General features: G+C 44.5%; 5 protein-coding genes, 1 non-coding gene and 1 pseudogene across 9 annotated transcripts; 3 read left to right on the forward strand and 4 right to left on the reverse strand.

Moving 5' to 3' along the window:
• The first annotated feature begins 3989 nt into the window (after window positions 1-3989).
• On the forward strand, window positions 3990-5474 carry LOC116606810 (annotated as a pseudogene).
• A 5843-nt stretch (window positions 5475-11317) lies between these two features.
• Window positions 11318-18159, reverse strand: LOC116606811 (sarcoplasmic reticulum histidine-rich calcium-binding protein). The gene is made up of 3 exons (XM_048722945.1): window positions 17971-18159; window positions 12482-16315; window positions 11318-12167 (listed from the first exon to the last, which is right to left on the reverse strand). Exons 1-2 carry the CDS (start codon window positions 18053-18055, stop codon window positions 12516-12518), a joined length of 3885 nt encoding a protein of 1294 aa, XP_048578902.1. The 5' UTR covers window positions 18056-18159; the 3' UTR covers window positions 11318-12167; window positions 12482-12515.
• A 1914-nt stretch (window positions 18160-20073) lies between these two features.
• On the reverse strand, window positions 20074-20147 carry Trnar-ucu. The gene has a single exon. It is a non-coding gene; the product is annotated as a tRNA-Arg (tRNA).
• A 1301-nt stretch (window positions 20148-21448) lies between these two features.
• On the reverse strand, window positions 21449-35524 carry LOC5498882 (annexin A4). Of its 3 annotated transcripts, none has more exons than XM_048722456.1 (16): window positions 35398-35515; window positions 34441-34495; window positions 33947-34145; window positions 33186-33389; window positions 31132-31182; window positions 30863-30933; window positions 29875-29928; window positions 28181-28271; window positions 27375-27640; window positions 27005-27038; window positions 26807-26886; window positions 26525-26593; window positions 26281-26382; window positions 23456-23531; window positions 22949-23061; window positions 21449-22412 (listed from the first exon to the last, which is right to left on the reverse strand). In XM_048722456.1, exons 2-16 carry the CDS (start codon window positions 34477-34479, stop codon window positions 22287-22289), a joined length of 1575 nt encoding a protein of 524 aa, XP_048578413.1. In that variant the 5' UTR covers window positions 34480-34495; window positions 35398-35515; the 3' UTR covers window positions 21449-22286. The 3 variants fall into 3 exon arrangements, with proteins under 3 accessions (XP_048578413.1, XP_048578414.1, XP_048578415.1); XM_048722458.1 differs by having other exon boundaries at window positions 22354-22851; window positions 35398-35524; XM_048722457.1 differs by lacking the exon at window positions 35398-35515 and having other exon boundaries at window positions 34441-34514.
• A 393-nt stretch (window positions 35525-35917) lies between these two features.
• Window positions 35918-41932, forward strand: LOC5500404 (serine/threonine-protein phosphatase 2A catalytic subunit beta isoform). The gene is made up of 7 exons (XM_001621809.3): window positions 35918-36203; window positions 37840-38049; window positions 38332-38505; window positions 38761-38850; window positions 39114-39275; window positions 39712-39830; window positions 41070-41932. The coding sequence occupies exons 1-7, from the start codon at window positions 36099-36101 to the stop codon at window positions 41140-41142; spliced, it is 933 nt and encodes a 310-aa protein (XP_001621859.1). The 5' UTR covers window positions 35918-36098; the 3' UTR covers window positions 41143-41932.
• A 1700-nt stretch (window positions 41933-43632) lies between these two features.
• On the forward strand, window positions 43633-44741 carry LOC125560726. Its single transcript, XM_048723051.1, has 2 exons — window positions 43633-44685; window positions 44736-44741. Exons 1-2 carry the CDS (start codon window positions 43633-43635, stop codon window positions 44739-44741), a joined length of 1059 nt encoding a protein of 352 aa, XP_048579008.1.
• Window positions 44742-49812: 5071 nt separating this feature from the next.
• On the reverse strand, window positions 49813-56523 carry LOC116603121. 2 transcript variants are annotated; one of them, XR_007306763.1, is made up of 2 exons: window positions 49985-56523; window positions 49813-49913 (listed from the first exon to the last, which is right to left on the reverse strand). XR_007306763.1 is itself a non-coding variant. In XM_048722755.1 (2 exons), the coding sequence occupies exon 2, from the start codon at window positions 56154-56156 to the stop codon at window positions 50292-50294; it is 5865 nt and encodes a 1954-aa protein (XP_048578712.1). In that variant the 5' UTR covers window positions 56157-56314; window positions 56386-56519; the 3' UTR covers window positions 49813-50291. The 2 variants fall into 2 exon arrangements, 1 of the variants encoding a protein (XP_048578712.1); XM_048722755.1 differs by having other exon boundaries at window positions 49813-56314; window positions 56386-56519.
• Window positions 56524-106952: the final 50429 nt, after the last annotated feature.

The raw sequence follows: 106952 nt of genomic DNA on the forward strand, positions 1-106952 counted from the left end.
TTGTGGGACGATCTTCAATATCGAAATTTAAAGTCTGGGGTTTTCTCGAGAATCACTATTTTATAAATAATATTTTACGCGGTGCCCGAACAGCCTTAAGAAACGCATCCTTTTTTTTAGCGGTTTTGTCAGTTTGATAAAGTATTCAATAAAGTAGTATTAGTTAGTTTTCTTGTTAGACGATCTTCTATTTCGAAAAATTTAAAGTTTATGCTTTTCTCGATAATCACTATTTTAAATATTGTTTATGTATTGCCCCTAAAACCTTAAGAAACGCATCCGTTTTTGGCTTCGCGGTATAAAAAGAATTTGCCAGTCTAAAAATAGAGACTAAATATTGAAAATCGAATTTCATCATTATCAGTTTTTACTATGATTTTTGCCTAGCTGGGGGTTTTGGTGGTTGGGGATTTTGTGATTTTCTTCCCCGATATCTAGCTAGTCCTCGAGACATAAACAACGCTACGGTTAATCAGTTTAAGGGTAACAGTTATCCAGAGGCATTAAAAACATTTTAACGGTACGGTGATAAGAAGGTGGAGAAATGTCATTAACAGCCATTTTATGGCTGTGTAAATGATGTTGAAATAAAAAACATATTTCTTCTTTATGATGTTAGTGCGAGTAAATTAATAAAAGATAGGTCATGGACGCTCTCTAATTTGCTAAAAAAAACGTACTAGCATTCATTGACAGTCTGTAAAAAAGGTGAGATAAAGTCGATTCATTAACACATTCTTCATGTGTAAGTGGGACGTTTCCTCAGTTCCTTTTTCGCTCAGTTCAATACTTTTAGCTTTAATAATATAATTTATCAATTATTTTTTTCACTTTTTTTACCGACCTGTTCGTATTTAAAAATCTAAAGAATTTGGAATATTATTTATTCTGCATAAACCTTCTTAGTAAAGCTAGGCTACGCACTTGCCGGGGCAGAATCAGATTTTATCAATGTTTCCTTGTATGTGTAACTAAAAGATATGTAGAAAAATAACAACTGTGATGAGATAAAACAGAAACACCAACCCTCCCACTCACGAAGCTCGCTACAAAAAAATCTGTTTTAGTAATTTGGTTCAGCTTACATTATACCTTCAATTATCTTTCCGTCTGTAGACTTTGGAGGTCTGTTTCGATCTTATTTCTTGTATCGCAGCATGGTGTAGTATTAGTATGGCTAGAGAAGAATACATACATTTTATTGATGTAAGACAAAGCACCTGTACTTGAAACCTTTTTCTCCGATTTTTCAATGATTTTTTTGGTGGTATATTATTGCTTATTAGTCAACTAGTCTACTAGAAAACTTCTGTTATGTCATCACTAGATATGGCTGAGGTAGTTAAGGTAAAGGGCATACAAGATAATCACCGATACACACCGAAAAAGCTAAGAAATGGTAGTTAAACTTGTGCGTTCGTTTTGTTGTTGAGTGAAAAAAGGAGTAGATCAGTAAGATCGGGGCTGGAGAAGAACGGCTTGTTTTCCTTTAAACACAGAAATCTTTCGAGACAGTACACAGAACCCGATTATGCTAATGAAACCCTGCCTTTCCCGTCGATCAGAGACTTACTTGGCATGTGGTTTTGTAGGCTATGAAACCCTATGAATTCAATCTGCATAAGTAGTGATAGAATTTAATAATCAAAACAATTTAAAACGATACATGTTTTCTTGGCAGGAGTACTTTCTCGGATGGCTAAGCGTGAACGGGATACGTGGAGGGCGATGGGTCGAGATCTGGATGACTATAGCAGATGGTACCAGAGCAAGAGAGCTGTTGAGGGCTGTTCCACATGTTGCAGCACATGGTGGTAGGTTGCATGCAATGTGTTGCGAGTTGTAGGTCCACACAGCCAGCACATGGTGGTAGGTTGCATGCAACGTGTTGCGAGTTGTAGGTCCACACATGCCAGCACATGGTGGTAGGTTGCATGCAACGTGTTGCGAGTTGTAGGCCCACACAGCCAGCACATGGTGGTAGGTTGCATGCAACGTGTTGCGAGTTGTAGGTCCACACAGCCAGCACATGGTGGTAGGTTTCATGCAACGTGTTGCAAGTTGTAGGTCCACACAGCCAGCACATGGTGGTAGGTTGCATGCAACGTGTTGCGAGTTGTAGGTCCACACATGCCAGCACATGGTGGTAGGTTGCATGCAACGTGTTGCGAGTTGTAGGTCCACACAGCCAGCACATGGTGGTAGGTTGCATGCAACGTGTTGCGAGTTGTAGGTCCACACATGCCAGCACATGGTGGTAGGTTGCATGCAACGTGTTGCGAGTTGTAGGTCCACACAGCCAGCACATGGTGGTAGGTTGCATGCAACGTGTTGCGAGTTGTAGGTCCACACAGCCAGCACATGGTGGTAGGTTTCATGCAACGTGTTGCAGGTTGTAGGTCTACACAGCCAGCACATGGTGGTAGGTTGCATGCAACGTGTTGCAGGTTGTAGGTCTACACATGCCAACACATGGTCAGCCACACAGGCCTGTAGGCTGGGTTTTGGTTTAGGGTTTCCCGCGTCCCACCCCCCCCCCCAAAAAAAAAAAAAAAAAAGCGGGTTTTTTTTTTCAATACTCACCTAAAAATAGGATAGAAATTTACGTCGTGGGGAGGGGTGGGGGTCCGCACCACGCGCATCTACAGGCGGGTGCGTAAGGTGCGCGCGCATCGCCCCTTCCCCTCCCAACGCCTTGCCTACTAAAAAGTGGGTCATGAGACCTATGACTGCCCCCCCTCCCCCCCGCAAATCCTTGGTACGCGCTTGACGCATGGAGAAAACCCTAACTGCTTACTTCATCTATCAATTGGTACGGACAGTCAGAGTAATCAGAGTTCGCTCTCTCTTACAGGTGCGCAATGGTTAACGAAGAAGGCTGCCACTGCGAACATTGATAAGACAGAAACCAACATCTCCCGCCAAGCAAGCATGAACTATAAATAGTAATCGCAATAATAATAGCCATTAAGTATCTTATACACAGTTTATGCAAAAACATGATCGCTTATAATCTACTTGATAAGAATCAGCTCGATTGTCATTGTAGACTGTTTTTTATGTTTTAGAGTGTTTTCAAAGTACAAAGGGCTGGTTTAACAGTAGAGAATCTAGACATTGCAAGCCAGTGGAAAGACCAGTGCCCTTTAAATTTGAGCAAAGTTAATCACATTAGCTAATGTTGATTTATTTTTAACAAAATATGATGATCTATATTTTCATGAGTTCAAAGCTTGTACTTTTTTAAGTCACATTCTTTCAAACCAACAACCGTTTATTTATTCCTTCGTGAAATAATTAAATTCAACCTTTCATTTGTGAGAGTGTGTTATTCTTTGAGACTCTTTTCTGGATTGATATGGAGCTGGAATCTCCATTTGATGATCAACCATAATCCCCCTTTTATGTCCACCTTCTTCCCAGGTGCCATTGTACGAATACCCGCTTTTAACCAAATACTATATTTCTGCTTAATACATTTCTCTGGTTGCTTACCTCCTCTTAATTTTTGCCGAAATCTAGGAGGTTCTAGGTTTTATCTGGGAATTTTTTTGTTTTAATTTTAGGCTTTCAGTAAACGAATAGTTCACAAAAAAACTTTTTTCTTCCCCTTAACCTGCCCTTCTAAGCACAACAATTAGTACAGATATTAAACCATTTGTCTTGATTTTCTATTGTGCATTGTTTTTAAACATGGTGGTAAAGGGGGGGGGGGGTGGATGTTGTGGGGGGCTTCAAATAGAGATAGAGATAGATTGGGGATGACGGCATCATAGCCCAGCGGCAGTTTTCAGGGGATCGTCTCGTTCCAGGCCTTTTGGGAGAGCGACACACAAACTCAGGGCAAATTAGGGTCTGATTATCATTGAAATATCGCATACATCCGCATTATTTAAACATAAGGGTAAATCGATAAACTAATCGAGAAAAATGCCTAGGGTGGGGGGGGGGGGAGGGGCATAAAAACAGACGAGGGTGATCGTCAGGTTATGGTTATCAGGTTTTATTACCCCTAAGAGCGAGATAGCACATCGAATGTGGTCGAAGCAATTTCTAACCGTATGATATAATAATAATAATAATAATAATAATAATAATAATAATAATAATAATAATAATAATAATAATAATAATAATAGTAGTAATAATAATAATAATAATAATAATAATAATAATAATAATAATAATAATAATAATAATAATAATAATAATAATAATAATAATAATAATGAAATGAAAGCGTCAAACCAGCTCGCACATCCAGTGCTGTCATACCTAATGTGGTCGATGCATTGGAACTTGACAGACTTGAGAGAGATAGACAGAAAGGCAAGGAAAATAATGAGTGAAAATGGCGGGAAACACCCACTCGGATCAACAGCCCTCATATACCTCCCGAGGGCACTTGCTGGGTGTGGAATGAAGTCGGTCGAGACGAAATACAAGCACACAAAAATCAAGACGGCCCTGAAGCTCTACTCCAATCGGGATACAAGCATGGAAGTGGTTAGACGCTTTGAGGAGCTATCGTCTACCAAGGGTCACCAGTCCTGGTGAAGGAGGCCAAAAAATATGCAAGTGAACTTGCCCTATCACTCGAGCTCACATATCCAGGGCCCACTTGTTTTGGAGAAGACGGAGAAACCATCGCCACACATTACGGAAGATAGCTGATGGAGCAAGGCAAAGCAAGATGGAAGAAGAAAAATGGCAAGAAAAGTTACTCAAGAGCAGATGGGAAGATGAGGAGCTGGATAGACCAGGCTGCTTCGCGTGGATGAGAGAATGGCGAGATGCCCCCACCCACACCATTGCAGGCATAGTGGAGATGTACGAGCAGCAAGTTCCAACCAAGCTCTACTCGGCTAGGAAAACCTACACCTCGCCATCTGATGACATTATGTGTAGATTGTGCGGTACAACTGCAGAGAGCTTGGCCCATGTTCTCGCGGGCTGCCCAGCTCTCGCCCAAAGCAAGTATCTAGCACGACATAACGCAGCACTACAGATGAAAGATCTGAAGCTGATAGAAGCAACTCCTCCATGGTGCTCTACTATGGTACCGAAGCCCACCTACGAATCCCAGAATGCCAAGGCATTCTGGGACGTCCCAATGTTTGCAGAACACACTCATGTACTACAGAACAGGATTGACGCCCGCATTATAGACCATAAGCGAAAAGAAATTCTAGCGATTGAGATGGCGTGCCCGTGGATGGAGAACAGAAGGAAGAAAGATGAGGAGAAAACGCTTCAGCTCCGCTGAGATGGGAGCTGAAGCAACAGTACCCCGGCTATAGCATCAAGCAACACAACATAGTGATGGACGCGCTGGGAGATTGGTCCCAAGACGTGAACACCTCGATGAGGGAGATATTCGGCGCGCGTGGCCGTGATGTCCTAAAAGGATGCCGAAAGCAGTGCTCTCAAGTTCGTTAAATATTGTAAGGACGCTGAAAGTGCTAACAAGATAAACTTCTTACTGAACTTTATAGAGATTGGACTATTTGTATTGATTTATTTTTACATTTCTTAATTTTATGTTATACCTAGAATTTTGAAAGGGGTATTCTAAGATACAGTTTGGGTTACGCATGCGCCCCTCTCTGTATATAGGCTGACATACATATGTTGTACAACTGTCATAATAATAATAACAATAATAATAATAATAATAATAATAATAATAATAATAATAATAACAATAACAATAACAATAACAATAACAATAACAATAACAATAACAATAACAATAACAATAACAATAACAATAACAATAACAATAACAATAACAATAACAATAACAATAATAATAATAATAATAATAATAATAATAATAATAATAATAATAACAATAATAATAATAATAATAATAATAATAACAATAATAATAATAATAATAATAATAATAATAATAATAATAATAACAATAACAATAACAATAACAATAACAATAATAATAATAATAATAATAATAATAACAATAACAATAATAATAATAATAATAATAATAATAATAATAACAATAACAATAACAATAACAATAACAATAACAATAACAATAATAATAATAATAATAATAATAATTATAATAATCCAATTAATAATTGGAGTAAAGGCTGATTTAGACAACACGATTTTGTCGTATTCGACTTTCGGAGTCGGGCATCGTAGCGGCGTCGTAGGCTGATTTACACCACTCTACAACTCGGATTGTAGAGGTGTTGCCAAGTTTGCGGGCAATTCGCATTCGACTAGATCCTGCTGTCTAAATCAGCCTCAAGCCTGGCTTAAAAACTCCAAAAAGGTATTTTCCGGATTGCTTCATTGGCTTCTTATCATGATAAATCATTCTAATTTGGTACTTATTATATCTACGCCATTGCCTTGTTAACAACTATATAACAATAATTAAATTTGCCTACAAAGCCTATCGCGTTTAAATCACGCTAATTGCAAAACATTACTAATAAATCTCAATTTAGTTTAACCTTTCTGGGCAATTCTGATTGGTTGAATTGCGACAATAGCATCACCTTTCCATGCATATCGAAATTATGTTCAACGCAATTCCTTCCAGAACAAGAGTTTATAAAAATGGTTAGAACGTGTTCATTGGAGATGGAAACTCTCTTTAAGATTGCAATAGTGTATTTGCTTTGCTTTGCTCTAGTGCCGAAGGTCGTCGGGAAATCTGTAAATGGTTTGTATCAATCCTTATCTCGTTATATACAAAAACAGTTTCATCAACATCAAGATCAACAACTTTGAAAGAACTCATATCTTCGCATGGTAGATCCTCGCTAAGAGAGTGCGGAAATCCTCTTTCCTTCCTCTTCTATCTCTTTTAGAGTAGCGACCATACCTTGGGGTAAATCGTTATGAGTAAAACAATGCATATGTTTCTGTTAACGTTAGATAAAAATCAATTTAATTCTCAAAGAGTCTGTTTATAAACCACCGCTTTCTCAAAATATGCTTAAATCGCTTTGTAAAACTACTAGTTATCCAAAAGTATGTTTGCGGTTACCAAAGCCCTTGATTTGTTCTAAATTTCCCCTTTACACCTTTCCCTCCTCTCGACCGCGATATGAAGAATTTGGACGACACTCTACTTGTACTACGACCTTACTAAGCATTGCATACAAGAATACGGTCGCTCCTGGGAGAAGATTACCCTTCCTCAAGAAGTTTAACGCATGTTTTATCATCATATATGAAATACTTTGTACACAAGACGTTTATGACTCCCGCAGGGATTAATTTACGTTGCAGTATTTACTCGCTTAACCGCGGAGGGTTTATTTATTTCCTTGCTTCATAAGCACTTTTTTCTTGCAGTAGATGCTAGGAAGAGCAGTCACTTGACTCCGAATGCTATAAAGTATCTCGCTCCAAAACAGAATATTCAATCAAGTGCTCCTTCCCACAAACGATCAGAGACTGGAACAGTTTACCAGAGAAAGTAGTAAAGGCTGCTAATTTGATCACCTTCAGAGACTGGAACAGTTTACCAGAGAAAGTAGTAAAGGCTGCTAATTTGATCACCTTCAATGCATAATTTGATTGATAATGAACAGCAGAATTGACCGTTTCTTTCTATACTTTTTTGGTACACTTATATTTTTAACAAACTCACAAAATCTTCAGTGGCGAAGAAGAAGAATAATACCTGAGTCATGTGTTCGAGTTGAGCAGGTGCACGGCAGATGCGGCGTCTAATAAGAAAATGCGGTTTATATTTAAAATAGTTGTACCTCAAGATCCCTGAATAAAGTTTCTTCCTTGTTTTGTTTTTTATCAGAAACACCGCCAAAACATGAGCAAAAAGCGAGAAACACCCGTCCTGGGAGTGATCGCGTGACAACGCCAAAGGAATCCCGGTTAATGGGCTGTCAGCAGTGCTGCTCCCACTTGCATTCATGGTAAGTATCTCCTGTCAATCAATCGTCTCCTGTCAATCAATCTTCTTCTGTCAATCAATCTCCTTCTATCTGTCAATCTTCTTCTGTCTATCAATCGTCTCCTGTCAATCAATCGTCTCTTGTCAATCAACCGTCTCTTGTCAATCAATCGTCTCTTGTCAATCAATCGTCTCCTGTCAATCAATCGTCTCCTGTCAATCAACCGTCTCTTGTCAATCAATCGTCTCTTGTCAATCAATCGTCTCCTGTCAATCAATCGTCTCCTGTCAATCAATCGTCTTCTGTCTATCAATCGTCTTCTGTCAATCAATAGTCTTCTGTCTATCAATCATCTTCTGACAATCACTCGTCTTCTGACAATCAATCGTCTTCTGTCAATCAATCGTCTCCTGTCAATCAATCGTCTTCTGTCTATCAATCGTCTTCTGACAATCAATCGTCTTCTGTCAATCAATGGTCTTCTGACAATCAATCGTCTTCTGTCAATCAATCATCTTCTGTCAATCAATCGTCTCTTGTCAATCAACCGTCTCTTGTTAATCAATCGTCTCTTGTCAATCAATCGTCTCCTGTCAATCAATCGTCTCCTGTCAATCAATCGTCTCTTGTCAATCAATCGTCTCCTGTCAATCAATCGTCTCCTGTCAATCAATCGTCTCCTGTCAATCAATCGTCTTCTGTGTATCAATCGTCTTCTTTCAATCAATCGTCTTCTGTCAATCAATCGTCTTCTGTCAATCAATCGTCTTCTGTCAATCAATCGTCTTCTGTCTATCAATCGTCTTCTGTCAATCAATCGTCTTCTGACTATCAATCGTCTTCTGTCAATCAATCGTCTTTTGTCAATCAATCGTCTTCTGTCTATCAATCGTCTTCTGACAATCAATCGTCTTCTGACAATCAATCGTCTTCTGTCAATCAATCGTCTCCTGTCAATCAATCGTCTTCTGTCTATCAATCGTCTTCTGACAATCAATCGTCTTCTGTCAATCAATGGTCTTCTGACAATCAATCGTCTTCTGTCAATCAATCGTCTTCTGTCAATCAATGGTCTTCTGTCAATCAATTGTCTTCTGTCAATCAATCGTCTTCTTTCAATCAATCTTCTTCTGTCTATCAATCGTCTTCTGTCAATCAATCTCCTTCTGTCAATCAATCGTCTCTTGTCAATCAATGGTCTTCTGTCAATCAGTCGTCTCTTGTCAATCAATCTTCTTCTGTCAATCAATCGTCTCCTGTCAATCAATCGTCTCTTGTCAATCAATCTTCTTCTGTCAATCAATATCCTTCTGTCAATCAATCGTCTCTTGTCAATCAATGGTCTTCTGTCAATCAGTCGTCTTCTGTCAATCAATCGTCTTCTGTCAATCAATCGTCTTCTGTCAATCAATCGTCTTCTGTCTATCAATCGCCTTCTGTCAATCAATCTTCTTCTGTCAATCAATCGTCTCTTGTCAATCAATCGTCTTCTGACAATCAATCTCCTTCTATCTGTCAATCTTCTTCTGTCTATCAATCGTCTTCTGTCAATCAATCTTCTTCTGTCTATCAATCGTCTTCTGTCAATCAATCGTTTTCTGTCAATCAATCGTCTTCTGTCAATCAATGGTCTTCTGTCAATCAATGGTCTTCTGTCAATCAATCGTTTTCTGTCAATCAATGGTCTTCTGTCAATCAATGGTCTTCTGTCAATCAATCGTTTTCTGTCAATCAATCGTCTTCTGTCAATTAATGGTCTTCTGCCAATCAATCGATTTTTGTCAATCAATCGTCTTCTGACAATCAATCGTCTTCTGTCAATCAATCGTCTTCTGTCAATCAATCGTTTTCTGTCAATCAATCGTCTTCTGTCAATAAATCGTCTTCTGACTATCAATCTTCTTCTAACAATAAATCGTCTTCTGTCAATCAATCGTCTTCTGTCAATCAATTGTCTTCTGTCAATCAATTGTCTTCTGTCAATCAATCTTCTTCTGACTATCAATCTTCTTCTGACTATCAATCGTCTTCTGTCAATCAATCGTCTTCTGTCAATCAATTGTCTTCTGTCAATCAATTGTCTTCTGTCAATCAATCTTCTTCTGACTATCAATCTTCTTCTGACTATCAATCGTCTTCTGTCAATCAATCGTCTTTTGTCAATCGATCGTCTTCTGTCAATCAGTCGTCTTCTGACAATCAACCGTCTCCTGTCAATCAATACCCTTCTATCAATCAATCGTCTTCAGTCAATTAATCGTCTTCTGTCAATCAATCGTCTTCTGTCAATCAATCTTCTTCTGTCTATCAATCGTATTCTGACAATCAATTGTCTTCTGTCAATCAATCGTCTTCTGTCAATCAATCTTCTTCTGTCAAACAGTCGTCTTCTGTCAATCAATTGTCTTCTGTCAATCAATTGTTTTCCGTCAATCAATCTTCTTTTGTCAATCAATCGTCTTCTGTCAATCAATTGTCTTCTGTCAATAATTTTGTTACTGATTTGTCATCACTGGATAACGGTTGCTTTTTGTTGTTGTTATTTGACCACCAAATTTGGCCACTCAAAAGAGTCACGCGATTTCTTAGTGAATTGTTTCTCTGTTTGTCTGTTTGTAGGTGTCCTATCGTCACCAAGACCTGCACATGTTAAAGCCTCCAAGAAACCGCTTTAGTTTAGTAACAGCTAATCTACTATAGAAAACACCCTCTCAAGCATCTCTTTATGTAATCCTTGGTTGCTTTTTGTGTTTTGGGCTCCCTGTGGCTCCCTGAGTCAATTCCTCCTTTGACGGAGAAGGAGGAAGGCGTTTCAAATCCTCCACTTTGTTAAATGACAAATCTAGCGGCCGCGGCCGCCTTATTTCGGACAATACTCGAAGCCTCGCTTACATTTCTGATTTCGGCACCAGTCTGCACTCGCCAAGCGAAAGCGGAAATTGGGTATTATTGCGTCACCTAAAATTGTCCCAGAATACTGTTCGCTTATCAACTCGACTAAATCCCCCACACAACTAGAGAATTACGAATTAATGTCATTCTTTAAGTGAGTGTGAGTGAGTTTTTCGATTTGCCACAAGAAGCCCAGAACTTGAAAAACGCGATAAAGAGGTGATCAAGGAGAGGCCTGCGAAAAAGATAAGCTCACTTTTCGCGGATACCAGCGTTAATTTGTCCGTATAGAATGTCAGAATAACATGCAATTAAAGAATATATCGATAAACCACTACTTTGTTATTGCTTACAAATGAAAATACAGCGGTTCATTCGCAAGAATCCATAATTGAGGTCTGATACTTTATTGATTATATATTATTGAAAGTTTCTCAGTGACATGCTTGGATTTGCCGATAGAAGTGGATTCTTTGGGTTACTCGCTATTGTGATAAAGGAAGCCAAAGCGATAAAACATATTGTTTGTATGATCCCTTCTTCTGGGTTATTTATTAAGCATCTTATAGGCAATTAATGTGTACACGCTTTCGGATAATATTAGATTCATCCTATTACTTAGATTTTACTTGAGAAGTCATCACCGAAGCAAAATATTTTGAAGAAGAAAACAATGAGAGGAAAATTTTACACAATAAAAGTTCCTATCAAACTACGTTAAAAAAGTCAAGGTTTCGAAAACTATACACCTGGTTCATTATGCATTGCTCACAAATGGTGAATCTCGACGAACTGGAATCTTCAACGGCTCGGATATCCCTCACCGAGTCTCCTCGGGAATCCTCTCGGAGTGTCCTCTAGAATTCATGGCATACAGCGAGGGTACGAGAGCACAGGAAGTGAACGTGATTTTTATTAGTTTAATTTAATTCGACTTCTCCGTCTCTCTGTCTATATACACCTATTTAAAAAAAACTTGCACACGGTTGTTCCATGTGTCGTAGCCCGCAGTGCACCATGGGTATCAAATAGATGCGTAAATGACCATAAAAATAAACCATTTATGGTTTAAAAAGTTGTACCATTTAGTGGTTATGTACCTGTTAGCTTTTATATATATTTATATATTTTCCCGGATTCTGCAATTTATGCCTTACCCATGAGCCACGGCAGACTACGAAACATTGATTCTCAAGTGCAAGTACCATTTTTAAAATGGATGTAATTCGAAGATTACTATTCTAGTTTCGGCTTATCTAGACCCGTGCCTGTATTCCGTTGTGTGCAGACATTAACACTAACACTAAATTGTGCGCAGCGAAGAATTTTTTGTGGCGTTTCACCTTTTGTCGCTGTATTTACAATTCATCCCTAAGAAGAATAAAGACATTTATCATTAGCAAGATACGCTTTCAGGACGAAAGTTTAATTCAGCAGCAATTGGGCTTTTACAACAACAACAGCTACGACAACGATAACAAAAACGACAACGACAATGACAACGGCAGCGACAATGATAATAATTCTTAAAGCGTACGATCGTACTTTTCTTATCAAAATATTTTTAAACTCAATCAGTAAAATGGTACAATCCCGTCTGAAGGGAACGATATCGCTTATATCGTCATAGAATATCTCAATTTTGACTGTAATGGCCATAAATTTATTTTCTAAATATAGCTTACGTGGGTAATATTTTCGATATCCATTGTGTTCCTTTTATGGCAAAGGATTGGCTTCTTCTTCCATCTCTTGTAGAAGTAGTTCATCATCCAAGTCATCAAGGTAACGAGCATCGGGAACCTCCTGTCTCTGGGAGGATGGGACGGATCTTTCCTCATCGTCAAACGGAAGAGCTCTTTCTTCTTGCAGGGAATCGTCACCAACATCGTTGACTTGCTCGTATTCAGGGCGAGGGTGAATCAGCTCTTTAAACGCTCTTTTCTCCTCGAGGTGGGAAGGGTAAGGAGGCAAATTCTCGTAATTAAGGGGATTTTCATAGCCATCACCATCCTCGGCATAAGACGGATAGCGTCTTTCTTCGCCGTCAAACTCTTGGTGTCGTAGGCGGTCTTGACTATCCTCTTCCACTCCATGGAATCTGCCTGCCTCCTCATTTTCATATTGGAAAGACTCAGGTAAATAAGCCCCTCTCTCCTCCTCCTCATGGTGCTGTCCGGGTGGATAGACCCCTCTCTCCTCATCCTCATGGTGGTGTCCAGGTGGATGGGCCCCTCTCTCCTCCTCCTCATGGTGCTGTGCAGGTGGATGGACCCCTCTCTCCTCCTCCTCGTGGTGCTGTCCAGGTGGATGTACTCCTCTCTCCTCCTCCTCATGGTGCTGTCCAGGTGGATGGACCCCTCTATCCTCCTCCTCATGATGCTCTTCAGGTGGATGGACCCCTCTCTCCTCCTCCTCATGGTGCTGTCCAGGTGGATGGACCCCTCTCTCCTCCTCCTCATGGTGCTGTCCAGGTGGATGGACCCCTCTCTCCTCCTCCTCATGGTGCTGTCCAGGTGGATGGACCCCTCTCTCCTCCTCCTCGTGGTGCTGTCCAGGTGGATGGACTCCTCTCTCCTCCTCCTCATGGTGCTGTCCAGGTGGATGGGCCCCTCTCTCCTCCTCCTCATGGTGCTCTCCAGGTGGATGGACCCCTCTCTCCTCCTCCTCATGGTGCTGTGCAGGTGGATGGACCCCTCTCTCCTCCTCCTCATGGTGCTGTCTAGGTGGATGGACCCCTCTCTCCTCCTCCTCATGGTGCTGTCCAGGTGGATGGACCCCTCTCTCCTCCTCCTCATGGTGCTGTCCAGGTGGATGGGCCCCTCTTTCCTCCTCCTCATGGTGGTTTCTAGGTGGATAGGCCCCTCTCTCCTCCTCCTCATGGTGCTGTCCAGGTGGATGGGCCCCTCTCTCCTCCTCCTCATGGTGGTGTCCAGGTGGATGGGCCCCTCTCTCCTCCTCCTCATGGTGCTGTCCAGGTGGATGGGCCCCTCTCTCCTCCTCCTCATGGTGCTGTCCAGGTGGATGGACCCCTCTCTCCTCCTCCTCATGGTGCTGTCCAGGTGGATGGACCCCTCTCTCCTCCTCCTCACGGTGTTGTGCAGGTGGATAGGCCCCTCTCTCCTCCTCCTCACGGTGCTGTCCAGGTGGATGGGCCCCTCTCTCCTCCTCCTCACGGTGCTGTGCAGGTGGATAGGCCCCTCTCTCCTCCTCCTCATGGTGCTGTTCAGGTGGATGGACCCCTCTCTCCTCCTCCTTATTGTGGTTTCTAGGTGGATGGATCCCTCTCTCTTCCTCCTCATGGTGCTGTTCAGGTGGATTGACCCCTCTCTCCTCCTCCTCATTGTGGTTTCTAGGTAGATGGATCCCTCTCTCTTCCTCCTCATGGTGCTGTTCAGGTGGATGGACCCCTCTCTCCTCCTCCTCATTGTGGTTTCTAGGTGGATGGATCCCTCTCTCTTCCTCCTCACGGTGCTGTGCAGGTGGATGGGCCCCTCTCTCCTCCTCCTCATGGTGGTGTCTAGGTGGATGGATCCCTCTCTCTTCCTCCTCATGGTGCTGTTCAGGTGAATGGACCCCTCTCTCTCTCTCCTCATGGTGGTGTCTAGGTGGATGGATCCCTCTCTCTTCCTCCTCATGGTGGTTTCCAGGTGGATGGACCCCTCTCTTCTCCCTCTCATTGTGGTTTCTAGGTGGATGGATCCCTCTCTCTTCCTCCTCATGGTGCTGTTCAGGTGGATGGACCCCTCTCTCCTCCTCCTCATTGTGGTTTCTAGGTGGATGGATCCCTCTCTCTTCCTCCTCATGGTGCTGTTCAGGTGGATGGACCCCTCTCTCTTCCTCCTCATGGTGGTTTCCAGGTGGATGGACCCCTCTCTTCTCCCTCTCATGGTGCTGTCCAGGTGGATGGGCCCCTCTCTCCTCCTCCTCATGGTGATGTTGAGGTGGATGGGCCCCTCTCTCCTCCTCCTCATGGTCCGGTCCAGGTGGATCACCCCCTCTCTCCTCCTCCTCATGGTGGTGTCCAGGTGGATGGGCCCCTCTCTCCTCCTCCTCACGGTGCTGTGCAGGTGGATGGACCCCTCTCTCCTCCTCCTCATTGTGGTTTCTAGGTGGATGGATCCCTCTCTCTTCCTCCTCATAATGCTGTTCAGGTGGATTGACCCCTCTCTCCTCCTCCTCATTGTGGTTTCTAGGTGGATGGATCCCTCTCTCCTCCTCCTCACGGTGGTGTCCAGATGGATGGGCCCCTCTCTCCTCCTCATCATGGTGGTGTCCAGGTGGATGGACCCCTCTCTCCTCCTCCTCATGGTTGTATTCAGGTGGATGGACCCCTCTCTCCTCCTCCTCATGGTTGTATTCAGGTGGATGGACTCCTCTCTCATCCTCCTCATGGTGATGCCCTTGTGGATGGGCCCCTCTTCCCTCCTCCTCATGGTGGTGTCTAGGTGGATGGATCCCTCTCTCTTCCTCCTCATGGTGGTTTCCAGGTGGATGGGCCCCTCTCTCTTCCTTCTCATGGTGGTTTCCAGGTGGATGGACCCCTCTCTTCTCCCTCTCATGGTGGTTTCTAGGTGGATGGACTCCTCTCTCTTCCTCCTCATGGTGCTGTTCAGGTGGATGGACCCCTCTCTCCTCCTCCTCATGGTGCTGTTCAGGTGGATGGACCCCTCTCTCCTCCTCCTCGTGGTGCTGTTCAGGTGGATGGACCCCTCTCTCCTCCTCCTCATGGTGCTGTTCAGGTGGATGGACCCCTCTCTCCTCCTCCTCGTGGTGCTGTTCAGGTGGATTGACCCCTCTCTCCTCCTCCTCATGGTGCTGTTCAGGTGGATGGACCCCTCTCTCCTCCTCCTCATGGTGCTGTTCAGGTGGATTGACCCCTCTCTCCTCCTCCTCATGGTGCTGTTCAGGTGGATGGACCCCTCTCTCCTCCTCCTCATGGTGCTGTTCAGGTGGATGGACCCCTCTCTCCTCCTCCTCATGGTGCTGTGCAGGTGGATGGACCCCTCTCTCCTCCTCCTCATGGTGCTGTTCAGGTGGATGGGCCCCTCTCTCCTCCTCCTCATGGTCCTGTCCAGGTGGATGGGCCCCTCTCTCCTCCTCCTCAAGGTCCTGTCCAGGTGGATGGGCCCCTCTCTCCTCCTCCTCATGGTGCTCTCCAGGTGGATGGACCCCTCTCTCCTCCTCCTCATGGTGCTGTTCAGGTGGATGGACCCCTCTCTCCTCCTCCTCATGGTGCTGTCCAGGTGGATCGGCCTCTTCCTTTCTTTCGCGACCATTTTCGATTGGTTGAGCTCTTTTAAGGGCGTCCTCTTCTTTCTTCGCATCTACTATATTTGCTCCTTTCTTCAAAGTAAATTGAACACCGTTTTCTCCACTTTTTTTCTCGTGAGTAGGTGACTCACGAGATGAATCGATTTGCTCTTCTTCCCCATTCATGGCGATATCCGCTCTTTTTGTTTCCGCTTGGTTGTCGCCTGCTCCTTCCATTGTGGAGGCATTGTCGACAAGAGCAGATCCTGTAAGGAAATGTGAGTGAAATTACATCGGCTCGCTTATCCTTATTCATTCGTTTTCTTGTCATAAGAACGTCTAAGCTTCAGTTGAGGCCGGGCCGTTTTTAATTTTGAAGAATTTTCAGGGTCTCAGAAAATGTTGTGAAGGATGTTAAAATTTTATTTTATATAACATCATAATACTCAACGAGTTTAGGAGGAGAATAGCACAAAATATCGTTAGAATAATATGCAACATGGTCATTACGTTTACTCGTTCTCAGTCAAACGCGAAGGTCAAGACAAAAAACGCTTTTTGTGGAACGCCAATTAAATGGTTTCCATGGAGAACGAACGTAAATCATCCATTTACTCTTAACTTTCCCAAAAAAAGGTTTTCGAAACTCGCTTCGATGGAGAAATTTTTTAAAAAAGCTAAGGGGCCCAATCAGAGACATTTGGCGTGAGACATTTTGTTCTAAGATAAACCACGCAAAATATTTACCTAACTCAGGGATCCCTGTTTAATTAAAGAATTACTTTGCTCGTAATTCGAACATTTCCATATCACATGACAATATGCATGACAACATGCCAAATATTGAATTTATTTTTTAATGTTTTTCTGTAAGGTATTTTTGAAGCTATGTTTTTTGGATAAGCAGTGTGTTTCAATCTTGAATTATTAGCATACAAATTCTACCAAAGTAATGGAGCCAGGTGCGCATATCTAGAATAAATTAATATTCTTCTATAGTATTCTTTTCTAGTTTTGCCCTTAATCTAACGTTCCAAAAGTTAAATAACTTTCGATCTTTCCCTAGTTCAAAAGGTCGCATGCCAATAAAACAAAAATGTAACGCGTAAAATATAGAAAATTGTCAGAAAAAAAATCATTTTTATTCTTAAAGCAAGACAGAAATTAATAGCCATAATTTCTTATGGCAAAGAAAAACGTTATGAAGGTATGTTTTGAGAAGCCCATGTAGAAAATGTAGCGAAAGAGATATCTGAATCACAAGATACTTTAAAGCGGTTTTAGCAAGCCATATAATTTTACCTAAAGCGTTGTTTAAACGACCCCTAACAAGTCTGAATATCTCACTAATCTACCGGTCACTCTTTTCGCTATGCCCATACACCAAAATTGAATTCAAATGAAAAAAGAAAAATGTGATCAAAATTACCAAACACTGCAGCTTTTGCATATTTGACCTATCGTAAATATTTCATGTGCTTCGGATCTCTCTCCTGTGTAGATTTCACAAGTGTGAAACGTTGAATAAGTCACCGTACCGTCAGAAATTAAAAAAAAACTATGAATGTCATTTAAGGCTTGTTCTCTCCCCAAGTTTTATCATATTTTTTTCTTTAAATCCATCTTCTTTTCGCGATTTATTTGAAAAAAAAAACTCCTAACTCCGAAGTTTTATGATTCAACAAGAAAATAATAGAAAAAGTCAGCCCCAGCCGATAAAGATAACTCTATTTCTCTACTCTACTGCAAATCCACAATAGCTTGTCTGTAGTCTTTCTAGTTATAAAACTCTGTGGATTGATCACAAATGACTTGTGCTGATCAAGAAACTAAAGTCTCCATAAACTCCATAGCGTTTTAAGTGTTTACCTAGCTCAGAAAACAAATGCAAATTGAGGATTTTAAAGTATTATAAACTTACCATATTTCAATGGCAAAGGTCTTGCAGATATACCATTAGTCAAAAAAAGGCTGAACACCAGCAAAAAACGGCTCCCGCTCGCCATTTCACCAGTCTGATGTCGGGAAGTTTTAACATGTAATTGCTATATACGCAATCACATGATCAGCCCCGCCATATTGTCAACTAATGAGTTCGAGCGTTTGTAGCGTCCCGCTAGCACCTGTTATGAAATCTCTTTCACTTGACTTATTGTTTTGGAATTCCCTTTAATAGGATGATTTGTATTTGAGGCATTCATGCAGACAAATGGGTAACGCATCTGACGTTATTGGTTTGTCTCTATGGAGATCCGCGGTATGAGTTTTGTCATTTCCGGCAGATTTCTATGGGTAACAATTTATTTCAGAAAAGTGTCGTTTTCCTACCCGGCTTTGCAAAGCCATAATGTGATTTGATACAATATTCCCAGGAGCCTGCTAAACAACGGTTATTTGCAAGGGAACATCAAAATAACGATCTACGAATGAAGTCTGATACGTTATTGATGATATTCGATTGAAAATATCTTAAAAACGCCTAGTTTGAAGGCCGCATTAACTTCGCGTAAAATTCAGCCGTATAAAATGTTTACAATTTTATACATGGTTAATTCGGCGTCTAAAACCATTTTATACGGCCGCTCAAATTAAATACGGGTCTGCGTGATAATACGCCTGGTCCAGCCGCATAGTACCACTTAAAATGCATAAGTTATTATAATGAATGCAAATGTAATAAACTGGCAGAATCCGGCTATAAGACGGCGTTGGTTTTAAACGCTGAATTGGGTTCCAGCCGTAGCAAAAAGTTAATTGAATTATGAAGTCACGCGAAGGATTATCCAGCGGTCTCAAATAAAGTTTTAGCATAACCTTCCGCCCGTGCGCTTAACCACACCATTGAACATTGTATTTATTGGTCTTCTTCTTTTTTCCGAGATCAAATGGCGACGTTCAAGAAACCCACGTCTCGATAAGCTCGCTATTTTAAATTCCGCAAACAGAACACAAATTTCGTTTTTGCCAATTCACATGCCTGCTTTTCAACGCGATAAAGCATAATACTTCATGTAGCTATCGATATGGTTAGGGTTTGGGTTAGGGTTAGGGTCAGTGTCCAGGACACACTATATTGATGGCTACATGAAGTTTCAACCCGCGAAACGAGCCATGTACCGCTGTCATTGTGATAGCACAGGCACTTATGGCTAGCCCACTAGAACTAAATTATTTACATACGCCTAATTAAATACGGCGTCTAAAGCCACCGCTATATTTACGTCGACTAAAATTAGAATTTTTTACGGCGCGGTGTTTGCGGCCTTTTAACTAGGCCTTAGTTACTTTCTTGAATTAGCCGATGGAAATGGATGCCTTTGTGACTCGGCATTAACGGAAACGCGAAATATATTCAAAATTGTAAAAGCAGGGTGTCTCTTGGAGGTTTCTTTGAGATGTGACTGATAATTTAGAGCGGATGGCCTGTTAGATGATACCGCGGATTGGGATGGGTTATTTTGTCTCTTGTCGGTGAGACGCGCAAAAAAACTTATTAGAGAATAATTTCGCTCGTAATTCAAACATTACCATATTGCATGAAAACAAGACAACTAACTAATGATACATATTTATATTATTTTGTTTTTGTTTTATTCTTTTCTGTAAAGCATTAGAAACAAAAAGGCCCACTGGATCAAACTGACACGTTCGTTATTGTATTTGTCAATCAAATTTCATGATTGTTGCTTCTACATTTTGCTGTGATACCATAGTTCTACCATAGAAACTTGTTGATTCACAAAAAAGCGACTAATCCTAAAGGCATCAAGTTGTCATTCAAGAATTAGAGTTTTTTGTAAGAAATAAATCAGATACGTCTGATTTGCAGCATTTAAAATGAGCCCGCGTTTGAAGGTGAGCCACACAGAGAGACCACAACAACAAAACATGCACGGCTGTTTAATAAATTACGGTCAGTCTATTTTTTTTAAATCATGGTCGGTTTGCATACCTATCCTAAGTGATCAAAGAAAAAAAACTTTTTTAGCTATTAGAGGTTGAGGAAAAAAAGAAAAAAAATATACACCCCTGGTGGGACTCGAACCCACAACCTTTGAATTAGAAGTCCAACACGCTAGTCCATTGCGCCACAGGGGCAGACGAAAAATTTAAGTTGTTAATTGTTTATTTAAACCATGACAAAGGGCATAGCAGCAACTCTCGCATCTTATTGAATGTTCCTAGAGCATGTCTTCGATAAAATTGCAAATAACGATCATTGCTTTTGTTTTCTGCCTTTCCTACTAAAGAAAGATCTTTCTTTAGTAGGGAGAGAGAAGTCATAAATTCCGTTGAGAAAACCCCCCCAAATCGTTTATTACACGTGAATTTGACAACAACAAGGCATGTTCTAAGTTCTAAGGCAATTTTATTGACAACATTTCACAAAAAAAAAAAAAAAACGCTTTACTCGACCGATCTCAGAACAGCCAAATTCCGAGCTACGACAAGCAACCATTGCCTGGGCTACCTGTGACAAGCCTTGGAGCGACATTACAACTCTATCACGAACGAGAAGACAGTGAACAGAGACAGCGAGCAGATCAAGAAATCAACTGTAACTACTACAAGATCATTATCCATCTTCAAATAAATGTTCTTTTAAATTAACAACATGGTCTTTGCAAGGATATAGTAATTTACTGACAGCATAAAAAAAAATATGTATTTCTTTTCAGCTCCTATTAAAATTTGGAATACCATCGCACCACAGTTTAAGGGTGTTCGGAAGTTAGGTTGCTAGGGAAATTTAAAATTATCGTAGATTTGTTAGAAAAAGAGTTTTGCTGAAATTGGTCAAGTGGACCATAGTGACTTTTGCGCTATTAGTAACCATTACTATATAAGCAATCACCACACGGGCTACATATTGATGACATCTTAGGTGACGTCATGGGATGACGTCATCACAGCAGAAAAAACGTTTATTTGCCTTCAGAGTTCAGAGTATTCATTATTCCTTTCTGAACAAACGTGAGCATGGATTCGAAAAAAAAAATACTGAAAAATCAATTTTGAATGTGCAAGCCATTAAGTCATTGCGCATGCAAGCCATTGGGGTATTTTGGTCATGTTTTTCATTTCGGCCAGTATGCCTTACTCCGTGGTCAGTTTAAACAAGAAATTGTCACAATTTCAAAAATTTAGGGTGCCGTTCTACCTTTTCAGTGGGATCCGAAGTCGTTTTTAATGCATGCGCTGTGGCCCAGACTATTTGGAGGCGCGGCTGCTTAAAATTACCCGCCGGAACGATCGGGTTAGCCAACCAAAAAGTCACGTGACTTCTTAGTGAAAGTGTCGCCTATTCCAGGGGACCCTCTTTTACGATGGTGGTTGTGGTGTGTGTGGGAGAGGGGAGGGGAGGGGTCCCATATTAATGCAAATACAGTAGCACAGTGTTTTGGTGAAAATTGTTTCTTTATTTGCTGAAGGCTACACAATAACATAAACCTTCGCGGGAAGCTAAGTGTAAAGAAAGGGTGCCGAATTAACAAAAAAAAAACGATTAAATTGTATAAAGCAAGATTTAACGAAAACCCTTCAAAATATCGATCGTGCATGCACAGAAAAGAAAAATAGAAACAAAAACAAGCAGACATGTGTTCTACCTAGCGTAAGTGACTCTCCGTAGGAAAAAAATGGATGGGACCAAAAATGAGTCGTCTTACCCCTAGTGAGTCTATTGCATTCAGCTGGACATGTTGATAAGACAAGGGCGGCTCAGGTTAGAGATTTCATCCATTTTATTCGAGTGGTAAGCGCACTCTACAAGTGGTGGTACAATTAAGTAACGCACCCAGTCGCTAATGCGAGGCAATGAGCTATATGGAAAGAATTATAAGTCTCAATATACCCTACCCATGATGTCTCGCACTCAATTTTCTTAATTTATCCTACCAAGGGATATTAGCCATCCGGGATATTGAGCCTCCGGGGTATTAGCCCGGTTTATTAGGGTAATTAGATCTACGGTAGCCGGATACCGGCTCGTGCACGTTCTATTGCGCACGCTGAGTTTCGCCGGAGTCGTGTTCTGAGATGGCACTGGGAAAGCATGAAATGCCGTCCTCAACACGACTCGACGATGGTACAAAAAAAAAGCGTGTAAGCATAATTGAAAGTGCACGAGGCCGGCGTCTTGTTGCCGGCTGTGGACCTAAATCAGCCTTTTGTGTATTGGGAGAGGGCTTTGGGGGGATGAGAAAAAGTAAGGGTTTGCCCTGGATTTATTTTTGCTCAATTCTTTCCTACAAGAGCCATAAGCAGTTTCTTGTAGTCACCGCTACAGTCCCCCTCGATCATCTTGTAAACCGTCTTGTGGTATTTCTGCAGAAACGAGGCCTTGATCTCGACAAGGTCAACCTACAACACAAACACCACGGTCAAGACATCGTCACAAGGTCAACATACAACACAAATACCACGGTCAAGACATCGTCACAAGGTCAACATACAACACAAACACCACGGTCAAGACATTCTTACTAGGTTAACCTACAACACAAACACCACGGTCAAGACATCCTGACAAGTTCAACCTTCAACATAAATACCACGGTCAAGACATCCTTACAAGGTCAACCTACAACACAAACACCACGGTCAAGACATCCTGACAAGTTCAACCTTCAACATAAATATCACGGTCAAGACATCCTGACAAGTTCAACCTTCAACATAAATACCACGGTCAAGACATCCTTACAAGGTCAACCTACAACACAAACACCACGATCAAAAATCCTGACAAGGGCAACCTACAACACAAATACCACGGTCAAAACATCCTTACAAGGTCAACCTGTAGGTCTGGTATTACTTGCCTACCCTTGAATGTGAGACCACTTTAAGAATGAGAAGAGAGTTGTTGGTGTGTGGATCTGGTATTACTTTCTTACCTCTGAACGTGAGACCACTACACGTATGAGAAGCGAGTCGTCGGTGCCAGCACCCTTCATGCTCTTCCAAAGGCGGTCGGCAAAGTACTCGGCGGGGTTGCGCGCGCACTGAACTAAAAACAATCAATGTATTATATCACTCAAATGTGACGTCTCAAGAGGACAGCGCTGTCACGCAAGGCGATACCACACCAGTGACCACAAAACTAAAGAATAAACGAGCCAAACAAGGAGCGCTTTTGGCATAGTTTCACCGTCACCCCAATAATACAAGGCATTCAAGTAGACGCTCGATTCATTCCTCGTCTTGTTTCTTCTCGGAGCGCGGGTGAAAAAAAAAGGTACAATCGAATAGAATCATATAGTCTTGACAAGTGAGTAGAGCTCCTATAGGACCGCTACACGACACGTGACCGTGACCTCTGGCTGTGACTGGTTGAGCGTGACCTCTGGCTGTGACTGGTTGAGCGTGACCTCTGGCTGTGACTGGTTGAGCGTGACCCTTACCAATACACCTGAAGCCCGCCTTCAGATCTCCAGACATCTCGCGGTCAATACTATTCATGATGTCTCGCTGAGAGATCTGAAAAAGACGAACGAGAAATAAATCATCGATCCCTGAGCTACTTGTCATATAGTGAAGAAAGGGCAGTCCTTTTAAAAGACAGTGAATTAAGGTGTAGATAAAGGGAAGGCGTATTGGAAGGTATAGGGGTAGGGGTGAGTGGGGCCTGGTGCTCAACTTGATATACTCATCGAAAGTCGCCTGGTTCTCACCTTGACATACTCATTGAAAGTCGCCTGGTTCTCACCTTGATGTACTCATTGAAAGTCGCCTGGTTCTCACCTTGATGTACTCATTGAAAGTCGCCTGGTTCTCACCTTGATGTACGCATTGAAATTCGCCTGGTTCTCACCTTGATGTACTCATTGAAAGTCGCCTGGTTCTCACCTTGATGTACTCATTGAAAGTCGCCTGGTTCTCACCTTCATATACTCATTGAAAGTCGCCTGGTTCTCACCTTGATGTACGCATTGAAATTCGCCTGGTTCTCACCTTGATGTACTCATTGAAAGTCGCCTGGTACTCACCTTGATGTACTCATTGAAAGTCGCCTGGTTCTCACCTTCATATACTCATTGAAAGTCGCCTGGTTCTCACCTTGATGTACGCATTGAAATTCGCCTGGTTCTCACCTTGATGTACTCATTGAAAGTCGCCTGGTTCTCACCTTGATGTACTCATTGAAAGTCGCCTGGTTCTCACCTTGATGTACGCATTGAAAGTCGCCTGGTTCTCACCTTGATATACTCATTGAAAGTCGCCTGGTTCTCACCTTGATGTACTCATTGAAAGTCGCCTGGTTCTCATATTGATATACTCATTGAAAGTCGCCTGGTTCTCACCTTGATATACTCATTGAAAGTCGCCTGGTTTTCACCTTGAAATACTCATAGAAAGTCGCCTGGTTCTCACCTTAATATACTCATTGAAAGTCGCCTGGTTCTCACCTTGATATACTTATTGAAAGTCGCCTGGTTCTCACCTTGACATACTCATTGAAAGCCGCCTGGTTCTCACCTTGATGTACTCATTGAAAGTCGCCTGGTTCGCACCTTGATATACTCATTGGAAATCGCCTGGTTCTCACCTTGATGTACTTATTGAAAGTCGCCTGGTTTTCATATTGACATACTCATTGAAAGTCGCCTGGTTCTCACCTTGATGTACTCATTGAAAGTCGCCTGGTTCTCACCTTGATGTACTCATTGAAAGTCGCCTGGCTCTCACCTTGATGTACTCATTGAAAGTCGCCTGGTGCTCACCTTGACATACTCATTGAAAGTCGCCTGGTTCTCACCTTGATGTACTCATTGAAAGTCGCCTGGTTCTCACCTTGATGAACTCATTGAAAGTCGCCTGGTTCTCACCTTGATGTACTCATTGAAAGTCGCCTGGTTCTCACCTTGATGTACTCATTGAAAGTCGCCTGGTTCTCACCTTGACATACTAATTGAAAGTCGCCTGGTTCTCACCTTGATGTACTCATTGAAAGTCGCCTGGTTCTCACCTTGATGTACTCGTTGAAAGACGCCTGGTTCTCACCTTGATGTACTCATTGAAAGTCGCCTGGTTCTCACCTTGACATACTCATAGAAAGTCGCCTGGTTCTCACCTTGATGTACTCATTGAAAGTCGCCTGGTTCTCACCTTGATGTACTCATTGAAAGTCGCCTGGTTCTCACCTTGATGTACTCATTGAAAGTCGCCTGGTTCTCACCTTGACATACTAATTGAAAGTCGCCTGGTTCTCACCTTGATGTACTCATTGAAAGTCGCCTGGTTCTCACCTTGATGTACTCATTGAAAGTCGCCTGGTTCTTACCTTGATGTACTCATTGAAAGTCGCCTGGTTCTCACTTTGATGTACTCATTGAAAGTCGCCTGGTTCTCACCTTGATGTACTCGTTAAAAGACGCCTGGTTCTCACCTTAATATACTCATTGAAAGTCGCCTGGTTCTCACCTTGATGTATTCATAGAAAGTCGCCTGGTTCTCACCTTAATATACTCATTGAAAGTCGCCTGGTTCTCACCTTGATGTACTCATTGAAAGTCGCCTGGTTCTCATATTGATATACTCATTGGAAATCGCCTGGTTCTCACCTTGATGTACTTATTGAAAGTCGCCTGGTTCTCACCTTGACATACTAATTGAAAGTCGCCTGGTTCTCACCTTGATGTACTCATTGAAAGTCGCCTGGTTCTCACCTTGATGTACTCGTTAAAAGACGCCTGGTTCTCACCTTGATGTACTCATTGAAAGTCGCCTGGTTCTCACCTTGACATACTCATAGAAAGTCGCCTGGTTCTCACCTTAATATACTCATTGAAAGTCGCCTGGTTCTCACCTTGATGTACTCATTGAAAGTCGCCTGGTTCTGATATTGATATACTCATTGGAAATCGTCTGGTTATCACCTTGATGTACTTATTGAAAGTCGCCTGGTTCTCATATTGACATACTCATTGAAAGTCGCCTGGTTCTCACCTTGACATACTCATTGAAAGTCGCCTGGTTCTCACCTTGATATACTCATTGAAAGTCGCCTGGTTCTCACCTTGATATACTCATTGGAAGTCGCCTGGTTCTCACCTTGATGTACTTATTGAAAGTCGCCTGGTTCTCATATTGACATACTCATTGAAAGTCGCCTGGTTCTCACCTTGATGTACTTATTGAAAGTCGCCTGGTTCTCATATTGACATACTCATTGAAAGTCGCCTGGTTCTCACCTTGATATACTCATTGAAAGTCGCCTGGTTCTCACCTTGATGTACTCATTAAAAGTCGCTTGCAGCTGAGGGAAACTTCTGCTGGCTAGCACCACATTGAAACGAGACTCATCCGTTCCCCACTTCTTCTCCCCGGCCTGGAAAACAACAACAAGAAAAAACGGCGAAAATGTAGGTTTGTGCAAGATGATAGGGACAGACGGACGGAGGATAAGACGGATGGACGGATGGATAAAAACAAGCAGATCTCTGTGAAATCGGTAAAGAATAGTAACATACCTTATACAAATCTTGGGCTTCTTTTGTTGCCTTTGCCATGTCAACAGTCATATTGGTATCCCGGTTACCCTGTGGGTATGTGGAAATGTCAGAGGTCAAAACTAGAGACCAAAAGCTTATAAAACCTTCCAACAAAATGTTTTATAATCGAAAGCCTCCCCTGGAAACAGGGGGCTTCCTGTGTTCTTTCGTGTTTTTATCCGGTATCAAGGTGCGTGTTTCCTCGCCTAACGCTTGTTGACTTTATTTCACAGAGATTATCATAACAATCAGAACTCGCACCTGGCACATTGATACAAGAAGGCGCTTGAAGTGACCGCTTGTCTCGCTCACACAGTCCTTCTCCAGGTCTCTCTTGTAATCTTATTATGGAAAAGTTAATTCATTAATCAAACTTGTTCTTAAGGACGTTCTATTGTAATCATAAAAAAATGAGATTAACATGACGTGGTCGAATCTACCTGGTAGCCAAATACTTACATTCTTTGTATTCGCGTTTGATGGCTTCAATTTCCTGTTCACAAAGAATCGGTGATTATTGGTGATTGTGATTTTCTAGTTTTTTATAAACGCCCCCCTCGCGCTTTGCTATATCTATGCATTAATTCTGGTTGATAGGTGCAGAGGGTGTCAATAAGAGCATCTCCTCTTCACCTTTGACCAATACCTCTATAGTAGGTTATTCTTATAAGAGAATCACCTATAGGTGCGCCATATAGTTTCCAGGGGATATAGTATTAGTGAATTACCTATAGAATATTGCTCTCTGTGTGGAGTTTGTACCTTGGCTATTTCTTATAAGTGAATAACCTAGAGGCAGGCCATGTAGTTTTTTGTGTTGAGTTTTTACCTGGTTGGATCTTGTGCAGAGGATATCGATGAGTGTCTCTTCATCTGTACCCGCCCCCCTCATACCCCTGCGAAGGCACTTGGCATCGTACAGGACAGACGGCTCCATCATTGCTAGCAGGCACTCCTCCAGGTTGCCACTGAGCTCTGACTTCAGGTCGTTCATCAGGTCTTTACCATACATGGTCTTGTAGCGCTTTCTGATCTCCACACGCTGGGCATTGGAGCGGTTTGCTAGAATGCCAATCAGCTCTGCCTCATTTGTACCTGTAGTCATAAGAATTCCACATCAGCTGCTAAGAGTCAATAATTTTGCCCAGTGGGCTGAAGCAACTAATGCAGGCATGCACAATTACAGAACTTACTTGTGTTTTTGTCTAAGAAGACTTACACAAGATCAAATGATAGATCTCAGTGAAAAACTGGCTATGGCCAGATAGATAGATAGATAGTTTATTGTACCACTTGCAGATAAATCTGAAATACGGGTGTCTGTGCACACGGAATATAAATACTAACTTACATAAAATACAAATAATTACATGACTTGGAGAAATTCCAAAAATTTAACAGTGACAAAGTCCGCCAGCCTGTTAGTGTTGCAAAGGGCGGGTGCGATCTTTCTATCTGCTCTTAAATTATATTGGTGTAGTGGCTTTGTGGTTCTCGACAAGGCAATCTGATGTAATGGATTGTCCCTCTTTGCAGAGTTCGGACAGAGGCTAAAATCCTTTTCTCTATGTCCTGTGTTAAGCATTGACATTATCATTCTATCAGAATCGTTTTCTATGAAATGTTGGGACGTACCCATTCCTCGCATTGCTTTCCTGAGCAGCTCACAGTCTGTCTCTGCATCAAATGGAGAAGCTGCCTTCACTGTACCATGGCCATAAACAGTCTGGCAGAAATAATAAAAATATGGTGACTGTCTTACACCTAACTGTGTTTTCTTACAGTACAACACAATAAGCCTTCAATGCCAATCCTATTAGGCTTGGCCTAATAGTCTATCCTGAACCAAGCTCCCACCCCACCCCATCCCTCATAATCTATCCTGAACCAAGCTCCTCCCCCACCCCATCCCTCATAGTCTATCCTGGACCAAGCTCCCACCCCACCCCATGCCTCATAGTCTATCCTAAACCAAGCTCCCGCCCCACCCCATCCCTCATAGTCTCTAATGAACCAAGCTCCCACCCCACCCCATCCCTCATAATCTATCCTGAACCAAGCTCCCACCCCACCCCATCCCTCATAATCTATCCTGGACCAAGCTCCCACCCCACCCCATGCCTCATAGTCTATCCTGAACCAAGCTCCCACCCCACCCCATCCCTCATAGTCTATCCTGAACCAAGCTCCTGCCCCACCCCATCCCTCATAGTCTCTCATGAACCAAGCTCCCACCCCACCCCATCCCTCATAATCTATCCTGAACCAAGCTCCCACCCCACCCCATCCCTCATAATCTATCCTGGACCAAGCTCCCACCCCACCCCATCCCTCATAGTCTCTCCTGAACCAAGCTCCCACCCCACCCCATCCCTCATAGTCTATCCTGAACCAAGCTCCCACCCCACCCCATCCCTCATAGTCTATCCTGAACCAAGCTCCTGCCCCACCCCATCCCTCATAGTCTCTCATGAACCAAGCTCCCACCCCACCCTATCCCTCATAATCTATCCTGAACCAAGCTCCCACCCCACCCCATCCCTCATAGTCTATCCTGAACCAAGCTCCCACCCCACCCCATCCCTCATAGTCTCTCCTGAACCAAGCTCCCACCCCACCCCATCCCTCATAATCTATCCTGGACCAAGCTCCCACCCCACCCCATCCCTCATAGTCTATCCTGGACCTAGTTTTCACCCCACCCCCTCCCTCATAGTCTATCCTGAACCAAGCTCCCGCCCCACCCCATCCCTCATAGTCTCTCCTGGACCAAGCTCCCACCCCACCCCATCCCTCATAATCTATCCTGAACCCAGCTCCCACCCCACCCCATCCCTCATAGTCTCTCATGAACCAAGCTCCCACCCCACCCCATCCCTCATAGTCTCTCATGAACCAAGCTCCCACCCCACCCCATCCCTCATAGTCTATCCTGGACCAAGCTCCCACCCCACCCCATCCCTCATAGTCTATCCTGAACCAAGTTCCCACCCCACCCCATGCCTCATAGTCTATCCTGAACCAAGCTCCCATCCCACCCCATCCCTCATAGTCTATCCTGAACCAAGCTCCCACCCCACCCCATCCCTCATAGTCTATCCTGAACCAAGCTCCCGCCCCACCCCATCCCTCATAGTCTCTCCTGGACCAAGCTCCCACCCCACCCCATCCCTCATAGTCTATCCTGGACCTAGTTTTCACCCCACCCCCTCCGTCTTGGTCTTTCCTGAACCTAGCTTCCACCCCCTTCCCTGTTTTTCCCCTATATTCATCTTCTCACCCCTTCCTGTTGAATTTTCCTGATCTCCCTACCATTTTAAGGAGCTCACCTGACCAAGAGACATTGATGCCATCTGAGCAACTGGTGCAGCTGATCCGCCACCCTGTTACAAATAGGTGTTATCAGGCTTATTTCTTGTAACAAATAGGGGTTAACATATGCTTATTTCTTGTAACAAATAAGGGTTAACATAGGCTTATTTCTTGTAACAAATAGGTGTTATCAGGCTTATTTCTTGTAACAAATAGGTGTTATCAGGCTTATTTCTTGTAACAAATAGGTGTTATCAGGCTTATTTCTTGTAACAAATAGATGTTATCAGGCTTATTTCTTGTAACTAATAGGGTTAAACCAAGGCCCATTTCCAGCCCACCCTGTAACAAATAGGGGTAAACCTAGGCTCATTTTATTAATATGAGAAGGGGGACGCAGTGCCCCTCATATATTCGAAGGCATAATTGTCTGTCGTCTGGCAAACTAGAGCTTTTCAACAATTCTTGTAAAGACAATGGGTCTATGGCACTGACGTTACTCTGCCAGTGAATATGACTAAACCATCTGGAGATTGTGCCCCATAAACTGACAAACATATCAATATCTCGCCAATAAGCGAAATTGTTCTAGGTAAAGTTGTTTTGTTGCTTCGGTTCATCAAAAGATACAACTCTGGGACTCGTATCATTCACGTTAAGAAAATAATTGTTAAGGGCCAATCTAGTCTTAAATAAAAACTTTCTTCAGTCAATCAAAATAAAGCTTAATTGTAAGATGAGATTGATTTCTTTATCAATGGAAACAATGGACACAAAAGTGTGCAATAGTTCATAGTTCACAAACTGCAGACATAATGACATGGCAACATATCAATATAACAACATAAGAGAAAAAGCATATCTCATATCTCGTTATATCCATACCTTTATGTCGATATTATGTTGTTATGTTGAGGATGTACACACATAAGATAAAAACATAAAACAGCGTGGGCCTGTGTTATTATGTCTCCAGTGTGCATCACATTAAATCAACATTCATACCGAAGGAGGGGGTGGTCGCGAAGGAGGTCCTGGTCTAGCAGGGGCTTGCTGAGGAACTGGGGCACTTGTAGCTATCCAGAGACATACACAAAAACAGAACACAATCAGACTCATCAACCATACATAACCACTTGCCATACATAACTATTTGCTGGGACCTGGTTATTGTTTGTCCCAGGGCAGGCTAAGTTAAACCTAGACAAGAGACTTGTCAACCATACATAACTACTTGCAGGATTTGATATTCAGATTTGATATAATTATAGTACCTGGGGGATGTTGTCCATATCCTCCAGGGGGGTGTTGTCCATAGCCTTGAGCTGAGGTTAAGCAAATTATCCATTATTGATAGTGGGATGGCATAATGCCTGTTATAAACCAGTGGGAGTTGGAAAAGGGGAGACAGGTATTTTAAATTAATCTATTTTACCTTTGATATAAGGTGCCTGTTTACAACACGCCAGGAGTAAAATTTTTCCAGCTACATACATACTTATGGTATTACTAGTGTCCTATATTCCCTCAAATTCCAGTATGTATAATGTAGATATGGTATACCTAGTGCTATGCTCTATATTCCCTCAAATTCCAGTATGTATAGTGTAGATATGGTATACCTAGTGCTATGCCCTATATTCCCTCAAATTCCAGTATGTATAATGTAGATATGGTATACCTAGTGCTATGCTCTATATTCCCTCAAATTCCAGTATGTATAATGTAGATATGGTATACCTAGTGCTATGCCCTATATTCCCTCAAATTCCAGTATGTATAATGTAGATATGGTATACCTAGTGCTATGCCCTATATTCCCTCAAATTCCAGTATGTATAATGTAGATATGGTATACCTAGTGCTATGCTCTATATTCCCTCAAATTCCAGTATGTATAGTGTAGATATGGTATACCTAGTGCTATGCTCTATATTCCCTCAAATTCCAGTATGTATAGTGTAGATATGGTATACCTAGTGCTATGCTCTATATTCCCTCAAATTCCAGTATGTATAGTGTAGATATGGTATACCTAGTGCTATGCTCTATATTCCCTCAAATTCCAGTATGTATAGTGTAGATATGGTATACCTAGTGCTATGTCCTATATTCCCTCAAATTCCAGTATGTATAATGTAGATATGGTATACCTAGTGCTATGCCCTATATTCCCTCAAATTCCAGTATGTATAGTGTAGATATAGTATACCTAGTGCTATGCTCTAGATTCCCTCAAATTCCAGTATGTATAGTGTAGATATGGTATACCTAGTGCTATGCTCTAGATTCCCTCAAATTCCAGTATGTATAATGTAGATATGGTATACCTAGTGCTATGCTCTATATTCCCTCAAATTCCAGTATGTATAATGTAGATATGGTATACCTAGTGCTATGTCCTATATTCCCTCAAATTCCAGTATGTATAATGTAGATATGGTATACCTAGTGCTATGCCCTATATTCCCTCAAATTCCAGTATGTATAGTGTAGATATAGTATACCTAGTGCTATGCTCTAGATTCCCTCAAATTCCAGTATGTATAGTGTAGATATGGTATACCTAGTGCTATGCTCTAGATTCCCTCAAATTCCAGTATGTATAATGTAGATATGGTATACCTAGTGCTATGCCCTATATTCCCTCAAATTCCAGTATGTATAATGTAGATATGGTATACCTAGTGCTATGCCCTATATTCCCTCAAAGTCCAGTATGTATAATGTAGATATGGTATACCTAGTGCTATGCTCTATATTCCCTCAAATTCCAGTATGTATAATGTAGATATGGTATACCTAGTGCTATGCTCTATATTCCCTCAAATTCCAGTATGTATAATGTAGATATGGTATACCTAGTGCTATGCTCTATATTCCCTCAAATTCCAGTATGTATAATGTAGATATGGTATACCTAGTGCTATGCCCTATATTCCCTCAAATTCCAGTATGTATAATGTAGAAATGGTATACCTAGTGCTATGCTCTATATTCCCTCAAATTCCAGTATGTATAGTGTAGATATGGTATACCTAGTGCTATGCTCTATATTCCCTCAAATTCCAGTATGTATAGTGTAGATATGGTATACCTAGTGCTATGCTCTATATTCCCTCAAATTCCAGTATGTATAGTGTAGATATGGTATACCTAGTGCTATGCTCTATATTCCCTCAAATTCCAGTATGTATAGTGTAGATATGGTATACCTAGTGCTATGCCCTATATTCCCTCAAATTCCAGTATGTATAGTGTAGATATAGTATTACTAGTGTCCTATATTCCCTCAAATTCCAGTATGTATAGTGTAGATATGGTATACCTGCAGGCTGCTGTCCATACCCAGCAGGGGGCGGGGCATTATAGCTCTGCGCAGATGGCTGGGGAGGTGGTGGATGCTGCTGGTATCCTGGGTAGCCACTTGTGGGTGGGGCGCCATATGGTTGTGAAGTAGGTGGGGCACCATATTGACCCGATGGAGGGGGGCCACCTATACCTGGGGCTATACCTGGAGGTGGAGGTCCACCTAGAAGAAAAGGGCCATACGGTAATATATATATTGATATTAACAAAAACAAAAACAACAGCAATTCACCACCAACAACAACTCAGCAACAGCAACAACAACAACATTTAATAATAAGTAAAAGGCATAATATGGTTTCGAGTTCAATTTGGGGATAATTTGCACGTGGAATTTAAGCTTTTCAAAAAATAGGAGTGGAATTTTTTTATTCAAATGGAAATACTGAACTATCCAAATCCAGCCTTTGTTTTTAACTTTTCTCTAGGGGTATTTGATTGAGAACATGCTGGTTTCAGCAATATACAGTTTAAACTAATACAATTTTGCATGATCAGTTGTGCTGAGGTCAGTAATTGGAAGGCAGGACATAAACCTTTCTCTTGCCCCTGCTGTTCAGGGCGCAATGGATCCACACAACAAAAGCATGAAAAGCTAAACGGCAACTTTGCAACAAAAAGGAGTAATCAGAATTCTTAGGGGAAATGCGTGGTGGCATGGCCATGTGGCAATCAGCATACATACTCCGTGTACAAACCGCCTCGTACAACGATACTCACCAGCATAGCCAGGTTGTGGAGGAGGATATCCACCAGCTGGAGGGTAGCCATAGCCACCCGATGGTGGGTAACCACCAGGAGCAGGAGGGTAGCCGCCAGGGGCGGGTGGGTAGCCCCCAGGGGCTGCAGGGGGGTAGCCACCTGATGGGGGGTAGCCTCCAGGTGGTGGGGGATAACCGCCACTGGGAGGGTAGCCTGGCTGTGATCAAAAAAGGCAGAAGTGCTCTAAGTTAGACACATACAAAAGGGGCGTGCACTGGCTGCATGTGTCCTCCCCCCTTGGCAGCCAATGAATGGGTAATTTCTTATTGAAGAATCATCAAATACTATTTATTTTCCATATGATACATATGACCCCCCTCCCTCCTCCCTAGCAAGTATGTGTCTGCTGAATAATGGCTTATATTGACTAACAATATGTTGCCAAGGTCAGCATTCCTACCCCGCCTGGGTATCCATAGTACCTACCCCTCCTTGGTATCCATATTACCTACCCCGCCTGGGTATCCTGGTCCGGGTGGAGGATAAGCCATTAATAGATCAACTTGTCTACAATAACCAGGAAACACATTATCAGAACCATAAACAGATCAACTCGTCTACAATAAGCAGGAAACACATAATCAGAACCATAAACAGATCAACTCGTCTACAACAAGCAGGAGACACATAATCAGAATCATAAACAGGGATATTTAGGGGGAAGGCATTTTGTATATATGTACCTATATAACTATACCTTATTGTTGTTTAGATTTTCTTAAGCAACATGCTAGAATAAACAAGGTGAAACAAAAATTTTCTAGAATCGGTAAAATAAATGATGAAAAGCATACACAGGCAAACCAGACGAAATGTTCGTATATCAAAGATTATCTTTAATTTGTGTACCGAATATATCTGTTAAAGCCAATTCATTGAAGGTGTTGTCATAGATTGATCTGTTTTAGCCGTGTTTCATAACATTCTATGCGATTTTCCTCCATCATCTCGGTTCACCTCCTCTCCACTCGTAATAAAATACAACAGGGTAGGAAGCTCCACGGGTTGGCAAAATAGCATTTCATACACGAAAGAAAAAAAAAACAGTGAGTACTTAAATCAAGCTGAATGTTAGATTTAGCTAAGAACAAGGATTGTTTTACTTATGAACTTAAAACTGTTCTATAGGAAATCTAAAAACTTTACATGCAGTTAGAACAGTTACCGTCTCCTAAAATGACAAAAATCAGTGTACTGGTGGCTTTAGCTTGCATTTTAGTATGACGTTTATGGCTCTTACTTCCTCGTTCACAACCAACAAAACTTTGGCACTCCCTCGAAAACAGAATTTCACTTGTGTTTGCAATCGAAAATCACTTGGAAATTCATAACATTACATCTAAAAAGGTGCATTCCGTGTTGTATACAAACAGTGGTAAATATGTGAATATGCAGTGACGATAACTTACCTTACAGAGACGGAAATTGAGACAATTTTTCAACTCCTCACTCGAAGGAGGTATGAAAATTGTTTTTATAAGATGCAAAACAGGGACCTTATCCCATGGGTCCTTGCGAACACCCCCCTCCTCCAATAACGGCCCTTTCCTACACTAACGAGTGTCCAATGAAATATAATTCTGGAGAAACGAAGAACCTAAAATATGTTTTTTTTTTTTTAAAGTGATCACGTCACTAGTAAGGTTATAAAAAAGACCAAGCTTGCATTATACTTTGTATATGAATTATCTGTCATATTTTGTAACGACAATATTCTTTTACTTGTGCCAAAGTTTTAGCTACCATTTTGTTACTTTGTCCTCATTGACAGCATTAACATTATTGTGTACAACATAAATTCCGTTTTTTTTTTCTTGACTGCACTTAGCGGGAACGTCCCATTTGGTCCCCATGTAACCCTAATTCAAGGAGTCACCCTATTTCGCCATATAAGGCCTGCTTACCCATATAAGGAGTATTGCGTACATGTGCACGCCGTTTGACGTTCGTTGAGTCCGCCATAGTTACTTCCGACTGAGGTTCGCCATTTGCCAACTTCTTTGGCCATTTACCATACCTCGGCGGGCCTTGCCACTGCAGTCTAAATCACATTTAGCGAATTTAAATATTCAAGCATCATTCTCTTGGTTTTCAAGAAGATTTTAACACCATGGTGGACGACAAAACTACCGCTAAAGATTTGGAGGTCTGGATTGAACAGCTAATGGAATGCAAACAGCTTACGGAGGCTCAAGTGAAAACGCTCTGCGAAAAGGTAACTTTGATGGTTTTCCAAAAAGAGTCTAGGCGTATACTGTGATAGTATATTTGGTACAGCTTTCTCTATAAAAAGTATGTCAGTTTAGACACGGAAAATGCCCGAAAACGCGACTTCTCTAGCGGTAGAATTCAGCTTCTTGTTTGATTTTACGTTTTTCTACAGTCTTTGCCTTACTCAAACGCCTATTTACTAATTCTCGATTGGTGCTTTAGCTATGATAACTGAAAGCTTAACTAAGTGTTGGAAATGTGTGCATAACTAATTTTTTGTTGTGTAAGTATAGCCGTTGTTTTTCTTATCACATCGTCTGCAATCTTAGAATATTCCCGGTTAAACCAGTTTTTATTAGTTTTGCCGCCAAATGACAATCATTGATTTTTCCTATCGATAATTATTTTATTATTGAGCTCAATATTCTTTACGGTGAATCTAAAATGAGATGTAAAAAACCCATCTCTTTGATATGATCTAACCATACAAGGGTTTATAACTCTTTGGTTTTTGGTCTGTATTTGTAAATAATAACTATGAATCAGTTCACTCATTACAAACTGGTAATGTACTTTTGTATTTTGTATTTATTTATGTTTATCTGGGATATGAAATGTGGGATGGTGGGGGAGCTCTTGCAAACGCCTGATGATTACAATAGATCACATGTAGTATAGTGATATGATTCTGCAATGATGGAGGCCTTGCAAATTAGCTTTTTTCATTTTTTTCTACTCTACTGTAACATTTCATGTGTAAGCTGTCATATTAACTGGGATGAAATAGAGAAAACATACAGCAGTTGCTGAGAGAGTGACAGTCTTTGGCTCTCTTAGCAAACAAACCACGGTTGTACGTTTAAGCTGTTTCTATATCAACTCTCTCTTTTCATAGCTTTACAGTCTAATGCATTTTCAGTGCCGTCTTCTCACCCAACATTCCCCACTGAAGGGAATAATGAGAGGGTTTCTATTGAGCAAGCAAGTGAAGACGTGTAATGGAGTGTTAATAATATTTAATTAGGGGGTTTCATTGAGCATGCAAGTTTTATAGCTCGAGATAGAGAACGGGTTAAAAATACTTCATTCTCTATATTGTATTTCGGGATAGGGACAGAACTTGGTGTGTAACTGTATTGTAGGGTCCCATAAGCTTCTCTAAAACGAGGAAGCACGGAATTGCTTGTTTTTCGATTTTAAGCGACAACATTGAATTTTCAAGAGGATTCGAAATCTAAATAATTGTATGAATTTTCACTTTAGTCATGTCTAATCGATATATCGAATAATCTATACCTCTGTCCTTTGCGTATATATAAAGACAACCAGTAAGCTTTCATTTGCTGAAAACAACAAAGGTGTATCTGCTTTCTCTAAAACAAATTGAAGGATAACGCAACGTTGCCCGAAGCAAAGGTAGAAAATGGAGTATGCGGACAAACAAAATTTACATGTCTCTACTACAATTTATTTATTTCCATTGTTGCAGTTTTTAAAGTTCATCAGCCCAGTGTTTTTTGTAGTGTGCAATTGAATTATATCTGCATATTAGGAGAAATACCTGCAGTGATATCTCTTCTGTTACAGTAAACTTTTTTCTGTTTGTCATACTTAACAAAACTTTGGTTTTGTATTTTCAGGCGAAAGAAATTTTAAGCAAGGAGTCCAATGTTCAAGAAGTCAAGTGCCCGGTCACCGTCTGTGGTGATGTCCATGGGCAGTTCCACGACCTAATGGAGTTGTTCCGGATAGGAGGGAAGTCGCCAGACACTAACTACCTCTTTATGGGTGATTATGTCGACAGAGGCTACTATTCTGTTGAGACAGTCACTCTACTCGTCACCCTGAAAGTGAGTAGCAGGATAGTGTTGTCCTCAGGTCAACCAATCTTGGAGGTTGTTGTCGCTCTCAGAGTCATGCCGTCCAGAGTATTGGAGATCCTGCACTTGAGGAATGATCTCACAATTATATCCTCTGGGGTACTTCTCAATGTGATCACTGCTCTCAATATCACATGCAGTTTAAAAGCCTTGACTTATTTGTTGATAGTTTTGTAAGTAAAGAAAGTAAGTGTAAATAGGGATAGTAGTATTCTTTGCTAGATTGACTCAATTGTTGTATTTTTCTACTAGGTACGCTTCCCTCATCGTATTTGCATCCTGCGCGGTAACCATGAGAGCCGTCAGATCACTCAGGTTTATGGATTCTATGATGAGTGCCTGCGCAAGTATGGCAATGCAAGCGTATGGAAGTACTTCACAGACTTGTTTGACTATCTACCTCTTACTGCTCTAGTTGATAACCAGGTTAGTAATTGAATTTTATATTTATTATCATATTGAACTGTAAGCCAGGTTCAATTATACATTTTCAAGCTTTTTCATACTTTGCTTGTGGGGATCATGTCAATTGCTTGCTGTAGAAGTAATAGCCTTTAGTAGTAGCTATAATCAGATTCTCTGCAACCAACTTCTTTGTAGATATCTTGAAGACCACTTGCTACGCTTTATACGCCCCTGCCTATATTCATGGTGTCTCTGATACGTGTGGTTTTCTTGTAGATCTTCTGTTTGCATGGTGGCCTCTCACCATCTATAGACACACTTGACCATATCCGTGCCCTTGACAGAATACAGGAGGTTCCCCATGAGGTAGGTGGTTCTGTGGCATTACTCTTAACAAGTTGACCATGATTAGTACCAAGTTGCTGTGGGGTCCAATGATTACACTCATCACACATGTATGAATTCATCATGATATGATTCTGCAATGATGAGGACCTTACACATCCTTCTATCTGAAATCTTATGGTGCAACCATATGATGGTAGGTGGGATGATTAAGTACTCTTCAAAATGCATTGTTGTGCTTACCTCTGTTTATCCTATGTATTTACCCTGTTTATCATTCGCAGGGCCCCATGTGCGACCTCCTGTGGAGTGATCCTGATGACCGCGGCGGCTGGGGCATCTCGCCTCGTGGAGCTGGCTACACATTTGGCCAGGATATCTCTGAGACATTCAACCATACCAACGGCTTAACTCTCATCACCAGAGCTCACCAGCTTGTTATGGAGGTACATGCATCAACAGTTTCACCATGGGTTGTCATATACTTGTAGTAAAGTAATATTTAATTGAATTCTTATCCCGATGGGGCATGACGAGTCCAGTATTTCTCATGGGAGGCCGTGTGTTTAAAAAAATGTAAGAATCCTTAGAAAGTGAAGTGCATTTTATTGTGTTTCAATTTCCCTTTCCTGCATAAGCGCTATGTTGTGAAGCAAGCTATTGCAAAAACCTATGCAGATAAGGGGAATAGAAAAACACATTCAGGAGTACATCCAACCTGCACCCAAATTGAAAAGATAACTGCATTTTTTTATACAGTATTTAGGAGATGTTTGGGGAGGCTTTGTGGTACAATTCCTTAACTCTACATAAATAAATTCAATTGGTAAAATAAATGACTATATTAATTTCAAAAATTAAAATTCAACTGCCATTATTCAGGGGTACAATTGGTGTCACGACAGAAACGTGGTGACCATCTTCAGTGCTCCTAACTACTGCTACCGATGCGGCAACCAAGCTGCCATCATGGAATTAGATGACGCCCTCAAATACTCTTTGTAAGTATCAATAGAAGATTAACAGTACAGTGGAACCTGGATTTTACAATCTATGAATAGACAAACCGCTTTCCCAATTTTGAAATATTTTTCACATTTTCCGTTAAAATTCATCAGTTACGTAATCTACCCGAAGTAAACTGGTGACAATGCTGCTTTAAATAGATCTGTAAATCAAAAACATCAATTTACTGTACATTGTGGTGTCTGGAGTTTCTATCTCTTCGTTGATAGACAGAATCGGTAATATCATTGTATCGAGTTCGTTGACAGACAGAATCAGTAATATCATTGTATCGAGTTTGTTGATAGACAGAATCGGTGATATCATTGTATCAAGTTCGTTGATAGACAGAATCAGTAATATCATTGTATCGAGTTCGTTGATAGACAGAATCAGTAATATCATTGTATCGAGTTCGTTGATAGGCAGAATCAGTAATATCATTGTATCGAGTTTGTTGATAGGCAGAATCAGTAATATCATTGTATCGAGTTCGTTGATAGGCAGAATCAGTAATATCGTTGTATCGAGTTTGTTGATAGACAGAATCAGTAATATCATTGTATCGAGTTTGTTGACAGACAGAATCAGTAATATCATTGTATCGAGTTCGTTGATAGACAGAATCAGTAATATCATTGTATCGAGTTCGTTGATAGACAGAATCAGTAATATCATTGTATCGAGTTCGTTGATAGGCAGAATCAGTAATATCATTGTATCGAGTTCGTTGATAGACAGAATCAGTAATATCATTGTATCGAGTTCGTTGATAGATAGAATCAGTAATATCATTGTATCGAGTTTGTTGATAGACAGAATCAGTAATATCATTGTATCGAGTTTGTTGATAGACAGAATCAGTAATATCATTGTATCGAGTTCGTTGATAGGCAGAATCAGTAATATCATTGTATTGAGTTCGTTGATAGACAGAATCAGTAATATCATTGTATCGAGTTCTAAATATTTTCTGTGTCTTCAAAATGCTGCCTTTGAGTTGCTCTTTGACTTACTAAAACTCTTTAAATAGCTACAGTATGTCCACGTACATGATGTATTACACATGTATTACTTCCCCTTTCTCCTAGCATGTGTCAGTGGTATGGTTCTGAATTTGTCTAGTTCTGTAGTTTTTGTTATGTGCCCCTGTTAGTGGACACATACTAATTCCCTTCTGTATTGTATGTAAAATTAAGCCAAACATAATTCTCATGAAACAAATCATGTTTTAGCTTGCAGTTCGACCCCGCCCCCAGACGAGGAGAGCCTCATGTCACCCGGCGCACACCTGACTACTTCCTGTAAAAGCCAGGGTCTTGCCACAATTCTATAACCTCTAAAGTATTCACAACAGGGGTGATCCCATTGAGTTAGAATTAAAACACAGAATGCAAAGAGGGCTGATCCTTGTCTTGCGTGTAAAGAACTCAGATGCATCTAGCTCCTTTGGTATCATACAATAAAATTAGGTGATGACACTAATTGGAAAACAATGCTGATCACATGGTTTGAGACACATTTGACAAGTTATATAATTTTGTTGCAAGATCAAGGACGAATTGCATTGTATGCTTCCACTGTATACTATGAACGGCCAACAAATTATTAATAGTATAAATTACACAGCTATGAGATTCTATGCTACCATTATATTAACAACTAATGTATAAATACATATTGACGGGTTGTGTATATGGCCATGTAATAGTATTAGAGGTGATGTTTTGAAAACTTCATGGATATGACATGCTACTTAGCTTTTATTATGCTACTCTCTAATTCCACCTTCATGTACTAGAGCAGTGCAGATGGCTTTGATAACATGTGGACATAATTTTCCTTTGCTATTTTGAAAACCTAGTGGGGATTCAGATATGTGTACTTTGAAAATATTTGGATTACTGAGAACTAGCTACAATATTAACAGCTTTTAGAGTGGGTTTAGACATTTCTCCCATTTATTTCCTTGTACATTCTTTTTCTTTCGTCTTATTAACACCCCCTTTGAAAGCTGGGTCAAGCAACTCTAGGAACCTCACCTGTATGTATTGTAACAAATTTCTTAAGAGCCATTAAATAAATTGTTGTCATTGTATATCTCTAGTGTGTGTTATTGATTTTGATCCCACAACGCCGCTAAATAGTCAAAGACTGCTTAGTATATAAGAAGGGATGGATGGTATACAAGATATCGATGGGGTACAAGGAGCGATGGGTGGTATACAAGAAGGGATGGGTGCTATACAAGAAGGGATGGGTGGTATACAAGAAGGGATGGGTGGTATACAAGAAGGTATGGGTGGTATACAAGGAGGGATGGGTGGTATACAAGAAGGGATGTGTGGTATACAAGAAGGGATGGGTGGTATACAAGAAGGGATGGGTGGTATACAAGAAGGGATGGGTGGTGTACAAGAAGGGATGGGTGGTATACAAGAAGGAATGGGTGGTGTACAAGAAGGGATGTGTGGTGTACAAGAAGGGATGTGTGGTATACAAGAAGGGATGTGTGGTATACAAGAAGGGAAGGGTGGTATACAAGAAGGGATGGGTGGTATACAAGGAGGGATGTGTGGTGTACAAGAAGGGATGTGTGGTGTACAAGAAGGGAAGGCTGGTATACAAGAAGGGATGTGTGGTGTACAAGAAGGGATGTGTGGTGTACAAGAAGGGAAGGCTGGTATACAAGAAGGGAAGGGTGGTATACAAGAAGGGATGGGTGGTATACAAGAAGGGATGGGTGGTATACAAGAAGGTATGGGTGGTATACAAGGAGGGATGGGTGGTATACAAGAAGGGATGTGTGGTATACAAGAAGGCATGGGTGGTATACAAGAAGTGATGGGTGGGTATACAAGAAGGGATGGATGTGTATACAAGAAGGGATGGGTGGTATACAACAAGGGATGGGTGGTATACAAGAAGGGATGGATGGTATACAAGAAGGGATGGGTGGTATACAAGAAGGGATGGGTGATATACAACAAGGTATGGGTGGTATACAAAAAGGGATGGGTGATATACAACAAGGTATGGGTGGTATACAAAAAGGGATGGGTGGTATACAAGAAGGTATGGGTGGTATACAAAAAGGGATGGGTGGTATACAAGAAGGGATGGGTGGTGTACAAGAAGGGATGGGTGGTATACAAGAAGGAATGGGTGGTGTACAAGAAGGGATGTGTGGTGTACAAGAAGGGAAGGGTGGTATACAAGAAGGGATGTGTGGTGTACAAGAAGGGAAGGGTGGTATACAAGAAGGGATGTGTGGTGTACAAGAAGGGATGGGTGGTATACATGAAGGGATGGGTGGTATACAAGAAGGGATGGGTGCTATGCAAGAACGGATGGGTGCTATGCAAGAACGGATGGGTGATATACAAGAAGGAATGGGTGGTATACAAGAAGGGATGGGTGGTGTACAAGAAGGGATGGGTGGGTATACAAGAAGGGATGGATGTGTATACAAGAAGGGATGGGTGGTATACAACAAGGGATGGGTGGTATACAAGAAGGGATGGATGGTATACAAGAAGGGATGGGTGGTATACAAGAAGGGATGGGTGATATACAACAAGGTATGGGTGGTATACAAAAAGGGATGGGTGGTATACAAGAAGGTATGGGTGGTATACAAGAAGGGATGGTGTGACAAGTTGCGTGACAGAGCACGTGCTCAGAACGTGACCGAGGACCCTCATTAGATTGTGCAAGACTCATGGCTCGTTTCACCGTTGAATAAACGTCTACAAAACTTCTTATTATCCTCTTCTTACATGGTGGCAGCGGTTAACTATGGCCTCAGGATATGTCTTACCGCCGCCGGCGCCGCTGGAGATACACAATAGCAATGCTGCTGACAAATGGAAGCGATTTGTGCTCGCTTGGAAAAACTACTCGTTGGCGACTGGGTTGAACGAGAAAGCTGAAGCCGTACAAGTAGCTACGTTGCTAACAGTTATCGGTGAAGAGGCGAGAGAAGTCTACTCGACATTTACCCTGACCGAAGGAGAAACAGACAAGATAAAGCCTGTCATAAAGAAATTCGCCGAGTACTGTCAACCAAGAAAGAACGTGCCGTTCGAAAGATTCCGTTTCAACCAGCGAATGCAAGAGCCTGGAGAGTCCTACGAGCACTATAGAACAGCGCTGAGAAAATTGGCCGAGTCCTGCGAGTTTGATACGATTACGCCAGACGAAATACTTCGAGATCGGTTGTTATTTGGAATACATGACACGAAGGTCAGAGAAAGGTTGTTACGCGAGTCCAAATTAACACTAGCGAAAACAGATGAAATTTGCCGAGCGGCTGAGAGTATGCTTGCTCAGATGAAAATAGTCAAAGATACATCTGAGACAGACGTCAATGCCGTGAGTAAATTCGAGTCGAAGAAACCCAACAAAAAAAATTATCGGCGAAAGCAACGAGGTCAAGGCAAACAATGTGACAATTGTGGATACCAACATATGGCAAATCAGGAATCGTGTCCCGCACGAGGAAAGGACTGCCGGAAGTGCGGAGCGAAAAATCACTTTGCCAATAGATGCAAACAGGAAGTCAAAGCTACCGAAGTCGAAGAAACAGATATGTATCCTGAGGAGACATATCAAACGGAGGAAGTATTGGCCGTCTGGTTGGATGATTCGCAGCTGGTCACATTTCAATCAGAGTCTGGAAGTTTCATCCGTTTCCAACCTGATACTGGTGCACAATGCAATGTGTTGCCAGTGCACATATACAAGCAGGCGTGTAACGACCACAAGCTAGTAAAAGTGAAACCCGTGCAAACGTCCTTAGTGGCGTATGGGGGATCAAAGATCAAAGTCGTCGGGCATGTCACCATTAGAGTGTGGAGAAACCATGTATCGTGCCAGCTGGATTGTCGCCTTGTTGACAGCCATGAAATCCGCCCGATTCTGGGGCGTAAGGCATGCCTTGGCATGAACATTATACAGTACAATGACAACGACCAGTTTCACAAACCGCAGACAGATGGAGCGACAGTGTTCACCGTTGACCCCAAACCAGGAGCTGCACTAACAAGAGAAGAAATATTGGCTAAGTTCCCAGCAGTGTTCAGTGACGGGGTTGGCAAACTTGATGGAGAATACACCATCAGACTAGACACAAACGCTCAACCAGTACAACACGCACCACGTAGAGTTGCAGTAGCCCTAAGAACCCAGCTCAAGAAAACCTTGAATGATCTAGTGGACAAAGAGATAATAGCACCGGTGACCACACCCACCTCGTGGATCAGCTCTATGGTAGTAGTTCCCAAGAAAGATGGAAAACTGCGAATATGCCTAGACCCAAAGGATCTCAACAAAGCCATCCAGAGGGAAAACTATCCCCTACCAACCATAGAAGAGGTTGCAACACGATTACACGGTGCCAAGGTGTTCACGTTGTTGGATGTCCGCAACGGTTTCTGGCACGTCCAGCTAGAGGAAGAGTCGACCTATCTAACAACTTTCCATACACCGTTTGGCCGATACCGATGGAAGAGAATGCCTTTCGGGATCTCCTCAGCACCAGAAGTGTTTCAAAGAAAGATGCATGAATTTGCCGAAGGTCTGACTGGAACCGAAGTTGTTGCTGATGATTTCCTGGTAGTGGGCTATGGCGAGAGCTACGAGGAGGCAACGGCGGATCACGACAGGAACCTCCTGGCATTCCTAAACCGTTGTGATCAACGGGACATACACCTGAATCCCGACAAGATGAGACTTAGGAAATCAGAGTTACTCTTCATTGGCCACATAGCAACTGACAAGGGACTTAAAGTCGACCCTGCTAAAGTGCGAGCAATTGTGGACATGCCCTCACCGACCGACAAGCTTGGGGTACAGCGTCTGTTAGGCCTAGCCCAATACCTTGCAAAGTTCCTGCCCCAGCTGTCAGACATCACAAAGCCGCTGAGGGATCTCACACAGAGCGACGTGCAGTTCATCTGGGATGATGCGCAACAGTCTGCGTTTGAAAAGCTAAAGGATGCCGTTACAGTCACTCCAGTATTGCGGTACTACAACCTAGGCGAGGAGATTACACTTCAGTGCGATGCGTCGCAGAGCGGATTGGGTGCCGCATTACTACAGAATGGCCAACCAGTAGCCTACGCATCACGTGCACTCACGCCCGCTGAGACGCGTTATGCACAGATTGAGAAGGAGCTGCTCGCGATTGTCTTTGCGTGTGACCGTTTCCATACGTACGTCTACGGCCGCGAAGTCGTCAACATCGAGACTGATCACAAGCCTTTGGAACCAATCTTCATCAAACCTCTGGCGACTGCTCCGAAACGCCTAAAACGAATGCTGCTGAGTCTGCAGAGTTACAGTCTCAATGTGAAGTACAAGAAAGGCAAAGATCTTTACTTGGCTGACACCCTAAGCAGAGCTTACTTACCCGAAGTCAACGCCTGGGAGTTTACCAGGGAGCTGGAGGAGATTGACCATCGATCATGGATGCCAGTGAGAGAAGAGACTTGGCAGCAACTCAAAAATGCAGCAGTAGATGATGCGGTGCAACAAAACCTTCGAGAGGTTATAAAGAGAGGTTGGCCAGAGAGCAAAACAGACCTGCCGGAGTGCGTGCATCCTTACTTTGATATTCGAGACGAGCTAACTGTCCAAGAAGAACTCATCTTTAAAGGCCAACAGTTGGTGGTTCCTAGAGCCCTGAGGAAGGAGCTTATGGAAAAGACACACTCATCCCACATCGGTATAGAAGGCTGCATAAGACGAGCAAGAGACACGTTTTTCTGGCCGCGGATGACTGTCGAGTTGAAGGAGTACATCACAAAATGCGAAGTATGTTTGACTCATCGCAGTGGCCAACGAAAGGAGCCAATTCTCCAACATGAGTTTGTCGCTCGACCTTGGGGAAAGGTCTCAGCTGACCTCTGTGAGCTCGACAACCGAACACTGCTAGTGGTCAGTGACTACTTCAGCAACTACATAGAAGTGGCCCGGCTGAACACAGTGACGTCACGAGCAATAATAAAGGAGCTGAAGGCAATATTTGCCAGGTTTGGCATCCCAGACACCCTTATAACCGACAATGGACCGCAGTTCGCATCAGCGGAGTTTAGTGTATTTGCCAAGACCTGGATGTTCGAACACAAGACGTCATCCCCAAGATATGCCCAAGCAAATGGGAAAGCGGAAAATGCTGTACAGACAGTAAAGAGGCTGTTTAAAAAATGCAAGACATCCGGGGGGTCAGAATTCCAAGCACTTCTCGACTGGCGGAATACTCCGACAGCTGGAATCGGAACTAGCCCGGCCCAGCGCCTTTTCGGACGTCGATGCAAAACACTTCTCCCTGTGGCTGGTTCCCTACTACAGCCTAGCTACAACACTGAAGAGGACACCAGGAAGTTGATAGGTACCAAGCAACGCCAGAAGTTTTATTACGATAAGCACAGCAAGCCCCTGGAGCCCATCGCTGTCGGCGAAACTGTGCGCATGAAGCTACCAGGACAAGACACGTGGACGCCTGGTACGTGTTTAGGTCAAGCCGGACCTAGGAGCTACAACGTCGAGACTGAAGGTACCACCTACCGACGAAACCGCCGACAGTTGATCAGCACTGGAGAAACAAACAGCCAAGTACCTGATGTTCTGGAATCACCAGAACCCGATGATGCTCAGCAGCAACCCAGCCAGGTTGCCCTGCCACCAGATTCTTCACAGGCTATAACAAGGCCTCGGCGGGAGGTGAAGCCTCCTGCATGGCTCAAGGACTATGTGCCAAAAAAACATTGAAACTGTTAGGACACTGAACATTAGTAATAATCCATCGTATGATTTTAGTTGTAAAATTTCGATTTTTACCCTTTGATTATTATAATGTTGTTTTAACCAACCATTAGCGTTACTGTTAAAAGAGGGAAGATGTGACAAGTTGCGTGACAGAGCACGTGCTCAGAACGTGACCGAGGACCCTCATTAGATTGTGCAAGACTCATGGCTCGTTTCACCGTTGAATAAACGTCTACAAAACTTCTTATTATCCTCTTCTTACAGATGGGTGGTATACAAGAAGGGATGGGTGGTATACAATAAGGGATGGATGGTATACAAGAAGGGATGGGTGGTATACAAGAAGGGATGGGTGGTATACAAGAAGGGATGGATGGTATACAAGAAGGGATGGATGGTATACAAGAAGGGATGGGTGGTATACAAAAAGGGATGGGTGGTATACAAGAAGGGATGGGTGGTATACAAGAAGGGATGGGTGATATACAACAAGGTATGGGTGGTATACAAAAAGGGATGGGTGGTATACAAGAAGGGATGGGTGGTATACAAGAAGGGATGGGTGGTATACAAGAAGGGATGGATGGTATACAAGAAGGGATGGGTGGTATACAAGAAGGGATGGGTGATATACAACAAGGTATGGGTGGTATACAAAAAGGGATGGGTGGTATACAAGAAGGGATGGGTGGTATACAAGAAGGGATGGGTGGTATACAAGAAGGGATGGATGGTATACAAGAAGGGATGGATGGTATACAAGAAGGGATGGGTGGTATACAACAAGGTATGGGTGGTATACAAGAAGGGATGGGTGGTATACAAGAAGGGATGGGTGGTATACAAGAAGGAATGGGTGGTATACAACAAGGTATGGGTGGTATACAAGAAGGGATGGGTGGTATACAAGGAGGGATGGGTGGTATACAAGAAGGGATGGGTGGTATACAAGAAGGGATGGGTGGTATACAAGAAGGAATGGGTGGTGTACAAGAAGGGATGTGTGGTGTACAAGAAGGGAAGGGTGGTATACAAGAAGGGAAGGGAGGTATACAAGAAGGGAAGGGTGGTATACAAGAAGGGATGGGTGGTATACAAGAAGGGATGGGTGGTATACAAGAAGGGTGGTATACAAGAAGGAATGGGTGGTGTACAAGAAGGGATGTGTGGTGTACAAGAAGGGAAGGGTGGTATACAAGAAGGGATGTGTTGTGTACAAGAAGGGAAGGGTGGTATACAAGAAGGGATGGGTGGTGTACAAGAAGGGATGGGTGGTATACAAGAAGGGATGTGTGGTGTACAAGAAGGGATGGGTGGTATACAACAAGGTATGGGTGGTATACAAGATGGGATGGGTGGTATACAAGGAGGGATGGGTGGTATACAAGAAGGGATGGGTGGTATACAAGAAGGGATGGGTGGTATACAAGAAGGAATGGGTGGTGTACAAGAAGGGATGTGTGGTGTACAAGAAGGGAAGGGTGGTATACAAGAAGGGAAGGGTGGTATACAAGAAGGGAAGGGTGGTATACAAGAAGGGATGGGTGGTATACAAGAAGGGATGGGTGGTATACAAGAAGGGTGGTATACAAGAAGGAATGGATGGTGTACAAGAAGGGATGTGTGGTGTACAAGAAGGGAAGGGTGGTATACAAGAAGGGATGTGTTGTGTACAAGAAGGGAAGGGTGGTATACAAGAAGGGATGGGTGGTGTACAAGAAGGGATGGGTGGTATACAAGAAGGGATGTGTGGTGTACAAGAAGGGATGGGTGGTATACAAGAAGAGATGGGTGGTGTACAAGAAGGGATGGATGGCATACAAGAAGGGATGGGTGGTATACAAGAAGGGGTGGGTGGTATACAAGAAGGGATGGGTGGTATACAAGAAGGGATGTGTGGTGTACAAGAAGGGAAGGGTGGTATACAAGAAGGGAAGTGTGGTGTACAAGAAGGGAAGGGTGGTATACAAGAAGGGAAGGGTTGTATACAAAAAGGGATGTGTGGTGTACAAGAAGGGATGGGTGGTAAACATGAAGAGATGGGTGGTGAACAAGAAGGGATGGGTGGTATACAAGAAGAGATGGCTGGTATACAAGAAGGTATGGGTGGTTTACACGAAGGGATGGGTGGTATACAAGAAGGGATGGGTGGTATACAAGAAGGGATGGGTGTTGGAATTCAGATAGGTCAGATAGATGAGATGCTTCTGGATATGAACACAACTTTTATTTTCCACTTGTCGATATTCACGGGTAAAGTTCTACACGAGTTTCAACTTCAAAATTATCACGAATTACCACGAGATTCGCTGAAATAAACAAATACTGAAGATGAAAATTATGGCAATTTCCGCTAATTATACAAACGCATGATACTTACACGGGTGCGGAATCCATCCAAAAACAAATCCATACAATATTCATTAGATTCAGGTCAAAAAACTCCAATAAAAAACTCCAGGAAATTCTCGACGAACTGAAAACGTTTTTGCCCGAGGCTATGCGACCGCGCAAAGCTCGGAACCAGGCCTCAAACACAGGGAGCCCGGATAATGGCGACAACATCCCGCCCCCCATGAACTCCTGCGGAGGAGGTTCATAACTATAAACGTATTGTCATAACGCTAATGTCCGTTCTATATTACACTATCTACGTCTGTCCCTTGAGTCTCCAATCCGATCCGTATCTAGACATCCTCATCCTCGGCTTCCAGCAGACACAACTTGGTTACCGGGCGCTTGTAGGTCGTCCCTTTACCGCGCACCTCTGCACTCCTTACCAATCCATCCACGCCAGGAAACACATTAATCACGCGCGCAAGAGGCCAGTTGTTTCGTCCAACGTTGTCGTCCGCAACGAGCACTATATCTCCGACGTGTAGGTTTCGCTGTTTCCTGTTCCACTTGCTTCGAACTTGCAAGGAAGGAATGTACTCTTTCAACCAGCGACGCCAGTAGTGGTTAGCAAGTAATTGCGCTTGTCTCCACCGCTTCCGACTGTACTTATCTGCCCGTTCATCCGTATCCGTAGGAAGATTCATCGTAGGTCGCACGTTCAGAAAGTGATTGGGCGTAAGAGGATCCTCATCATCAGGATTCTCTGGATTCCGGGTTAGCGGTCTTGAATTCGCGATACGTTCTGCCTCAGTAAACACGGTGGTCAGCACTTCATCGTTGAGGGGGTTCTTCCCCAGGATCGCCTTCAGACTTCGCTTGACGACTCTCACCATCCTCTCCCACACGCCTGACATGTGGGTGGCTCCAGGTGGATTAAAGATCCACTTGCATCCTTTCGCAGAACACTCACGTCCGATCTTGTCATGATCCATTCCTTCCAGATGTTCACGTATCTCCCGATCAGCTCCCACAAAATTGGACCCGTTATCCGACCACAGTTCCACAACATGGCCCCTGCGATTCAGGAACCTCATCAGAGCGAGTATGAAATCATCCGTCTCTAGCGACTTAGCTAACTCGAGATGAACTGCTCGGGAGTTCATGCAAACAAAGATAGCTCCCCAGCGCTTCTCAGTCACTCTTCCTCTTCCCCGCTTAACATATAGCGGTCCAAAATAGTCAATACCTGTATACGTAAAGGGTGGCTCGTAAGGGATCATCCGAATTCTAGGTAGATCTCCCATCTCTTGCTTCAAAGTAGTTCTTCTTTGCTTGCGACAATGAATGCATCTTCCAAGAACAGCCTTGATGGCCACTCTCGCTTTCACAATCCAAAACTGCTCTCTCAGCAGGGATAGTACTTGTTCCACGCCACAATGACCGTTGCTTTCGTGTAGGTGGCGGATCAAGATAGTAGTGATATGACTCTGTTTCGGCAATATCATGGGATTCTTGGCATCATCACTCATCGGTGCCATCGAGATCCTTCCTCCAACTCTCATAACTTCATCGCCTTTCATGACCGGCTTAAGCTTCAAGATAGCACTAGCAACATTCACCTCCTTTCCTGCCTTCAGAGCCTTCACTTCTTCAGGGAAACTTTCCCGCTGTACTAGTACAGCTATTCGTCGCTTGGCGCGTTCTATGTCTTCTGGACTTAGCTTGCTCTCTGACTCTCCAGGTGTCTTTTCAGTAGGCTTTGCATGCTTTCTTGTCTTCAACCACTCCACAAACTTCATTACCCACGCAACCTTTCGAATGGTCTTCATCCAATCAGAAGTGTCGGTTAGAAGCTTTTCCAGGCCATCTCCTGGCTCCAGGTCAGTGAAGAACACTTCTTTCTTTATCTCCAGACTTTCTTCAGACAGGGCATCAAATTTATTATCTGGCCATTGATCTTCTGACTCTCTCAAGAAACTCGGACCATTAAGCCATCGCTCATCCCGGAGAAACTCATCTATGGTTAGACCTCGACTTACTTCGTCGGAAGGATTTAGTTTTCCCGGACAGTGTCGCCATTGGTCAGGATTAGTCGCTTCGCGAATCTCTGTAACCCTGTTGGCTACATACGTCTGGAATCTGCGGGTTTCATTATTGATATAGTTAAGTGTTATCATCGAATCAGTCCAAAACACGACTCTGTCAGGCTTCAGGTCCAGTTCTCGGCGAACTGCTTGGTCCACCCGTGTTGCCAGTAGGGCTCCTTGTAGCTCCAGCCTTGGGATGGTTGAGCCTTTAATAGGTGCATTCCTTGACTTTCCGGCGACGAAAGCACACTCCACCATTCCGTCCGGGTACTCGATTCGTAAGTAGCTTACTGACCCGTATCCTGCCTCCGAGGCATCACTAAAGTGATGGAGTTGTAGTCCAACACCTTCATGGTCTGGCCTGCTGAAGTAGCATCGGGGGATGGACAAATCTTCAAGCCGTACAAGTTCCCTTTTCCATGTCTGCCACTCACGCAGAATGTCTCCACTGAGCGGCTCGTCCCATGGTGCCTTCCGCCTCCATAGGGCTTGCATGATCTGCTTGCCACGCATTATCACTGGTGCAGCAAAGTTCAAAGGGTCAAAGACAGAGCTGATTGTCGATAGTACTCCTCTCATAGTATCAGCCTTCTCAGTGTTGCTCACCTTGAACCCGAAGGTGTCTGTCTCCACGTTCCATCTAACTCCAAGTGCCCGCTCGACTGGGAGTTCATCAAGATCTAAATCAAGCGTTGGTGCTGCCCTCTTCTCGATAGGCACTTCAGCAAGGACCTCCCTACTGTTACTCATAAACTTTGTGAGGTTGAACCCTCCTCTACCACAAAGTTCGGTTAACTCGTTCGCAAGCGTGACTGCACTCGCACTCGTGTCTACGCTTTTTAGTACATCATCCACATAAAAATTATGCAGGACAGTTTCGATGGTGGTATCTCCAAAGTCACCAGCATTGTCAGTTGTAGTTTTCTTGAGTGTCCAGTTGGCTGCACAAGGCGAGTCGGTTGCCCCAAAGACATGCACGTTCATGGCATATTCTTCTGGAGGGTCATCAGAGCTTTTGTCCCACCAAAGAAATCGCAGAGAATCTTGGTCTTCTTCTCTAACTCCGACCTGAAGGAACATCCCTTCTATATCAGCTACCAATGCAACATTGTCCTCCCTGAACCGTAGGAGCACCCCAGTCAGGCTGTTTGTACAATCAGGTCCATGTAACAAGTTCTTATTCAACGAAGTACCTTGGTACTCTGATGCAGCATCAAAAATTATCCTCAGCTTACCAGGTTTGTTGATATTCGTCACTGCAAAATGAGGTAAGTACCAAGTTCTCGGTCCAGTCTCTTGTGCTTCTTCTGGGCTGAGTTTGCGTGCATGCCCTTTAGTGATATACTTCTCCATGGCTGCTCGATACTTCTCCTCCAATCCAGGCTCTCGTGAAAACTTACGCTTCAGACTTTTCAGTCTTTTACCGGCTTCATTCCGGTTATTAGGTAGGGTCACATCATCATCCCGCCACAGGAGGCCTGTTTCATAGTGACCATCACGCTTAGTAATGGTCTTCTCCAACTTATCGATAGCCTTCCTGTCTTCCCTGGACAGATGGTGCGATATAAAACTTGGGGATCCCTTGTCCGTCCCAACACTCTTTGTACCGAAACTCTCCAAATCCCAGAACCGCTCAATCTGATGCTGAAGTTCTTTCTTATAATCAGCAAAGTTCAGGTTTACTTCCTTGCATGAGGTCTCCCCTTGAAGGGTTCCTGTAATTACCCATCCAAGAGGACCTCTCAAAGCCTTCAAATCACTGGCTTTCGTCGCTGGTCTACGCACTTCAAACACCTCATGCGCATAGCCAACGTCCTTTCCTATCAGAACCGAAACCTTAGGCATGTCTACCGAGGGAATCTCAATATCCCTCAGATGCGGGTGTGCATCTCTGTCAATATCTTTAGGAAGACACTTTTCGTTGACATTGAATTTCTTCGTTACCAAACCCTCAGTTACGGGAATTCTATCCCCTTCACCACTTGCGTGTTGCAGTTCAAACTCCACAACCTCTATCTGTTCCTTACTACTTCCCATCATGGTGGTGATGGATATTTCCTCAGTATGACCTTTAAGTTCGAGTTTCGCTGAAACCTCCGAGCTTATCATAGTTCCTCTTGAGCCATTATCCAGTAACCCATACGTTGTCAGAGAGTTCCCATTTGGGGCAATCAATTTAACTGGTACAACATGTAGTAACACCGTCCCCGTGGCTCTTTCAGAAAATGTTGCGTATTGCTCGGTTTGCCTGTGTGGCTCCCCACCCCGGGTGCCCTGAGCATGGTCTCTTCTAGGGGGTCCCTCGGTTGTCCCCTCCCCTGCGCTCGAGTTAAGTTCTTTGGGAGGGTCATCTTTAGCTCTAGGGGGGTTATGTAACAAGGTGTGGTGTTTTCGCTCACTTTTGCAGTTACAAAAAGTGGTTGTATGGCATCTGTCCCTCATATGTCCTGGCCTAAGGCATATATGACACAATCTCTTCTCCTTTACCAGTCGCCAACGGCCGGGTAAGTCCCTTCCCTTGAAATTTGCACAGTCTGAAAGCCTATGTTCTCCTTGACAGCAAGGACAGGTCTTAATTGGGGCTTGTTTACCCATAGTAGTTTCAGGGGGTGAGCCTTCCATGTCTGTTTTAAAGACAGAAGTCTGTTTCTGGTAGTTCTTGCCTTTCCCACCCTGCTCGGGTCTTTTATCACCACCACCCTTGTTCTCACTCATGCTTAGGTTAACAAAACCTGGGTCATTCTTTATGGCTGCTTGCCTCTTCACATAATCTGCCAAATCTGAAATCTTAGGGATACCCCCCTTTTCTCTTATCTTGTAGGATACATCACCCCATTTATTTACTAAATACTGGGGAAGCCTTCTAACTATCTGTTTCATGTTTGAGATGGTACTGGCTTCAATAGCATATTCCCCAACAAGTTTCTTTGAGGATGATTCAAGTTGCTCTGCAAAATCCCTCAGTCCCTTATAATCATGATTGTTCAATCTTGGGCCTCTGGTCAAATTGTCAATACAAGAAGCAGCGACGGTCGCTGGCTGCCCATATCGGTCTTCCAAAATATCAACTATCACTGAATAGCTGCAACCGGAAACCCTTTCCACAACTTCAAAAGCCTCCCCCGAGAGGAACTTCGGTAGGAATTCAACCTTTTGTGAATCACTTAAAATTTCATCTTCTAAATTATCTCTCAATCTCTTCCTAAAATTAGGAAAGTCACTTGGATTCCCAGAGAACTTAACAGGTTGCATGGCTTGGAGCATGGTCAGCTTTAACATGACATCAGTACTGTTCACGGGAAGAAAACCAAACGGGGTTTTCCTATAACTACTAGGGGGGGCTTTTTGGTCATTAATCTGGGGTTTTCTCTCAGGAATGGGGTCTTTAGGATGGGAAGGGCCCTCCATTAGCTTAGGTGTGTCTGGTCTAGGATTATCAGGAATGGGGTCACATTGCTCGGTCCATTTCATTAGCTTTTCCTCTTGAGACATGGGTGGCATGACCCCTACATCCCCTTTATACTCTTCTGACACACAACTATCAGACTCACTCCCTCTCTCTTCTAATAACTCAGCTTCCTTTTCTGCGATTTGAACCTGGAACTTGAGCTTACATGCTCTCGCTTTCTGTTCATATTCCAATTCTATTTTCTTACGTTCCAGATCCATTCGATGCTGAGCTATCTCTTCTTCTTGTTGCAAAAGAAGCTTTTTCATTTCTATTTTCTCTCTTAATTTCCTAGACCTACTAGACAGCCTTGACTTAGTTGAGTTTGACTTTCCTTTCTTCAAACGTTCATTTGCCAATTTGGTAGTAGTTTCACACTCATTACGAGTTTCTTCAAATTTCTCTTTCACTCTGTTGAATTCATCGGTTGCCAATTCTTCCAAAATGTACGACTGATAGCAGTCCTCATAGTTATTCAAAGCCGACTGTAATTCATTCAAGGCTGTCTGTATTTCATTGGCTCTAGAGGGATCATCAAGACAAGTTTTGAGCTCTTTCATGTGAATACTCACGCGCCCTAGGTAGCCTCCTAGGGACCTTTTCTTGCTTTCTATTCGTTCGACTTCACTACTAGCTTCGTTTTCACTCATGTTTCCAAGATAATAATCCTCAGTGTTCATTTACTCTTCCGTCGAATGATGTTGGAATTCAGATAGGTCAGATAGATGAGATGCTTCTGGATATGAACACAACTTTTATTTTCCACTTGTCGATATTCACGGGTAAAGTTCTACACGAGTTTCAACTTCAAAATTATCACGAATTACCACGAGATTCGCTGAAATAAACAAATACTGAAGATGAAAATTATGGCAATTTCCGCTAATTATACAAACGCATGATACTTACACGGGTGCGGAATCCATCCAAAAACAAATCCATACAATATTCATTAGATTCAGGTCAAAAAACTCCAATAAAAAACTCCAGGAAATTCTCGACGAACTGAAAACGTTTTTGCCCGAGGCTATGCGACCGCGCAAAGCTCGGAACCAGGCCTCAAACACAGGGAGCCCGGATAATGGCGACAACAATGGGTGGTGTACAAGAAGGTATGGGTGGTATACGAGAAGGGATGGGTGGTATACAAGAAGGGATGTGTGGTATACAAGAAGGGATGGGTGGTGTACAAGAAGGTATGGGTGATATACAAGAAGGGATGGGTGGTATACAAGAAGGGATGGGTGGTAAACAAGAAGAGATGGGTGGTGTACAAGAAGGGAAGGGTGGTATACAAGAAGGGATGTGTGGTTTACAAGAAGAGATGGGTGGTGTACAAGAAGGGAAGGGTGGTGTACAAGAAGGAATGTGTGGTGTACAAGAAGGGATGGATGGTATACAAGAAGGGATGGGTGGTATACAAGAAGGGATGTGTGGTAAACAAGAAGGGATGGATGGTATACAAGAAGGGATGTGTGGTGTACAAGAAGGGATGGGTGGTATACAAGAAGGGATGTGTGGTGTACAAGAAAAGATGGGTGGTATACAAGAAGGGATGGATGGTATACTCGAAGGGATGGGTGGTATACAAGAAGGGATTGGTGGTATACAAGAAGGGATGGGTGGTATACACGAAGGGATGTGTGGTATACAAGAAGGGATGGGTGGTGTACAAGAAGGGATGGATGGTATACAAGAAGGGATGGGTGGTATACAAGAAGGGATGGGTGGTATACAAGAAGGGATGGGTGGTATACACGAAGGGATGGGTGGGTATACAAGAGGGTATGGGTGGTATACAAGAAGGGATGGGTGGTGTACAAGAAGGTATGGGTGGTATACAAGAAGGGATGTGTGGTATACAAGAAGGGATGGGTGGTATACAAAAAGGGATGGGTGGTATACGAGAAGGGATGGGTGGTATACAAGAAGGGAGGGGTGGGTATACAAGAAAGGAAGGGTGGTATACAAGAAGGCTGTATACAAGATGGGATGGGTGGTATACAAGAAGGGATGGGTGGTATACAAGAAGGGAGGGTTGGGTATACAAGAAGGGAAGGGTGGTATGCAAGAAGGTATGGGTGGTATACAAGAAGGGATAGGTGGTATACAAGTAGGGATGGGTGGTATACGAGAAGGAATGGGTGGTGTACAAGAAGGGATGGGTGGTATACAAGAAGGGATGGATGGTATACAAGAAGGGTGGTGTACAAAAAGGGATGGATGGTATACAAGAAGGGATGTGTGGTATACAAGAAGGGATGTGTGGTATACAAGAAGGGATGTGTGGTATACAAGAAGGGTTTTGTACAAGAAGGGATGGATGGCATACAAGAAGGGATGTGTGGTATACAAGAAGGGATGGGTGGTATACGAGTAGGGATGGGTGGTATACAAGAAGGGAGGGGTGGGTATACAAGAAGGGAAGGGTTGTATACAAGAAGGGTGTATACAAGATGGGATGGGTGGTATACAAGAAGGGATGGGTGGTATACAAGAAGGGAGGGGTGGGTATACAAGAAGGGAAGGGTGGTATACAAGAAGGTATGGGTGGTATACAAGAAGGGATGGGTGGTATACAAGTAGGGATGGGTGGTATACGAGAAGGGATGGGTGGTGTACTAGAAGGGATGGGTGGTATACAAGAAGGGATGGATGGTATACAAGAAGGGTGGTGTACAAAAAGGGATGGATGGTATACAAGAAGGGATGTGTGGTATACAAGTCAGAAGGGATGTGTGGTATACAAGAAGGGTTTTGTACAAGAAGGGATGGATGGCATACAAGAAGGGATGTGTGGTATACAAGAAGGGGTGGGTGGTATACACGAAGGGATGTGTGGTATACAAGAAGGGATGGGTGGTGTACAAGAAGGGATGGATGGTATACAAGAAGGGATGGGTGGTGTACAAGAAGGGATGGGTGGTATACAAGAAGGGATGGATGGTATACAAGAAGGGTGGTGTACAAAAAGGGATGGATGGTATACAAGAAGGGATGTGTGGTATACAAGAAGGGATGTGTGGTATACAAGAAGGGATGTGTGGTATACAAGAAGGGTTTTGTACAAGAAGGGATGGATGGCATACAAGAAGGGATGTGTGGTATACAAGAAGGGATGGGTGGTATACGAGAAGGGATGGGTGGTATACAAGAAGGGAGGGGTGGGTATACAAGAAGGGAAGGGTGGTATACAAGAAGGGTGTATACAAGATGGGATGGGTGGTATACAAGAAGGGATGGGTGGTATACAAGAAGGGAGGGGTGGGTATACAAGAAGGGAAGGGTGGTATACAAGAAGGTATGGGTGGTATACAAGAAGGGATGGGTGGTATACAAGTAGGGATGGGTGGTATACGAGAAGGGATGGGTGGTGTACAAGAAGGGATGGGTGGTATACAAGAAGGGATGGATGGTATACAAGAAGGGTGGTGTACAAAAAGGGATGGATGGTATACAAGAAGGGATGTGTGGTATACAAGTCAGAAGGGATGTGTGGTATACAAGAAGGGTTTTGTACAAGAAGGGATGGATGGCATACAAGAAGGGATGTGTGGTATACAAGAAGGGGTGGGTGGTATACACGAAGGGATGTGTGGTATACAAGAAGGGATGGGTGAAGTACAAGAAGGGATGGATGGTATACAAGAAGGGATGGGTGGTGTACAAGAAGGGATGGGTGGTATACAAGAAGGGATGGATGGTATACAAGAAGGGTGGTGTACAAAAAGGGATGGATGGTATACAAGAAGGGATGTGTGGTATACAAGAAGGGATGTGTGGTATACAAGAAGGGATGTGTGGTATACAAGAAGGGTTTTGTACAAGAAGGGATGGATGGCATACAAGAAGGGATGTGTGGTATACAAGAAGGGATGGGTGGTATACGAGAAGGGATGGGTGGTATACAAGAAGGGAGGGGTGGGTATACAAGAAGGGAAGGGTGGTATACAAGAAGGGTGTATACAAGATGGGATGGGTGGTATACAAGAAGGGATGGGTGGTATACAAGAAGGGAGGGGTGGGTATACAAGAAGGGAAGGGTGGTATACAAGAAGGTATGGGTGGTATACAAGAAGGGATGGGTGGTATACAAGTAGGGATGGGTGGTATACGAGAAGGGATGGGTGGTGTACAAGAAGGGATGGGTGGTATACAAGAAGAGATGGATGGTATACAAGAAGGGTGGTGTACAAAAAGGGATGGATGGAATACAAGAAGGGATGTGTGGTATACAAGAAGGGTTTTGTACAAGAAGGGATGGATGGCATACAAGAAGGGATTTGTGGTATACAAGAAGGGGTGGGTGGTATACACGAAGGGATGTGTGGTATACAGGAAGGGATGGGTTGTGTACAAGAAGGGATGGATGGTATACAAGAAGGGATGGGTGGTATACAAGAAGGGATGGGTGGTATACAAGAAGGGATGGGTGATATACAAGAAGGGATGGGTGGTATACACGAAGAGATGGGTGGTGTACAAGAAGGGATGGGTGTTATACAAGAAGGGATGGGTGGTATACAAGAAGGGATTGGTGGTATACGAGAAGGGATGGGTGGTGTACAAGAAGGGATGGGTGGTGTACAAGAAGGGATGGATGGTATACAAGAAGGGATGGGTGGTATACAAGAAGGGATGGGTGGTATACAAGAAGGGATGGGTGATATACAAGAAGGGATGGGTGGTATACACGAAGGGATGGGTGGTGTACAAGAAGGGATGGGTGGTATACAAGAAGGGATGGATGGTATACAAGAAGGGTGGTGTACAAAAAGGGATGGATGGTATACAAGAAGGGATGTGTGGTATACAAGTCAGAAGGGATGTGTGGTATACAAGAAGGGTTTTGTACAAGAAGGGATGGATGGCATACAAGAAGGGATGTGTGGTATACAAGAAGGGGTGGGTGGTATACACGAAGGGATGTGTGGTATACAAGAAGGGATGGGTGGTGTACAAGAAGGGATGGATGGTATACAAGAAGGGATGGGTGGTGTACAAGAAGGGATGGGTGGTATACAAGAAGGGATGGATGGTATACAAGAAGGGTGGTGTACAAAAAGGGATGGATGGTATACAAGAAGGGATGTGTGGTATACAAGAAGGGATGTGTGGTATACAAGAAGGGATGTGTGGTATACAAGAAGGGTTTTGTACAAGAAGGGATGGATGGCATACAAGAAGGGATGTGTGGTATACAAGAAGGGATGGGTGGTATACGAGAAGGGATGGGTGGTATACAAGAAGGGAGGGGTGGGTATACAAGAAGGGAAGGGTGGTATACAAGAAGGGTGTATACAAGATGGGATGGGTGGTATACAAGAAGGGATGGGTGGTATACAAGAAGGGATGGGTGGTATACGAGAAGGGATGGGTGGTAAACTAGAAGGGAGGGGTGGGTATACAAGAAGGGAAGGGTGGTATACAAAAGGGTGGTAAACAAGAAGGGATGGGTGGTATACAAGAAGGGATGGGTGGTATACGAGAAGGGATGGGTGGTATACAAGAAGGGAGGGGTGGGTATACAAGAAGGGAAGGGTGGTATACAAGAAGGGTGTATACAAGATGGGATGGGTGGTATACAAGAAGGGATGGGTGGTATACAAGAAGGGAGGGGTGGGTATACAAGAAGGGAAGGGTGGTATACAAGAAGGTATGGGTGGTATACAAGAAGGGATTGGTGGTATACAAGTAGGGATGGGTGGTATACGAGAAGGGATGGGTGGTGTACAAGAAGGGATGGGTGGTATACAAGAAGGGATGGATGGTATACAAGAAGGGTGGTGTACAAAAAGGGATGGATGGTATACAAGAAGGGATGTGTGGTATACAAGAAGGGTTTTGTACAAGAAGGGATGGATGGCATACAAGAAGGGATTTGTGGTATACAAGAAGGGGTGGGTGGTATACACGAAGGGATGTGTGGTATACAGGAAGGGATGGGTGGTGTACAAGAAGGGATGGATGGTATACAAGAAGGGATGGGTGGTATACAAGAAGGGATGGGTGGTATACAAGAAGGGATGGGTGATATACAAGAAGGGATGGGTGGTATACACGAAGAGATGGGTGGTGTACAAGAAGGGATGGGTGTTATACAAGAAGGGATGGGTGGTATACAAGAAGGGATGGGTGGTATACGAGAAGGGATGGGTGGTGTACAAGAAGGGATGGGTGGTGTACAAGAAGGGATGGATGGTATATAAAAAAGGGATGGGTGGTATACAAGAAGGGATGGGTGGTATACAAGAAGGGATGGGTGATATACAAGAAGGGATGGGTGGTATACACGAAGGGATGGGTGGTGTACAAGAAGGGATGGGTGGTATACAAGAAGGGATGGATGGTATACAAGAAGGGTGGTGTACAAAAAGGGATGGATGGTATACAAGAAGGGATGTGTGGTATACAAGTCAGAAGGGATGTGTGGTATACAAGAAATGTTTTGTACAAGAAGGGATGGATGGCATACAAGAAGGGATGTGTGGTATACAAGAAGGGATGGTTGGTATACGAGAAGGGATGGGTGGTATACAAGAAGGGAGGGGTGGGTATACAAGAAGGGAAGGGTGGTATACAAGAAGGGTGTATACAAGATGGGATGGGTGGTATACAAGAAGGGATGGGTGGTATACAAGAAGGGAGGGGTGGGTATACAAGAAGGGAAGGGTGGTATACAAGAAGGTATGGGTGGTATACAAGAAGGGATGGGTGGTATACAAGTAGGGATGGGTGGTATACGAGAAGGGATGGGTGGTGTACAAGAAGGGATGGGTGGTATACAAGAAGGGATGGATGGTATACAAGAAGGGTGGTGTACAAAAAGGGATGGATGGTATACAAGAAGGGATGTGTGGTATACAAGAAGGGTTTTGTACAAGAAGGGATGGATGGCATACAAGAAGGGATTTGTGGTATACAAGAAGGGGTGGGTGGTATACACGAAGGGATGTGTGGTATACAGGAAGGGATGGGTGGTGTACAAGAAGGGATGGATGGTATACAAGAAGGGATGGGTGGTATACAAGAAGGGATGGGTGGTATACAAGAAGGGATGGGTGATATACAAGAAGGGATGGGTGGTATACACGAAGAGATGGGTGGTGTACAAGAAGGGATGGGTGTTATACAAGAAGGGATGGGTGGTATACAAGAAGGGATGGGTGGTATACAAGAAGGGATGGATGGTATACAAGAAGGGTGGTGTAAAAAAAGGGATGGATGGAATACAAGAAGGGATGTGTGGTATACAAGAAGGGTTTTGTACAAGAAGGGATGGATGGCATACAAGAAGGGATTTGTGGTATACAAGAAGGGGTGGGTGGTATACACGAAGGGATGTGTGGTATACAGGAAGGGATGGGTGGTGTACAAGAAGGGATGGATGGTATACAAGAAGGGATGGGTGGTATACAAGAAGGGATGGGTGGTATACAAGAAGGGATGGGTGATATACAAGAAGGAATGGGTGGTATACACGAAGAGATGGGTGGTGTACAAGAAGGGATGGGTGTTATACAAGAAGGGATGGGTGGTATACAAGAAGGGATGGATGGTATACAAGAAGGGTGGTGTAAAAAAAGGGATGGATGGAATACAAGAAGGGATGTGTGGTATACAAGAAGGGTTTTGTACAAGAAGGGATGGATGGCATACAAGAAGGGATTTGTGGTATACAAGAAGGGGTGGGTGGTATACACGAAGGGATGGGTGGTGTACAAGAAGGGATGGGTGGTGTACAAGAAGGGATGGATGGTATACAAGAAGGGATGGGTGGTATACAAGAAGGGATGGGTGGTATACAAGAAGGGATGGGTGATATACAAGAAGGGATGGGTGGTATACACGAAAAGATGGGTGGTTTACAAGAAGGGATGGGTGGTATACGAGAAGGGATGGGTGGTGTACAAGAAAGGATGGGTGGTATACAAGAAGGGATGGATGGTATACAAGAAGGGTGGTGTACAAAAAGGGATTGATGGTATACAAGAAGGGATGTGTGGTATACAAGAAGGGATGTGTGGTATACAAGAAGGGTTTTGTACAAGAAGGGATGGATGGCATACAAGAAGGGATGTGTAATATACAAGAAGGGGTGGGTGGTATACACGAAGGAATGTGTGGTATACAAGAAGGGATGGGTGGTATACAAGAAGGGATGGATGGTATACAAGAAGGGATGGGTGGTATACAAGAAGGGATGGGTGGTATACAAGAAGGGATGGGTAATATACAAGAAGGGATGGGTGGTATACACGAAGAGATGGGTGGTGTACAAGAAGGGATGGGTGTTATACAAGAAGGGATGGGTGGTATACAAGAAGGGATGGGTGGTATACGAGAAGGGATGGGTGGTGTACAAGAAGGGATGGGTGGTGTACAAGAAGGGATGGATGGTATACAAGAAGGGATGGGTGGTATACAAGAAGGGATGGGTGGTATACAAGAAGGGATGGGTGATATACAAGAAGGGATGGGTGGTATACACGAAGGGATGGGTGGTGTACAAGAGGGGATGGGTGGTATACAAGAAGGGATGGATGGTATACAAAAAGGGTGGTGTACAAAAAGGGATGGATGGTATACAAGAAGGGATGTGTGGTATACAAGTCAGAAGGGATGTGTGGTATACAAGAAGGGTTTTGTACAAGAAGGGATGGATGGCATACAAGAAGGGATGTGTGGTATACAAGAAGGGGTGGGTGGTATACACGAAGGGATGTGTGGTATACAAGAAGGGATGGGTGGTGTACAAGAAGGAATGGATGGTATACAAGAAGGGATGGGTGGTGTACAAGAAGGGATGGGTGGTATACAAGAAGGGATGGGTGGTATACAAGAAGGGATGGGTGGTATACAAGAAGGGATGGATGGTATACAAGAAGGGTGGTGTAAAAAAAGGGATGGATGGAATACAAGAAGGGATGTGTGGTATACAAGAAGGGTTTTGTACAAGAAGGGATGGATGGCATACAAAAAGGGATTTGTGGTATACAAGAAGGGGTGGGTGGTATACACGAAGGGATGTGTGGTATACAGGAAGGGATGGGTGGTGTACAAGAAGGGATGGATGGTATACAAGAAGGGATGGGTGGTATACAAGAAGGGATGGGTGGTATACAAGAAGGGATGGGTGATATACAAGAAGGAATGGGTGGTATACACGAAGAGATGGGTGGTGTACAAGAAGGGATGGGTGTTATACAAGAAGGGATGGGTGGTATACAAGAAGGGATGGATGGTATACAAGAAGGGTGGTGTAAAAAAAGGGATGGATGGAATACAAGAAGGGATGTGTGGTATACAAGAAGGGTTTTGTACAAGAAGGGATGGATGGCATACAAGAAGGGATTTGTGGTATACAAGAAGGGGTGGGTGGTATACACGAAGGGATGGGTGGTGTACAAGAAGGGATGGGTGGTGTACAAGAAGGGATGGATGGTATACAAGAAGGGATGGGTGGTATACAAGAAGGGATGGGTGGTATACAAGAAGGGATGGGTGATATACAAGAAGGGATGGGTGGTATACACGAAAAGATGGGTGGTTTACAAGAAGGGATGGGTGGTATACGAGAAGGGATGGGTGGTGTACAAGAAAGGATGGGTGGTATACAAGAAGGGATGGATGGTATACAAGAAGGGTGGTGTACAAAAAGGGATTGATGGTATACAAGAAGGGATGTGTGGTATACAAGAAGGGATGTGTGGTATACAAGAAGGGTTTTGTACAAGAAGGGATGGATGGCATACAAGAAGGGATGTGTAATATACAAGAAGGGGTGGGTGGTATACACGAAGGAATGTGTGGTATACAAGAAGGGATGGGTGGTATACAAGAAGGGATGGATGGTATACAAGAAGGGATGGGTGGTATACAAGAAGGGATGGGTGGTATACAAGAAGGGATGGGTAATATACAAGAAGGGATGGGTGGTATACACGAAGAGATGGGTGGTGTACAAGAAGGGATGGGTGTTATACAAGAAGGGATGGGTGGTATACAAGAAGGGATGGGTGGTATACGAGAAGGGATGGGTGGTGTACAAGAAGGGATGGGTGGTGTACAAGAAGGGATGGATGGTATACAAGAAGGGATGGGTGGTATACAAGAAGGGATGGGTGGTATACAAGAAGGGATGGGTGATATACAAGAAGGGATGGGTGGTATACACGAAGGGATGGGTGGTGTACAAGAGGGGATGGGTGGTATACAAGAAGGGATGGATGGTATACAAAAAGGGTGGTGTACAAAAAGGGATGGATGGTATACAAGAAGGGATGTGTGGTATACAAGTCAGAAGGGATGTGTGGTATACAAGAAGGGTTTTGTACAAGAAGGGATGGATGGCATACAAGAAGGGATGTGTGGTATACAAGAAGGGGTGGGTGGTATACACGAAGGGATGTGTGGTATACAAGAAGGGATGGGTGGTGTACAAGAAGGAATGGATGGTATACAAGAAGGGATGGGTGGTGTACAAGAAGGGATGGGTGGTATACAAGAAGAGATGGATGGTATACAAGAAGGGTGGTGTACAAAAAGGGATGGATGGTATACAAGAAGGGATGTGTGGTATACAAGAAGGGATGTGTGGTATACAAGAAGGGATGTGTGGTATACAAGAAGGGTTTTGTACAAGAAGGGATGGATGGCATACAAGAAGGGATGTGTGGTATACAAGAAGGGATGGGTGGTATACGAGAAGGGATGGGTGGTATACAAGAAGGGAGGGGTGGGTATACAAGAAGTGAAGGGTGGTATACAAGAAGGGTGTATACAAGAAGGGAAGGGTGGTATACAAGAAGGTATGGGTGGTATACAAGAAGGGATGGGTGGTATACAAGTAGGGATGGGTGGTATACGAGAACGGATGGGTGGTGTACAAGAAGGGATGGGTGGTATACAAGAAGGGATGGATGGTATACAAGAAGGGTGGTGTACAAAAAGGGATGGATGGTATACAAGAAGGGATGTGTGGTATACAAGTCAGAAGGGATGTGTGGTATACAAGAAGGGTTTTGTACAAGAAGGGATGGATGGCATACAAGAAGGGATGTGTGGTATACAAGAAGGGGTAGGTGGTATACACGAAGGGATGTGTGATATACAAGAAGGGATGGGTGGTGTACAAGAAGGGATGGATGGTATACAAGAAGGGATGGGTGGTGTACAAGAAGGGATGGGTGGTATACAAGAAGGGATGGATGGTATACAAGAAGGGTGGTGTACAAAAAGGGATGGATGGTATACAAGAAGGGATGTGTGGTATACAAGAAGGGATGTGTGGTATACAAGAAGGGATGTGTGGTATACAAGAAGGGTTTTGTACAAGAAGGGATGGATGGCATACAAGAAGGGATGTGTGGTATACAAGAAGGGATGGGTGGTATACGAGAAGGGATGGGTGGTATACAAGAAGGGAGGGGTGGGTATACAAGAAGGGAAGGGTGGTATACAAGAAGGGTGTATACAAGATGGGATGGGTGGTATACAAGAAGGGATGGGTGGTATACAAGAAGGGAGGGGTGGGTATACAAGAAGGGAATGGTGGTATACAAGAAGGTATGGGTGGTATACAAGAAGGGATGGGTGGTATACAAGTAGGGATGGGTGGTATACGAGAAGGGATGGGTGGTGTACAAGAAGGGATGGGTGGTATACAAGAAGGGATGGATGGTATACAAGAAGGGTGGTGTACAAAAAGGGATGGATGGTATACAAGAAGGGATGTGTGGTATACAAGTCAGAAGGGATGTGTGGTATACAAGAAGGGTTTTGTACAAGAAGGGATGGATGGCATACAAGAAGGGATGTGTGGTATACAAGAAGGGGTGGGTGGTATACACGAAGGGATGTGTGGTATACAAGAAGGGATGGGTGGTGTACAAGAAGGGATGGATGGTATACAAGAAGGGATGGGTGGTGTACAAGAAGGGATGGGTGGTATACAAGAAGGGATGGATGGTATACAAGAAGGGTGGTGTACAAAAAGGGATGGATGGTATACAAGAAGGGATGTGTGGTATACAAGAAGGGATGTGTGGTATACAAGAAGGGATGTGTGGTATACAAGAAGGGTTTTGTACAAGAAGGGATGGATGGCATACAAGAAGGGATGTGTGGTATACAAGAAGGGATGGGTGGTATACGAGAAGGGATGGGTGGTATACAAGAAGGGAGGGGTGGGTATACAAGAAGGGAAGGGTGGTATACAAGAAGGGTGTATACAAGATGGGATGGGTGGTATACAAGAAGGGATGGGTGGTATACAAGAAGGGAGGGGTGGGTATACAAGAAGGGAAGGGTGGTATACAAGAAGGTATGGGTGGTATACAAGAAGGGATGGGTGGTATACAAGTAGGGATGGGTGGTATACGAGAAGGGATGGGTGGTGTACAAGAAGGGATGGGTGGTATACAAGAAGGGATGGATGGTATACAAGAAGGGTGGTGTACAAAAAGGGATGGATGGAATACAAGAAGGGATGTGTGGTATACAAGAAGGGTTTTGTACAAGAAGGGATGGATGGCATACAAGAAGGGATTTGTGGTATACAAGAAGGGGTGGGTGGTATACACGAAGGGATGTGTGGTATACAGGAAGGGATGGGTGGTGTACAAGAAGGGATGGATGGTATACAAGAAGGGATGGGTGGTATACAAGAAAGGGATGGGTGGTATACAAGAAGGGATGGGTGATATACAAGAAGGGATGGGTGGTATACACGAAGAGATGGGTGGTGTACAAGAAGGGATGGGTGTTATACAAGAAGGGATGGGTGGTATACAAGAAGGGATTGGTGGTATACGAGAAGGGATGGGTGGTGTACAAGAAGGGATGGGTTGTGTACAAGAAGGGATGGATGGTATACAAGAAGGGATGGGTGGTATACAAGAAGGGATGGGTGGTATACAAGAAGGGATGGGTGATATACAAGAAGGGATGGGTGGTATACACGAAGGGATGGGTGGTGTACAAGAAGGGATGGGTGGTATACAAGAAGGGATGGATGGTATACAAGAAGGGTGGTGTACAAAAAGGGATGGATGGTATACAAGAAGGGATGTGTGGTATACAAGTCAGAAGGGATGTGTGGTATACAAGAAGGGTTTTGTACAAGAAGGGATGGATGGCATACAAGAAGGGATGTGTGGTATACAAGAAGGGGTGGGTGGTATACACGAAGGGATGTGTGGTATACAAGAAGGGATGGGTGGTGTACAAGAAGGGATGGATGGTATACAAGAAGGGATGGGTGGTGTACAAGAAGGGATGGGTGGTATACAAGAAGGGATGGATGGTATACAAGAAGGGTGGTGTACAAAAAGGGATGGATGGTATACAAGAAGGGATGTGTGGTATACAAGAAGGGATGTGTGGTATACAAGAAGGGATGTGTGGTATACAAGAAGGGTTTTGTACAAGAAGGGATGGATGGCATACAAGAAGGGATGTGTGGTATACAAGAAGGGATGGGTGGTATACGAGAAGGGATGGGTGGTATACAAGAAGGGAGGGGTGGGTATACAAGAAGGGAAGGGTGGTATACAAGAAGGGTGTATACAAGATGGGATGGGTGGTATACAAGAAGGGATGGGTGGTATACAAGAAGGGATGGGTGGTATACGAGAAGGGATGGGTGGTAAACTAGAAGGGAGGGGTGGGTATACAAGAAGGGAAGGGTGGTATACAAAAGGGTGGTAAACAAGAAGGGATGGGTGGTATACAAGAAGGGATGGGTGGTATACGAGAAGGGATGGGTGGTATACAAGAAGGGAGGGGTGGGTATACAAGAAGGGAAGGGTGGTATACAAGAAGGGTGTATACAAGATGGGATGGGTGGTATACAAGAAGGGATGGGTGGTATACAAGAAGGGAGGGGTGGGTATACAAGAAGGGAAGGGTGGTATACAAGAAGGTATGGGTGGTATACAAGAAGGGATTGGTGGTATACAAGTAGGGATGGGTGGTATACGAGAAGGGATGGGTGGTGTACAAGAAGGGATGGGTGGTATACAAGAAGGGATGGATGGTATACAAGAAGGGTGGTGTACAAAAAGGGATGGATGGTATACAAGAAGGGATGTGTGGTATACAAGAAGGGTTTTGTACAAGAAGGGATGGATGGCATACAAGAAGGGATTTGTGGTATACAAGAAGGGGTGGGTGGTATACACGAAGGGATGTGTGGTATACAGGAAGGGATGGGTGGTGTACAAGAAGGGATGGATGGTATACAAGAAGGGATGGGTGGTATACAAGAAGGGATGGGTGGTATACAAGAAGGGATGGGTGATATACAAGAAGGGATGGGTGGTATACACGAAGAGATGGGTGGTGTACAAGAAGGGATGGGTGTTATACAAGAAGGGATGGGTGGTATACAAGAAGGGATGGGTGGTATACGAGAAGGGATGGGTGGTGTACAAGAAGGGATGGGTGGTGTACAAGAAGGGATGGATGGTATATAAAAAAGGGATGGGTGGTATACAAGAAGGGATGGGTGGTATACAAGAAGGGATGGGTGATATACAAGAAGGGATGGGTGGTATACACGAAGGGATGGGTGGTGTACAAGAAGGGATGGGTGGTATACAAGAAGGGATGGATGGTATACAAGAAGGGTGGTGTACAAAAAGGGATGGATGGTATACAAGAAGGGATGTGTGGTATACAAGTCAGAAGGGATGTGTGGTATACAAGAAGGGTTTTGTAAAAGAAGGGATGGATGGCATACAAGAAGGGATGTGTGGTATACAAGAAGGGATGGTTGGTATACGAGAAGGGATGGGTGGTATACAAGAAGGGAGGGGTGGGTATACAAGAAGGGAAGGGTGGTATACAAGAAGGGTGTATACAAGATGGGATGGGTGGTATACAAGAAGGGATGGGTGGTATACAAGAAGGGAGGGGTGGGTATACAAGAAGGGAAGGGTGGTATACAAGAAGGTATGGGTGGTATACAAGAAGGGATGGGTGGTATACAAGTAGGGATGGGTGGTATACGAGAAGGGATGGGTGGTGTACAAGAAGGGATGGGTGGTATACAAGAAGGGATGGATGGTATACAAGAAGGGTGGTGTACAAAAAGGGATGGATGGTATACAAGAAGGGATGTGTGGTATACAAGAAGGGTTTTGTACAAGAAGGGATGGATGGCATACAAGAAGGGATTTGTGGTATACAAGAAGGGGTGGGTGGTATACACGAAGGGATGTGTGGTATACAGGAAGGGATGGGTGGTGTACAAGAAGGGATGGATGGTATACAAGAAGGGATGGGTGGTATACAAGAAGGGATGGGTGGTATACAAGAAGGGATGGGTGATATACAAGAAGGGATGGGTGGTATACACGAAGAGATGGGTGGTGTACAAGAAGGGATGGGTGTTATACAAGAAGGGATGGGTGGTATACAAGAAGGGATGGGTGGTATACAAGAAGGGATGGATGGTATACAAGAAGGGTGGTGTAAAAAAAGGGATGGATGGAATACAAGAAGGGATGTGTGGTATACAAGAAGGGTTTTGTACAAGAAGGGATGGATGGCATACAAGAAGGGATTTGTGGTATACAAGAAGGGGTGGGTGGTATACACGAAGGGATGTGTGGTATACAGGAAGGGATGGGTGGTGTACAAGAAGGGATGGATGGTATACAAGAAGGGATGGGTGGTATACAAGAAGGGATGGGTGGTATACAAGAAGGGATGGGTGATATACAAGAAGGAATGGGTGGTATACACGAAGAGATGGGTGGTGTACAAGAAGGGATGGGTGTTATACAAGAAGGGATGGGTGATATACAAGAAGGGATGGGTGGTATACAAGAAGGGATGGATGGTATACAAGAAGGGTGGTGTAAAAAAAGGGATGGATGGAATACAAGAAGGGATGTGTGGTATACAAGAAGGGTTTTGTACAAGAAGGGATGGATGGCATACAAGAAGGGATTTGTGGTATACAAGAAGGGGTGGGTGGTATACACGAAGGGATGGGTGGTGTACAAGAAGGGATGGGTGGTGTACAAGAAGGGATGGATGGTATACAAGAAGGGATGGGTGGTATACAAGAAGGGATGGGTGGTATACAAGAAGGGATGGGTGATATACAAGAAGGGATGGGTGGTATACACGAAAAGATGGGTGGTTTACAAGAAGGGATGGGTGGTATACGAGAAGGGATGGGTGGTGTACAAGAAAGGATGGGTGGTACACAAGAAGGGATGGATGGTATACAAGAAGGGTGGTGTACAAAAAGGGATTGATGGTATACAAGAAGGGATGTGTGGTATACAAGAAGGGATGTGTGGTATACAAGAAGGGTTTTGTACAAGAAGGGATGGATGGCATACAAGAAGGGATGTGTAATATACAAGAAGGGGTGGGTGGTATACACGAAGGAATGTGTGGTATACAAGAAGGGATGGGTGGTATACAAGAAGGGATGGATGGTATACAAGAAGGGATGGGTGGTATACAAGAAGGGATGGGTGGTATACAAGAAGGGATGGGTGATATACAAGAAGGGATGGGTGGTATACACGAAGAGATGGGGGGTGTACAAGAAGGGATGGGTGTTATACAAGAAGGGATGGGTGGTATACAAGAAGGGATGGGTGGTATACGAGAAGGGATGGGTGGTGTACAAGAAGGGATGGGTGGTGTACAAGAAGGGATGGATGGTATACAAGAAGGGATGGGTGGTATACAAGAAGGGATGGGTGGTATACAAGAAGGGATGGGTGATATACAAGAAGGGATGGGTGGTATACACGAAGGGATGGGTGGTGTACAAGAGGGGATGGGTGGTATACAAGAAGGGATGGATGGTATACAAAAAGGGTGGTGTACAAAAAGGGATGGATGGTATACAAGAAGGGATGTGTGGTATACAAGTCAGAAGGGATGTGTGGTATACAAGAAGGGTTTTGTACAAGAAGGGATGGATGGCATACAAGAAGGGATGTGTGGTATACAAGAAGGGGTGGGTGGTATACACGAAGGGATGTGTGGTATACAAGAAGGGATGGGTGGTGTACAAGAAGGGATGGATGGTATACAAGAAGGGATGGGTGGTGTACAAGAAGGGATGGGTGGTATACAAGAAGAGATGGATGGTATACAAGAAGGGTGGTGTACAAAAAGGGATGGATGGTATACAAGAAGGGATGTGTGGTATACAAGAAGGGATGTGTGGTATACAAGAAGGGATGTGTGGTATACAAGAAGGGTTTTGTACAAGAAGGGATGGATGGCATACAAGAAGGGATGTGTGGTATACAAGAAGGGATGGGTGGTATACGAGAAGGGATGGGTGGTATACAAGAAGGGAGGGGTGGGTATACAAGAAGTGAAGGGTGGTATACAAGAAGGGTGTATACAAGAAGGGAAGGGTGGTATACAAGAAGGTATGGGTGGTATACAAGAAGGGATGGGTGGTATACAAGTAGGGATGGGTGGTATACGAGAACGGATGGGTGGTGTACAAGAAGGGATGGGTGGTATACAAGAAGGGATGGATGGTATACAAGAAGGGTGGTGTACAAAAAGGGATGGATGGTATACAAGAAGGGATGTGTGGTATACAAGTCAGAAGGGATGTGTGGTATACAAGAAGGGTTTTGTACAAGAAGGGATGGATGGCATACAAGAAGGGATGTGTGGTATACAAGAAGGGGTAGGTGGTATACACGAAGGGATGTGTGGTATACAAGAAGGGATGGGTGGTGTACAAGAAGGGATGGATGGTATACAAGAAGGGATGGGTGGTGTACAAGAAGGGATGGGTGGTATACAAGAAGGGATGGATGGTATACAAGAAGGGTGGTGTACAAAAAGGGATGGATGGTATACAAGAAGGGATGTGTGGTATACAAGAAGGGATGTGTGGTATACAAGAAGGGATGTGTGGTATACAAGAAGGGTTTTGTACAAGAAGGGATGGATGGCATACAAGAAGGGATGTGTGGTATACAAGAAGGGATGGGTGGTATACGAGAAGGGATGGGTGGTATACAAGAAGGGAGGGGTGGGTATACAAGAAGGGAAGGGTGGTATACAAGAAGGGTGTATACAAGATGGGATGGGTGGTATACAAGAAGGGATGGGTGGTATACAAGAAGGGAGGGGTGGGTATACAAGAAGGGAATGGTGGTATACAAGAAGGTATGGGTTGTATACAAGAAGGGATGGGTGGTATACAAGTAGGGATGGGTGGTATACGAGAAGGGATGGGTGGTGTACAAGAAGGGATGGGTGGTATACAAGAAGGGATGGATGGTATACAAGAAGGGTGGTGTACAAAAAGGGATGGATGGTATACAAGAAGGGATGTGTGGTATACAAGAAGGGTTTTGTACAAGAAGGGATGGATGGCATACAAGAAGGGATTTGTGGTATACAAGAAGGGGTGGGTGGTATACACGAAGGGATGTGTGGTATACAGGAAGGGATGGGTGGTGTACAAGAAGGGATGGATGGTATACAAGAAGGGATGGGTGGTATACAAGAAGGGATAGGTGGTATACAAGAAGGGATGGGTGATATACAAGAAGGGATGGGTGGTATACACGAAGAGATGGGTGGTGTACAAGAAGGGATGGGTGTTATACAAGAAGGGATGGGTGGTATACAAGAAGGGATGGGTGGTATACGAGAAGGGATGGGTGGTGTACAAGAAGGGATGGGTGGTGTACAAGAAGGGATGGATGGTATACAAGAAGGGATGGGTGGTATACAAGAAGGGATGGGTGGTATACAAGAAGGGATGGGTGATATACAAGAAGGGATGGGTGGTATACACAAAAAGATGGGTGGTGTACAAGAAGGGATGGGTGTTAACAAGAAGGGATGGGTGGTATACAAGAAGGGATGGTTGGTATACAAGAAGGGATGGATGGTATACAAGAAGGGTGGTGTACAAAAAAGGGATGGATGGTATACAAAAAGGGATGTGTGGTATACAAGAAGGGATGTGTGGTATACAAGAAGGGTTTTGTACAAGAAGGGATGGATGGCATACAAGAAGGGATGTGTGGTATACAAGAAGGGGTGGGTGGTATACACGAAGGGATGTGTGGTATACAAGAAGGGATGGGTGGTGTACAAGAAGGGATGGATGGTATACGAGAAGGGATGGGTGGTATACAAGAAGGGAGGGATGGGTATACAAGAAGGGAAGGGTGGTATACAAGAAGGGTGGTAAACAAGAAGGGATGGGTGGTATACAAGAAGGGATGGGTGGTATACAAGAAGGGATGGGTGATATACAAGAAGGGATGGTTGGTTTACAAGAAGGGATGGGTGATATACAAGAAGGGATGGGTGGTATACAAAAAGGGATGGGTGGTATACAAGAAGGGATGGGTGGTGTACAAGAAGGTATGGGTGGTATACAAGAAGGGATGTGTGGTATACAAGAAGGGATGGGTGGTATACAAGAAGGGATGGGTGGTATACGAGAAGGGATGGGTGGTATACAAGAAGGGAGGGGTGGGTATAGAAGAAGAGAAGGGTGGTATACAAGAAGGGATGGGTGGTATACAAGAAGGGATGGATGGTATACAAGAAGGGTGGTGTACAAAAAGGGATGGATGGAATACAAGAAGGGATGTGTGGTATACAAGAAGGGTTTTGTACAAGAAGGGATGGATGGCATACAAGAAGGGATTTGTGGTATACAAGAAGGGGTGGGTGGTATACACGAAGGGATGTGTGGTATACAGGAAGGGATGGGTGGTGTACAAGAAGGGATGGATGGTATACAAGAAGGGATGGGTGGTATACAAGAAGGGATGGGTGGTATACAAGAAGGGATGGGTGATATACAAGAAGGGATGGGTGGTATACACGAAGAGATGGGTGGTGTACACGAAGGGAGGGGTGTTATACAAGAAGGGATGGGTGGTATACAAGAAGGGATGGGTGGTATACGAGAAGGGATGGGTGGTGTACAAGAAGGGATGGGTGGTGTACAAGAAGGGATGGATGGTATACAAGAAGGGATGGGTGGTATACAAAAAGGGATGGGTGGTATACAAGAAGGGATGGGTGATATACAAGAAGGGATGGGTGGTATACACGAAGGGATGGGTGGTGTACAAGAAGGGATGGGTGGTATACAAGAAGGGATGGATGGTATACAAGAAGGGTGGTGTACAAAAAGGGATGGATGGTATACAAGAAGGGATGTGTGGTATACAAGTCAGAAGGGATGTGTGGTATACAAGAAGGGTTTTGTACAAGAAGGGATGGATGGCATACAAGAAGGGATTTGTGGTATACAAGAAGGGGTGGGTGGTATACACGAAGGGATGTGTGGTATACAGGAAGGGATGGGTGGTGTACAAGAAGGGATGGATGGTATACAAGAAGGGATGGGTGGTATACAAGAAGGGATAGGTGGTATACAAGAAGGGATGGGTGATATACAAGAAGGGATGGGTGGTATACACGAAGAGATGGGTGGTGTACAAGAAGGGATGGGTGTTATACAAGAAGGGATGGGTGGTATACAAGAAGGGATGGGTGGTATACGAGAAGGGATGGGTGGTGTACAAGAAGGGATGGGTGGTGTACAAGAAGGGATGGATGGTATACAAGAAGGGATGGGTGGTATACAAGAAGGGATGGGTGGTATACAAGAAGGGATGGGTGATATACAAGAAGGGATGGGTGGTATACACGAAAAGATGGGTGGTGTACAAGAAGGGATGGGTGTTAACAAGAAGGGATGGGTGGTATACAAGAAGGGATGGTTGGTATACAAGAAGGGATGGATGGTATACAAGAAGGGTGGTGTACAAAAAAGGGATGGATGGTATACAAAAAGGGATGTGTGGTATACAAGAAGGGATGTGTGGTATACAAGAAGGGTTTTGTACAAGAAGGGATGGATGGCATACAAGAAGGGATGTGTGGTATACAAGAAGGGGTGGGTGGTATACACGAAGGGATGTGTGGTATACAAGAAGGGATGGGTGGTGTACAAGAAGGGATGGATGGTATACGAGAAGGGATGGGTGGTATACAAGAAGGGAGGGATGGGTATACAAGAAGGGAAGGGTGGTATACAAGAAGGGTGGTAAACAAGAAGGGATGGGTGGTATACAAGAAGGGATGGGTGGTATACAAGAAGGGATGGGTGATATACAAGAAGGGATGGTTGGTTTACAAGAAGGGATGGGTGATATACAAGAAGGGATGGGTGGTATACAAAAAGGGATGGGTGGTATACAAGAAGGGATGGGTGGTGTACAAGAAGGTATGGGTGGTATACAAGAAGGGATGTGTGGTATACAAGAAGGGATGGGTGGTATACAAGAAGGGATGGGTGGTATACGAGAAGGGATGGGTGGTATACAAGAAGGGAGGGGTGGGTATAGAAGAAGAGAAGGGTGGTATACAAGAAGGGATGGGTGGTATACAAGAAGGGATGGATGGTATACAAGAAGGGTGGTGTACAAAAAGGGATGGATGGAATACAAGAAGGGATGTGTGGTATACAAGAAGGGTTTTGTACAAGAAGGGATGGATGGCATACAAGAAGGGATTTGTGGTATACAAGAAGGGGTGGGTGGTATACACGAAGGGATGTGTGGTATACAGGAAGGGATGGGTGGTGTACAAGAAGGGATGGATGGTATACAAGAAGGGATGGGTGGTATACAAGAAGGGATGGGTGGTATACAAGAAGGGATGGGTGATATACAAGAAGGGATGGGTGGTATACACGAAGAGATGGGTGGTGTACACGAAGGGATGGGTGTTATACAAGAAGGGATGGGTGGTATACAAGAAGGGATGGGTGGTATACGAGAAGGGATGGGTGGTGTACAAGAAGGGATGGGTGGTGTACAAGAAGGGATGGATGGTATACAAGAAGGGATGGGTGGTATACAAAAAGGGATGGGTGGTATACAAGAAGGGATGGGTGATATACAAGAAGGGATGGGTGGTATACACGAAGGGATGGGTGGTGTACAAGAAGGGATGGGTGGTATACAAGAAGGGATGGATGGTATACAAGAAGGGTGGTGTACAAAAAGGGATGGATGGTATACAAGAAGGGATGTGTGGTATACAAGTCAGAAGGGATGTGTGGTATACAAGAAGGGTTTTGTACAAGAAGGGATGGATGGCATACAAGAAGGGATGTGTGGTATACAAGAAGGGGTGGGTGGTATACACGAAGGGATGTGTGGTATACAAGAAGGGATGGGTGGTGTACAAGAAGGGATGGATGGTATACAAGAAGGGATGGGTGGTGTACAAGAAGGGATGGGTGGTATACAAGAAGGGATGGATGGTATACAAGAAGGGTGGTGTACATAAAGGGCTGGATGGTATACAAGAAGGGATGTGTGGTATACAAGAAGGGATGTGTGGTATACAAGAAGGGATGTGTGGTATACAAGAAGGGATGGGTGGTATACAAGAAGGGATGGGTGGTATACAAGAAGGGATGGATGGTATACAAGAAGGGATGGGTGGTATACAAGAAGGGATGGGTGATATACAACAAGGTATGGGTGGTATACAAAAAGGGATGGGTGGTATACAAGAAGGTATGGGTGGTATACAAGAAGGGATGGATGGTATACAAGAAGGGATGGGTGGTATACAAGAAGGGATGGGTGATATACAACAAGGTATGGGTGGTATACAAAAAGGGATGGGTGGTATACAAGAAGGGATGGGTGGTATACAAGAAGGGATGGGTGGTATACAAGAAGGGATGGATGGTATACAAGAAGGGATGGATGGTATACAAGAAGGGATGGGTGGTATACAACAAGGTATGGGTGGTATACAAGAAGGGATGGGTGGTATACAAGAAGGGATGGGTGGTATACAAGAAGGAATGGGTGGTATACAACAAGGTATGGGTGGTATACAAGAAGGGATGGGTGGTATACAAGGAGGGATGGGTGGTATACAAGAAGGGATGGGTGGTATACAAGAAGGGATGGGTGGTATACAAGAAGGAATGGGTGGTGTACAAGAAGGGATGTGTGGTGTACAAGAAGGGAAGGGTGGTATACAAGAAGGGAAGGGTGGTATACAAGAAGGGAAGGGTGGTATACAAGAAGGGATGGGTGGTATACAAGAAGGGATGGGTGGTGTACAAGAAGGGATGGGTGGTATACAAGAAGGGATGTGTGGTGTACAAGAAGGGATGGGTGGTATACAAGAAGAGATGGGTGGTGTACAAGAAGGGATGGATGGCATACAAGAAGGGATGGGTGGTATACAAGAAGGGGTGGGTGGTATACAAGAAGGGATGGGAGGTATACAAAAAGGGATGTGTGGTGTACAAGAAGGAAAGGGTGGTATACAAGAAGGGAAGTGTGGTATACAAGGAGGGAAGGGTGGTATACAAGAAGGGAAGGGTGGTATACAAGAAGGGATGGGTGGTATACAAGAAGGGATGGGTGGTATACAAGAAGGGTGGTATACAAGAAGGAATGGATGGTGTACAAGAAGGGATGTGTGGTGTACAAGAAAAGAAGGGTGGTATACAAGAAGGGATGTGTTGTGTACAAGAAGGGAAGGGTGGTATACAAGAAGGGATGGGTGGTGTACAAGAAGGGATGGGTGGTATACAAGAAGGGATGTGTGGTGTACAAGAAGGGATGGGTGGTATACAAGAAGAGATGGGTGGTGTACAAGAAGGGATGGATGGCATACAAGAAGGGATGGGTGGTATACAAGAAGGGGTGGGTGGTATACAAGAAGGGATGGGTGGTATACAAGAAGGGATGTGTGGTGTACAAGAAGGGAAGGGTGGTATACAAGAAGGGAAGTGTGGTGTACAAGAAGGGAAGGGTGGTATACAAGAAGGGAAGGGTTGTATACAAAAAGGGATGTGTGGTGTACAAGAAGGGATGGGTGGTAAACATGAAGAGATGGGTGGTGAACAAGAAGGGATGGGTGGTATACAAGAAGAGATGGCTGGTATACAAGAAGGTATGGGTGGTTTACACGAAGGGATGGGTGGTATACAAGAAGGGATGGGTGGTATACAAGAAGGGATGGGTGGTGTACAAGAAGGTATGGGTGGTATACGAGAAGGGATGGGTGGTATACAAGAAGGGATGTGTGGTATACAAGAAGGGATGGGTGGTGTACAAGAAGGTATGGGTGATATACAAGAAGGGATTGGTGGTATACAAGAAGGGATGGGTGGTAAACAAGAAGAGATGGGTGGTGTACAAGAAGGGAAAGGTGGTATACAAGAAGGGATGTGTGGTTTACAAGAAGAGATGGGTGGTGTACAAGAATGGAAGTGTGGTGTACAAGAAGGAATGTGTGGTGTACAAGAAGGGATGGATGGTATACAAGAAGGGATGGGTGGTATACAAGAAGGGATGTGTGGTAAACAAGAAGGGATGGATGGTATACAAGAAGGGATGTGTGGTGTACAAGAAGGGATGGGTGGTATACAAGAAGGGATGTGTGGTGTACAAGAAAAGATGGGTGGTATACAAGAAGGGATGGATGGTATACTCGAAGGGATGGGTGGTATACAAGAAGGGATTGGTGGTATACAAGAAGGGATGGGTGGTATACACGAAGGGATGTGTGGTATACAAGAAGGGATGGGTGGTGTACAAGAAGGGATGGATGGTATACAAGAAGGGATGGGTGGTATACAAGAAGGGATGGGTGGTATACAAGAAGGGATGGGTGGTATACACGAAGGGATGGGTGGGTATACAAGAGGGTATGGGTGGTATACAAGAAGGGATGGGTGGTGTACAAGAAGGTATGGGTGGTATACAAGAAGGGATGTGTGGTATACAAGAAGGGATGGGTGGTATACAAGAAGGGATGGGTGGTATACGAGAAGGGATGGGTGGTATACAAGAAGGGAGGGGTGGGTATACAAGAAAGGAAGGGTGGTATACAAGAAGGCTGTATACAAGATGGGATGGGTGGTATACAAGAAGGGATGGGTGGTATACAAGAAGGGAGGGTTGGGTATACAAGAAGGGAAGGGTGGTATGCAAGAAGGTATGGGTGGTATACAAGAAGGGATAGGTGGTATACAAGTAGGGATGGGTGGTATACGAGAAGGGATGGGTGGTGTACAAGAAGGGATGGGTGGTATACAAGAAGGGATGGATGGTATACAAGAAGGGTGGTGTACAAAAAGGGATGGATGGTATACAAGAAGGGATGTGTGGTATACAAGAAGGGATGTGTGGTATACAAGAAGGGATGTGTGGTATACAAGTAGGGTTTTGTACAAGAAGGGATGGATGGCATACAAGAATGGATGTGTGGTATACAAGAAGGGATGGGTGGTATACGAGTAGGGATGGGTGGTATACAAGAAGGGAGGGGTGGGTATACAAGAAGGGAAGGGTGGTATACAAGAAGGTATGGGTGGTATACAAGAAGGGATGGGTGGTATACAAGAAGGGAGGGGTGGGTATACAAGAAGGGAAGGGTGGTATACAAGAAGGTATGGGTGGTATACAAGAAGGGATGGGTGGTATACAAGTAGGGATGGGTGGTATACGAGAAGGGATGGGTGGTGTACTAGAAGGGATGGGTGGTATACAAGAAGGGTGTATACAAGATGGGATGGGTGGTATACAAGAAGGGATGGGTGGTATACAAGAAGGGAGGGGTGGGTATACAAGAAGGGAAGGGTGGTATACAAGAAGGTATGGGTGGTATACAAGAAGGGATGGGTGGTATACAAGTAGGGATGGGTGGTATACGAGAAGGGATGGGTGGTGTACTAGAAGGGATGGGTGGTATACAAGAAGGGATGGATGGTATACAAGAAGGGTGGTGTACAAAAAGGGATGGATGGTATACAAGAAGGGATGTGTGGTATACAAGTCAGAAGGGATGTGTGGTATACAAGAAGGGTTTTGTACAAGAAGGGATGGATGGCATACAAGAAGGGATGTGTGGTATACAAGAAGGGGTGGGTGGTATACACGAAGGGATGTGTGGTATACAAGAAGGGATGGGTGGTGTACAAGAAGGGATGGATGGTATACAAGAAGGGATGGGTGGTGTACAAGAAGGGATGGGTGGTATACAAGAAGGGATAGATGGTATACAAGAAGGGTGGTGTACAAAAAGGGATGGATGGTATACAAGAAGGGATGTGTGGTATACAAGAAGGGATGTGTGGTATACAAGAAGGGATGTGTGGTATACAAGAAGGGTTTTGTACAAGAAGGGATGGATGGCATACAAGAAGGGATGTGTGGTATACAAGAAGGGATGGGTGGTATACGAGAAGGGATGGGTGGTATACAAGAAGGGAGGGGTGGGTATACAAGAAGGGAAGGGTGGTATACAAGAAGGGTGTATACAAGATGGGATGGGTGGTATACAAGAAGGGATGGGTGGTATACAAGAAGGGAGGGGTGGGTATACAAGAAGGGAAGGGTGGTATACAAGAAGGTGTGGGTGGTATACAAGAAGGGATGGGTGGTATACAAGTAGGGATGGGTGGTATACGAGAAGGGATGGGTGGTGTACAAGAAGGGATGGGTGGTATACAAGAAGGGATGGATGGTATACAAGAAGGGTGGTGTACAAAAAGGGATGGATGGAATACAAGAAGGGATGTGTGGTATACAAGAAGGGTTTTGTACAAGAAGGGATGGATGGCATACAAGAAGGGATTTGTGGTATACAAGAAGGGGTGGGTGGTATACACGAAGGGATGTGTGGTATACAGGAAGGGATGGGTGGTGTACAAGAAGGGATGGATGGTATACAAGAAGGGATGGGTGGTATACAAGAAGGGATGGGTGGTATACAAGAAGGGATGGGTGATATACAAGAAGGGATGGGTGGTATACACGAAGAGATGGGTGGTGTACAAGAAGGGATGGGTGTTATACAAGAAGGGATGGGTGGTATACAAGAAGGGATTGGTGGTATACGAGAAGGGATGGGTGGTGTACAAGAAGGGATGGGTGGTGTACAAGAAGGGATGGATGGTATACAAGAAGGGATGGGTGGTATACAAGAAGGGATGGGTGGTATACAAGAAGGGATGGGTGATATACAAGAAGGGATGGGTGGTATACACGAAGGGATGGGTGGTGTACAAGAAGGGATGGGTGGTATACAAGAAGGGATGGATGGTATACAAGAAGGGTGGTGTACAAAAAGGGATGGATGGTATACAAGAAGGGATGTGTGGTATACAAGTCAGAAGGGATGTGTGGTATACAAGAAGGGTTTTGTACAAGAAGGGATGGATGGCATACAAGAAGGGATGTGTGGTATACAAGAAGGGGTGGGTGGTATACACGAAGGGATGTGTGGTATACAAGAAGGGATGGGTGGTGTACAAGAAGGGATGGATGGTATACAAAAAGGGATGGGTGGTGTACAAGAAGGGATGGGTGGTATACAAGAAGGGATGGATGGTATACAAGAAGGGTGGTGTACAAAAAGGGATGGATGGTATACAAGAAGGGATGTGTGGTATACAAGAAGGGATGTGTGGTATACAAGAAGGGATGTGTGGTATACAAGAAGGGTTTTGTACAAGAAGGGATGGATGGCATACAAGAAGGGATGTGTGGTATACAAGAAGGGATGGGTGGTATACGAGAAGGGATGGGTGGTATACAAGAAGGGAGGGGTGGGTATACAAGAAGGGAAGGGTGGTATACAAGAAGGGTGTATACAAGATGGGATGGGTGGTATACAAGAAGGGATGGGTGGTATACAAGAAGGGATGGGTGGTATACGAGAAGGGATGGGTGGTAAACTAGAAGGGAGGGGTGGGTATACAAGAAGGGAAGGGTGGTATACAAAAGGGTGGTAAACAAGAAGGGATGGGTGGTATACAAGAAGGGATGGGTGGTATACGAGAAGGGATGGTTGGTATACAAGAAGGGAGGGGTGGGTATACAAGAAGGGAAGGGTGGTATACAAGAAGGGTGTATACAAGATGGGATGGGTGGTATACAAGAAGGGATGGGTGGTATACAAGAAGGGAGGGGTGGGTATACAAGAAGGGAAGGGTGGTATACAAGAAGGTATGGGTGGTATACAAGAAGGGATTGGTGGTATACAAGTAGGGATGGGTGGTATACGAGAAGGGATGGGTGGTGTACAAGAAGGGATGGGTGGCATACAAGAAGGGATGGATGGTATACAAGAAGGGTGGTGTACAAAAAGGGATGGATGGTATACAAGAAGGGATGTGTGGTATACAAGAAGGGTTTTGTACAAGAAGGGATGGATGGCATACAAGAAGGGATTTGTGGTATACAAGAAGGGGTGGGTGGTATACACGAAGGGATGTGTGGTATACAGGAAGGGATGGGTGGTGTACAAGAAGGGATGGATGGTATACAAGAAGGGATGGGTGGTATACAAGAAGGGATGGGTGGTATACAAGAAGGGATGGGTGATATACAAGAAGGGATGGGTGGTATACACGAAGAGATGGGTGGTGTACAAGAAGGGATGGGTGTTATACAAGAAGGGTCGGGTGGTATACAAGAAGGGATGGGTGGTATACGAGAAGGGATGGGTGGTGTACAAGAAGGGATGGGTGGTGTACAAGAAGGGATGGATGGTATATAAAAAAGGGATGGGTGGTATACAAGAAGGGATGGGTGGTATACAAGAAGGGATGGGTGATATACAAGAAGGGATGGGTGGTATACACGAAGGGATGGGTGGTGTACAAGAAGGGATGGGTGGTATACAAGAAGGGATGGATGGTATACAAGAAGGGTGGTGTACAAAAAGGGATGGATGGTATACAAGAAGGGATGTGTGGTATACAAGTCAGAAGGGATGTGTGGTATACAAGAAGGGTTTTGTACAAGAAGGGATGGATGGCATACAAGAAGGGATGTGTGGTATACAAGAAGGGATGGTTGGTATACGAGAAGGGATGGGTGGTATACAAGAAGGGAGGGGTGGGTATACAAGAAGGGAAGGGTGGTATACAAGAAGGGTGTATACAAGATGGGATGGGTGGTATACAAGAAGGGATGGGTGGTATACAAGAAGGGAGGGGTGGGTATACAAGAAGGGAAGGGTGGTATACAAGAAGGTATGGGTGGTATACAAGAAGGGATGGGTGGTATACAAGTAGGGATGGGTGGTATACGAGAAGGGATGGGTGGTGTACAAGAAGGGATGGGTGGTATACAAGAAGGGATGGATGGTATACAAGAAGGGTGGTGTACAAAAAGGGATGGATGGTATACAAGAAGGGATGTGTGGTATACAAGAAGGGTTTTGTACAAGAAGGGATGGATGGCATACAAGAAGGGATTTGTGGTATACAAGAAGGGGTGGGTGGTATACACGAAGGGATGTGTGGTATACAGGAAGGGATGGGTGGTGTACAAGAAGGGATGGATGGTATACAAGAAGGGATGGGTGGTATACAAGAAGGGATGGGTGGTATACAAGAAGGGATGGGTGATATACAAGAAGGGATGGGTGGTATACACGAAGAGATGGGTGGTGTACAAGAAGGGATGGGTGTTATACAAAAAGGGATGGGTGGTATACAAGAAGGGATGGGTGGTATACGAGAAGGGATGGGTGGTGTACAAGAAGGGATGGGTGGTGTACAAGAAGGGATGGATGGTATATAAAAAAGGGATGGGTGGTATACAAGAAGGGATGGGTGGTATACAAGAAGGGATGGGTGATATACAAGAAGGGATGGGTGGTATACACGAAGGGATGGGTGGTGTACAAGAAGGGATGGGTGGTATACAAGAAGGGATGGATGGTATACAAGAAGGGTGGTGTACAAAAAGGGATGGATGGTATACAAGAAGGGATGTGTGGTATACAAGTCAGAAGGGATGTGTGGTATACAAAAAGGGTTTTGTACAAGAAGGGATGGATGGCATACAAGAAGGGATGTGTGGTATACAAGAAGGGATGGTTGGTATACGAGAAGGGATGGGTGGTATACAAGAAGGGAGGGGTGGGTATACAAGAAGGGAAGGGTGGTATACAAGAAGGGTGTATACAAGATGGGATGGGTGGTATACAAGAAGGGATGGGTGGTATACAAGAAGGGAGGGGTGGGTATACAAGAAGGGAAGGGTGGTATACAAGAAGGTATGGGTGGTATACAAGAAGGGATGGGTGGTATACAAGTAGGGATGGGTGGTATACGAGAAGGGATGGGTGGTGTACAAGAAGGGATGGGTGGTATACAAGAAGGGATGGATGGTATACAAGAAGGGTGGTGTACAAAAAGGGATGGATGGTATACAAGAAGGGATGTGTGGTATACAAGAAGGGTTTTGTACAAGAAGGGATGGATGGCATACAAGAAGGGATTTGTGGTATACAAGAAGGGGTGGGTGGTATACACGAAGGGATGTGTGGTATACAGGAAGGGATGGGTGGTGTACAAGAAGGGATGGATGGTATACAAGAAGGGATGGGTGGTATACAAGAAGGGATGGGTGGTATACAAGAAGGGATGGGTGATATACAAGAAGGGATGGGTGGTATACACGAAGAGATGGGTGGTGTACAAGAAGGGATGGGTGTTATACAAGAAGGGATGGGTGGTATACAAGAAGGGATGGGTGGTATACAAGAAGGGATGGATGGTATACAAGAAGGGTGGTGTAAAAAAAGGGATGGATGGAATACAAGAAGGGATGTGTGGTATACAAGTAGGGTTTTGTACAAGAAGGGATGGATGGCATACAAGAAGGGATTTGTGGTATACAAGAAGGGGTGAGTGGTATACACGAAGGGATGTGTGGTATACAGGAAGGGATGGGTGGTGTACAAGAAGGGATGGATGGTATACAAGAAGGGATGGGTGGTATACAAGAAGGGATGGGTGGTATACAAGAAGGGATGGGTGATATACAAGAAGGAATGGGTGGTATACACGAAGAGATGGGTGGTGTACAAGAAGGGATGGGTGTTATACAAGAAGGGATGGGTGGTATACAAGAAGGGATGGGTGGTATACAAGAAGGGATGGATGGTATACAAGAAGGGTGGTGTAAAAAAAGGGATGGATGGAATACAAGAAGGGATGTGTGGTATACAAGAAGGGTTTTGTACAAGAAGGGATGGATGGCATACAAGAAGGGATTTGTGGTATACAAGAAGGGGTGGGTGGTATACACGAAGGGATGGGTGGTGTACAAGAAGGGATGGGTGGTGTACAAGAAGGGATGGATGGTATACAAGAAGGGATGGGTGGTATACAAGAAGGGATGGGTGGTATACAAGAAGGGATGGGTGATATACAAGAAGGGATGGGTGGTATACACGAAAAGATGGGTGGTTTACAAGAAGGGATGGGTGGTATACGAGAAGGGATGGGTGGTGTACAAGAAAGGATGGGTGGTATACAAGAAGGGATGGATGGTATACAAGAAGGGTGGTGTACAAAAAGGGATTGATGGTATACAAGAAGGGATGTGTGGTATACAAGAAGGGATGTGTGGTATACAAGAAGGGTTTTGTACAAGAAGGGATGGATGGCATACAAGAAGGGATGTGTAATATACAAGAAGGGGTGGGTGGTATACACGAAGGAATGTGTGGTATACAAGAAGGGATGGGTGGTATACAAGAAGGGATGGATGGTATACAAGAAGGGATGGGTGGTATACAAGAAGGGATGGGTGGTATACAATAAGGGATGGGTGATATACAAGAAGGGATGGGTGGTATACACGAAGAGATGGGTGGTGTACAAGAAGGGATGGGTGTTATACAAGAAGGGATGGGTGGTATACAAGAAGGGATGGGTGGTATACGAGAAGGGATGGGTGGTGTACAAGAAGGGATGGGTGGTGTACAAGAAGGGATGGATGGTATACAAGAAGGGATGGGTGGTATACAAGAAGGGATGGGTGGTATACAAGAAGGGATGGGTGATATACAAGAAGGGATGGGTGGTATACACGAAGGGATGGGTGGTGTACAAGAGGGGATGGGTGGTATACAAGAAGGGATGGATGGTATACAAAAAGGGTGGTGTACAAAAAGGGATGGATGGTATACAAGAAGGGATGTGTGGTATACAAGTCAGAAGGGATGTGTGGTATACAAGAAGGGTTTTGTACAAGAAGGGATGGATGGCATACAAGAAGGGATGTGTGGTATACAAGAAGGGGTGGGTGGTATACACGAAGGGATGTGTGGTATACAAGAAGGGATGGGTGGTGTACAAGAAGGGATGGATGGTATACAAGAAGGGATGGGTGGTGTACAAGAAGGGATGGGTGGTATACAAGAAGGGATGGATGGTATACAAGAAGGGTGGTGTACAAAAAGGGATGGATGGTATACAAGAAGGGATGTGTGGTATACAAGAAGGGATGTGTGGTATACAAGAAGGGATGTGTGGTATACAAGAAGGGTTTTGTACAAGAAGGGATGGATGGCATACAAGAAGGGATGTGTGGTATACAAGAAGGGATGGGTGGTATACGAGAAGGGATGGGTGGTATACAAGAAGGGAGGGGTGGGTATACAAGAAGTGAAGGGTGGTATACAAGAAGGGTGTATACAAGAAGGGAAGGGTGGTATACAAGAAGGGATGGGTGGTATACAAGAAGGGAGGGGTGATATACAAGAAGGGATGGGTGGTATACACGAAGGGATGGGTGGTGTACAAGAAGGGATGGGTGGTATACAAGAAGGGATGGATGGTATACAAGAAGGGTGGTGTACAAAAAGGGATGGATGGTATACAAGAAGGGATGTGTGGTATACAAGTCAGAAGGGATGTGTGGTATACAAGAAGGGATGTGTGGTATACAAGAAGGGTTTTGTACAAGAAGGGATGGATGGCATACAAGAAGGGATGTGTGGTATACAAGAAGGGATGGGTGGTATACGAGAAGGGATGGGTGGTATACAAGAAGGGAGGGGTGGGTATACAAGAAGTGAAGGGTGGTATACAAGAAGGGTGTATACGAGAAGGGATGGGTGGTGTACAAAAAGGGATGGGTGGTGTACAAGAAGGGATGGATGGTATACAAGAAGGGATGGGTGGTATACAAGAAGGGATGGGTGGTATACAAGAAGGGATGGGTGATATACAAGAAGGGATGGGTGGTATACACGAAGGGATGGGTGGTGTACAAGAAGGGATGGGTGGTATACAAGAAGGGATGGATGGTATACAAGAAGGGTGGTGTACAAAAAGGGATGGATGGTATACAAGAAGGGATGTGTGGTATACAAGTCAGAAGGGATGTGTGGTATACAAGAAGGGTTTTGTACAAGAAGGGATGGATGGCATACAAGAAGGGATGTGTGGTATACAAGAAGGGGTGGGTGGTATACACGAAGGGATGTGTGGTATACAAGAAGGGATGGGTGGTGTACAAGAAGGGATGGATGGTATACAAGAAGGGATGGGTGGTGTACAAGAAGGGATGGGTGGTATACAAGAAGGGATGGATGTTATACAAGAAGGGTGGTGTACATAAAGGGATGGATGGTATACAAGAAGGGATGTGTGGTATACAAGAAGGGATGTGTGGTATACAAGAAGGGATGTGTGGTATACAAGAAGGGATGGGTGGTATACAAGAAGGGATGGGTGGTATACAAGAAGGGATGGATGGTATACAAGAAGGGATGGGTGGTATACAAGAAGGGATGGGTGATATACAACAAGGTATGGGTGGTATACAAAAAGGGATGGGTGGTATACAAGAAGGGATGGGTGGTATACAAGAAGGGATGGATGGTATACAAGAAGGGATGGGTGGTATACAAGAAGGGATGGGTGATATACAACAAGGTATGGGTGGTATACAAAAAGGGATGGGTGGTATACAAGAAGGGATGGGTGGTATACAAGAAGGGATGGGTGGTATACAAGAAGGGATGGATGGTATACAAGAAGGGATGGATGGTATACAAGAAGGGATGGGTGGTATACAACAAGGTATGGGTGGTATACAAGAAGGGATGGGTGGTATACAAGAAGGGATGGGTGGTATACAAGAAGGAATGGGTGGTATACAACAAGGTATGGGTGGTATACAAGAAGGGATGGGTGGTATACAAGGAGGGATGGGTGGTATACAAGAAGGGATGGGTGGTATACAAGAAGGGATGGGTGGTATACAAGAAGGAATGGGTGGTGTACAAGAAGGGATGTGTGGTTTACAAGAAGGGAAGGGTGGTATACAAGAAGGGAAGGGTGGTATACAAGAAGGGAAGGGTGGTATACAAGAAGGGATGGGTGGTATACAAGAAGGGATGGGTGGTGTACAAGAAGGGATGGGTGGTATACAAGAAGGGATGTGTGGTGTACAAGAAGGGATGGGTGGTATACAAGAAGAGATGGGTGGTGTACAAGAAGGGATGGATGGCATACAAGAAGGGATGGGTGGTATACAAGAAGGGGTGGGTGGTATACAAGAAGGGATGGGTGGTATACAAAAAGGGATGTGTGGTGTACAAGAAGGAAAGGGTGGTATACAAGAAGGGAAGTGTGGTGTACAAGAAGGGAAGGGTGGTATACAAGAAGGGAAGGGTTGTATACAAAAAGGGATGTGTGGTGTACAAGAAGGGATGGGTGGTAAACATGAAGAGATGGGTGGTGAACAAGAAGGGATGGGTGGTATACAAGAAGAGATGGCTGGTATACAAGAAGGTATGGGTGGTTTACACGAAGGGATGGGTGGTATACAATAAGGGATGGGTGGTATACAAGAAGGGATGGGTGGTGTACAAGAAGGGATGGGTGGTATACGAGAAGGGATGGGTGGTATACAAGAAGGGATGTGTGGTATACAAGAAGGGATGGGTGGTGTACAAGAAGGTATGGGTGGTATACAAGAAGGGATGGGTGGTATACAAGAAGGGATGGGTGGTAAACAAGAAGAGATGGGTGGTGTACAAGAAGGGAAGGGTGGTATACAAGAAGGGATGTGTGGTTTACAAGAAGAGATGGGTGGTGTACAAGAAGGGAAGGGTGGTGTACAAGAAGGAATGTGTGGTGTACAAGAAGGGATGGATGGTATACAAGAAGGGATGGGTGGTATACAAGAAGGGATGTGTGGTAAACAAGAAGGGATGGATGGTATACAAGAAGGGATGTGTGGTGTACAAGAAGGGATGGGTGGTATACAAGAAGGGATGTGTGGTGTACAAGAAAAGATGGGTGGTATACAAGAAGGGATGGATGGTATACTCGAATGGATGGGTGGTATACAAGAAGGGATTGGTGGTATACAAGAAGGGATGGGTGTTATAAACGAAGGGATGTGTGGTATACAAGAAGGGATGGGTGGTGTACAAGAAGGGATGGATGGTATACAAGAAGGGATGGGTGGTATACAAGAAGGGATGGGTGGTATACAAGAAGGGATGGGTGGTATACACGAAGGGATGGGTGGGTATACAAGAGGGTATGGGTGGTATACAAGAAGGGATGGGTGGTGTACAAGAAGGTATGGGTGGTATACAAGAAGGGATGTGTGGTATACAAGAAGGGATGGGTGGTATACAAGAAGGGATGGGTGGTATACGAGAAGGGATGGGTGGTATACAAGAAGGGAGGGGTGGGTATACAAGAAGGGAAGGGTGGTATACAAGAAGGATGTATACAAGATGGGATGGGTGGTATACAAGAAGGAATGGGTGGTATACACGAAGAGATGGGTGGTGTACAAGAAGGGATGGGTGTTATACAAGAAGGGATGGGTGGTATACAAGAAGGGATGGGTGGTATACAAGAAGGGAGGGTTGGGTATACAAGAAGGGAAGGGTGGTATGCAAGAAGGTATGGGTGGTATACAAGAAGGGATAGGTGGTATACAAGTAGGGATGGGTGGTATACGAGAAGGGATGGGTGGTGTACTAAAAGGGATGGGTGGTATACAAGAAGGGATGGATGGTATACAAGAAGGGTGGTGTACAAAAAGGGATGGATGGTATACAAGAAGGGATGTGTGGTATACAAGAAGGGATGTGTGGTATACAAGAAGGGTTTTGTACAAGAAGGGATGGATGGCATAAAAGAAGGGATGTGTGGTATACAAGAAGGGATGGGTGGTATACGAGTAGGGATGGGTGGTATACAAGAAGGGAGGGGTGGGTATACAAGAAGGGAAGGGTTGTATACAAGAAGGGTGTATACAAGATGGGATGGGTGGTATACAAGAAGGGATGGGTGGTATACAAGAAGGGAGGGGTGGGTATACAAGAAGGGAAGGGTGGTATACAAGAAGGTATGGGTGGTATACAAGAAGGGATGGGTGGTATACAAGTAGGGATGGGTGGTATACGAGAAGGGATGGGTGGTGTACTAGAAGGGATGGGTGGTATACAAGAAGGGATGGATGGTATACAAGAAGGGTGGTGTACAAAAAGGGATGGATGGTATACAAGAAGGGATGTGTGGTATACAAGTCAGAAGGGATGTGTGGTATACAAGAAGGGTTTTGTACAAGAAGGGATGGATGGCATACAAGAAGGGATGTGTGGTATACAAGAAGGGGTGGGTGGTATACACGAAGGGATGTGTGGTATACAAGAAGGGATGGGTGGTGTACAAGAAGGGATGGATGGTATACAAGAAGGGATGGGTGGTGTACAAGAAGGGATGGGTGGTATACAAGAAGGGATGGATGGTATACAAGAAGGGTGGTGTACAAAAAGGGATGGATGGTATACAAGAAGGGATGTGTGGTATACAAGAAGGGATGTGTGGTATACAAGAAGGGATGTGTGGTATACAAGAAGGGTTTTGTACAAGAAGGGATGGATGGCATACAAGAAGGGATGTGTGGTATACAAGAAGGGATGGGTGGTATACGAGAAGGGATGGGTGGTATACAAGAAGGGAGGGGTGGGTATACAAGAAGGGAAGGGTGGTATACAAGAAGGGTGTATACAAGATGGGATGGGTGGTATACAAGAAGGGATGTGTGGTATACAAGAAGGGAGGGGTGGGTATACAAGAAGGGAAGGGTGGTATACAAGAAGGTATGGGTGGTATACAAGAAGGGATGGGTGGTATACAAGTAGGGATGGGTGGTATACTAGAAGGGATGGGTGGTGTACAAGAAGGGATGGGTGGTATACAAGAAGGGATGGATGGTATACAAGAAGGGTGGTGTACAAAAAGGGATGGATGGTATACAAGAAGGGATGTGTGGTATACAAGTCAGAAGGGATGTGTGGTATACAAGAAGGGTTTTGTACAAAAAGGGATGGATGGCATACAAGAAGGGATGTGTGGTATACAAGAAGGGGTGGGTGGTATACACGAAGGGATGTGTGGTATACAAGAAGGGATGGGTGGTGTACAAGAAGGGATGGATGGTATACAAGAAGGGATGGGTGGTGTACAAGAAGGGATGGGTGGTATACAAGAAGGGATGGATGGTATACAAGAAGGGTGGTGTACAAAAAGGGATGGATGGTATACAAGAAGGGATGTGTGGTATACAAGAAGGGATGTGCGGTATACAAGAAGGGATGTGTGGTATACAAGAAGGGTTTTGTACAAGAAGGGATGGATGGCATACAAGAAGGGATGTGTGGTATACAAGAAGGGATGGGTGGTATACGAGAAGGGATGGGTTGTATACAAGAAGGGAGGGGTGGGTATACAAGAAGGGAAGGGTGGTATACAAGAAGGGTGTATACAAGATGGGATGGGTGGTATACAAGAAGGGATGGGTGGTATACAAGAAGGGAGGGGTGGGTATACAAGAAGGGAAGGGTGGTATACAAGAAGGTATGGGTGGTATACAAGAAGGGATGGGTGGTATACAAGTAGGGATGGGTGGTATACGAGAAGGGATGGGTGGTGTACAAGAAGGGATGGGTGGTATACAAGAAGGGATGGATGGTATACAAGAAGGGTGGTGTACAAAAAGGGATGGATGGAATACAAGAAGGGATGTGTGGTATACAAGAAGGGTTTTGTACAAGAAGGGATGGATGGCATACAAGAAGGGATTTGTGGTATACAAGAAGGGGTGGGTGGTATACACGAAGGGATGTGTGGTATACAGGAAGGGATGGGTGGTGTACAAGAAGGGATGGATGGTATACAAGAAGGGATGGGTGGTATACAAGAAGGGATGGGTGGTATACAAGAAGGGATGGGTGATATACAAGAAGGGATGGGTGGTATACACGAAGAGATGGGTGGTGTACAAGAAGGGATGGGTGTTATACAAGAAGGGATGGGTGGTATACAAGAAGGGATGGGTGGTATACGAGAAGGGATGGGTGGTGTACAAGAAGGGATGGGTGGTGTACAAGAAGGGATGGATGGTATACAAGAAGGGATGGGTGGTATACAAGAAGGGATGGGTGGTATACAAGAAGGGATGGGTGATATACAAGAAGGGATGGGTGGTATACACGAAGGGATGGGTGGTGTACAAGAAGGGATGGGTGGTATACAAGAAGGGATGGATGGTATACAAGAAGGGTGGTGTACAAAAAGGGATGGATGGTATACAAGAAGGGATGTGTGGTATACAAGTCAGAAGGGATGTGTGGTATACAAGAAGGGTTTTGTACAAGAAGGGATGGATGGCATACAAGAAGGGATGTGTGGTATACAAGAAGGGGTGGGTGGTATACACGAAGGGATGTGTGGTATACAAGAAGGGATGGGTGGTGTACAAGAAGGGATGGATGGTATACAAGAAGGGATGGGTGGTGTACAAGAAGGGATGGGTGGTATACAAGAAGGGATGGATGGTATACAAGAAGGGTGGTGTACAAAAAGGGATGGATGGTATACAAGAAGGGATGTGTGGTATACAAGAAGGGATGTGTGGTATACAAGAAGGGATGTGTGGTATACAAGAAGGGTTTTGTACAAGAAGGGATGGATGGCATACAAGAAGGGATGTGTGGTATACAAGAAGGGATGGGTGGTATACGAGAAGGGATGGGTGGTATACAAGAAGGAAGGGGTGGGTATACAAGAAGGGAAGGGTGGTATACAAGAAGGGTGTATACAAGATGGGATGGGTGGTATACAAGAAGGGATGGGTGGTATACAAGAAGGGATGGGTGGTATACGAGAAGGGATGGGTGGTAAACTAGAAGGGAGGGGTGGGTATACAAGAAGGGAAGTGTGGTATACAAGAAGGGTGGTAAACAAGAAGGGATGGGTGGTATACAAGAAGGGATGGGTGGTATACGAGAAGGGATGGGTGGTATACAAGAAGGGAGGGGTGGGTATACAAGAAGGGAAGGGTGGTATACAAGAAGGGTGTATACAAGATGGGATGGGTGGTATACAAGAAGGGATGGGTGGTATACAAGAAGGGAGGGGTGGGTATACAAGAAGGGAAGGGTGGTATACAAGAAGGTATGGGTGGTATACAAGAAGGGATTGGTGGTATACAAGTAGGGATGGGTGGTATACGAGAAGGGATGGGTGGTGTACAAGAAGGGATGGGTGGTATACAAGAAGGGATGGATGGTATACAAGAAGGGTGGTGTACAAAAAGGGATGGATGGTATACAAGAAGGGATGTGTGGTATACAAGAAGGGTTTTGTACAAGAAGGGATGGATGGCATACAAGAAGGGATTTGTGGTATACAAGAAGGGGTGGGTGGTATACACGAAGGGATGTGTGGTATACAGGAAGGGATGGGTGGTGTACAAGAAGGGATGGATGGTATACAAGAAGGGATGGGTGGTATACAAGAAGGGATGGGTGGTATACAAGAAGGGATGGGTGATATACAAGAAGGGATGGGTGGTATACACGAAGAGATGGGTGGTGTACAAGAAGGGATGGGTGTTATACAAGAAGGGATGGGTGGTATACAAGAAGGGATGTGTGGTATACGAGAAGGGATGGGTGGTGTACAAGAAGGGATGGGTGGTGTACAAGAAGGGATGGATGGTATACAAGAAGGGATGGGTGGTATACAAGAAGGGATGGGTGGTATACAAGAAGGGATGGGTGATATACAAGAAGGGATGGGTGGTATACACGAAGGGATGGGTGGTGTACAAGAAGGGATGGGTGGTATACAAGAAGGGATGGATGGTATACAAGAAGGGTGGTGTACAAAAAGGGATGGATGGTATACAAGAAGGGATGTGTGGTATACAAGTCAGAAGGGATGTGTGGTATACAAGAAGGGTTTTGTACAAGAAGGGATGGATGGCATACAAGAAGGGATGTGTGGTATACAAGAAGGGATGGGTGGTATACGAGAAGGGATGGGTGGTATACAAGAAGGGATGGGTGGGTATACAAGAAGGGAAGGGTGGTATACAAGAAGGGTGTATACAAGATGGGATGGGTGGTATACAAGAAGGGATGGGTGGTATACAAGAAGGGAGGGGTGGGTATACAAGAAGGGAAGGGTGGTATACAAGAAAGTATGGGTGGTATACAAGAAGGGATGGGTGGTATACAAGTAGGGATGGGTGGTATACGAGAAGGGATGGGTGGTGTACAAGAAGGGATGGGTGGTATACAAGAAGGGATGGATGGTATACAAGAAGGGTGGTGTACAAAAAGGGATGGATGGTATACAAGAAGGGATGTGTGGTATACAAGAAGGGTTTTGTACAAGAAGGGATGGATGGCATACAAGAAGGGATTTGTGGTATACAAGAAGGGGTGGGTGGTATACACGAAGGGATGTGTGGTATACAGGAAGGGATGGGTGGTGTACAAGAAGGGATGGATGGTATACAAGAAGGGATGGGTGGTATACAAGAAGGGATGGGTGGTATACAAGAAGGGATGGGTGATATACAAGAAGGGATGGGTGGTATACACGAAGAGATGGGTGGTGTACAAGAAGGGATGGGTGTTATACAAGAAGGGATGGGTGGTATACAAGAAGGGATGGGTGGTATACGAGAAGGGATGGGTGGTGTACAAGAAGGGATGGGTGGTGTACAAGAAGGGATGGATGGTATACAAGAAGGGATGGGTGGTATACAAGAAGGGATGGGTGGTATACAAGAAGGGATGGGTGGTATACAAGAAGGGATGGGTGGTATACACGAAAAGATGGGTGGTTTACAAGAAGGGATGGGTGGTATACGAGAAGGGATGGGTGGTGTACAAGAAAGGATGGGTGGTATACAAGAAGGGATGGATGGTATACAAGAAGGGTGGTGTACAAAAAGGGATTGATGGTATACAAGAAGGGATGTGTGGTATACAAGAAGGGATGTGTGGTATACAAGAAAGGTTTTGTACAAGAAGGGATGGATGGCATACAAGAAGGGATGTGTAATATACAAGAAGGGGTGGGTGGTATACACGAAGGAATGTGTGGTATACAAGAAGGGATGGGTGGTATACAAGAAGGGATGGATGGTATACAAGAAGGGATGGGTGGTATACAAGAAGGGATGGGTGGTATACAAGAAGGGATGGGTGATATACAAGAAGGGATGGGTGGTATACACGAAGAGATGGGTGGTGTACAAGAAGGGATGGGTGTTATACAAGAAGGGATGGGTGGTATACAAGAAGGGATGGGTGGTATACGAGAAGGGATGGGTGGTGTACAAGAAGGGATGGGTGGTGTACAAGAAGGGATGGATGGTATACAAGAAGGGATGGGTGGTATAAAAGAAGGGATGGGTGGTATACAGGAAGGGATGGGTGATATACAAGAAGGGATGGGTGGTATACACGAAGGGATGGGTGGTGTACAAGAGGGGATGGGTGGTATACAAGAAGGGATGGATGGTATACAAGAAGGGTGGTGTACAAAAAGGGATGGATGGTATACAAGAAGGGATGTGTGGTATACAAGTCAGAAGGGATGTGTGGTATACAAGAAGGGTTTTGTACAAGAAGGGATGGATGGCATACAAGAAGGGATGTGTGGTATACAAGAAGGGGTGGGTGGTATACACGAAGGGATGTGTGGTATACAAGAAGGGATGGGTGGTGTACAAGAAGGGATGGATGGTATACAAGAAGGGATGGGTGGTGTACAAGAAGGGATGGGTGGTATACAAGAAGGGATGGATGGTATACAAGAAGGGTGGTGTACAAAAAGGGATGGATGGTATACAAGAAGGGATGTGTGGTATACAAGAAGGGATGTGTGGTATACAAGAAGGGATGTGTGGTATACAAGAAGGGTTTTGTACAAGAAGGGATGGATGGCATACAAGAAGGGATGTGTGGTATACAAGAAGGGATGGGTGGTATACGAGAAGGGATGGGTGGTATACAAAAAGGGAGGGGTGGGTATACAAGAAGGGAAGGGTGGTATACAAGAAGGGTGTATACAAGAAGGGAAGGGTGGTATACAAGAAGGTATGGGTGGTATACAAGAAGGGATGGGTGGTATACAAGTAGGGATGGGTGGTATACGAGACGGGATGGGTGGTGTACAAGAAGGGATGGGTGGTATACAAGAAGGGATGGATGGTATACAAGAAGGGTGGTGTACAAAAAGGGATGGATGGTATACAAGAAGGGATGTGTGGTATACAAGTCAGAAGGGATGTGTGGTATACAAGAAGGGTTTTGTACAAGAAGGGATGGATGGCATACAAGAAGGGATGTGTGGTATACAAGAAGGGGTAGGTGGTATACACGAAGGGATGTGTGGTATACAAGAAGGGATGGGTGGTGTACAAGAAGGGATGGATGGTATACAAGAAGGGATGGGTGGTGTACAAGAAGGGATGGGTGGTATACAAGAAGGGATGGATGGTATACAAGAAGGGTGGTGTACAAAAAGGGATGGATGGTATACAAGAAGGGATGTGTGGTATACAAGAAGGGATGTGTGGTATACAAGAAGGGTTTTGTACAAGAAGGGATGGATGGCATACAAGAAGGGATGTGTGGTATACAAGAAGGGATGGGTGGTATACGAGAAGGGATGGGTGGTATACAAGAAGGGAGGGGTGGGTATACAAGAAGGGAAGGGTGGTATACAAGAAGGGTGTATACAAGATGGGATGGGTGGTATACAAGAAGGGATGGGTGGTATACAAGAAGGGAGGGGTGGGTATACAAGAAGGGAAGGGTGGTATACAAGAAGGTATGGGTGGTATACAAGAAGGGATGGGTGGTATACAAGTAGGGATGGGTGGTATACGAGAAGGGATGGGTGGTGTACAAGAAGGGATGGGTGGTATACAAGAAGGGATGGATGGTATACAAGAAGGGTGGTGTACAAAAAGGGATGGATGGTATACAAGAAGGGATGTGTGGTATACAAGAAGGGTTTTGTACAAGAAGGGATGGATGGCATACAAGAAGGGATTTGTGGTATACAAGAAGGGGTGGGTGGTATACACGAAGGGATGTGTGGTATACAGGAAGGGATGGGTGGTGTACAAGAAGGGATGGATGGTATACAAGAAGGGATGGGTGGTATACAAGAAGGGATGGGTGGTATACAAGAAGGGATGGGTGATATACAAGAAGGGATGGGTGGTATACACGAAGAGATGGGTGGTGTACAAGAAGGGATGGGTGTTATACAAGAAGGGATGGGTGGTATACAAGAAGGGATGGGTGGTATACGAGAAGGGATGGGTGGTGTACAAGAAGGGATGGGTGGTGTACAAGAAGGGATGGATGGTATACAAGAAGGGATGGGTGGTATACAAGAAGGGATGGGTGGTATACAAGAAGGGATGGGTGATATACAAGAAGGGATGGGTGGTATACACGAAAAGATGGGTGGTGTACAAGAAGGGATGGGTGTTAACAAGAAGGGATGGGTGGTATACAAGAAGGGATGGTTGGTATACAAGAAGGGATGGATGGTATACAAGAAGGGTGGTGTACAAAAAAGGGATGGATGGTATACAAAAAGGGATGTGTGGTATACAAGAAGGGATGTGTGGTATACAAGAAGGGTTTTGTACAAGAAGGGATGGATGGCATACAAGAAGGGATGTGTGGTATACAAGAAGGGGTGGGTGGTATACACGAAGGGATGTGTGGTATACAAGAAGGGATGGGTGGTGTACAAGAAGGGATGGATGGTATACGAGAAGGGATGGGTGGTATACAAGAAGGGAGGGATGGGTATACAAGAAGGTAAGGGTGGTATACAAGAAGGGTGGTAAACAAGAAGGGATGGGTGGTATACAAGAAGGGATGGGTGGTATACAAGAAGGGATGGGTGATATACAAGAAGGGATGGTTGGTTTACACGAATGGATGGGTGGTATACAAGAAGGGATGGGTGGTGTACAAGAAGGTATGGGTGGTATACAAAAAGGGATGTGTGGTATACAAGAAGGGATGGGTGGTATACAAGAAGGGATGGGTGGTATACGAGAAGTGATGGGTGGTATACAAGAAGGGAGGGGTGGGTATACAAGAAGGGAAGGGTGGTATACAAGAAGGGATGGGTGGTATACAAGAAGGGATGGATGGTATACAAGAAGGGTGGTGTACAAAAAGGGATGGATGGAATACAAGAAGGGATGTGTGGTATACAAGAAGGGTTTTGTACAAGAAGGGATGGATGGCATACAAGAAGGGATTTGTGGTATACAAGAAGGGGTGGGTGGTATACACGAAGGGATGTGTGGTATACAGGAAGGGATGGGTGGTGTACAAGAAGGGATGGATGGTATACAAGAAGGGATGGGTGGTATACAAGAAGGGATGGGTGGTATACAAGAAGGGATGGGTGATATACAAGAAGGGATGGGTGGTATACACGAAGAGATGGGTGGTGTACAAGAAGGGATGGGTGTTATACAAGAAGGGATGGGTGGTATACAAGAAGGGATGGGTGGTATACGAGAAGGGATGGGTGGTGTACAAGAAGGGATGGGTGGTGTACAAGAAGGGATGGATGGTATACAAGAAGGGATGGGTGGTATACAAGAAGGGATGGGTGGTATACAAGAAGGGATGGGTGATATACAAGAAGGGATGGGTGGTATACACGAAGGGATGGGTGGTGTACAAGAAGGGATGGGTGGTATACAAGAAGGGATGGATGGTATACAAGAAGGGTGGTGTACCAAAAAGGGATGGATGGTATACAAGAAGGGATGTGTGGTATACAAGTCAGAAGGGATGTGTGGTATACAAGAAGGGTTTTGTACAAGAAGGGATGGATGGCATACAAGAAGGGATGTGTGGTATACAAGAAGGGGCGGGTGGTATACACGAAGGGATGTGTGGTATACAAGAAGGGATGGGTGGTGTACAAGAAGGGATGGATGGTATACAAGAAGGGATGGGTGGTGTACAAGAAGGGATGGGTGGTATACAAGAAGGGATGGATGGTATACAAGAAGGGTGGTGTACAAAAAGGGATGGATGGTATACAAGAAGGGATGTGTGGTATACAAGAAGGGATGTGTGGTATACAAGAAGGGATGTGTGGTATACAAGAAGGGTTTTGTACAAGAAGGGATGGATGGCATACAAGAAGGGATGTGTGGTATACAAGAAGGGATGGGTGGTATACGAGAAGGGATGGGTGGTATACAAGAAGGGAGGGGTGGGTATACAATAAGGGAAGGGTGGTATACAAGAAGGGTGTATACAAGATGGGATGGGTGGTATACAAGAAGGGATGGGTGGTATACAAGAAGGGATGGGTGGTATACGAGAAGGGATGGGTGGTAAACTAGAAGGGAGGGGTGGGTATACAAGAAGGGAAGGGTGGTATACAAGAAGGGTGGTAAACAAGAAGGGATGGGTGGTATACAAGAAGGGATGGGTGGTATACGAGAAGGGATGGGTGGTATACAAAAAGGGAGGGGTGGGTATACCAGAAGGGAAGGGTGGTATACAAGAAGGGTGTATACAAGATGGGATGGGTGGTATACAAGAAGGGATGGGTGGTATACAAGAAGGGAGGGGTGGGTATACAAGAAGGGAAGGGTGGTATACAAGAATGTATGGGTGGTATACAAGAAGGGATTGGTGGTATACAAGTAGGGATGGGTGGTATACGAGAAGGGATGGGTGGTGTACAAGAAGGGATGGGTGGTATACAAGAAGGGATGGATGGTATACAAGAAGGGTGGTGTACAAAAAGGGATGGATGGTATACAAGAAGGGATGTGTGGTATACAAGAAGGGTTTTGTACAAGAAGGGATGGATGGCATACAAGAAGGGATTTGTGGTATACAAGAAGGGGTGGGTGGTATACACGAAGGGATGTGTGGTATACAGGAAGGGATGGGTGGTGTACAAGAAGGGATGGATGGTATACAAGAAGGGATGGGTGGTATACAAGAAGGGATGGGTGGTATACAAGAAGGGATGGGTGATACACAAGAAGGGATGAGTGGTATACACGAAGAGATGGGTGGTGTACAAGAAGGGATGGGTGTTATACAAGAAGGGATGGGTGGTATACAAGAAGGGATGGGTGGTATACGAGAAGGGATGGGTGGTGTACAAGAAGGGATGGGTGGTGTACAAGAAGGGATGGATGGTATACAAGAAGAGATGGGTGGTATACAAGAAGGGATGGGTGGTATACAAGAAGGGATGGGTGATATACAAGAAGGGATGGGTGGTATACACGAAGGGATGGGTGGTGTACAAGAAGGGATGGGTGGTATACAAGAAGGGATGGATGGTATACAAGAAGGGTGGTGTACAAAAAGGGATGGATGGTATACAAGAAGGGATGTGTGGTATACAAGTCAGAAGGGATGTGTGGTATACAAGAAGGGTTTTGTACAAGAAGGGATGGATGGCATACAAGAAGGGATGTGTGGTATACAAGAAGGGATGGGTGGTATACGAGAAGGGATGGGTGGTATACAAGAAGGGAGGGGTGGGTATACAAGAAGGGAAGGGTGGTATACAAGAAGGGTGTATACAAGATGGGATGGGTGGTATACAAGAAGGGATGGGTGGTATACAAGAAGGGAGGGGTGGGTATACAAGAAGGGAAGGGTGGTATACAAGAAGGTATGGGTGGTATACAAGAAGGGATGGGTGGTATACAAGTAGGGATGGGTGGTATACGAGAAGGGATGGGTGGTGTACAAGAAGGGATGGGTGGTATACAAGAAGGGATGGATGGTATACAAGAAGGGTGGTGTACAAAAAGGGATGGATGGTATACAAGAAGGGATGTGTGGTATACAAGAAGAGTTTTGTACAAGAAGGGATGGATGGCATACAAGAAGGGATTTGTGGTATACAAGAAGGGGTGGGTGGTATACACGAAGGGATGTGTGGTATACAGGAAGGGATGGGTGGTGTACAAGAAGGGATGGATGGTATACAAGAAGGGATGGGTGGTATACAAGAAGGGATGGGTGGTATACAAGAAGGGATGGGTGATATACAAGAAGGGATGGGTGGTATACACGAAGAGATGGGTGGTGTACAAGAAGGGATGGGTGTTATACAAGAAGGGATGGGTGGTATACAAGAAGGGATGGGTGGTATACGAGAAGGGATGGGTGGTGTACAAGAAGGGATGGGTGGTGTACAAGAAGGGATGGATGGTATACAAGAAGGGATGGGTGGTATACAAGAAGGAATGGGTGGTATACAAGAAGGGATGGGTGATATACAAGAAGGGATGGGTGGTATACACGAAAAGATGGGTGGTTTACAAGAAGGGATGGGTGGTATACGAGGAGGGATGGGTGGTGTACAAGAAAGGATGGGTGGTATACAAGAAGGGATGGATGGTATACAAAAAGGGTGGTGTACAAAAAGGGATGGATGGTATACAAGAAGGGATGTGTGGTATACAAGAAGGGATGTGTGGTATACAAGAAGGGTTTTGTACAAGAAGGGATGGATGGCATACAAGAAGGGATGTGTAATATACAAGAAGGGGTGGGTGGTATACACGAAGGAATGTGTGGTATACAAGAAGGGATGGGTGGTATACAAGAAGGGATGGATGGTATACAAGAAGGGATGGGTGGTATACAAGAAGGGATGGGTGGTATACAAGAAGGGATGGGTGATATACAAGAAGGGATGGGTGGTATACACGAAGAGATGGGTGGTGTACAAGAAGGGATGGGTGTTATACAAGAAGGGATGGGTGGTATACAAGAAGGGATGGGTGGTATACGAGAAGGGATGGGTGGTGTACAAGAAGGGATGGGTGGTGTACAAGAAGGGATGGATGGTATACAAGAAGGGATGGGTGGTATACAAGAAGGGATGGGTGGTATACAAGAAGGGATGGGTGATATACAAGAAGGGATGGGTGGTATACACGAAGGGATGGGTGGTGTACAAGAAGGGATGGGTGGTATACAAGAAGGGATGGATGGTATACAAGAAGGGTGGTGTACAAAAAGGGATGGATGGTATACAAGAAGGGATGTGTGGTATACAAGTCAGAAGGGATGTGTGGTATACAAGAAGGGTTTTGTACAAGAAGGGATGGATGGCATACAAGAAGGGATGTGTGGTATACAAGAAGGGGTGGGTGGTATACACGAAGGGATGTGTGGTATACAAGAAGGGATGGGTGGTGTACAAGAAGGGATGGATGGTATACAAGAAGGGATGGGTGGTGTACAAGAAGGGATGGGTGGTATACAAGAAGGGATGGATGGTATACAAGAAGGGTGGTGTACAAAAAGGGATGGATGGTATACAAGAAGGGATGTGTGGTATACAAGAAGGGATGTGTGGTATACAAGAAGGGATGTGTGGTATACAAGAAGGGTTTTGTACAAGAAGGGATGGATGGCATACAAGAAGGGATGTGTGGTATACAAGAAGGGATGGGTGGTATACGAGAAGGGATGGGTGGTATACAAGAAGGGAGGGGTGGGTATACAAGAAGGGAAGGGTGGTATACAAGAAGGGTGTATACAAGAAGGGAAGGGTGGTATACAAGAAGGTATGGGTGGTATACAAGAAGGGATGGGTGGTATACAAGTAGGGATGGGTGGTATACGAGAAGGGATGGGTGGTGTACAAGAAGGGATGGGTGGTATACAAGAAGGGATGGATGGTATACAAGAAGGGTGGTGTACAAAAAGGGATGGATGGTATACAAGAAGGGATGTGTGGTATACAAGTCAGAAGGGATGTGTGGTATACAAGAAGGGTTTTGTACAAGAAGGGATGGATGGCATACAAGAAGGGATGTGTGGTATACAAGAAGGGGTAGGTGGTATACACGAAGGGATGTGTGGTATACAAGAAGGGATGGGTGGTGTACAAGAAGGGATGGATGGTATACAAGAAGGGATGGGTGGTGTACAAGAAGGGATGGGTGGTATACAAGAAGGGATGGATGGTATACAAGAAGGGTGGTGTACAAAAAGGGATGGATGGTATACAAGAAGGGATGTGTGGTATACAAGAAGGGATGTGTGGTATACAAGAAGGGATGTGTGGTATACAAGAAGGGTTTTGTACAAGAAGGGATGGATGGCATACAAGAAGGGATGTGTGGTATACAAGAAGGGATGGGTGGTATACGAGAAGGGATGGGTGGTATACAAGAAGGGAGGGGTGGGTATACAAGAAGGGAAGGGTGGTATACAAGAAGGGTGTATACAAGATGGGATGGGTGGTATACAAGAAGGGATGGGTGGTATACAAGAAGGGAGGGGTGGGTATACAAGAAGGGAAGGGTGGTATACAAGAAGGTATGGGTGGTATACAAGAAGGGATGGGTGGTATACAAGTAGGGATGGGTGGTATACGAGAAGGGATGGGTGGTGTACAAGAAGGGATGGGTGGTATACAAGAAGGGATGGATGGTATACAAGAAGGGTGGTGTACAAAAAGGGATGGATGGTATACAAGAAGGGATGTGTGGTATACAAGAAGGGTTTTGTACAAGAAGGGATGGATGGCATACAAGAAGGGATTTGTGGTATACAAGAAAGGGTGGGTGGTATACACGAAGGGATGTGTGGTATACAGGAAGGGATGGGTGGTGTACAAGAAGGGATGGATGGTATACAAGAAGGGATGGGTGGTATACAAGAAGGGATGGGTGGTATACAAGAAGGGATGGGTGATATACAAGAAGGGATGGGTGGTATACACGAAGAGATGGGTGGTGTACAAGAAGGGATGGGTGTTATACAAGAAGGGATGGGTGGTATACAAGAAGGTATGGGTGGTATACGAGAAGGGATGGGTGGTGTACAAGAAGGGATGGGTGGTGTACAAGAAGGGATGGATGGTATACAAGAAGGGATGGGTGGTATACAAGAAGGGATGGGTGGTATACAAGAAGGGATGGGTGATATACAAGAAGGGATGGGTGGTATACACGAAAAGATGGGTGGTGTACAAGAAGGGATGGGTGTTAACAAGAAGGGATGGGTGGTATACAAGAAGGGATGGTTGGTATACAAGAAGGGATGAATGGTATACAAGAAGGGTGGTGTACAAAAAAGGGATGGATGGTATACAAAAAGGGATGTGTGGTATACAAGAAGGGATGTGTGGTATACAAGAAGGGTTTTGTACAAGAAGGGATGGATGGCATACAAGAAGGGATGTGTGGTATACAAGAAGGGGTGGGTGGTATACACGAAGGGATGTGTGGTATACAAGAAGGGATGGGTGGTGTACAAGAAGGGATGGATGGTATACGAGAAGGGATGGGTGGTATACAAGAAGGGAGGGGTGGGTATACAAGAAGGGAAGGGTGGTATACAAGAAGGGTGGTAAACAAGAAGGGATGGGTGGTATACAAGAAGGGATGGGTGGTATACAAGAAGGGATGGGTGATATACAAGAAGGGATGGTTGGTTTACACGAATGGATGGGTGGTATACAAGAAGGGATGGGTGGTGTACAAGAAGGTATGGGTGGTATACAAGAAGGGATGGGTGGTATACAAGAAGGGATGGATGGTATACAAGAAGGGTGGTGTACAAAAAGGGATGGATGGTATACAAGAAGGGATGTGTGGTATACAAGAAGGGTTTTGTACAAGAAGGGATGGATGGCATACAAGAAGGGATGTGTGGTATACAAGAAGGGGTGGGTGGTATACACGAAGGAATGTGTGGTATACAAGAAGGGATGGGTGGTGTACAAGAAGGGATGGATGGTATACAAGAAGAGATGGGTGGTATACAAGAAGGGATGGGTGGTATACAAGAAGGGAGGAGTGGTATACAAGAAGGGATGGGTGGTATACAAGAAGGGATGGGTGGTATACAAGAAGGGATGTGTAGTATACAAGAAGGGATGGGTGGTTTACACGAAGGGATGGGTGGTAAACAAGAAGAGATGGGTGGTGTACAAGAAGGGAAGGGTGGTATACAAGAAGGGATGTGTGGTTTACAAGAAGGGATGGGTGGTATACAAGAAGTGATGGGTGGTATACTAGAAGGGATGGGTGGTATACAAGAAGGGAAGGGTGGTATACAAGAAGGGAGGTAAACAAGAAGGGATGGGTGGTATACAAGAAGGGATGGGTGGTATACAAAAAGGGATGGGTGGTATACAAGAAGGGAGGGGTGGGTATACAAGAAGGGAAGGGTGGTATACAAGAAGGGATGGGTGGTATACAAGAAGGGATGGGTGGTATACAAGAAGGGATGGGTGGTATACAAGAAGG

This window comes from Nematostella vectensis, chromosome 15 (genome assembly GCF_932526225.1).
Source record: "Nematostella vectensis chromosome 15, jaNemVect1.1, whole genome shotgun sequence".
Taxonomy (NCBI): Eukaryota; Metazoa; Cnidaria; class Anthozoa; order Actiniaria; family Edwardsiidae; genus Nematostella; species Nematostella vectensis.

Coding starts and splice junctions, on each gene's coding strand:
- LOC116606811 (XM_048722945.1), bottom strand. CDS start 18,055: ATGGCGAGCGGGAGCCGTTTTTTGCTGGTGTTCAGCCTTTTTTTGACT. Junction 16,316..17,970: donor ACCTTTGCCATTGAAATATG/GTAAGTTTATAA, acceptor ATTTCCTTACAG/GATCTGCTCTTGTCGACAAT.
- LOC5498882 (XM_048722456.1), bottom strand. CDS start 34,479: ATGGCTTATCCTCCACCCGGACCAGGATACCCAGGCGGG. Junction 31,183..33,185: donor GTATGGACAGCAGCCTGCAG/GTATACCATATC, acceptor GCTTAACCTCAG/CTCAAGGCTATGGACAACAC. Junction 23,062..23,455: donor GGCGGGCTTCAGGTGTATTG/GTAAGGGTCACG, acceptor GATTGTTTTTAG/TTCAGTGCGCGCGCAACCCC.
- LOC5500404 (XM_001621809.3), top strand. CDS start 36,099: ATGGTGGACGACAAAACTACCGCTAAAGATTTGGAGGTCTGGATTGAA. Junction 38,506..38,760: donor CTGCTCTAGTTGATAACCAG/GTTAGTAATTGA, acceptor GTTTTCTTGTAG/ATCTTCTGTTTGCATGGTGG. Junction 39,831..41,069: donor GACGCCCTCAAATACTCTTT/GTAAGTATCAAT, acceptor ATCATGTTTTAG/CTTGCAGTTCGACCCCGCCC.
- LOC125560726 (XM_048723051.1), top strand. CDS start 43,633: ATGGCCTCAGGATATGTCTTACCGCCGCCGGCGCCGCTGGAGATACAC.
- LOC116603121 (XM_048722755.1), bottom strand. CDS start 56,156: ATGAACACTGAGGATTATTATCTTGGAAACATGAGTGAAAACGAAGCT.